The sequence below is a fragment of the Bos mutus genome, chromosome 27, assembly GCF_027580195.1.
Source record: "Bos mutus isolate GX-2022 chromosome 27, NWIPB_WYAK_1.1, whole genome shotgun sequence".
Taxonomy (NCBI): domain Eukaryota; kingdom Metazoa; phylum Chordata; class Mammalia; order Artiodactyla; family Bovidae; genus Bos; species Bos mutus.
Window position 1 is genome coordinate 14,406,402 of NC_091643.1, and position 144,179 is coordinate 14,550,580.

General features: G+C 40.9%; 1 protein-coding gene and 1 non-coding gene across 2 annotated transcripts; one reads left to right on the top strand and one right to left on the bottom strand.

The window, feature by feature from the left end:
• Positions 1 to 239: 239 nt before the first annotated feature.
• LOC138985927 (netrin receptor UNC5D-like) lies at positions 240 to 53,037 on the bottom strand. Its single transcript, XM_070364111.1, has 5 exons — positions 52,869 to 53,037; positions 52,360 to 52,578; positions 32,800 to 32,943; positions 2,023 to 2,126; positions 240 to 257 (listed from the first exon to the last, which is right to left on the bottom strand). Exons 1-5 carry the CDS (start codon positions 53,035 to 53,037, stop codon positions 240 to 242), a joined length of 654 nt encoding a protein of 217 aa, XP_070220212.1.
• A 52,487-nt stretch (positions 53,038 to 105,524) lies between these two features.
• TRNAE-UUC (transfer RNA glutamic acid (anticodon UUC)) lies at positions 105,525 to 105,597 on the top strand. Its single transcript has one exon. It is a non-coding gene; the product is annotated as a tRNA-Glu (tRNA).
• Positions 105,598 to 144,179: the final 38,582 nt, after the last annotated feature.

Here is a 144,179-nt window from a genome sequence, read left to right on the forward strand (position 1 = left end):
GGCTTGCGAGTATACATGTAGGGTAAGGAACCAACATTGTCATCAGAGTGCCTTGAACAGGCCTCACTGAGCAGGAGGTATCTGAGCAAGCCCTGAAGGAAGGGAAAAAACAATATGGAGTACTGGAGTAACTGGAGTAACTGGGGAGGAGTGTTCCAGCCCAGGAGTCAGCATGGGCAAAGGTCCTGAGGCCGGCACGTGGCTGGTGCAGCTGTTGAAGAGTGAGGAGGCTAATGTGGCTACCGCAGGGCCGGAAACTGAACAACAGATGAGGTCAGAGGTAAGAGCAGGCCTGATGATCCTGGACCACATAAAGCATGAAAGTGGACTTTTCTCTGAGTGTCTGAGGAACTTTGGGAAGACTGAACAGCGTTATGACTTAAATGGGTGTAAGACCTTTCTTTGGTGGGTCATTGATCTGAGTATCAGTTTTCTTGCCCCTAAAATGGAAAGGCCATGCCAAGTAAATATCTAAGCTCTCTTCTAGGTGTAAAAATTGATTTTTAGACATCTAGACAATGTTTGGTTCCCACAGAACAGATAATAAAACCATGACCTTCTGCCCATCTTCAGTGCTCTCTGGTGCTTCAAAGTTGACACAGTGACCCAGCCCAGGCTTGGCAGAGAGCCTGGTTATAAGAGATGGTGTGATTATAGCAAACGGCTGGTACCTGAGTGAGTCCCCCAGGAACACGTGGGATGTCCTCAATTATACCCACATTCACCCGGCCCCATTACACCCAGCCACCTGTTCCCCGCCTCAGAAATCTAGGACACTGTCTGTACAGAACAAGGCGGCGCCCAAAGGAGATCAAATATCTGTTTGCTTCACATTAAATACAAATCTAAAAATAAGCATTTTCCTTTCTCATCATTTCGCATCACGCATGGAGAGTTCACTTTAATTTTCAAGTCCGTTTACTTCATTTCAGGGAAGTTTGGGAGCTTTGAATAGAATCCACCCTGCAGGCTTCTTGTCTGGATCAGCAAGTTTGTCTGTTTTCGGTTCCCCTTGGAACATTTTACTCCTCTGTCCTTCCAAATGCAAAATCCCACAGCAATGCACAACAAAGTCTCCTGTTGTTTTAATATCTCTACTTCTTAGTGAGGAAACCACGACTCTCAGGACCTTCCCCTAGCTGCTCAGAGAAGAGTCACAGCTGGCCTCTCTACTGCTGGACTCAGACCTATGTTTGCATATGTACTGGGTTGGCTAAAACATTTGTTTAGGCTTTTCCATCAGCTTATACAGGAAAACCTGGATGAAGTTTTCGGCCAACCCCCAAACAGGACTTTATCAAGCAATCTTTGTACTTCTGAATAGACCCCACAATATTATCTTAATACCCATATTACGAGTCTGTCAGAACCTCTTTTAATAGTGACTGAAAGAACACCATCCCCACCAGCACAGTGTGTTATTAATGATAATTATAGCCTAACCATATGATAGAAGCTTCTGGAAAACCAGCAAGGAGCAAAAACTATGATGACTCTGGATTCCTACCACCTCACTGCAAACGACAGATAACTGATCAGAGATCTGTGACCTCCAACACTTTGTGTGTCCCCCACGCCAGCACAGCACCTAAAACATAACGAACACTCCAGGGTTGTCTGTTTCGTAAGCAAATGAAGGATAAGTGCAAACACCCGTGCAACTTGGCACTGGAGCCTGACCGCCTTCTTTCTACACTGTTTTCATGTGACTTTGCTGTTAGATGGATCTAGAAACCAATGTACAAAGCAGAGTGCCCAGGGTGACGGATGAGGCCACAGAGCAGGCACCGGCATCACCGAGGCCCCCAGGAGGAAGGGCACAGAACAATTTCCACCCAAACTGGCTGGCGAGAGCTTAAGAAATTAGAGAGACAATTTCCTCTTCCAGCTTATTCCCATCAGCCGCTTCACCATCTTTAGCGGTTGGGTCCAGGCAGCAAGAAGGCCTGGCCCAGGCTGGCTTACATCTCCTGTGAGCACACAGGACTCAGTCCCCAGTCTTGGGAACTGGCCTGGTCTTACCTCCGCAGCAGGAACTCCCTCGGGCGGCCGGCAGTGTAGCACAATCATGCCTTCGATGGGTACCTCCCTTCCCTGCGGGTCTTGCTCAAAGTTTTTCCGTAAATCTGCAAAGAATGGGAAAGACATAACACTTTGGGGCCAGGAAGATCCACATTTGCTCCAAAGATGATAAAACAGTGAGCTTACTGTCACAGTCTAGACACACACACACACCCTGGTTTCAGGAGTTCCAGAATCTAAGAATCCTTTTCCTGAATATTCAAACACATTTCACATAAGCCTTAACCAAACTGTCCCTAATGTTCTCTACTGATATGATGGATAGAAGATTTACTAGGAGAGCAGGAAAGAAAAACTCATTACTTCATGAGTCTTTGCTAGCATTATCTACTTAGCATCTGATAAAATACTTGGTCTAATAAATTGCCATCCACAGCTATTATGCATCTGAGGTGCTCGTGATTTTATTAACTAAAGAATGCATTATTAATCTGTAACCTCTGCATTCCCTTCGCCCTCTAGGGACCTCTAGAAGATGGTAATAGTGTGTGATTACCTATTAGTCTTTTATTTGTAACCAGGGAGAAGAGGCAACATTCAACCACAACAAAATCTATAACCTATCCCACCAAACATATAATTAAAAAATACAACGCCCTCCAGTCCAACAACAACGCTGGGCATCCATGCAGTGCCTTTCATGGAAGACTCCAGACTCTCTGCAAACAAGCTGCACCATTAACCTCTTACACATAGAAGGGTGACATTTGGAGGGGTTAATTGGCTTGCCAGTGGTCACAGAGAGTATCAACGCCAGGGATGGGGAAGAATTTACCACGTGTCCAGACATTAGTCTCTGCGTACTCACCAGCAAATCTTTTTCAGGGGAAAGGACACACACGGGGACAGTTGAGAAAGAGAGAAAGAGTATCATTTGCATGGTTTTCCACTTAAGCATATGCTTCATTAACAAGAGTGGGAGTTGGCCTCTACTTCTTTCGGAGGTGTCATAACAACACTTTGATGATTGAAACCCACAAGCTTATTTCTGCTGTCATTTGAAAGCCTGGGACAGTGGAGTGAAGACAGTTTGACAAGCCTTCCTCAAGACTTGCTCCTCCCTCCCGGACAATGTATTTTTCTTCAACTAAGGATCTCAAATTACAGGCTGTGGATTTATTGATTTAATTTTCTTTAGTGCTTACAATAACATGAAATATGTTCTCTGTAAAGAGCAGAGCTTCAGAGTCAGTTACATCTGTATAGATGGTATAAATACATTAAACTTGCTTTTAGCAAGTCAGAAACACGCCATGAATAACAAGCCCAGCAGTCCATGTATTCACTTTCTTTGGAATTTTACTCTTAATGTTTTCCTTCCCAGAGGCGACTGATGTCTTTTTTCAGCAGAGCTGTCTATTTGGAGATCATCGTGAGTGTGTGTGAAGCCAAGGATCTTACAAGGACTCACACTGTAGGCAGGTGGCAGGATCTATTTTCCCGTTTCTCTGCTATCCTCCCAAATTTTAAAGCCAAGCTTCCATCTATTAGAGATCTGTAAATTGCCACGGCAGATCTGCAAATTGCTACAGCCTTTATGATTCAGAATTTCTGATTCCAAGTTTGAAGAAGTTCACATAATTGATAACAAAACTATGAGTGATGGGGATGTGAATAAACCTCAGAATGAAAAATCTCATGTTTCCTGCACAATTGGACCACAAATTCTCCTTTGCTTAAAAATCCCCTTTCCAGGAACGTCCCTGGTGGTCCAGTGGTTTAGAATCTGTGCTGCAATGCAGAGGATGTGGGTTCACTTCCTGGTTGGGGAATTAAGATCCCACGTGCCATGGGATAACTAAGCAGGTGGGTTACACCTACTGAACCTGCAGACCAAACAAAAGACCTCACAGAATGCAAAGAAAACCCTATGTGCCACAACTCAGCCTGACGCAGCCAAACAAATCAATAAATAAATTTAAAAAAATCCTCTTTCCTTATGACTAATTTACTCATCAGGACTACAGTAAACCCCCTTATTCATGGGGTTCATTCCAAGAACCCAGTGGGTGCCTGAAACCACAGATAGTACAAATCCTATATATCTTGTTTTTTTCCTATGCATACATACCTATGATAAAGTTCAATTTATAAAGCAGGCACAGTAAGAGATCAACATACTAAGACTAAAATAGAACAATTATAACAATACTGAAATAAACGTTCCATGAATATAGTCTCTCTCAAAATATCTTACTGGACAAATTTAACGCTTTTCCATCTTAACTGAACACTTCAGTGTGGTGGCTGTAATGTTTTTAGTTTGAGGGGCAACAGTAAAACTAACAAGGGTTTCTTTTCCCTTCTTCACCATTTCATGGAGAGAAGATTCATGCTTACTATAGATCTTAAGAAGCTCAGCATAAAATTTTTCTTTCCTTGCTAAATCCTTATTAAGAACTTTCACTTTTTCACTTAAAGAAAGCACTTTTCAGCATTTCTTTGGTATACCTGAATTTCCAGCATCACTATCCTTACGCTTTGGATCCATTATTAATTAAAACAAGGGTTACTTGAACACAAGTACTGTCACACCAGGACAGTTGATCTGATAACCAAGACAGCTACTAAGATTAACGTGCAGGATACACTGGACGAAGAGATGATTCACTTCCTGTGCAGCATGCAGCTGGATGGCAGGAGATTTCATCATGCTATTCGGAAGAGCACGTGACTTAAAACTTACGAATTGTTTATTTCTGAAATTTTCCATTTAATATAAGGTTGATGTGGGTAACTGGGTAACTGAAACCACAGATAAGAGAGATGACTCTGTATTGAAAGGAGCCTGTTGCAGAGCGTGGGGGACTCTTACATGACACATTGGGTTGCTAATGGAAAGAAACGGTGGTATTTTTGTGCCTAATTCTGTTTGGCTTGTTTGCTACTTTTTCCTGTTCTTTGATTGCTTTGTTTTCGAAAAGGAAGTCTTACCCAGTGCTGCTACACAATGATTGCAGTTTTGACAACACCAAATAATCTGCATTCAACCCAATGAAGCACAGAAAACAGAGAGTGGGAATTTCTATTTTGTTTTATACTATTTCTATTTTGTCTTCTATTTCCTTTTCTTTGCTCACTAGAAATGGAAATGGTAACAAAATGCAGAGTTTTTGGGTATTTCCACACATCAGCAAATGAGAAGAAACTAGACTTTAGTCGTTTTTCCTCCACACTGCTTAAGGAACTAGCTAAGCAAATATAAAGAAAGGAAAACCCTGAGAATTTCTCTGGTGGTCCAGTGGCTAAGACTTGGTGCTCCCAAAGCTGGGGGGTCCCGGGTTCAATCCCTGGTCAGGGAACTAGATCCCATGTCCTGCAACTGAAAGATTCCACGTGCTGCAACGGAGACCTAGAGCAGCCAGTTAAATAAATCTTAAAAAAAAAAGAAAAAAGAAGGAAAATCCCGTATTGACACTGGGATATAGGAAAGGGTATTGTCTATAAGCAAGAAGTTAGGAGAAATTTCTTTTTGATCTCATACAGTCAGGATCAGATTGAAGAAAGGACCCACATGACACCCTGATCTTTCCAATTGACATTGGCAATCACTGTTGAAGTTTTGCAACAAGAAGTATATATCCACTTCTAAATGCGGAGATAGGACGATTAAAGGCAGAAGACAGAGGGTCAGGCAACAACTGTGGTGTCATAAACATGGATCCAACTCATCAAAGGCAGCCCACCACACACCAGGTGATCACATCAAGTAAGAAACCCAAGTGTTAGAGTTCTGGCTTGTGCCTAATACTGGTGGCAGGAACTCTGGTATTTTTGATACCCAAGGAGGACAAACATACCAGACAAATTCCAGAGAGCTACTAAATATACCAAAAATTATAGAAATAAATTCTTAGACATAGACGTAAATGATTTCAGCTCTATGATTCTCATCATAGGTCACTCAATCTAGTTTTGCTGTTTGTTTGTTTGCTTAGGGTTTTTGCTTGTTTGCTTTTGATTTTGTATTTTTCTTGACCCTGCCAGGCAGCTCGCAGGATCTTAGTTCCCGATCAGGGATTGAACCCAGGCTCCTGGCAGTGAAAGAAGTGAGTCCTAACCACTGGACCGCCAGGGAATTCCTGACAACTTCTGAATTGGCAAACTAGATACTTTGATCACCTAAGCTAGTTCCAAGGCTTGAAAGATTCACAGAGAAAACTGTATCAATTCTAACAGTAGGAAAAGCATCCCCAGTCTTGCAAAAAGAATCACACTACAAATGAAGGAGACAAACTGCAGACTGAAATGGTTTCCCCTAAGACTGGAAACAAGAGGCATTTTTGGAGAACTTCTAATTTAAGTTATTTAAAATCAAAAGGAAATAGTAACTGAGAATCTACAGTAGAGATTTATAAATAGGATAACATCTGAGATTAAGAAAACTGCCACTATGCATGAAAAACAAAACAAAACTGCTGAATTAGAAATATATGTCATGGAGACAGTAAACAGCATACTGAAGATTGCTGAAAATCGAACAGAAGACAGATTTGTCAGGATCCAGGCAAGAAACAGGAAGCACACAGTTGTTTTAACAGAAAATATTAATGTAAAAATTGAAGGGCTAAATAGGCAAAAGGGGAACTCCTAGGAGCTGTTCCCATCCCAGGGAGGGGGCGGTGAGGGAACCAAAGGAAGACACTGAGGTTAGAGAACTTTGAAGCTTAGAGAGGGCTCTACTCTCCAAGGAGAGGGCACAGCGTGCTGGCGCCTCAGGAACTTGCAAGAGGGAACCAGGACTTAAGACCTAGACCTCTGAAGAAGGGCTGGTGGTGCTGGCATCTCTTGGAGGAGAGGGATGGGGTGCAGCACATAAAAAAGCTGGATCTGGAATTACTTTAAAAAAGTAAGTGGGAAGCAAGAAGCTGCTGCCACTTCTATATAGAAATTCTGCTGGGATGATGTTGACAGAGACAGAAAATGAACAGAAAGAAGCAGCCTTCCCTTCCTCTTTCACTCTGTGGTCCTCTCTGGCGCCCCCTATTGGTGGAACCTTACAGGGAGCTAGGGTCTGGCAAGGGAGTCCTAGCCCTAGCTTCAGAAAATACAAACCATTCGTTTTAGAGATGGCAGTAGCTTAGTATCCAGCAGACCCTAGTTTAAAAAATGTTTTCCAGGAGAACTCTAATAATTACATATTCTATCTCTGTTTTCCTCACTTGATCATCAGTTCAATGAGTATGGGCTTTATGTCTGAGATACTCATTCTTACAGTCCCAGTGCCTTCTGATATAGGAAAGGTTCTTAGTATCAATAAACATAAGTTGAACACATGAGCTAGGAGGAAATGACGAAATGATAAATGAGTTTGCCAGAAAAAGGATAAAACAAATAACAAAAGAAAATGTTGAGTTAGAGAAATACAATTTAAATACAATAGTTCGTTTAGAAGGATACAGTAAGTGTAAAGAGAATAAATGATAATTAAATTAATAATGATAAAATGCAGTCTTCTCTGAGTTGAGAAAAAACTTGAGTTTGCAAAAGAGCTCACTGGATACAAGGCAAAATAATTTGGAAAAGAAAAACTGTTCTAGGTATATTATAGTTGAAATTTTTAACAAAATTTCTAAAACTGTAAAAAATAATTTTACAAGTATTTTACAATAAATAAACAGAAGTAACTAAAGTTTTCATACAGAATTAACACTGTTAAAACGTCTTTTATCCAAAGCCATCTTAGATTCAATGCAATGCCTATCAAAATCCCACTGTCACTTTCACGGGAAAAGAGAAGAAATTCTAAATTCAGCATGGAACCACAAGAGACACTTAAGAGCTAAAACAAACTTGAGAAAAAAGGACAAAGCTGGAGGCATGACATTTCCTGGTTTCATACTACACCACAAAGCAACAGTAATCAAAACAATATGGTATGGGTATAAAAACAGGGAAATAGATGAATGAAATAGAAGCGAGAGCTCAGAAATAAACCTTCATATATATGGCTAACTGATGTTTGAAACGAGATACAAATGTACCAAATGGGAAAAAGACAGTCTCTTCACTAGTGGTGCTGGAAAATTTGGATATATGCAAATGTAAAAGAATGAAATGTGCACGAGAACCCTTCCCTTATATCACACACACAAGTTAGCTTGAAATGGATTGAAGACTTATACATAAAAACCTGAAACTATGAAACTGCTATAGGAAAACAAAGGGGGAAAAAAAAAACTCCTTAACAACATTTTTGTATATAACAACAAAATCACAAGCAACAACAATGACTATATAAAATTAATTGACTTATGTGCAGCAAAAGAAATGATCAACATGAAAGGCAACCTGAGGAATGAGAGAAAATATTTTCAAACTATATATTTGATAGGGCATTATATCCAAAATATATAAGGAATTCATTCAACTCAACAGTAAAAACACAATGACCCAGTCCAAATAAAAAATGAGCAAAGGACCCAAACAAACATTTTTCCAAAGAAGATGTACAAATGGCCAGTGGGTACATGACAAGGTGTTCAACATCACTAACCAGAGAAATGCAAAAATCAAATCCACCTCACTTCTACCAGAATAGCCAATAACAACCCTTGTTAGGGGCTAATGCAGCTGATGACTTTCAGTTGAAGCCAGCATTTATTTACCATTCTGAAAATCCAATGGCCCTTAAGGAGGATGCTAAATTTACTCTGCCTGAGTAAATTATAACAGAACAACAAAGCTTGGATAATAACTCATCTGTCTACAACCTGATGTGCTGACTATTTTAAGCTCATTGTTGAGATTTCATTGACAATGTACCTGGTCATCCAAGAGTTCTAATGGAGAGCCACAATATTAATACTGTTTTCATGCCTTCAATAAAGCAAAGCACACTGAAATGAGGTTATGTCTGTATCTGTCTGAATTGTTAGTCTGCCACTTACAAGCACCTTGACTTGATAAGTATCTTTATTTCTCTTTGCCTCATATTCCTCATCTGGAAAACTAAAACATACTAATTTCTGTTACATATAGTTGGGTCTGAATTATATGCTAATATGTGCAAAATCCTTTTAAGTGCACTGGGTGCATGAGTTCAGTTCAGTTGCTCAGTTGTGTCCAACTCTTTGCGACCCCATGAATCCCAGCATGCCAGGCCTCCCTGTCCATCACCAATAGGACTTAATTAAGGTCACATCTATCATCATATCCTATTATAAAGCCATGACTATTAAAAGATCTTGTCATTAATCAATATACAAATTATTTATAAACTACAACACCTTTCAAAGGCACTCAAATAAAAACATAACTTAGCATATGATATATACTAAATATTATATACTTATACTGATATGAGTGAGTGAGTGAGTGAAGTCGCTTAGTCATGTCTGACTCTTTGTGACCCCATGGACTGTAGCCTAACCAGGTTCCTCCGTCCATGGGATCTTCCAGGCAAGAACACTGGAGTGGGTTGGCATTTCCTTCTCCAGGAGATCTTCCCGACCCAGGGATTGAACCCAGGTCTCCCACACTGTAGGCAGATGCTTTACCGTCTGAGCCACCAGGGAAGATCCTTATACTGATATACAATGTACAAATTAGGATGGCCGTTTGGATAAAACGATAAAGTGAGATCTATATCTTATTTCATACCAAAGTAAATCCCATCTTAATAAAAATATTATCTACAAAGCCACAGCAGTAATAAAATACTTATTGGATCTTAAGTTAGGAAAGCCTTTTCTAAACCCAAAATTGGAGGAAGAATACCTTAGGAAATGATCAGCAGATACTGTCTTGTCAAAACTGAAAACTGTTTTTACCTAAAAGACTACAAGAAAAATTTAACAGTCTTAATATATTATAAAGGGCACTTTTGGAACAAAGTGAGAAGGATAAATACCCTAAAATAAAATGTCAAAGGGGCATGAAAACATAACTTACAAAAGAAGGACACAAATGAATAATAAACGATATTTAGAAGCGCCAATGTCACTAATTGTTACTGAAATACTAATTTAAAAAGTGTCAGTATGTCTCTTTACTCTTCCAAACAGCCTCTGTTTTGTTTGTTTCTTTGTTTTAAAGGATAGTTTCCAGTTTTAGAAAGAGTATAGAGAACTGAATGAAAAGAGCCTCTTGAAAGTGAAAGAGCAAAGTGAAAAAGTTGGCTTAAAACTCAACATTCAGAAAACTAAGATCATGCTCTAGTCCCATCACTTCATGGCAAACAGATGGGGAAACAATGGAAACAGTAACAGACTTTATATTTTTGGGCTCCAAAATTACTGCAGATGGTGATTGTGGCCATGAAATTAAAAGACACTTGCTCCTTGGAAGAAAAGTTATGATCAACCTAGCAGCATATTAAATAGCAGAGACATTACTTTGCCAACAAAGGTCTGTCTAGTCAAGGCTATGGTTTTTCCAGTAGTCATATATGGATGTGAGAGTTGGACACTAAAGAAAGCTGCTGCTGCTAAGTCGCTTCAGTCGTGTCCGACTCTGTGCGATCCCACAGACAACAGCCCGCCAGGCTCCCCGGTCCCTGGGATTCTCCAGGCAAGAACACTGGAGTGGGTTGCCATTTCCTTCTCCAATGAATGAAAGTGAAAAGTGAAAGTGAAATCGCTCAGTCGTGTCGGACTCCTAGCGACCCCATGGACTGCAGCCCACCAGGCTTCTCCGTCCATGGACTTTGCCAGGCAAGAGTACTGGAATGGGTTGCCATTGCCTTCTCTGAAAAAAAGCTGAGCGCTGAAGAATTGATGCTTTTGAACTGTGGTGCTGGAGAAGACTCTTGAGAGTCCCTCAGTCTGCAAGGAGATCTAACTAGTCCATCCTAAAGGAAATCAGTCCTGAATGTTCATTGGAAGGACTGATGCTGAAGCTGAAACTCCAACACTTTGGCCACCTGATGCGAAGAACTGACTCACAGGAAAAGACCCTGATGCTGGGAAAGATGGAAGGCAGGAGGAGAAGTGGACAATAGAGGATGAGATGGTTGGATGGCATCACCGACTCGATGGACATGAGACTGAGCAAGCTCCGGGAGTTGGTGATGGACAGGGAGGCCTGGCATGCTGAAGTCCATGGGGTCACAAAGAGTTGGACACGACTGAGCTACTGAACTGACTGAGTGACTGAGAGAACTGAATAGCCTTAAACATTGCTAGGAGAAATGAAAATGGTTAAACATGAAACCTATAACACATACCAAATGTCCTTAAAAGTTAATTTAGGAGTTCATTATCTAATAAATTAATACTGGTATATTCATAAAACCAAATATTATTTGGCAATAAAAATAAACAAAGGATGGGTACATGCTACAATGTAGAGGAATCTTGAAAACACAATGCTAAATGAAAAAAATGAATTAGAAAAGGCCATATATTGTATGATTTCATTTATTAAATAAAAAAATGTCCAAAATAGGTAAAGACATATAGTGAGAAAGTTGATAAGCATTTAATTAGGGCTGCAGGTGAGGTGGGGGGGAGGGCTGGGAATGCTTCTATCTTATGACGTGATAAAAGTATTCTCAATTGGACTCTGGTAATAATTGCACAGGGCTTCCCTGGTGGCTCAGTGGTAAAGAATCTACCTGCCAATGCAGGAGATGTGGGTCCAATCCCTGGTCTAGGAAGATCCCTTGGAGATAAAAATGGCAACCCACTCCAGTGTTCTTGCCTGGAAAACCCACTGATAGAGGAGCCTGGTGGGCTATAGTCCATGGGGTGACAAAGAATTGGACACTACTTAGCAACTAAACAATGATGATGATCACACAATTCTGAGAGCAACTAAACACTATCAAATTGTACGCTTTAAATAGATGAATTAATTGCCAAGTCATACGGATTAAATCTCAGTACAGCTATTATTAAAAAGAGTTCATTTATATGATTCAGTAATTCCACTACTAAAATTTTCTAAGAAAACTATTAAAGAGCTATATAGAAAAATGTAGCATAGTGATATTCTTCAAATCATCATTTAAAATGCTGAATGACTGCTAATAATCTAAATATTTAATCATATGGGAATGGTTACTATCTTTTTGTGCATTCATATAATGTAATACTATGCCAACTAAAAAAAAAAAAGCTCAAAGGGTATTTTAAATTACAAGTAAACGTTTGAATAAATTACTAAGATAAAATGGTATTCAGTGAATGATCTCTTTTATCTATTTTTTAATATATAAGGATGGTACTCCTCCAAATGTAACAATTATCTTTTTATAGAATGCGTTCATATCCAAATGAAAGCAGGTACATTTGCTTTAGGAACTTGTCTCGGTGGGTAGCCCTTCTCTTAATTTGCCTCCAGGTTTTCCATAAATGTGTGACAGCCTCATTCAGAATTCACTCCCACTGTTGGTCATGGCCAGACACTGTGCCAGGCAGCACGGGTACATTACTGAACTTGCCGCAGACCCTTCCAGCCTTCCGACAGCATACACTCCAGCAGGGAGGATAGATACGAAACAAGCCTGATGCCTCTGTAATAAAGATTCCGCCTGCAATGCAGGAGCTGCAGGTTCGATCCCTAGATCGGGAAGATCCCCTGGAGAAGGAAATGGCAACCCAGTCCAGTATTCTTGCCTGGAGAATCCCATGGACAGAGGGGCCTGGTGAGCTACAGTCTGTAGGGTCGCAAAGAGTCAGACACGACTGAAGCAACTTAGCACGCACTCAAGAGGTACAGGGATGAGCGCTGAAATAGAGAAGTAGAAAGTTCCATAAGACTGTATTACAGTAGGGCATACCTTAAACATTAGAGGAAAGTGTTTCAAAGAAAGGTATCGGTAGGAAGAGGCAGAGCATCTTACAGGCCTCCGCCAGACACACTATACCTCATTTACTATTTCCATCAGGCTTTTACTGGCTTAAAACATTGTTTTACATATATGTGCTCTCTAGTTTCTTTCTTGCAAGTCTCTGCAAAATGCCTGCGTAGCTACTCCTCTCCCCATAAGTTAGCACATCCCATAAGGACACTCTTCATTAGACTCGGTCTTCTATCCATATATATTGAGAGGGTAGAATATAAATACATTTCCACCTTCTGGTCTCACTGATACTCACATCATCTGTGGAAAGAAAAAATAATAATTTCCCCATTATTTTGCAGAAGGGAACTGAACCAAGCTGCAGACACACACACACACATCGAGATTGAAGATTTAAAAATGTTTAAATAGCAACTGGTATGGGATTACTATATATGTTATAGGAAAAGCCCTAAAGAGAAATCACTCAGCATTTCAAAGATTTGCTACTGGATAATTATGGGAATATTCATTATATTCTTCATCTGTTTCTGCATTTTCTAAAATTTTCTGTGATGAATGTGGATTTCTTTTACAGCCAGAAAAAAGAAAAATAATGTCCCAAAAAAGCCCCTCTTTCCTACAAGTTGTCAAAAGATTCTTTAAACTAGACCAAACTGAATCAGAAGCCAGGGAAGAAGTACATTTTGTTTCATTTTATTGTACCAAGTTTCACTCCTACGGCATCTATTAAAGAAGGAAGCAAGAAGGACTATATTTTTCAGTCTTTGGTACATGCTGAGATAGTCATCCTAATGTGATTTTACTTATGGAAATCTCTGCAGATAAAAAGATCTTTCATCTGTTTGGTTCAATGCCTCCCTTCAGTACCCGGGAGGGTATACAGTGGTCACTCAATAAATATTTGCTGAATGGATAAATCGATCAGTGAGCTTCCATGTCAACTCATTTAATGATTACTATATACTAATATACCGCATACGTCTCCAATAGATAAATGTACTAAATTCTGTTAAAGCAAAGCTTGTTCATTCTCATCTTCATAGCTAGTGTGAAGGATACTAGCAAACATCAGTGCTGATCAATCTGGAGCATCACTCTGTCTGCTTCTGCTGCCTCTTCACCTTGTCCCCTGTTCAGTCCCTCAGCAGAAAGCCAACAAGGCGCACGACCACTGGAACCAGAGCAGGGAAGAGGAGGGAGAGGTAACAAAGCAGGTATTTGGCTAACCTGTAAATCATACAATCAGCCACGAGATCAACCAAGCAGCCGTACTTGCCAATAAGTGGTCCATCTGGGCCAGGCCACGGGAAGCAGCCGCCTCCCTTTCCTCACCTTCTGCCCTGTTTGGCCTTTTTCTCATTTTCCTTTCATGCTACTATGTTAGAAAAGTCACTGTAGCACGGAAAAATCAATAAAAATTCAATTCCGAATAATAGTTCTTTGCAGCTCAGAAACACCAGGGAGTTATCGGCTCATTCAATGTTCTGGCAGTTAATGCAATGAAATAAAAATAATTTACTCATTCAAACCAAATCAGCCAGTGAAAAATCATAGTCTTTTTTTTTTTTAATAGTCATAGTCATTTGTTAAGATTGCAGGAGGATGGTACAAAGTCCCATTAGTGCCCGAATACACTGGCATTCAAATCAGCGTCACATCTTTCCCACCCATATTTTACTAAAGGAACAACAAACCACATTTGTCATACATAAAAGGAATTTGTAACTTAGCCAACTACAGATCATTTGTTGTAATAAAAGGGCCGGTTCACATGCAGAACAGATGGATGCCAGCAAAAGGAAAGTCAAGGCTTGGTGCCCTCAATACTCCAGCCCCTGATGGTTAATACCTGAGAAGTCAGTTCCTAACTCCAGTTCCCAAAGGAAGCACAGAAAAGGCTTCCTGTCGGGTCAATTCTTTCTTTGGTGATAATCTCCTTGTATTTTGGTACATTTACAGATGCTTCTCTTGCCAGCCTGGCTTCAACTCTCTGGCTTACTTACATCTCTGAATTCTGCCCATCCTTGACACACTAATCCATGTTGATGCCAGGTGGCTCCTTGCTGTCATTTGATGCCCTGGCTGTGAATCGTCTGGTTCTGACGTTGTGGTCTTTCTGAAGGACAGCCAGCCCTAAAGGACAATTCCACGTGTAGATTTCTCTGTCCTAAGATTTCTGAAAAGTGTTGCCTTAACTTATTCTTTGGTCGCTAAGTCACATACAACACATTTGCAACCCATGGACTATAGCTCCTCCAGGCTCCTCTATCCATGGGATTTCCCAGGCGAGAGCACTTGAGTTGGTTGCCATTTCCTTCTCCAGGGGATCTTCCTGACTCAGGGACCGAACTTGCGTCTCCAGCATTGGCAGGCAGGGTTCTTTATGACTGAGCCACCAGGGAAGCCCACAACCTTAACTACTGCTGAGTAAATCTGGCAGCAAGAGGGAAGGAGGGACAGCTTAGATGAAAGCTGCATTGTGTGAACCTTTCCATGTTCCCTCTGATCCCACCTTGGTGCTGGGCAATGCACAGTCTCTATTTATTGGGACATCAAGGGGTTTGGATGATGCCAGGGGTCCTGTTGTGCAGAGGCTACTCAAGACTGCTTTTCTGAGCCACAGAATAACGTTGGGGCTCCATTAGCTCCCCTGTGCTCTGCAATTCCTCTGCTGTTAAATTGCCGTTGTCAATAAATCGTTTTATAACTAGCACGGTGTGTCATTATCCCTTTCAAACAAGTAGCAGAGTTTGTCAGGCAACAGTGGTGTTGGAAGGCAGCATCCTGCAGCAGGGACACATTATGGTGAGAAGAAACAGCTGCAGTTTCACAAAACGCTTTGAGTACTAATTTAACCTGCTCTCTATTGAGCCATTCCCAACTCAGCGCATTCCATTGTATTTGGCTTCTTTTGTTTACAAGGACACAAAAACATCCATTCAGATTCCATCAAAATTTTAGGATTAACTGAATATGAGGAAGACTCAGTGTTGAGTCCAAGACTCCCTGGAAACCAAGGAAGACGGCACACCAGGCTTGGAGGACAGAATACGGATCACAAAGTAAGCAGATAAACAGACTGGAATATAGCCAAGCAAGGGGGTAAAGAGAGTCAATGCAATTCTGTTAACAGGGTTATTTCATACTCCTTTTAGCACAGACGTTGTGTCCCTCCTAACCAACTGCTTTTCATTCTTTGTGTTTTTAATATTAATTTGTTTTTAGCTGCATCCAGTCTTGGTTGCATCATTCAGGTTCTGTTGCAGTGCACAGGCTCAGCACTTCTGGCATGCGGGCTTAGTTGCTCTGCAGCATATGCGATCTTAGTTCCCTGACCAGGCATTGAAGCTGAGTCCCCTGCATTGTAAGGCAGATTCTTAATCACTGGACCACCAGGGAAGTCCCTCTGTTCTATCTTAATGGCCTCTGCTTATCTGTTAATTGTATTTACTCATGTCTTGGCTTCCCTGGTGGCTCAGATGGTAAAGAATTCACTTGCAATGCAGAAGGCTTGGGTTCGATCCATGAGCCAGAAGATCCCCTGGAGAAGGGAAGGGCAACCCATTCCAGTATTCTTGCCTTTGGACAAGAACCCCATGGACAGAGGAGTCTGGCGGGCTACAGTCCATAGGGTCACAAAGAGTCAGACACTACTGAACAGTTTACAATTTCACTTCACTTTCTGGTATCTCAGGATCACTATTGCCTGCTTCTTTTAACTGTTATCTTTCCCCTTCTGGTGCCTCTATCAACTCCCAATTCTCCTTGAGGATCAAGTCAAATTCAGAAGAGCCAGAATCCACAAGTACACAATCACTTTTCCCTTCTTGAGTAAGTCTCTCATTGTGAGTCCACTCATAGCAGCTAACCGGCCCAGGTGTGCATTCCTGGTCCAGCGGACCCGACAGAGGACTTAAGTGCGACACAGCGTAGCCATCTACGCTTAAGAAGGCTCTCAGTACCACTTCTCTTAGCAGGACGATAGGTGGGGACTCCACAAGGCAACTATACCTGCGGAAAATGTCAAAGGTTTGCTTTATCTCCAGGTTCCATAAAAGGCAATTTCTGTGTATTGATTATATTGATTTGGGCTATGTCAATACACAAAGGACAGCTGAAGCAAGACCTAAATAGCACATCTGAACAAAAGTTATCAGGTGAAAACACAGGAATTCTCTGCTTCTTTGTTTTCAAGATATTAAATCAAATTAAAACAAAGTTAATACCTCACATTCTGTAGCTTTACATCACGTTCTGCTGAGAGCTATGGGAACAAAATACTGGTAAGTTCCACCTTCTTTCTGTTTGAGAATATTACTGTTCTCCTGGTGGTTTTAATGGGAAAATTAAGCTTTAGGTGAATGCAGGAATAGCCACTGAAACAAGTGCTTTTTAAAAAAGTTGAAGCATGGTTGATTTACAGTGCTATGTTAATTTCTGCTAGACAGCAAGGTGATTCAGTAATTTTTATATATATATATGTATGTATGTATGTATGTATGTATGTATGTATAGAGAAGGCAATGGCACCCCACTCCAGTACTCTTGCCTGGAAAATCCCATGGATGGAGGAGCCTGGTGGGCTGCAGTCCATGGGGTCATGAAGAGTTGGATACAACTGAACAACTTCACTTTCACTTTTCACTTTCATGCATTGGAGAAGGAAATGGCAACCCACTCCAGTGTTCTTGCCTGGAGAATCCCAGGGATGGGGGAGCATGGTGAGCTGCCATCTATGGGGTCACACCGAGTCGGACACGACTGAAGTGACTTAGCAGCATATATATATATATACACACACACACACATATATACACACACACACACTCTTAAAGAAATTCTTTTCCATTATGGTATATCAAGGATATTGAATATAGTTGCCTGTGCCAGATAGTAAGACCTTGTTGTTTATCCTATATATAATGGTTTGAATCTGCTAACCCCAATCTTCCAAACCATCTTTCCCCCACCCGCTTCCCCTTGGTAATCACAAGTCTTGAACAAAAGTGCTTTTGATAGAGAAAAAAGCAGTGCAGTCCTAGGGGCCATTGACTAGACTCGTCTGCTCAGTTCTCAAGAAGTAGATAGCAAAGTGGCTCTCCTTATCCTTCTACAGTCAGGATTCACCATCTGTAGTGCTGCCTGAACCTCTTGTCCCCTACAAGCAGCCCTAGAGCTTATCTTCAGCCCAGCATCCTGATGAGCACGTGAACACCAAACAAACTCCAAGGTCGATGGGACAGAGTCTTAAAAACAACACACGCAGAAGAAATTTTCCTGACTTTGCCAGGTGCCCTCCTAGTCCTCCCCCAGAAATGAGAGGGATATGAACTAGCAGAGTTTAAGATGACATGACTTAAAAAGAACCTAATGCTTTCAATACTCACCATCTCATTGTAATTCAGTACTAGTACTACAGAGAGATGGAGGGGCGGGGTGCAAAAAAGAAGGGAGAAAGAAAAAAAGAAAACGCCAACCTAGCAGCAAGAAGAAATACATTTTTTATCCTGCATTTTTAGTGTTTTGATTCTCCCTTTTCCCTAGTTCTCCCTGAGGCCTGGAAGGTCGATCAGGACAAGATGTGGCCATGTGTCTTAAGCCCGTAAACGCTGCAATAAGCCACTAACTAGCTAGCACTCTGTTTTCTGCTCGGCCCAAGTGAGTGGAAGAAATGAGAGTGGCATTTTGCCTGACCTTAAATAAATCTTGCCTGAACAGGAAGGATCTAAGAGATCACTCCAGCCAGAAGTTGTTCACTATGTTGGTTGCTGCTGCTGCTGCTAAGTCACTTCAGTCGTGTCTGACTCTGTGCAACCCCATAGACGGCAGCCCACCAGGCTCCACTGTCCCTGGGATTCTCCAGGCAAGAACACTGGAGTGGGTTCCCATTTCCTCCTCCAATGCATTAAAGTGAAAAGTCAAAGTGAAGTCGCTCAGTCGTGTCCGACTCTTAGCAACCCCATGGACTGCAGCCTACCAGGCTCCTCCGTCCATGGGATTTTCCAGGCAACAGTACTGGAGTGGGGTGCCATTGCCATTGCCTTGCAAGCTCTGTATTTCATATTAAGTCTTACAAAGAGACTAACAGATAATGCACATAAAACTAAAGCTCACAAGTAAGAACCAACTACTCAGAGGTCTGCAGCACTCTTGCCAGGAAAAAGGAATGACAATGGCTCTGAAGTAGTGACAACTAGGGGTACTTGAGTAATAAAAGAAGTCACCAGGGCTGACGCAGGGAAGGAGAGCATTTTGGGGCAAGGCAAGGTAAGAGCGGGCTAGCTAATCCTATGGAGCCAGTATCATGGAATCTGGAAATCCAATGGGAGAAGTTCAGCCAAGGGAAGAACATGATATGACTTGTATGTTTTGTTGTTTAAGTAATTTTTCTGGCTGCTGTGTGGAGAATGGATTTTAGTATGGCAAGAAAGTGAGCAGAGAGATTATCGCAGTAAAGAAATAACCAGATGGGGGGAAGTGGGCAAATTCAGGATGTGCTGTGGATACAGATGGGGTGGGACTTGTTGCTGGATGGGATGTGACTGAAGGAAATAGAAGAGTCAAGCATGACACCCAGGTCTTGCCATGAGCCCTGAGGCACCATTACTGAACTGGAAAATTTGGGGAGAAACACCGGTTTGCAGCAGGGCTGACAGGGTGAAAACCAAGAGTTTTCTCTGGGACATATTATGTTGAGATGCCAACTAGATATCTGAGTGAATGTATCAGGGAGGCACTGAACAAAGTCATCAGGAGATGAGGTGCAAGGTCAGGGCCGAGGAAAACCAATGTATCAACAGATACTCAACTGCGTGGTGGCTCAGCTGGTAAAGAATCTCCCTGCAATGCAGGAGATGCGGGTTTGATCCCTGAGTGGGGAAGATCTCCTGGAGAAGGAAGTGATGGCCCATTCCATTATTCTTGTCTGGGAAATCCCGTGGATAGAGGAGCCTGGTGGGCTACCATCCATGGGGTTGCATAAGAGTCAGATGCAACTAAGTGACTAAACAACAGACAGACAGACAGTACTGGTGTTAAGGAGTGAGAGATATCACCTAGGGAAAACCTGTGGGCGAAGGAGAGACTTAAGGGTATTCCCATACTTAGAAATGGGAAGAGAAGGAGGAATCTGCAAAGAAAACTTGACTTGTGGACAGTGGGAAGACAGCAAAATCACAAAAGCATTCCTGGACCCTACTCCTAGACGTTATGATTCAACAGATCTTTAACAAAGCCCAGGAACCTTAATTTTTTTTAAGAGCTCCCTGTATGCTTCTCCTTGTAGGCTGCAAGTTTTAGGAGACACTCGACTAGAGGACAAAGCTGGGTAGATGCCAAAACTCAAACCCAGCTCTTGTGACCTTTTAAAATGAGCTTGTCTAAATGTCATGCTTGTATTAGGATCCATCTATTCCTCAAATGGTTAACACCATTGCTGGTGATCTAGATTTTTCGTCTGCGGTCAAAATTTTGGACAGAGGCATCCATACCACCTCCACTTTCCCATCTTCCACTGATTCCTGGACCTATGAGCATCTCCTGTCACCCTCATTACACTGCTTTGTCCCGGGTCAATGGAAGCAAATAAACTGACCCCTCCTATGTCTTACTTTAATCTGCTGATCACACTGACACCATGAGCCATTCCTTCCTTCATCAAAATCTCCACTCTTCCTTTGATACTGAAACTCCAACTAAAATTTTTAATTTATCTACTTAAAAATAACTGTAATATATAATGGAACTATGCGCAGTTTTGTCCTGTAATTTTCCAAGTCTCCTGTAAATGTGCTATCACACTTTCATAATTAAAAAAATAAGAAAAATCTCCTCTCTTGGATTTCTCAGTGCCTTGTCATTTTTTTTTTCTTCTGTTTCCTCTATGGCTCCCCTCTGTCCACTCCTTAACCACGTACAGAATTCTACTCATGGTCTACTGTTCTTTCTCTTCCCCAGCACTTTAGGATGGGAAATGTGTAGTGTGGGAAACCATTGAGAACTAAAATATCGCCTGCCTATCAGTAAACAAAGGACGTTGCAGCCATCAAACCATCACATTACAGCTGCCTGAATGGTGAGCCCTGAGGGCATTCAGGATGGAAATGAAGTACTGCCCACTGCCAAGCCCATCTAGCAGCAACCAAGGCAGTGCACCTGAGGAATCTCTGGATGAGAAAGCAGAGGACACTGGTCCCAGAGAGCTGAGAAGCATATCAAAGGAATGGTTTCAATGACCCCAGACTCTTGTATCTTCCCATACACAGAAAGGGCTTCCCTCCTGGCTCAGATGGAAGAGAATCCGTCTGCAATGCATGAGACCTGGGTTCGATCCATGGGTCAGGAAGATCCCCTGGAGAGGGGAATGGCTACCCACTCCAGTATTCTTGTCTGGAGAATCCCATGGACAGAGGAGCCTGGTGGGCTACAGTCGTGGGGAGGCAAAGAGTTGGATGCAACTGAGAGACTAACATTTTCACTTTTCATACAGAGAAAAGCACTAAATTCCTTTAACTTGAAATACTGGGATTTCTTTTTTTTTTCATTTATTTTTAATTAGAGGATAATTACTTACAATATTGCCTTGGTTTCTGCCATATATCAACATGAGTCAGCCATAAGTACACCCCTTCCTCTAGAACCTTCCTCCTACTTCCCTCAGGTTTTCTTTTGGTTAACAATAATCCTAAGATCATGGAATATGGTCCCATCACTTCATGGCAAATAGATGGGGAAACAGTGGAAACAGTGGCTGACTTTATTTTTTGGGGCTCCAAAATCATTGCAGATGGTGATTGCAGCCATGAAACTAAAAGACGCTTACTCCTTGGAAGGAAAGTTATGACCAACCTAGATAGCGTTTTAAAAAGCAGAGACATTACTTTGTCAACAAAGGTCCGTCTAGTCAAGGCTATGGTTTTTCCAAAAGTTATGTATGGATGTGAGAGTTGGACTGTGAAGAAGGCTGAGCACCGAAGAATTGATGCTTTTGAACTGTGGTGTTGGAGAAGACTCTTGAGAGTCTCTTGGACTGCAAGGAGATCCAACCAGTCCATTCTAAAGGAGATCAGTCCTGAGTGTTCATTGGAAGGACTGATGCTGAAGCTGCAACTCCAATACTTTGGCCACCTCATGAGAAGAGTTGACTCAGTGGAAAAGACTCTGATGCTGGGAGGGATTGGGGGCAGGAGGAGAAGGGGACGGCAGAGGATGAGATGGCTGGATGGTATCCCCAACTCGATGGACATGAGTTTGAGTGAACTCCAGGAGTTGGTGATGGACAGGGAGGCCTGGCGTGCTGCAGTCCGTGGGGTTGCAAAGAGTAGGATCCGACTGAGGGACTGAACTAAACTGAATCCTTTGATATTCTGATTACCTGGTATTTTGTTGCAAAAACTTTTATCTATCCTGGCTTCTCACCTTGTCTCTTCAGAACAGTTCTCTGAGCATTATCTGCGATGCTGTGCCCTGGGCTTAAAGTCCTAAAAAGTTCCTGCCAAATAAAACATCTCTCTCAACTTTTAGGTTGTGCATCTTTCTCAGTCAACATCATTTAAGATTTTTTTTATTTTGATGTGGGCTAATTTTCAAAGTCTCTACTGAATTTGTTACAATATTGCTTCTGTTGTATGTTTTGGCTCTTTGGCTGCAAGACCCATGACATCTCAGCTCCCCGACCAGGGATCGAACCCACACCCTTTTCACTGAAAGGCAAAGTCTTTATCACTGGACCACCAGGGAAGTCCAAGTCACACCATCTTAAATATTTCAATAAAAACCTGCTCCTCCTATCTTTGTGATGGACAAGGTCATTACTACCCTGAAGACCAACTACTTGCCAAATTCTAATGTTTGATGCTGATCCCTGGGCTTCAGGCTCATAACCCCAACTGCTTGATAATGACAGTTCATTGAACATTCCATGGGTTCAGTTCCGTTCAGTCGCTCCAACTCTTTGCAACCCCACAGACTACAGCACGCCAGGCTTCCCTGTCCATCACCGCGTCCTGGAGCCTACTGAAACTCACGTCCATTGCATTGGTGATGCCATCCAACCATCTCATCCTCTGTCGTCCCCTTCTCCTCAATCTTTCTGCCTTCAATCTTTCCCAGCATCAGGGTCTTTTCACTGAGTCAGTTCTTCACATCAGGTGGCCAAAGTATTAGAGTTTCAGCTTCAGCATCAGTCCTTTCAACGAATATTCAGGACTGATTTCCTTTAGAATGGACTGGTTCATCCTATATTCCATGGGTATATTCTGTGCATAGATATTCCATGGCTAGTTCCCACATAACTTGATCAAAAACCAATCTCAGCATCTTGTTCTCCACACTAGTTTCTTCTACTCTATTCATGATCTCACTTCAGGAAATCACCATTCATTCAGTCATTTTAACCCCAAATCTAGAAAGTCCCCAACCTGGGGTTAATTCCTCAAGGTCTACTTCACTTCTCCTCACCACTGCATGCAAGCAGCCACATAGTCTTGGTCATCTCATGTTCCTGGAATCTCCAATTTTCCCCTCCCCCTTTAAACTATACCATCCAGCCAAGTTCAAGCCCCATCAGCAGTCCCATAGCTTAGCACAAGCTATGTCTTGAGCTTTGCTCCCCTTTAAATCTCTGTGGCTGAACAGCAAGGTGGGGCAGGGGTTCAAAAGTATGACCATATCACTGCCTGATTATAACACTGCAGTGGCCCCAGACCACATCATGGATGACTCTAAACTCTTAGCAGAGAATCCAAACATCTTCCACAATCCGACCGGCCTACCTCTCCTGGGAGCCCCAACTCCTTGTTTTCCCATAGTTCCATGCAGTTTGCACACTGGTCCATTTTTCTGGGCTTACAACTCAAGCTCTCTCCTTAACCTGAACGTGGGATCTTCAACTCAACCCTCCTCCTTCCTAAGGAATTAGCCCAGAAAACATATCACAGGACTTGAGGATTAGTAAATTGTCCTTTGGGTGAGCTCCAAAACACACTGTGCTTACTCTAGCCACACTCCCTTGAAAAAGACTTGTTCATAAGTCTATGCTATTCACTACGCTAGAGTATAAACTCTTTAAAGGAATGGAATTGTATTTATTGTGGTGCTATCTAGCAAAGGTGACAATTATTCATGGCTATCCAGCACTTTCCCACCTTGGTTAGCTTTTTTTGACACTCAACAAATCTCTAGAATGCACTTCTTGTCCTTACTTATCCTGGTAGAAGGATACTAAACTAATTTAACAATCATATCACGAGGCTCAAAAAGTCCTCAGAGATGGACAAAGATAAGTCATGCTTTTGTTTTGCAGGTTTTTTGGTTTTCTTTTGTTTGCTTATCATCTGTTCAGACTATCTGTCAGAAGGTTTCTTCAGTGGAGAAAATAAGAGCTGAATTGAAGCAAAATCTATATGCTCTTCCTCTTAAACCTCTATGAGAAATGGCCTTTTAGAGAAATGGCCATTTTCTAGGAATTTTAAGGTTTATTTCGCCAGAATGGCAGTCTGAATTGTGATTTCCTAAAAAAGGTGGTGGCCCTATTTCTGCAAATTCTTCTCAGTAAAATAATACTTGGCAATCAATGACATGAAGGAATGTTATTTGGTTGGGGGAATTTTTTTTTTTTATCATCCACAGTAGGAAAGATTATTAAGTCACACACTGCTATCCAGAAGTTCCCATCTTTAAGGTCGATGTACTCAGTTATGTACACATTAAGCACAGTTTACAACAATTCCGTAGAAATCACCCTACTCTACTCACACAATCACAATCTCTTACAATTCAGTGTTACTCACACTTTCTACTAAACGCCCCTACTGGCAGAGGAGAATAAAGTCACATCCCCAAGGCATTTAGGGATAGAGCCTAAAAAGAAGTGGCATGCCCAAAAGGGCTTTGATGTTTCTAGTTGCATCTCCACAATTCAAGAAATTTTTTTTCCATATTTGTGTTCATGTTTATATTTTACTGATCTGAAGGGAAATACAACTGATATTTCAGAAAGATGGACCAAGTCTATCTTGTAGTATCTTATATCCCCAGGACACCCCATCAACATTCCTACACCAGGCTAGAATTTAGAGAAATCTGTAGTTAAAAATGACCAATTATGTAAAACATTCCTCAATTTAACCTTGTCCAATGTTTCCCTAGGGTTAAATACAGATGAGCTATATATGGAAGGACTATCATTGAAGTGATGCAATCTCCTCAGTCTAACTCATCAGGAGTGATTCATGGATTTGTCCCACTGCTGGTGATATCAACTGTGACCACCTGATTAAGGTGGTGTATGGTGGGATTCCCTACTGCTAAGTTACTAACTCCCTCCTTGTAATTAGTCAGTGACTTGTGGAGAAATACTTTCATGTTCAGTTCTATAAACATTCTTTTACTCCTAAAATTTTCAGCCACTGATTTCAGCATCCATGACACTTGTCTAAATCAATTAGTGTTATGACAGGTGCTAAATGATTTTCCATTTCCATCATTCCTTCTACATTTATTCATTTATTCTATTATAAAAGAGAGTTGTCTCCTTCCATTTATTTTTATATTCTTTTAAAAATATATCAGTGTAGATTCATGGATTCTTATTTAATAAGTTATAACCTTTACTATGATCTCTTTTGAGACTCAAATTGTCCCAGATTTGACCTGTCAAAGTCCTTTCGAGGTGACTCCTATTTCTTTTTTACAAGTTCAGTTTGAGGAACACTACACAAAATGACTGACCTTTACACTTGAAAAAATTCAGTGTAATGAACAACAAAGGAAGACGATGCAATTATTTGGATTAAAGAAGGCTAAAGAGACCTTGCAACTGAATGCAAGCCATGATCTAGGACTTTTGTTATTGTTATAAAGGACTTTCCAGAACAACTGATAAAAGATGAATAAGGTCTTTAGACTGGACAATAGAACTGTATCAATGTGAATTTCTTGATAAATATACTACAGTCATGTCAGAAAATGTGTTTTACAAACATACAGTATTTAAAGCATTTAGGGAAAATGTATTTAGGGCAAAGGGGGCATCATGTTTGCAACTTAATCGTAAGTCAAAATACAAACCATCATTGTCTAATTACAAATACATCCACTGATAAACACAGAAAGACATGATGTCAAAGTCAGTACGGTCAAATGATAACATTTGAAGGTGTGAGTAAAGAGCTTAATGGGATTTTTTTGTACTACGCTGCAACTTTCTTGAAAGTCTGAATTACGTCACAATATGTTTTCTAAAAGAAACCCCTATTAGTTACCCGCTCACCCAATGCAGTAATTTCTTTTACCAGTATCACCACCGGCAGACATACAGCCCTCGCTTGCCTATGTACAGTCTGCAGGAGAATGTAGTCCAGGAAGAATGCTCCGGTATATGCACATTTCTAGTTGCTGGCTTGACCCCAAATATGTTATCTTAAAACTTAGCTCCTGTAATGTGGCCTCTGGCTTTGGAGGAAAAACAGAATAATCTTGTCTCCAGTTCCATATGGAGCCAGTTGGCATGTGTCCCTAGCCTTTAGGCCAATTAGTCCCTTTTTATAAAACCATTACACATACAAAGTGATTTCCTGAGTCATCACCGTTACTGCCATCATGGCTATCTTCATGGGTGTGGAACAGAATGGTTGATTTATTGCTCTAATACTGATGGCTTGAAACTCTTGGTTTTTGAACAAAGGGCCCACATTTTCATTTTTCACCCAGTACCACAAATTTTGCACCCAGTTCTGCTGCCACAAGCCTATGGGGACACTTTGGTGTAAATTGGACACCTACGAGAACAAAGTCTTGGCTATAAAACGGCCACAAGGAAACCCATCCCCTTCACTCATGTGGTTGCGACCACGATCTGGGATGCATTCCTGTCTGGTGGGGTGCGGGCTGCATTTCAACCTGTCTTGTGGGGTGCAGGCTGCATTTCAATGTCCATCCCCTTCCTTAGCTAGGTGCTCTAAGCACCAGATAAACATGAAGATGTTTGTTTTATACTTAAGTTTGCCATCAAGAGAGGGTTATGGACAGCTTTTAGCATGTGAAATTTTCATCAAAGCCACGAAGCCAAGATTCCTAACAGGTTTAGCTGGGTATCTCCTCTAAGTTTTGAAAAAGATGCCACCCTCTTGGACCTCCTTGGAAGTCCAGTGGTTAAGAATCTGCCTGTCAATGCAGGGAACACGGGTTTGATTCCTGGTCTGGGCAGATCCCCCATGCCATGGGGTACTAAGCCCATGTGCCACAACTACTGAGCCCGCGAACCTCAACCACTGAAGCTGGTGCACCCTTGAGACCATGCCCTGCAACAAGAGTAGCCCCTTTTTGCTGAAACTAGAGAAAGTCCATGTGCAGCAATGAAGACCCAGCACAACCAAAACTAAATATGTGAAAAAAAATATTTTTTTTTAAGAAGATAACACCCTCTCCCACCAAAGCAAATAAAAAACAATACTGTTTTTGTTACAGGGCTGTGAAATGAGGTAAGGAGTTTCATAGCTTTTAAAAGAGATTCTCTAAGTTTTTCACTCATTCTTGGCACAACTGCATAGATATTTTAGGAGGAGTGTCTCCAATAAGCTATTAAAGTTATATTCAGGATCCATATTTTATAGATTCCTCTTTTAAAAAATAATCAGCAATGGGTTCCTGCTTCAATTTATCTCAAGCTGCCAACTTGCTATGTGACTGGAACAGGCCAATGTTTCTCTCAACCCCCAATTCCCATATGGCAGAAGAAGTTCGGGGGTCAAGAAGAGTTTGCCTGACCAAAGGGTTAATGACAGGCGCCAAACATGTTGAAAGCAGATGAAGAAGAGGAAGAAAAACGGGAAGGAAGAGCAATAGCTAAGCGGCCAAATGTTCACCCATGAAAATAAACAACTGTGAATAATTGAATATTCCTCGTTTTGACAATCGTCCAGCAGCAGAAGTAACAGATGCCACCGCGGTCCGACTACCTGCAGCTCGACTGAGTCAGACAAACGAGAGGAGGCCCGTGGGAGATGCTCCCTGGAGATGGACTTCTGCCAACTTGGGGGGCAGAACATGGCTGGGCTGTATTTATTTATTTACCTTTAGAAAAACACTTTGAAATGGAGCTTCAGCTACTTCCAGCCCTAGGCAGCTGGATGGACAGCCAGCATCTCTCTGACATGGGGTGGAATGATGAAGGGAAATGTAATGGTTTAAGACAACAGGCACTTCAGCTACTAAAACAAAATCTGTACCAATCTTTTTGGCCACTAAGGAATAGCTCATGATTTTATGTAACTATATATACACACATATATAATACATTTCTATATAATAACATAAAGGATAAATATATATATTATACATATATATATTGTGTGTGTGTTAGTTGTTCAATTGTGTCTGACTCTTCGAGACCCCATGGACTGTAGCCCACCAGGGTCCTCTGTCCATGGAATTCTCTAGGCAAGAATACTGGCACGGGTTGTCATTCCCTTCGCCAGGGGATCTTCCTGACCCAGGGATCAAACCTGGGCCTCTTGCACTCTAGGCAGATTCTTTGCCATCTGAGCCACCAGGGAAGCCTACATATGGATTACATGTGTGCATATATTGTTGTTAAACCACTCAGTCATGTTGGACTCTTCATGGTCCCATGGATTGTAGGCTGTCAGGCTCCTCTGTCCACAGGATTTCCCAGGCAAAAATACTGGAGGGGGTTGCCATTTCCTTCTCCAGAGGATCTTCCTGACCTAAGGATTGAACCTGAGTCTCCTGCATTGTATGGTTTATCACTGAGACAACAGAGAAGCCCATGTGCATATATATACACATATATGTATTATATATAGGTGTGTGTATGTATGATATATGTGTGTGTATGTATATATAAAATATGACCACATGGAAGAACTCAATTTTTCAGAAACAGAAAGAAAGCAATCACTGCTTCCCTCAAGGAAACACTTACATGTACATGAACTTGTTTTTCTGTATGATGGTTCTCAAATTCCCATTTAACAGAAGAATGCAATCAACTGGGCTTAGTAGCAAGAACACTCAGAAGGATGAATGGATGGATTTAAGATCTGGTTCCATGTCTTCCATCTATTTGCTGGAAGACCTGTGGTCATGCCATCTAACCTTTTTCTGAATGTCATTTTCTCAGCTATTAAGTGCCAACTACTTCCCAAACAGTGCTTCCTAAGGTGTTCTAGGTTTTAGGGTCTTCCCACTCAAAGTAGGGTCCACAGACCAACTGGCAATATCGGCATGATCGGGGAACTCTTAGAAACGGCAGAATCTCAGACCTTGGACTGGACATACTGAATCCTCTTAACTGAATCATCTACATTTTAACAGGAAATCAGCTGATTTGCATGCATGTTTAAAGTTTGAGAAGCCCTGTTCCCGGGTACACTGTCCCAAGGTTATACAATCATAGAATCACTTGGATAACCTCATACAAACACAGCTTCCCTGGTCCTTCCTCGGGTCTGGGGTAGAAGCCAGGAATCTGCATAGTTAACTGATTCCCAGGTGGGACCATTTCAATGAAAATATAAGTGACAGGAATAAAATAATAGTGTCTGCATTTTTTCCCTTGAAAATCAGATGATCTCTAAGTGATAGCATGCCGGCAAGCTTCCTGGTGTTTTTATAGAGATAAGCTAATGTGATCATGACAAGACATCTCTCAGTTGAATGGTTCAGATGCCACGAAGGTTTTGCCCACTGCAGTTTTGAAACTGCTAAATTTTTAATGGATCATTGGTTAAATGCAGGAAGCATAAGAAGTTCTGATGTTGAACTACAATAGTTTAATGAATCATACAAAAATGATCCTAATTTTGCAAAGTCCCCTCAAGACAGTTGTCATCAGATTCATAAGCTAGATTCATATATCAAAATCTTTATTGAGCACATGAAGAGGCCTTTAGCACTTCAAAAACCAATCTTAAAAAGAAAAAATATAGTGACAATTATATCCAATTTGGCTTTTCATTTATTGGGAATAAAAACTATTCTCATGTGCAATATGTTATTTGCTGGGAAACGCTTGCAAATAGCAGGCAGAAATCCCTTATTTCAACAAAACATGAAAGTTATAAAAAAAATAAGAACTGTCTTTTTTTATTTTTTTTAACCCTTCTGCAAGTAAATCAAAAGAATTCTAAGCAAGGTCCTAAAGGCAGTTTTTTCCCTCCACTTTTGATGCCATTAAACATGGTTAAGTTTCGATTTATATTTTACTGTACACTGGTTCCCAAGTCAAATGCAATATTTAATGATAAATCATGTCTTGACTTGCATAAATAATTTTAAATAAATGAAAGAATCTGTCACTTGTTACATAGGAAGAGATTAAAAATATGTTTAAATATTAGAGATTATATTAAGCTAACTGCATAACATGGGCTTTAAAGATATTCTTTTTTACTTAAAAATCACCTTTATTATAGTCATATGTGCATATCCTGTACAAGAATGACCAAATGATTTTTTAATCCCTAAAGAGATTTGCAAGATTATTATCGCAAAAGTATCAGCTGACTCTAAAAAGTAGGCAGTGAAAAGAACAGTGTTTTCCATTTTTTAAACATTTCTTAAATTCTATCCCACTTTTGAGAACTGGATAATTTAGGGTAGCCTCAAATGAAGTTTTAGAGTCTACATAGCCATAACCCACAGAAAAATTACTAAGGCACCAGAAATGTAACTCAGTTCAATTAGTTTAAGTATTAACACACTGGCTAATGATGCTGGAGATACAGAGGATCAAATATGTCATAATAACTGATGATTGATAAGCGTTAACTCTGTGTGAGGTATGATTTTAGACACTGTAGTAATCAATACCTCTAACTCTTATAATAACTCTACCAAATCAGCACCCTTTTATCATAACATTAGATGCAAAGAGAAGAATCACTTGGCCCCCATCACAACACTAAGCGGTGGACTTACTAACTGGGAACCAACAGGACCCCAGTATCTGGGTTCTCAGCCACCAGGATACACACTCCTGAAATAGGAAACTCTCGGAGCAAAGGCACATGTCTGAGAAGTGAGGGTGATGCGCAGAAGGTCAATGTGTTTAGAAGGATGGAGTACAGTGTATACAATCAAAGGTTGTGGAAGTTAACAAAAGATGGGTTTGAGCCATTTTCTGCCAAATTTTCTAAGGATGGGGGGAACCTTTGGAGGTTTCTAGCAGCCACGTTATTGCCAGGAATGAATGAGCAACTATGGAAGTGACAGAGTTTGGAGATGGACAGATTCATGAGATGCTATATATAGAATAGCATACATGTGGGGCTCAAGAGATAGTAGTAAAAAGAAGGGGGCAAGTGATATGGAAAAGACAAAGGAAATAGAGGGAACTTGTGTTGAAACTCCCTAAACGGTTTTCCTTTTCCTCTCTTTGGGGTCTAAAGGATAATCTGCTTCACCCTGACTAGGGTCAAATACCTTGGCAAGGCTGACCAAGGCCACGCTAGGAGCACAGAGCTGGGCGTCTTAAGGAAGAATAAAATCAAACATTCCCTGTCTCAGCTGACCAGTCATAAAGTTATTTGTGGGCTAAAACAACTACAGGTACAGGGAACACGTTTCCCACGGCTCTTACATCAAAGAGCACAGCTTACAAGATGACCTCCTCCTTGGCCTCCTAGGGCCCAGTCAACATGCAGCCAAGAGCTTCCCAAAGTGTGAGGACAGTGAAAGTGATGGGCCTGTGCTGAGAGGGAGATTTCATTTCCCCAGAAACCGAAATGTCTCTTCAACACACAATTTATTCTTATTCTCAATCCCCAAACCATCCACATTTGCTACGAAGAACTCCTTGAGTCCTCAGATAAATGGCCCTTAACCTATATTCTTCACGGCACTCTCAAAAGAAGCATTCAAAAAGGTATTAATATAATAACAACAGTAACCATCTCTGGCCTCTTCTTTTGAGGGGCTGTGGGGTGGGCGGAGAAGGCAATGGCACCCCACTCTAGTACTCTTGCCTGGCAAATCCCATGGATGGAGGAGCCTGGTAGGCTGCAGTCCATGGGGTCGCTAGGAGTCAGACAGGACTGTGTGACTTCACTTTCACTTTTCACTTTCATGCATTGGAGAAGGAAATGGCAACCCACTCCAGTGTTCTTGCCTGGAGAATCCCAGGGACGGGGGAGCCTGGTGGGCTGCCATCTATGGGCTCGCACAGAGTCGGTCACGACTGAGGCAACTTAGCAGCAGCAGCAGCAGGGGTGGGCTTTTATACTCCTTGGCACAGGAGATTTCATGCAGACTCATTGGGGTGGAAGGGATGATGACATTTAAGGAAGAGAAAGGAAATTTGTGTATTTCTAAACATGTTTGAGATGATAAAAACACTGATGCTAAAACGTGATGAAGAAATGTTAGGCTCTTCTGAAAGGCAATCCTTTTTTTTTTTTTTTTTCTTCAAGAGCCTTTTTGTCAGTCCTACTTGGGTCAAACAAATGCACTTTTAAAACCCATTTCCATGTTTTAAGATTCAGAGGAAAGAGGTTTAACAGGAGGCTATAAAACTCCCTTAATCTTTAATGTCTTATTTTTGCAGATTTGCTGGCAAAGTATAGTAAACAGTCACTGCTCAACATTTCCCATCAATGCCCCCTGAACTGTGCCACTGATGATGAAGAGCAGAATCCATTTGCGTGGGTTTTTCTTTTCTTTTTTGGGGGGAAAACCATTTCTTCTGGTATTGTGGAGGCACCTGCATTTTAACAATCTAGGCAGAATCTCTGAGCCCAGCTCATTTGCTGATTGTCTACCAGAGGGAATTCTCAAACATTAAAAACACAATTTTAAAAGACAGGACTGATTAGAGGTGGAGAGAATTCTCATGGTTTCTTGCCGTCCCCTCATCTCCCCAATTAGAAGCACCTGGCCTGTCCCAAGCCCGTCTATGAAAGGCTAGTCTGTGCCGCTACAGGACAAGAGGGTACCCTGAATATACTCACAGGCGATGCGCACGGAGGCCTTTCTGCTCTTGGAGGTCCCCAGGTGGCTCCACGCCACACACTGGCACCAGTAGTCCTCGGGCCCGTGGAAGTCCTCCACCTGCTGCCTGGTGACGTTGATAAACACCTCCCGGACCTTCAAGCCTGCAGAGGAGAGAGAGCCAATCCACTGAGGCCGGTGTATTCCTCAAAGAGAAAGTTAAGGCCAGCCCAACCTCTTCCTGTTAATTAAAACCATTCTGTTTTTAATCAAGGCGAGGTTTTAATTACTTTGACAATAATATATTACTGCTAATTAAATTCCAACAGCTGAGTAGGCTGAAAAGAACAAGTGTAAAATATTAACCAATGTGGTTCCCATACAACAGAATCGTTTTCACACTCCCTTGACACCATGCTTTCTTTTTTTTCCCAGCTCTTATAAACATTCTTTTTTTTTTTTAATAGCATGTAGTTGACTTACAATGTTGTGTTTGTTCCAGGTACACAGCAAACTGAATCAGTTATACATATACATACATCCACTCTTTTTTAGATTCTATTCCCACATAGGTCATTACAGAGTACTGAACAGAGTTCCCTGTGCTATATAGTAGGTTCTGACTAGTTACCTATTTTATATACAGGAGTATGCAAATATCAATCCCAATCTCCCAAGTTCTTCTCCCCTTTCCCCTCTGTCTTTCTTGATGTAAAATCTACCATGAAGAACGTGGCCCCGAATTAATTGCTGGGATTCTAGAGACTAAAGAGGTCTCAACAAACCAATCCCAAAACAGTTCCAGGTGGTTCTAAATGCCCCTACCTCTGGGTATGGCAGGAGAGGGTCACTGTCACCATGCAGCTTAGAATAAGGAGGGGACAGAGGTTATGCATGGTGAAGAGTCCAGGAAACCAAGGAAAAGCCAAAAACTCCAGACAACACAAGGGATGCAGACAAGCTGAAATAAGTTGATCTTGAATGCTTGAGAACCAAGGAAGAAAGGTTCTTGGTGCAATGGAATGAGGAGGCAAATTAAAAGAGAAGCTTTTATAGAAAAAGAGGTGAAGACTACATTCAGGAAATGGGATAAACTAAGACCTTGACCTTGTCCTTTTTTCATTACCGTATCTTTGTATTCTCCATCTAATAGTCAAAACGTTTGCCTGGTGCAGTTTATTGGGAGTGTGAATTTCTTTCAAACCTCTATCCAAGGACTATCAGCCTTTCTTTTTTTGGGGAAGGACAGCCACCTTGCATGAAGTGCTGAGGGGAAAAGGACACCTTCTTCACTAGCATCAGGTAAACCATTACGAGCAGGAGAGCAGCCTTTAGAGTCAGCATGCTTTCTGTAGCCAGTGGCATTTGCCAAGCCTGTGCTCTGCCCTGGTACAGGCCGCATGGGAGAAAAAAGAGCTTACTGAATCCTGCCTAAGTGCCCAGCATCACTATAAGCCTTTCATCTGTTCACTCTTTATGTTTCCGCAGTGCACTGACAGAGCTGCGGCTGCTGAAGCCTCGCTTTGCAGACCAGAGAGTCATTTGTCTGCAATTACACAGTCTATAAATGGGAGATCCAGGATTTGACCCAAATGAGGACTCTGCACAGGCCCCTCATTCAAATTCAACTCAGTCCTCGTATTTCAGGTACTTACACTTAATTATGGAAGTAAGACTGATGCATGGTATATTTAAAGAAAATTTGGGTGCATAACTAGGCTTTTTCCTTATGTTCAAAAGGAATTCGGGGGACAGAACCATGGGAACAGTTAGTCTAAAGGAGCCAGGGACTCTTGGTACAGGAGGTAGAATTTGATCATACCCTGGGTGCTGGTAGGATTTAAAGAACAAGAATGAGGTGAAATACTCAGTCTGGGGAAACACTGCCTTCCGTTCAACCAATGACATGTTATTTATAGTGTGTGATGACAGCACTTTAGGGTCACATCAATCAGCATGTAAACAATTTGAGTGAGACTTTCTGAGTTTCTGGGAGGTACCACGCATAGAAAATCATCTTGAGGACAGTTGATCATTCACATCTCTGCACAGGGCACAGAAGCACACCTTTTACCTTATCAGAGATTTAAGTCCAGAAAGCCATCTCCTACATCGAACAGGAAAGATTTCAGTTCAGTTCAGTTCAGATCAGTTGCTCAATTGTGTCCGACTCTGCGACCCCATGAATCTCAGCACACCAGGCCTCCCTGTCCATCAGCAACTCCTGGAGTTCACTCAGACTCAGGTCCATGGAGTCAGTGATGCCATCCAGCCATCTCATCCTCTGTCGTCCCCTTCTCCTCTTGCCCCCAATCCCTCCCAGCATCAGTCTTTTCCAATGAGTCAATTCTTTGCATGAGGTGGCCAAAGCACTGGAGTTTCAGCTTTAGCATCATTCCTTCCAAAGACATCCCAGGGCTGATGTCCTTCAGAATGGACTGGTTGGATCTCCTTGCAGTCCAAGGGACTCTCAAGAGTCTTCTCCAACACCACAGTTCAAAAGCATCAATTCTTCAGCGCTCAGCTTTCTTCACAGTCCAACTCTCACATCCATACATGACCACTGGAAAAACCATAGCCTTGACTAGATGGACCTTTGTTGGCAAAGTAATGTCTCTGCTTTTGAATATGCTATCTAGGTTGGTCATAACTTTCCTTCCAAGGAGTAAGCGTCTTTTAATTTCATGGCTGCAGTCACCATCTGCAGTGATTTTGGAGCCCAGAAAAATAAAGTCTGACACTGTTTCCACTGTTTCCCCATCTATTTCTGATAAAGTGATGGGACCAGATGCCATGATCTTAGTTTTCTGAATGTTGAGCTTTAAGCCAACTTTTTCACTCTCCTCTTTCACTTTCATCCAGAGGCTTTTTAGTTCCTCTTCACTTTCTGCCATAAGGGTGGTGTCATCTGCATATCTGAGGTTATTGATATTTTTCCCGGCAATCTTGAGTCCAGCTTGTGCTTCTTCCAGCCCAGAGTTTCTCATGATGTACTCTGCATATAAGTTAAATAAGCAGGGTGACAATATACAGCCTTGACTTACTCCTTTCCCGATTTGAACCAGTCTGTTGTTCCATGTCCAGTTCTAACTGTTGCTTCCTGACCTGCATATAGGTTTCTCAAGAGGCAGGTCAGGTGGTCTGGTATTCCCATCTCTTTCAGAATTTTCCACAGTTTCTTGTGATCCACACAGTCAAAGGCTTTGGCATAGTCAATAAAGCAGAAATAGATGTTTTTCAGAACTCTCTTGCTTTTTCGATGATCCAGCGGATGTTGGCAATTTGATCTCTGGTTCCTCTGCCTTTTCTAAAACCAGCTTGAACATCTGGAAGTTCACGGTTCATGTATTGCTGAAGGCTGGCTTGGAGAATTTTGAGCTTTACTTTAATAGCATGTGAGATGAGTGCAATTGTGCTGTAGTTTGAGCATTCTTTGGCATTGCCTTTCTTTGGGATTGGAATCAAAGCTGAACTTTTCCAATCCTGTGGCCACTGCTGAGTTTTCCAAATTTGCTGGCATATTGACGGCAGCACTTTCACAGCATCATCTTTCAGGATTTGAAATAGCTCAACTGGAATTCCATCACCTCCATTAGGTTTGTTCGTAGTGATGGCTTTCTAAGGCCCACTTGACTTCACATTCTAGGATGTCTGGCTCCAGGTGAGTGATCACACCATCATGATTATCTTGGTTGTGAAGATCTTTTTTGTACAGGTTGCCACCTCTTCTTAATATCTTCTGCTTCTGTTAGGTCCATACCATTTCTGTCCTTTATTGAGCTCATCTTTGCATGAAATGTACCCTTGGTATCTCCAATTTTCCTGAAGAGATCTCTAGTCTTTCCCATTCTGTTGTTTTCCTCTATTTCTTTGCATTGATCACTGAGGAAGGCTTTCTTATCTCTCCTTGCTATTCTTTGGAACTCTGCATTCAGATGAGTATATCTTTCCTTTTCTCCTTTGCTTTTCACTTCTCTTCTTTTCACAGCTATTTGTAAGGCCTCCCCAGACAGCCATTTTGCTTTTTTGCATTTCTTTTCCATGGGGATGGTCTTGATCCCTGTCTCCTGTACAATGTCACAAACCTCCATCCATAGTTCATCAGGCACTCTGTGTATCAGATCTAGTGCCTTAAATCTATTTCTCACTTCCACTGTATAATCATAAGGGATTTGATTTAGGTCATACCTGAATGGTCTAGTGGTTTTCCCTACTTTCTTCAATTTAAGTCTGAATTTGGTAATAAGGAGTTCATCGTCTGAGCCACAGTCAGCTCCCAGTCTTGTTTTTGCTGACTGTATAGAGCTTCTGCATCTTTGGCTGCAAAGAATATAATCAATCTGATTTTGGTGTTGACCATCTGGTGATGTCCATGTATAGAGTCTTCACTCGTGTTGTTGGAAGAGGGTGTTTGTTATGACCAGTGTGTTCTCTTGGCAAAACTCTATTAGCCTTTGCCCTGCTTCATTACATACTCCAAGGCCAAATTTGCCTGTTACTCTAGGTGTTTCTTGACTTCCTACTTTGGCATTCCAGTCCCCTATAATGAAAAGACATCTTTTTTGGGTGTTAGTTTTAAAAGGTCTTGTAGGTCTTCATAGAACTATTCAACTGCAGCTTCTTCAGCGTTACTGGTTGGGGCATAGGCTTGGATTACTGCGATATTGAATGGTTTGCCTTGGAAACGAACAGAGATCATTCTGTTGTTAAATCAGTGCATCCAGGTATAAGGTGGGGTAATTGATATGCCTGAGTTCCCCTGTCATCGAATAAGGAGACTTAGAGACAAGACATTTGGCAATCAGCTCTCGCTGAAGAAGCATTCAGTGAGTCAAAAATCTGTTCAGGCTAAAAAGGAATATATATACCCAGGTCTTCCGCATTTTAGTTGGATTTTTTACCAGCTTAGCCACAAGGGAAGCCCAAGAATACTGGAGTGGGTAGCTTATCCCTTCTCCAGCAGATCTTTCTGACCCAGGAATCGAACTGGAGTCTTCTGCATTGCAGGTGGATTCTTTTTTTTTTAGTTAATTAATTTATTTTACAATATTGTATTGGTTTTGCCATACATTGACATGAATCCACCACGGGTGTACATGTGTTCCCCAACCTACACTCCCCTCCCACCTCCCTCCCCATCCCATCCCTCTGGGTCATCCCAGTGCACCAGCCCCGAGCATCCTGTATCATGCATCGAACCTGGACTGGCAATTCATTTCACATATGATAATTTACATGTTTCAATGCCATTCTCCCATATCATCCTGCCCTTGCCCTCTCCCACAGAGTCCAAAAGACTGTTCAATACATCTGTGTCTCTTTTGCTGTCTCACATACAGGTTTATTGTTACCTTCTTTCTAAATTCCATATATATGTGTTAGTATACTGTATTGGTGTTCTTCTTTCTGGCTTATTTCACTCTGTATAATAGGCTCCAGTCAGACACCTCATTAGAACTGATTCAAATGTATTCTTTTTAACGGCTGAGCAATATTCCATTGTGTATATGTACCATGGCTTTCTTATGCATTCGTCTGCCGATGGACATCTAGGTTGCTTCCATGTCCTGGCTATTATAAACAGTGCTGCGATGAACATTGGGGTACACGTGTCTCTTTCAATTCTGGTTTCCTTGGTGTGTATGCCCAGCAGTGGGATTGCTGGGTCGTATGGCAGTTCTATTTCCAGTTTTTTAAGCAATCTCCACACGGTTCTCCATAATGGCTGGACTAGTTTGCATCCCCACCAACAGTGTAAGAGGGTTCCCTTTTCTCCACACCCTCTCCAGCATTTATTGCTTATAGACTTCTGGATAGCAGCCATTCTGACTGGCGTGAAATGGTACCTCATTGTGGTTTTGATTTGCATTTCTCTGATAATGAGTGATGTTGAGCATCTTTTCATGTGTTTGTTAGCCATCTGTATGTCTTCTTTGGAGAAATGTCTGGATTTTTTACCAACTGTGCTACCAGGGAAGCCCTACATATATATAAGTAAAGAGAAAGAGAGAGAAATACACACACATACAAATTATATATCATCGTGTGGGTGTGCTTACTCATGTCTGACTCTTTGCAACACCACAGACTTTAGCCTGCCAGGCTTCTCTGTCCATGGGATTTCCCAGGCAAGAATACTGGAGTGAGTTACCATTCCCTTCTCCAGGGGATCTTCGCAACCCACTGATGAACCTGTGTCTCTTGTGTCTCCTGGATTGGCAGGCAGATTCTTTACCACTGTGTCACCTGAGAAGCCCAAAGTATATACACATATATATTTTTGTGTGTATATATACACACACAAATATATATTTACATATATATATATACACACATATATATATTTGCATGTGTATTACACACACACTTATTTTTACTTTCTCTTAAGAATATCTAAACCCATCAGCTTCTTCTAGGTTGCAAATGAAGATAAATAGCATCTCAAAATGGTTCAAGGTCATCGTGTTTATAAAGCAGAGAATTTCCTATCCAAACCTTAAAACATGCTTTGAGTTAACCTAGGCACTGTGGTGCTTAAAGGGTACCTGGGGCCTGTTTTAATGAGACAGAGGAAGACAGTCAGACATGGAGTAAGTTTATACTCACAGATCCCTAGAAACAGGAGGCACATCACCCAGGGCTACATGGGGAAGCACCAGGGTCTGTCAGGAGGCAGAGGGGTCAGGAGACATGGGAAAGAGACTTTATTGCAGTTTCCTTGGGAAGAACTGGAGAGGCAAGGTAAAAAGATTTAGAGTTGGTGAGTTTGCTTCATTTCAGTGGACTCTGGGAGAGAATGGCTGTTGCTACTTGTCTGGTACCTGGTCCCAGGTTAGGGCAGGAGAATAAGAGTTTAATAAAAGGAATATTGGGGTAAAGCTCTGTATCTGTTGGTTTGCTTATGAAGGACGTGCTTACAGGTGAGTCATTTGCATCTCTAGGAATGAGCTATCCCTGGGTAAGACAGTCCCTTGAAGGTCAGCGAGACCCTGAGATGTCAGAGAATCAAATACTAAACCTTGATAAACACAGTTACTACACATGGACAGCCATACATTTGCTTTGGAAAGCACAGACAGTTGGCCACAGACTCCCACAGGGAAGGTCATATTGATCTCACCCCATTCATGTCAGGAAGTCTTGCAACCTCTCATTCAGACTAACCGCAGCTGAAAGGGGAATGCTGAAGTCATGATTTCAGCATTACAGTGCCTTGGTTTCAAGTCCTTCAAAGAGGCTCCCTGTGGGTTTGGAGAAGTGGAATGAGTATCAACCAACTATTTCTAAACACAGTATGCTTTGGAAGGTAGTGTTGATGTGTCAGCCTTCTCTAAAAAGCTATAAGTAATTCTGCAATCTACACACCACCCCTCCCCAAAAAAATAGTATAGCATCTCTCTGGCTTAGGCTTTTTTTTTTTTCCTCTAACATGAGGTCTTTAGTCTTGTGAAGCCATCCCCTCTAGGAAAACTAAAAATAAAACTACCATATGAGTCAGCAATCCTACTGGCACAAGTGGGGAAATACCCTGAGGAAACTATAATTCAAAAGGACACATGTACCCCCAGTGTTCACTGAAGGACTGTTTATAACAGTTAGGACATGGGAACAATGTAAGTGTCTGATGACAGATGAATGGATAAAGAAGATGTGGTACATATATGCACAATGGAATATTACTCAGCCAGTAAAAGGGATGAAAGAGAGTTATTTGTACAGACATAGATGGACCTAGAGTCTGTCCTATAGTGTGAAGTAAGTCAGAAAGAGAAAAACAAATACTGTATATGAATCCATATATATGAAACCTAGAAAAAACGGTACAAATGAGCCCAATTCCAAAGCAGAGATATAGATAATGGACATGTGAACACAGCGGGTGAGGGGAGGGCGGTCTGAATCGAGAGCGTAGCATCTTCACATTTACACTATCACGTGTACAATAGGTAGCTAGTGGTAAGCTGCTGTATAACACTGGAAGCTCAGCTGGGTTCTCGACCAGGACCTTCGAGGGGCGGGAGGGGGCGAGTGGGAGGGAGGCCCGAGAGAGGGGATACGTGTCTACTTAGGGCTGACTCACTTATCCAGCAGAAACTAACAACATTGTAAAACAACTGTATTCAAATTAAAAAAGAAGGCCACAAGTGAATTAGCTAACCTCCCCTCTCCCACAAAGTATAGTGTGCTCTCCATACCAGGCCTTTTTCTTCTAACGTGAAGTATTTAGCCTTGTCAACCATACTCTCCAGGAAAACCCGTGGGAAATGGCAGTTTGTCTCCATTATACTTTTCTCCACCATAACAAAAAACATTTCATAAAAATAAAAACTTAAATAGTATATATACTCTCATGAAGTGAAGTGAAGTCGCTCAGTCATGTCCGACTCTTTGCAACCCCATGGATTGTAGCCTACCAGGCTCCTCTATCCATGGGATTTTCCAGGCAAGAATACTGGAATGGGTTGCCATTTCCTTCTCCAGGAGATCTTCCCAAACCAGGGACTGAGCCCGGGTCTCCTGCATTATAGGCAGACATTTTACCATCTGAGCCACCAGGGAAGAGTATATATACTCTCGTAAACCTTCACTATTGTTCTTTGAGTGATATAGTGTGTGTGTGTGTGTGTGTGTGTATATATATATGCATTAATAAAGTGCTTCCCAGGTGGTGTGGTCTTCCCTGGTGGCTCAGATGGTAAAGAATCTACCTCCAATGAGGGAGACCTGGGCTTGATCCCTGGGTTGGGAAGATCGCCTGGAGGAGACAGTGGCAACCCACTCCAGTATTCTTGCCTGGAGAATCCCCATGGACAGAGGAGCCTGGCAGCCCTCAGAGGAGCCTGACAGTCCATGGGGTTGCAGAGAGTTGGACAGGACTGAGCGACTAAGCACAGCGTACAGTTGGTGCAAAGGTAAAGAATCCATCTGCCAATGCAGGAGACCTAAGAGATGCAGGTTTGATCCCCAGGTCCAGAAGATCCCCTGGAGGAGGAAACGGCAACCCACTGCAGTATTCTTGTCTGGGAAATCCCATGGACAGAGGAGCTTAGCGGGCTACAGTCCATGGGATCACAAAGAGTCAGACACGACTGAGCACAGTGTGTACATGCATTAATAAACGTATACACATAAATGTATAAATGTGTGTATTTACATATATACATGAGAAATCACATCTGAGAAACATTCGTTGAAAGCAGCTCTATTTCGGGACACCTTTACCCACCCCCCAGCCCCCCTCAATGAATACTGTTGTAGAGATCATCATCTACTTCTCCATCTCAAGAGATGGCAGCTAACTTGTTCAGAGGAAGTGCTACAGGGGAACAAAAATCCCAGGCAAATGGAAGCTGGCATGTCATAAATAAGACGAGCCGGGTACCTGATAACTTGTGCAACTCTAATAGGCACAGAAAAGTCCAACCCTTTAAATTATTGTGCAAATTATAACCATCAGCCTTTGTTATGGAGGAGAGTCTTACAGAAGATAAAAATATGACTATGGAACTGAAATGCTAATAAGCTTTCTACACTGTGGATGGTTTAGTTGTAGAGAGACGAATGCTGGCAGCAGATGAGTAATTGCTCGGCGTGTACTAAACACAACAGAGCCGCACAGAGCTTCATCATGTGTCACCGTTATTTGTTTAAATGAGAAAAATGCTGACAGCAGTTATTGCTATAATCCCCGTATTTATCAGATAGGAAACACTAGTTACTCTTAGCAGGTCTAATCCTGTTGGGAGAATAAAAGTTAGGGAATTTTCAAACTAATTGAAGTATATGCTTCACTGTTCAGAAAAGAGAGATATAGAAGAAAGAAGAAAACAGAGAGAAAAAGGCTGAATGTTATCAGGTTGACCAAAAAGCCCATTTGAGTTTTTCCCTAAGATGATACAGAGTATTTATTTATGGTCCACTTTTAACAAAAGGGCTCTAGCTTAAGTCCTAACTTGTTCTTTAGAAAAGGGTTCTAGAGTACTACTTAACGTTCAACACCATGCCAACTGCAGCCAGTACCTAACAGCTGTCCCTCTGCTTTTCATCTTCTGATCATTATCAGACTTTTAGGAAGCCCATCAATACCATCCTGCCATGGTTTTTTTCTGCAAACCAGTTCTCAGATGTACCTGGGGATGGGTGCATGGGGAGGGTTTCACATGGTTCTCTGAGGCTAAACACGTCACCACAACTGAATGTTCAGTCTTTGGAAATTCTCTGTAGTGGGATACTCAAATAACTAAATAACCAGATTCAAGGGGAAAAAAGGAGAATCCCTCTTCCTCCTGTAATATTTTCAAACCACACAAAAGTAGTTAAGAGGCTTGCGACTAGATTGTGGTGAACTGTTTTCCAGCATGATCTCCGTGCCCATTTCCCTGGGCTGTTCTAGCCCGTGTCATGCCTAGTCCAGGCCTGGTTTGCTACACTGAGCAGTTTCATGATCGGGAATTAGCCCAGAGAATGAGTCTACTGAGTTAGCTTCCACAGATAAAGCTCCAAAGAACTATTCTAATACAACTTCACGAGTAGCATGGGATCTTGCTCAATTTAGGGCAAGAGAAAAAAAAAAATATCAAACTGCCCACAAGAAGCAACCACCTCTTATTCAAGAACCTCCTTTAACAGACCAGCATATCCTTAGATCCCTCAGTCCCTCTGATGCGTGTACTTTGCTCTGACACAGCCCCATCTCATTCCACTGTCTACTAAGAAGAGGGGAAAAAAGCCCATTCCGCTTGAAGAAGTGAATCCACCATGTATCCAAGGGGCCATTTCCCATTTGTCTCTTACTAGTCCAGGTAGTCAGAGAAGGCAATGGCAACCCACTCCAGTACTCTTGCCTGGAAAATCCCATGGATGGAGGAGCCTGGTGGGCTGCAGTCCATGGGGTCGAGAAGAATCAGACATGACTGAGTGACTTCACTTTCACTTTTCACTTTCATGCATCGGAGAAGGAAATGGCAACCCACTCCAGTGTTGTTGCCTGGAGAATCCCAGGGACGGCGAAGCCTGGTGGGCTTCCGTCTATGGGGTCGCACAGAGTTGGACACGACTGAAGCAACTTAGCAGCAGCAGCAGTCCAGGTAGTAGAGGAGAGTGAAGAAGCTGGCTTGAAACTCAGCATTAGAAAAAATAAGATTATGGAATCTAGTACCTAGTACCACCACTTCATGGCAAATAGAAGGGGAAAAAAGTGGAAGCAACAGATTTTATTTTTGGGGGCCCCAAAATGAATCCACTATGGTGGATAGTGACTGCAGCCATAAAATTAAAAGACGTTTGCTCCTTTGAAGGAAAGCTATGACAAACCTAGACAGCAAGGATCAATTAAAATTTAAAAACAGAGATGTCATTCTGCCAACAAAAGTAGCGGAAGCTATGGTTTTTCTAGTAATCATGTACAGATGTGAGAGCTGGACGATAAGGAAAGCTGAGCGCCAAAGAATGCTTTCAAATTGTGGTGCTGGAGAAGACTCTTGAGAGCCCCAAGGAGGTCAAACTAGCCAATTCTAAAGGAAATCAACCCTGAATATTCATTGGAAGGATTGATGCTGAAACTGTAATACTTTGGCCATCTGATTCGAAGAGCCAACTCTTTGGAAAACACCTTGATGTCTGGAAAGATTGAGGGCAGGAGGAGAAGGGGGCGATAGAGAAAGAGATGGTTAGATGCCATTACCAATTCAATGGACATGAATTTGAGCATGCTCCAGGAGACAGTGAAGGAGAGGGAAGAAGGGTATGCTGTAATCCATGGGGATGCACAGAATTGGACATGATTGGTGACTGAACAACAACAGGAAGCCAAGGTTTAGAGCCCAGAAAGTAGACTCAAACAGTAAGCTTCCCCAAATTTTGAAGAACATATCATTCTTGACTAATCATTATATCATTTGTATGTCCCTTTACTTCTATTAATGTCATCATATCCATCATCTTAAAACGATGGTGTTACTAGTCCTATTATTTTGCTGCAGGTCCCATATCATAAGAAACAGATCAAAGACACAGTTGACAACATACATTATTTTAAAACATTGTACTGAGGCCTCAGATGTGCTTGCTACTTTGCCAGGCGCTGAAGATACTGTGACAAAGCAAATGATGAAGATTCTCGTTCTCAAGGAGCTGTGGATAGAGCAGGAGACACTTCAACCTGCCCAAACGTTGGAGTGTGACAAATTCTACAAGAGGAGAAGCACAGGTGGCCAAAGATCACACAAGATAAGCTTTTAACCTCTCTATAGCACCACCAAAAGCTTCTAGGGTGGGCGCCATTCTACCTACAACCTGAAGGCCCAGTATTTAGCTCAGGGTCTAGGGCAAGGCTCTAGTAAAGACACATGAATCTGATCCGTATTTGAAGTTTTAAAATTTTGAGATGCAAAGAAGCCTTTAGATGGAACTGTGCTTCCATTTCTTAAGGGAGCTTACACGTCTTCAGGCCAACATGCTATACTGAAAGTAGCAAATTAAATGGAGCTAATTGAAAGGTAGATCCATATTTCATTTTACTGGCAGATGCTTAATTAGGGCTAAATGTCTTTTGCCACTTTATCCTAGCAACAAGATTAAAATGTATTTTGATAAAAAAAAAAATCCTCCTTTGAAAGTGCACTATGCCTAATGAATACTCTTTAGTTTCCCCTGGATAATAACCACTCCACGTATCCCTCAGAAGTATGGCAAGTTCAGTCTTAAGTACAGAAACTAAGAATACACCCAAGCTCTCCAGTTTCGTCCTCACCGGAGATTAGAATTAATCATCACAGAGGTGTCTGGCAGAGGAAAGTAAATTAACTCGATAGTGTGGTCTGATAACAGACAGAAGGGAAACTTAAGAGGCAGGAGTAGGGAAGGGAGAGTTATTTAGAGGACAGGACCCCTGAATGACTTACTCAGACCTCACACTCACAGCTTGTGGGTAACCCACTCATGATTTCCAACCCTGTTGCCCCAGTCAATGGCTTTTCATTCCTGCAGACACTACAACAACTTCCTGGTAGTAAATCATCCTGAGATTATCCCACCAATTCTATCTCCCTAGGTGATACCAGGGGCTCTGGGAATCACCAAGACAAAATGTATATCAACGCAGTGAATCCTAGGCAAATGAGATGTCATTCCATGAAAGACAAGTCTTTACCTATTAATAATACAGATGCTGGGAAAGATTGAGGACAAGAGAAGAGGGTGGCAGAGGATGAGATGCTTGGATGGCATCACTGACTCAACGGACATGAGTGTGAGCAAGCTCTGGGAGATGGTTAAGGACAGGGAAGCCTCAGGTGCTGCGATTCATGGGGTTGCAAAGAGTCAGACATGACTTAGTGAATGAACAACAACAACATACCAGCACTTTTTGGAACTGTAAAAGTTCATAATTTTCTATTTGTTTTTAGAAGCATAGAAACTACTACTGCGTCTATTTAAACATTGGTAATACTGTAAAACACAATGAAATGTTTTACAACTGAAAAGATAAAATAACACACAATTTTAGCAGTTTTATATTTATCATTTTGAAGGCTAACCTCGACTGGGAATTTGCTATATACCAGACCTTGAGCTAAGTATGTCACACACATTAGGTTCCACCACCCCTACTATAGTTTCCAGAGTAGATACAATTATAACTGCCATGTTGTACAAGGCAAAGCTGAAGTGAAAGGATACTAAGCAACATACCTACCTTAAGAAAGTCTGTAAATGGATAAACAGATCTCAAAAATGGTAGGTGTCATACTGCACTAATATTGACACTCTTAACCACAGGACTATCCTCAGTTTCTAAAATATCTTTATAATTCCCACTTCGCATAAAGAAACACACTTCTAAATGCTGTATGAACAGAAAAGACTATAAAAGTCCAAAGACACTGCTTAAGAATTTAGGGTTTAGAACAAATATCGGGCTGATATCGTGATTTGCCATTAAATTATATAAGATGGTTAGCTGCCTTCTGTTTCTGCTATGAATGAAATGATATTAAACAGCTTTTTTTTGGTAGGACAGATTTAAATTAGACACACAAGACAAGGTCTGCATGTTCTGTCACAAATTTTGGGAAGGAATTCATAATATTTTCCCGAACACCTTTTTAGAATAGGTGGGTCCTCTCTGAGAAACAGAGTAATGAACAGGATAAAACCTGGGTGGGGTGGAAGAATGTTTCTATAAATGTGAGTTTTAAACCAACAAACTGGTAATGGAACAGTTGAGAGATGGATTTTTCTGTGTTCTGTGGTCTCAAATATATGCTTCCCAAATGTATCCTGGTGATTTGTGAACACTGAAGGTAACTTCAAATTAATGGTTTTCTGGAAGATACTATATCCAAATCCCCATCACCGGCATAGCAAAGTTCTTAGATATAAATTTTAAAGATTTAATACATTTTTATTTCTGTTCTTCTCCCTTTTCTCAACACAATCCATTAACCTTTTCTCCCCAGAGAGTGACTCCAGTTCTTTATGAAGGAAATCTCTCAGTGAAATCCCTGAAATGATATTCTTTAAGAAGAAAAATATTAGTTTACTGGAGTTGAGACTTTTCCCATAATGCATTGAAATACACATTATTTCACTCATTAGAGTTCGATATCTCCAAGGCAGAATAAGAACCAGGGAGGCTTGTTAAGGGAACTCCGTTTTTATTGAACAATAAAGAAGTAGCTAAGCTTATTGATAACTCAAGCTTCCCACAGGCTACATTATCCTGCTTGCCAAGGATGAGTTTTCCTGGTTATTGTTCTTCTCTGTGTATGTGTGTGTGCACACACACTTGCTTATTATATTAAAACTCTTAATTTCTGGGTTATTGGAACAATCCACCCTTTTCTCAGGGGCACGATGCCTGAACTGGGACTGCCTCTCAACTCCAGATGTTAACTGAAGAAAAATAAAGGAAGAAGACTTCCCATATTTCCAAATGAAATGAGGCAGAACAAATGAGAGGGGATTGCTTGGCTTGTGCAGAGAACTACAAGTGTACATTACTAAGAGGTATAGCCATGTCTGTGCAAACACAGTAACTCATGTCAAATAAATTGTGCCTTTTGCAGGAAAGAACTCTTGCTCTGGGTTTTCCAAGCTAAATTGCATGAAAACACACAATCCTTTTTCTTCTTATTTGAACTGTTAGATGACGGGGCCAAATTACCAGAAAAGACCAAAGGCAGTTTGCAGCCTTTAACAACTGAAAGGACTTATTGCTTCCAATTTGGAAATACAAAAGATTCTGTGTGGACTCCCAATACTCCCAGGTCCTATGCATTTCCCATTAGTTCAGTGAAGAAAGAAAACCTGTAAGTAAAAAGGATATCAAAGTTCTCTGGGATTAAAAAATGGAGACCATGTTGGCCAAAGATGTTGAAGCAGATACTTTTCAACTTCTTAACAGCATGGATAATTTTCTGCTGCTGCTGCTGCGTCGCGTCAGTCTACCCCTGGTCAAATGTGGTCCCACTGTTCTTGGTCTCCTGGTGTCATTCACTCCCCCTGGACTGGCAGGAACTATTTTTCAGACCCCATCAAAAGCCATTAAGGCTGTAAGGTAGCCAACTCCTGTTCTCCAGCTCCACAGTGAAGAAACCCAAGGGAGGGGTAATGCATCTAGTTTTCAATACCTGAGGCCATTTTGTTTCCAACCTTAATTGCACTTATGCATTAGTTTGGGGTCTAATATCTCCACTCATCTTGCTCCAGTGTCCACTTTTCCACTGAATACAGAGCTTAGGAAACATAATTGCAGTGTTCGGTAGACAGCGATTTTCATTAAGCACACAGAAGAAAAAAACAGTTTTAGGGAGAGACATTTCTTTTCTATTGATTCAATCAAAATAACTTGGAAGAAAAGGTTGTGCTTATTAAATTCTTTTCAAAAGGTAGTTGTTAAAATTTAAGTTCTTTCTCAAACACTTGTTTTTTAAAATCAGTGTATAATCTCTTCAGATTTTGTCATTTATGATTTTTTTTGTTCTTCCCAGTTCCTTTGAAATTTGTGACTTTTATTGTTCTTTTTTAATTTTATTTTTTTTTTAAGGAAGCAAAGGCAGAGACTTTTACATGGAGGCAGAGAATGTAATCAACGCCGCTGTCTTCAAGACATGGAGTTGCCTAGCAATGAGAAAGGAATTAAAAGCAGGAAGCAATGACAAAACTGAATGTTGTGAAATTACAAGAGGGTAGAGTGTTAAATGGGCCTGCAATATTTATCAAGAGGTTTTTAAATGAGAATGGATATAGGATTTTCTGGCAGTAGTATAAAATAATAGCTGACCATTTTTCAATGTTCTTCCTATCTGTTATTTGCAGCAGTTTACCCAAAGGTTTTCTGCTATTTTCAGTTCATTACTGGCAAAATCTAGGACAGAAATGTCTGAGGAAAAAACACACAACCCTATGGAGCCACTAGTATCTGAGTCCCTCTCCAGTTGGACTAGCTGAGTTTAAGAGACATATACCTTTCATATTTCACATTGTTCTATAGGCTTTTGTCCTATGGGCAATGCTGTTCCCTTTGTTACTCTCTCCCCAAATATCAAGAGTTTTCTTGGAAGTCTTCATGCAAAGGTAAATGAGATTGCTGTTTGTGACTCAAACTCTCTTAACACCAGATTTATTCACCTAGGTCTCTCCATGATCCCAATCTTTGGAACACAGAAGCAAAAACTTTCCCAATACGAAGATTCAGTTTGTTCTTTTCATTGGTTTTGATTTTTGCCAAACCCTTCTTTAAAGGAGGAAACTACACCTGGAATCCTGGAAATGTCTCTATACCTTTAATTGTTACCAACTTCTATCAGTGCTGGATATACAACATAAAATAAGGGATTAGCCCTTGGAGACATGGCTGAGATGGAAAGGAACAGACAAACTCCAGTGGAATAGCGATAAGGATTATACTTGGGAAATTAAACATTAAACAGTTTGATGACAGAAAATGCTGAGACAGGTGATGAAACCCATCCTGATGTCAGTAAGGAAATTTGTCAATATTTTGATTGGGAAGGAGACCATAGGAATCTGTATGGTCCTTTATAGTATCAAGGAAACATATCCATAGTGAAGATCAGGAGATCTGGGTTCTAGCAATAGCTATGCCAAGAACTACTTGTGTTTCTTGGAACCTTTTATTTTAATAAACAAAACAGAGCTGTTACGTTGACCACTGAGATCCCTTCCCATCCTCACATTTAGAAACTGGAATTCTAAGCATGCTTTTGGTCTGAAGAATAGTATATCTAAAACAAGCACTTCTGTTTTCTTCCTCATTCTAATTCCAAAGTGCAATGATTAGGGAATTGTGATTCTCTACCTTTTGATACATTTATGCTACAAACCCAAATTAGCTCAGAACTGCATAATCGTTAGCACTGTTGATATATATGTTCAGTTCTTTGCCTCCTTCATTGTTCCTAGGCAGAGACAGAGTAATATCTGAAGATCTTTATGGAATGATTTTCACCCTCTGCTTTGGAACACAGCATACCCTGCTTACTTCCTTGTTGGGTGCGGATGTTCCTCTTCTGACTCCTCAGGAGGTGTGTCTGCGTCTCTAGGTCCATTTTCTTGTCATATTGCCCATTCTCTCTTGACAACTCCTCCATCTCCATGGGTTCACTCTTTACGATGAGGGCCTTAGTTCCAGATCTATATCTCTTCATTATCCCATAAGTATTTCAAGTATAGTTTGTTCAAACAATGATCTCAGACTTTTCTCCTTGCTAATGTGATTACTAATATTAATTGCATAACCCTTTTCCTTCTGTTAAAAGATTCATTTTTATTTCTCCATTCATTCAATCATTCAGCTATTAAGTCCGATTTGTGACACTGCTTGTCACATTAGCTATCTAGTTCTTATTTCTGTGGCCATTTCTCAAGAAGCAGACCTTACTTTCTCAGCTGAATTACTCAAGTCTCTTAACTTCTCCATTCCTGCTTCTCCTTACCATCCCAAAGGCTTGTTCCAGATTCATCTTTTGAAGTATAGTTTCAAAGCCATTGCATTCCTGTATGTCAATATAATCAATCCCTACCATTAAGAAAATATCCATAAAATTGAGTAAAGGACTTCTTGCTCTGATATTTGAGGTCTTTCATGCCACTAATTCAGCTGTTTTCCAGCTATCAACTGCTATCTCCTGTATCAATTTTATATTTCAACCAAACCAAACTAAGTAGAACACACACTCAGCTTTCTTTCATTTGCTAATATTGACCACTGAGACCCCTCTCTCTTCAATAGAGTGTAGCATCAATTATGCTTAATAGAATTACATATTCAATGCTCCTTTCAAATGCTATGCCTTCCACACCTTTCCTGAGAGTCCCAGTTAGACATGATTTTTTAAAATCCTCCCTAGCACCATCTACTTCTCTTTAGATATTTATCATAACTTCATTTGCACTTATACTGGTCATAATATATTAGTAGCTTATAATAGGTCATACCTATTAGTAGGTATGAAGGTCTACATCAGAGTTTGCCTCCTCCCCTTCCTGGAATACTCTGAAAGACTTAGCTTAGTGTACTAATCAGGACTGGTATATAGTTAATAAATTAAGCTGATACAACTTCCTAATTATTCATGACTTTATTTATTCCAAATCTGACATCTAGTAAGTTTAGAACTAATAAAAATCAATAACATAGAGTAACATCAAATTGGATTTAGGATGAGGCTAAATTTTCTGTTAGTCTGAGAAGCCAAAGTTCAAAAGCATATACTATTTTTATTATATGCTAAAATATAAAAGTAATACATTTTGAAAGTTTTGAGTCAAATGATCTTATTTAGATATCCAGCACAAGCCCACAGTTCACTTAATCTCTTTGAGCCTCCGTTCCCTTATTTATAAGAAGGCAATAACAGCATTATTTATCCCAGAGGGCTGTTGAGAAGACAGTAGGATAATGTGTATCAGAAGCTTAGATAAGGTCTGGTTAAATAGTAAGTGCTCAATAAATATTAGCTAATATGATCACTATTCTCATCATCACTCCTCACCAGACAAATCAGCCAGCTAATAAAGATGGTCCTGAAATTCTTTTATACAGGAGATCCTATTCAAATCTGGTCTTCTAATGTGAACTTCTTTATCATTACACAGTAATCAAAAGAACTCAGACGACTCAGAAACCATCAGCTGTAAAGAATGAAGCATACAAGAATAATAGCCAGGAAGAAAGATTAGAGAAACTGAATTTAGGCTGCTTAAAAGGGTGCTTCTTGAAAGATTTATGTCATGAAAAAAATATTCAGAATTCAGAAAATGAAAACAGTGACTGCCTGATTTTATTTCCAGGGAGAATATTAACTTTTATACAAAATTAGGTCTTAATGTGATATAGAGCAGGAAAATAAAAAATGCTCGTCTACCATATTGGAGTAGACCAGCAGGAGTGTTGTGGGGTCATTTCAAGACACGACTTCCTCTTATATTCCTCGGATACTGTTAACATGACTTCACTCAAATAAGGCGTCTGACTTAACACAGGTTTCCCCAGTCATATTGACAGAAAAATCTGAGAAGCCACCACAGATTCTTCCGTTGCTTCCCATTCTTACCTGAACTCTCATCCAGACTCTCCTCAGAGACATGCTCATTCTGATGGACCCACTCGCCGTTGCATTTGAAGAATATCTGCATGGCTGGCCTTGCTTTGCACCTCAGTGCAATGGGGTTGCTCTTGATGATATAAGCATCGTCTGGCTCCTCTATGAAATGAGGCAGAGTTCCAGGAGCCGATGGGATGGAGTCAGGGAGGACTTCACCACTGTCAGTTCCTGTGAAATGGAAGGAGGTGTCAGAACAGTCTACATTGGCAGCACCTGCATCCGGGTGAGAAACACAACCGGCTCTAAGAATCTGTACTGGAAAACTCTGCATCCTAATCAGCACGCCCGCAAGGCCTATGCAGAGGAATTAGTGTCTAGAGATTGAATTCGCGTGATAGGGTACCTTTAGCCTAACACACATCCAGGGTTATTGGACAACTGAAGATAATGAATAGGAGCCCTCCTCTAACTACAGCTTTAAATCTTTATATTTTTGTTGACAGAACTGAGAGAGATACCTGTGGCTGAATCTTGAGATTCAGCCTGGTGAGTGGTTACCTCGAAGTATTCAATGAGGGCCCCCAGCTGCCTCAAAATGCTGAAATAATGGAGAGAATAGATCTGGTCTTCCCATACATGAGTATGAATAATGGTGATGTTGGTGGAGAATGGTCGGTCATAAGACATGTCCAAAGGATTGGCAACTGTCCACTTTCTTTACCTATGAACCTTGGAGACTGGTGTTCAACCTTGGATATAGTTTCATTTCCAAACTTACCAAACCTTCTAAAGGGAATGTGTATTTCTTCTGCTTGTCTTAGACCATCATTCCCTGCCCCAACATTTCTACCCATGGATGACTTCATTTTGAAGGCTAGGAACCAAAACAAATCACTAACAAGCTATAGTTTAAGACCTATAGTTACATTTGCTCAAAGTGAAATAAATATGTCTCCCCAAGTATAGGAAAGTGATGAGTGGAGAGAAATAATACGAAAAGGAAAAAGCAGGAGCCAAGACCTTGCTCCACTGCCGCTTTACTCTATTTAGCAAGGACTTGAGCCCCAGGAAACTAGCACACGGCCAAGGGAAGAAAGACATAACTACTGAGCAATGTGGAGCATAACCAAGAAGAACCCTATTTTATGCCTTCCCATGGCATTCCGGAGAAAGAACAAGCAAATACCAAGTATTGGTATTGATCTTCAATACCAAGATCAACTCTGCCCAAGAGAGGGTTTCTCTCATTCAAAGCAAACCAGTCTTTATGACAAGCTTGAGAAAAGGGACCTAATGAAACCAGCAGAACAAAATCCAGGTTATTAGGAGAGAGTCTGGAGGCCAGGAGGTGTCTGTGTCCTAACCTGGCTTCTTGGGTGCCATCATTGTAATTCTGAACAAACACAGACATTTCTATACACTGGAGTCAAGAAGCTAAATGACTAAGCACTCTCAAGGGTAAACAAAACTCACAACATTAGGTGGAATGTCCTTTTTAAGAGCCTGTAGTGGGTATCATCAAAGACAAAAGCACATAGGAGGAATGAATGCCTGTAATTTTGTGTTTGTGTAAAGAAAAAAGAAATAAAAGGCACTGAGTTATGGGAAAGACTGTTCACCAACAGGAATACATAAGTACTACACCACTGAAATAAATTAAACACAAGAGCTTGATTCTCCAAACTATTTTTTCATTAAATATATCAAATCAAGGTGTGGGGGGGGTTCACATATTAAAGAGCTTGAGATTTATAAGTTTTCAAATACATTTGTAACAGAAAAGTTAACTCATGTTAATAGAAAAGTTAACTCACAAGATGAAAAAACCATCATTAAAGCCAATATTCCAAATAATGAGAGAGCAAACAGTTTAAGCCATAAAAGTTTGATAAACTCCTTCAAAAAATAAAATATGTATCTATCACATGGAAAAAGAAGGGTTTCAGGAGAGAATCTGAGAAGTGTTTTTTTTTTAATGTTTTAAATTATATTTACAATGGGCTTCACAAAATATGTCACATATTAATTCATTTTGTTAATGACTGCTCAAACAATTTCCATCTTCAATAAATACCAAGTCTCCTCAGGCTTCTGTAAATCCATGCACTAGAGGAAATGGCAGAGGTAATAAAAGACTTTATATGGGCATCAAATAGCTCACACTCCCATCAGGGGTTTGAGTTTTGTCCAAAGTAATTCACTGATACAGAAAAGGGTCACCCGACGAACAAATACAAAGCCCCAAAGTGGTAGCCCAAGTGAACACAGGTGTGCATTACCCGCTGCTGTTCAGTTAGTATCAATAACAATGCATAAATGTGAGAAGAGACTACTGAAATGGGGTGTGGGCGCAGAAAACACTTTCTAAGTAAACAGACAATATTAAACCAGCCTAAGTAAAATGACTGGAATATAAGATAAATCGCGCTTTAACCATCTGAGCCCCAAAACACACAGAGATCTGAAAGCAGTTAGGATAGCTTCCTGCTACTTTAATAAAGTGCCTTTTGATAAAATAGTTCAGCCTTCAGAGAGTAGAAGAGTGGAACGGGAAAGGCTGCTTGAAGTGTCCTGGCTGTTCCGAGGACGTCCATTAAGAATCAATCAACCTTAATTATAAAATAGAAACGGACTCATAGACAGAGGTAACAAAGTTACGGTTACCACAGGGGATATGGCAGGGTATAAACTAGGAGTTCAGGATTAATGGATATACACGACTGTATAAAAAATAGATAAACAGTAAGGACCTACAGAACAGCACAGGGAACTATGTTCAATACCTTTTAACAGCCAACCTATAATGGCAAAGAATCGTGGTACAGGGCAGTAATATGTATGTGTACACGCACACACACACACACACAACTGAATCACCCTGCTGTACACTTGAAACTAACACAACACTAACTAAACTTCAATTTTTAAAAAAAGGAAAAGAAATTAAAAGAATCAATCAATCTCAACGTTCAGAGGAGGAAAAAAAAAGGCTGAATGTAGCATTCTATCTTAACTATTATTGAAGCCACATAAATATCATGTATATTTACGGAAAAGGCCAGGTTTCAGGAAAACAAAAAGCAACAACAACGAAAGTCAATTTGTGCTGGTAAGAGTGGAGAGGTGAGAGATTGTAGGCATACATTTGTACACATATTACCATTTCTTTGCATCCTTCTGACAAAAAATGAAGTGAAAACAGAAGAGCGCTAGTGGTTAAAAAAAAAATCTGCCTGTGAATGCAGGACACTTAAGAGACTACAGGTTCAATTCCTGGGTCGGGAAGATGCCCTGAAGAAGGGCACGGCAACCCACTCCAGTATTCTTGCCTGGATAATAGTCACAAAGTGGCCAACAGACTGAAGCTACTTACCAGGCACACGGAAGAGTTACCTATTTTCCTTTTTCTCCCCTGGTTTGCTTTGTGTGCATCCTGAAGTGTTGGGGGTGGTGTTTCTCTCACACTGATTATCTCCGGCTTCCCCTCATGAGGACCCTCCCTAGGGTCAGGCTTGAATTCCTGGTGAAGCAGTGCCCTGCCCTTCAGATGCTCCCCTCATAAAGTGAAGGCTGCTCCCCTGCAGACACCCCCTTCTTAACCCACTGGACTAGGAAGTTGCCAACAGAAGTTCCAAGCTGGGACCTAGAAGTTGCTAACAACCAGAATAGAAAAGAAGATGAAATAATTGAAAAGAATATGAAAAAGAATGTGTGTGTGTATATATATGTTAAACTGAAACACTTTGCTATACAACAGAAATGAACAGCACAAATCAAATACACTTAAATAACATTAAACAAAAGTTACTGACAAATCTGAAGAATTGATGCTTTTGAACTGTGGTGTTGGAGAAGACTCTTGAGAGTCCCCTGGACTACAAGGAGATCCAACCAGTCAATCCTAAAGGAAATCAGTCCTGAATATTCATTTGAAGGACTGATGCTGAAGCTGAAACTCCAATACTTCGGCCACCTGATGCAAAGAGCTGACTCATTGGAAAAGACCCTGATGTTGGGAAAGATTGAAGGCAGGAGGAGAAGGGGACAACAGAGGATGAGATGGTTGGATGGCATCACTGACTCAATGGGCATGAGCTTGAGTAAACTCCGGGAGTTGGTGATGGACAGGGAGGCCTGGCCTGCTGCGGTCCATGGGGTTGCAAAGAGTCAGACACGACTGAGCGACTGAACTGAACTGAACTGACAAATCCTAGGCCTGGAGGCGAGTGGCGGGGGATGGCTTACTTTAATAAATGATCATATGGAAGACTGCATGGGTATTTTAGACTTCAAGGTAAACTTACTTGGAATCTCAGTACACTGACCACTGCTTTATAACTCAGATTGTACTTTTAAACTCAGTGTGACAAATGCTGATGACAACTGCCTTCTCCTACTTGGTAGAGGAATGAAAAGTCACAGACTGAGTTTACTTCTTCCCAGGTGGCAGGGCCACGTGACACCCATCGATGGCCAGTGAGTCATAAACAGACGTTTCTGAGAAAGCTTTTACTTTCCTGATAGAAGGAATACATGTGGTGGGCATCAACCTATCTTTTGTTCCTGCTGTAAGTGAGGAAGAGCACCGGGAAAAGCTGCAGAAGGCACAGACAACCAGCTCTGACAACACAGAGGCTGAACACACATCAGGAGGCATTCACCTCCAAAGAATCTGTCAGCTTTCCCCCGTTGTTTCTGCAGGAAACACTCACTGATACTCAAGATCTTCTGTTTGAAAGCCAGAGTGTGAAGCTTCACTCTATCAAATCCCAATGCTCACAGCGTTAAGTATTCGGGGAAGCTAAAAACAAAACACGGAAAGCAGGTTTTGTTGTTGTTGTTAGTTGCTCAGTTGTGTCCAGCTCTTTGTGATCCCACGAACTGTAGCCTGCCAGGGTACTCTGTCTATGGTATGCTTCAGGCGAGAATACTGGAGTGGGGAGCCATTCCCAAGTGGTCAGGATCTTACCAACCCAGGGACCGAACCTGAGTATCTTACATTGCAGGAAGATTCTCTACCATCTGAGCCAGCAGGGAACTACGTTAGCAGAGAGTAAAAATAAGAGCTGCCATGTATTGAATGGTTATAGGGTTATGGTGATAAGCCTTCTACATGGATTAAGTCATTTAAACTTTATAACATCTAAGTGGCGGGTTGTTGAGTACCACTTTCTGCGTTTGAGAAAATGCTTCAAATATATGTCTTATCTAAAGTTATGTTGCTAGTAAGTGGGGACTGAATTTGAATGCAAATCTGACTCAAACACCTCACAATTCCATTTCAGTTCAAGTGAATGGGCCCTTAGAAGTCTGATAGTGTCATTGAGTGAGTGCCTACATTATGGCAACGATGAAGTGAAAGCGAACTCCCTCAGTCGTGTCTGACTCTTTGCGACCCCATGGACAGCCTAACAGACCGTCTGAGCCACCGGGGCACTCAGTGTTACACAGCTCAAAAAACCAAAATATGAGAAGCTAAAGGATCTGTGTGGCTCCTCACCTGCTTACATTACATGTAACATTCATCTTCAGGGTCACTCAGTGATCCCTTTGGCTGGACTGTGATTCCAGGTCTGTATGAGTGTGTTATGGACACACCCAGAAAAGGTCTCCAGAAAACACTTGAGAGAACAGCACAGCAAGGACTCGACTGATTAGAGTCGACTGACCAGGCATCCTCACTAAAGTCAGGAACAGACAAAGCAGTCAGAGAACGAGCATGGCTGAGAATAAAATGAGAAGGGTTTTGCAATGTTTCCTTTAGCAATAGCTTCCCCTCTCTTAAGCAGGAACAGTTAACGACTAAAACTCCAATTAAAATACAAGGAGTATACCACGATGCAGTGAACGTCAGTAAAAATAAAGGGACTGGAACCGGGGCTTTTGTCATTTTATATTTAACCAGGTTGAACTGCCAATGTTGGATGGTTTGAAATGTGAAGTCTGTAACAGGACTGGGCACGGCAGAGGAACAGTCATTCCAAACTGGGACTCATAAAACCCTGGAACATCAGGGCACTGGCATTTCATGGGTTAGAGTATGAACGAAGTTGAGCTTTAACATATTCTGAGAAATTCTAAATTATTTTCATACCTTTTCCCCAAGAGTATTTTGAAATACATTTCATTTTTTTCTCTTCTGTCTCCAAAGAGCACTTCTCGCTGCAACAAAACATGCATTTGTGTTTGCAAGTTCCACCAATAACTCTGCCATAAAGCAAAGAGTAAGTCCGGTAAAACAAAAGATCTTTCAGAATCAAATAACCTGATTTAAAGTCTGGTTTAACTTTGTGGCCTTGGGTGAAGAACTTAATTCTGAAGTTCCATTTTTCTCATTCATAAAATGGGTACCCTGTGATGGTAAAGTGAGATAATATAGGTGATAAAATACAGTAAGTAATAAAATGTTATATACATTTAATTTGCCACCACTGACTGCCATCAGTATCATTGCCTGGATAAAGACCGTCAAACAAAAGAGAAAGAATTATAACTATGATTTAGATTTCCACTCCAAACTTATTACCCCAATATTCATATTTCGGTTTTGTGATGGTTATTATTTTCATCCCAGTGCTCGTCATGATACAAACTGTTGTTTATACCATTTCTGTTTGCTACCCATATGTATGCTAGAGCAATTGTGTTAGGTCACCAACTCTGAAAACACACTGAGGCATTTATTTATTCAACAAACATATAGTAAACTGTTAAACCATACGCCAGGCACATGGTTATCCTGCAAAACTATGTAATAATATACAATGGATTTCCTGTTGGCCAGATTCCAAAACTACCGGCTTTAACAGGCAAGCAGTTATTAAACGTAGGAAACTGCGTAGTATTCCAGGGTCCCTTTCACTGCAATATTTAAATGAAGTCAAGGCACCTTACAAATAGCTAAATTTCATTCAATGTCTGGAAACTATTCGGTCCATGGCAATATTTAAGTCAGAGAACAAATCCACACCTTGGAAACCAAGTTACATAATCAGAGACAACACAATAGAGCTGGCTTCTCTGCTTTTGTTTATGTAAATGTGTCTTGACTCCATATGGTTTCTTAATTAGGTAAGGGGTGCATTGTATCCATTTAATGCAGAACAACAGCCGGAATTTTACATACCAAATATTTAATGCAATTTATGAAACAGACTCTTTCTCTAGGCTCCAATAAAAGTTTTTTTTTTTAAACTCAGAAATGATCTGCCTTCTTCCCAACCTCTAATAAAAATGGAAATGTTTTATATCATCTCATTTGCATAGTTCACCTCACTTGTATCATTCTTATACATGGTCTAGGATATTATTCCATTGAGCAGATTTTAAATTCTGCAGAGTAGATGGTAAACAACACTGACAATGTATTCAAAGAAATCTGAAAAGTCCTTCTCAGTTCCTCACACAAGAAACTTCAGATTTCAGTAGAGGTTGTGAAAGCATCATTTCCCAGGCTACCACAATTTGCCTTAACATAGTCAGTCTTTTTGTTAAACTGACATACGGGTACATCCTTACTCAGGTTAGGCAGTGTTCTAGGTACTGGACATTGAGTCCCAAGATAACTAAGACAGTCAATTTCCCCAAGGAGCTCCCTGATTGAATTTGTTGTTCAGTCGCTCAGTCATGTCTGACTCTTTGCGACCCCAGGGACTGCAGTGCAACAGCCTTCCCTGCCCTTCTCTAGCTCCCGGAGTTTGCTCAAACTCAAGTCTGCTGAGTCAATGATGCCATCCAACCATCTCATCCTCTGTTGTCCCCTTATCCTCTTGCCCTCAATCTTTCCCAGCATCAAAGTCTTCTTCACTGAGTCGGCTCTTTGCATCAGGTGGCCAAAGTATTACCTGTCTCTGATGAATGAGAGACAAATAATTACTGAACAATGACAAGCATGCCAAGAGTAGATGGGAAGTATATACAAAATATCACAAGGCACAGAGGAGAGAAAGCCCAGCTTTGCTTAGGAAGGTCTGTGGCAGCCATTGTGGGGAAGATTACATTTCAGCATAGTTTGATGTAGGAGTTGAAATGGGCAACATATGGGGAAGGTGTTCCAACTGAGGGCATGGTGAGTGCATATGTGTGCCATGAGTGCACAGAATGGGCACTGAAGAGTTAGGTAGAACAAAATATCACGTTCCTTCCAATTCACAGTTTATAGAGTTGACTTTGACATTGGTACTAAACTATTGGACCAACTTGGCTCCAACATCTCTTATTTCTACGTGCCTTTCATTACGTTTTCTGAGATGCAGACACAGAGTAATCACCATATCAAAGAAAGACAGCTGTCTCAGTTTATTGCATGAGCCCTAAGGCCACTTTAAAGTCACTCCCTGTGTATGCTGAGGAGGAAACCATGCTTGTTCCAGTACTGAGGAAGGAGTTGTTTTTTTATCCAGCCACACCTACACAAGTGACATTTCTCCCAAGGCCACAGGGGAAGCTTTTTGTTGTTGTTGTTTTGGTTTGGTTTTTAAATCATCCACTATTTTAAGCTCTTGCTTGAGTCATCTGCACAACTGACTTCTGAAATTGGGATGAAGCCAGAGATTTTACACGAGTTCTGATGGCGCCTTGTCCCTTAACGGAAACCAGAAATGTGCAATCAGATTTAGCATGAGACACCTGTTCCCATAATAACAGTCTGTCCAAAGAGACTCTAAAATGAGGCCAAATTTAGCCCAGTGGTTTTCAATGTGCGATGGGATTACTGATGATTTAAATTTTAAGTGTTTTGCTTTTTTATTATTTTTAAATGCATTCTTAAATAAACACTTAGAATCAGAAAACACACGTACACACTATTCTAGTGCAAGACTATGGAAGTCTCAGTAAACTATACTATGGCAACTTCTAGATTTTACTTCATGCTGTCCAACTCCTAGTATGTTGAAATTCATGAATCACGGCAGAAATAAATGGTAAATATGTCCCTGGGGGGAAAAATGGAAAGAATTTGATTGACAGGTTGATAAAAATTCATTTTAAAATGTAAACATAAAAGGGTAATATTTTGTTGAAAACCAGGTTTGAGATAAAGCTTAAAGATCATTTCTTAATTTTTCACCCCACAATAGATACATTTATGTATGAATGTGGGCCACTGATTAGACTTCAAATTCATGTGAAAAACTAGTGCGATTTGGGAATGGTTTTGCTTTCAGAGTGCTATCACTTTTCATCTGTAACTGACAGTTTTCAAGAGTGAAGCCATTCATAGCTATGGAAAAATGGTTGTTTTAATACAACATTGAATGATAGAAAAGCAAACAATCCAACAGCATTCTCATATTTTTCATTCTTGGAAAATTACCTCTCAGGAAGTGGTTGGTGTTTTATGTTCTGCACATTAATATGGCAGGGACTTTCAATCTTTGTAGGACAAAAAGAAACAAAAACATAAGGAACAGACACTAAACTCCCTTTGAAATAAATACACTTCCATTAGATGTCAGGTCACATTAAAAAAAAAAGCAACTTAGACTGTGATCATTTAGTCACATATCTGAATAAATAAGGGGTGATTTGATTGGAACACAGTTTGATATAATTTTTTTCCTATGTGACCTGGACTCGGGCAAAATAGAGTGGGAGTTCACCTTAGATAAAATCTGGGCCAACTCTCTTATCCTACAAATAATCGAGGCCCTCAGAGGTTAAACAACTTGCTAAAGAATTCCAAGGAGCAGATTTGGTGGAAATCTCTCTATTGACTTCTAAAAGAGTATTTTCCCCATTATACTATGCTGCTTTTGTTTGGGTGGGCCACAAAAGATTAAATTTATAACTACATTCTGTATTGCTGTCTACTGAGAAACTCTACCGAGGAAACAATCTTGTAAAATCTTTTATGAGGACATTGTAACTGGCAAATATTTTAGCAAAGTCAAATACAATGCAAAAACATCTTTAACATTTGATGATGTATTTTGTATTGAAAATCATGGCTTATTATGTTGATAAAAATTATAGAAAAGTACAAATAATATGTGTATTTTAAGAAGACATCATCATCCATTGTTATCAAGTTCCCCAAAACTAATACTATTAATAATTTGGTATATTTCATTTTCAGATCTTTTTCAAATATATATTTAATATTTTGACTTTCTTTGAATAGGGTGTGTGTATGTGTGTATATACATATACACACCCATATATATTTCACATATATTTCAAGATGTTATCTCGTTTTGTCATAGTATTATTAATTTTTCATTAGGCCAATTCTCAATGATTAAGAGTAGATATATCAGTTTTGTTTTTGCTAATTTCTTCACTATTTAACATTTCATTATTGCTTTCTAAATAATACAATTGAATTTTCTTCTATATTTTATTATTTTTGGCCATAGCACGTGGCATGTGGGATCTTAGTTCCCTGGCCAAGGATGGAACCCACATTACTGACACTGCAAAGCTAAATCGCAACCACTGGACTGCTGGGAAGTCCCCATTTAGTTATTTCTAAATGTTAGATTTATAGCACTGATATTTCATCTATACCATCTATATCCTGATTACACATGAATTTACATTGCTAGCAGAGTTCTCTCTCTGCAGCTTCACACTTGTACAGTAACTTGCCTCTTGCTGTATTCACCTCAATTTTCCATAGATCCCACTGACTCCTTATGCCTAAAACAGAACGTATGGCTTAGCCCCTCACATCCTCTATTTGGCTCAGTTGCCCTAAAAAAACAAAAAAGACCCTAACATTCACTGAGTTCCCTAAGCTGGAACCCGGACATGACCTACTTTTCCTTTGCTTGCCAAACACCCAATTCATCACAAGGTCCTACTGGTTCTGTCTCCTAAATTCACTACTAGCCCTGTATCTCTATTCCTACTAAACTAGTCAGCACCATCACTCCCCTCAATCATGACAGTTGGTCCTGTCTTCATCATCATTCTTATTTGCCCTCCTTACATCCATTCTATAAGCAGAATGAACTCTGTCAAATGCAAATTCAAACATGGCATTCTGTCTTAAAAGCCGTCAATCCTTTGGCTAAGATTCCTATTTTCTGACATGGCTTTTGAGCAAGACTTTTCATGATCTGGTCCACACTTAACATCTCTAGCTTTGTGACCAATCACTTCACCTCCAGGAGGCTAGAGGGAATCTCCCTCAGTTCTTTCAAGGGTCAAATGATCTTCACCTGGAAACACACCCATGTTTTCCTTCTGCCCTCAGTACCATCCCCCCACTTTGCTTATAGCCTATTCTTGTCCTTCAGGTTTAACTTAGTTGATACTGATCATATAAGACCTTCTGGAACCACAAAAATTCTGACTCTGGGTCACCTATTTCCTTGTCTTTACATAATGATCTGTACTAATATGCAGTTATTCATATATATCATTGCACCTTCCTCTAGACTTGAAGTTCTATGAAGGAAAAGGGTAAATAATATATAGACAAATGAAAATGTGATAAAATTTTATGACCATGATCTTTGCAATAAAAATGTACTAAGTGCCTATCGTGTGTGACTAAATTGACATAACCACCAGCATTAGAGGAGTTTATCAATTTTCTTTATCCTCATCACCATAACATATTTGGGGGATATTTGTTAATAGATGCATAAAATATTGTTTAAAACATGCTTTCTGATCGCTAGTCAAGGTAAATATTAAAGAATATCCAACTATTTTCATTTACTTTTTATGAACTGTATATTCATTTATTTTTTACCATTTTTATTTTGTTTTAGATTTTTAAGAGTATAGCTGTATAATCTCTAAAACAACTCGATTCTAAACAATTTATAGATTCTATTGTTTTAAGTCCTTAATAATACTAACAACACCTGACTTTTTCTGTTATTTCCTCCAATGCATTAATTTCTTCATTCATCTCCAATTTGGAATAACAGCAGTCAAGAGAACAGCAGTCAAGAGATCAGTTTCACTATTACAAAAGACAACAACATTTTGATAAGAATGGCTAGCTCTACACACACAAAAAAGGTCTTACTAAGGAAAACACTGACATCTTTTCTAAAAAATCAGTATTTTATGCAGAAGATTCATAAAGAAAAGCAAAAGCAACAGGATTTGTCTTTCACTGCTTAATGAGATGACCTTCTTTGCACAACAAAGTCCTTCTGAAAAACACCTAAGACACTGACAGGAGGATGAAATTTTGATGCTCATGTAAAAGCCTTTAATTCCTTTGTTATTTTACCTAATACGCAGATTTAGTTGAGCCTGCTGGGATCTGGGATTCAGCAAAGACTGACAATACACCAATGGCCGTAGTGACCAACAACAGAAGCTGTGTCCTGATCTGATGTGACAGCTATCTGATTGGGAGGTGGAACGTGTACAATAGAAGAGGCTTACTTTTTTTCGTCCTCCTTAGACAAGCTGCTCAACACGGTCAGAAACAGATTTCTACCAAGCTGGATTGGAAGCACAATATACTGTTCCTTCTGATATCTCTTATCGAGGGGCAGCTTGATGCAAGGAAAGTGATGTGGACTTTGGAGTTAGAGCTAGACTCAAATTCAGGTTTTCTTAATAATGAATTATATGATCTTAAGCTAGATATCTAATCTACTTTATCCTCCATATCATTTCTTATAGAAAGTGAATAATATAGTATTACAAGCCTATTGTGTACATTCAAGTAGAGAAATGTGAGTTGCTTACAGTATTATAAGGCATATATTAGGCAATCAATATACAATATAAATTATTAGCATATTAGTATAATTATTAGATACAAACTGAGGGATGGATGGATGGCAAGTAGATGAAGAAGTAGATTTTCATCCTGTAGATTATTTTCCTTGTGAGGAAGAAACTGTCAGAGCAAGAGCCCAATCTACTCAACAACATTTCAAGAAATGCCTGAAAAATTTACATGTGTTTGCTTTACAAAGGAATATCTAAGATCGAAAGCCAGTGAGCAGTTCTGGGAGCCTGGGCACTCTTAGAGGATTAAGGTCACTTGTGTCTGCTGGAATGTGTTCAAACAAAACCTTTATGGACATCATTTAAAGACCTGAAGTTATACCTTGAGAATCTGGTGTTTGATATAAAGAATTTCATGCAAAAAAAAAAAAAAAAAAAACAACAAAAAAAAGCCTACTACATACTTGAGCAGCTTAGTATTACCTAATCAGCTTAACTGCACTGGGATGAAGCCTAGTATGCATACTGTCAGCAAGAAGAATGGGAGAAAAAGAGCACTCGAATAGAGCAAGTTTAATTGCATTATGTGATTTAATTATTTAGCTGTCTCAGCATCCTCCTCCATGTATAAATGAATATGAATCAATCATGTGAATATCATTAGGCTATCCCTGTTTGCTATTTGTCATCAACAGATGGATAGCTTGCAAGCACCTATAGCTTATAGCAAGCACTTAATTTTGTTGGTACCCAGGGTCTGGGTGAGGAGAGCAGTAATGACCCCCGCTACTATGAAAAAGATTTTGAAACTACAAGCAACAAGCAACCCTAGAGTTGGTACTCTGGGGGCAGATGTTACACCATCAGTTAAATGGGTCCACATGCTCTAGAAGGAATGGGACCTTCCCCAGCATTTAGAGGTGACTTTCACAGGGCAAAGATGTGGGCAGTCCAGAGATCAACACCATGTCCTTGTTAGGGAGGTTAGGAAGGAAGAGGCTGTTGATAGAATAGATGTTGATATAATCGAGACAGGCTGGGACCTCGACTCTTTGCAATGCTTGCACCTGGGCAAGTACCTCCTCTAGCAACAAAATGCAAAGAAATCACATGGGATTAAAGATAACTATGCATGTAGAGCTGGGGCAAACTAGAGACAGGCATGCTGCTGTGCATGCTGTAGCCGTGTCGGACTCTGAGACTCTCTGAACTGTAGCCCTCCAGGCTCCTCTGTCTGTGGGATTCTCTAGGCTGGTATGCTGCAGTGGGTTGCCATGCCCTCTTCCAAGGGATCTTCCTGACCCAGGGATTGAAACTGTGTCATTTACATTTCCTTCATTGGCAGGTGGGTTCTTTACTACAGAAGACACAGAAAGACCAAAAACCCAACTACCACTTCTGAAGATCTAGGAGCAAAAACAGGGTGTTGGGAGCAAAAGCAGGGTACTATGCACGCCCCCTGCTATCCACACCACCGAGGGGATGGGCAGACTACCTAAGCCACTCCTCCAGCCTGATCCCTGGACGCACCCTCACCCTCACCCTGTACAAGGAACCAGCAACGAGGGAACCTGGCATTTGTCTTCACTCCCCTCTGCTGCAAATAAAGCCATGCCTAAATTTTTTTGTCTGGCCTCTTAACAGTTTGTATTTAAGGAATGCCAAGAACCCTGGTCAATAACAGTACACTCTCTCAATCTTTTCTGTAGTCTTAATACGTTAAAACAAGCTTATCAACAGTTTTCTTCTAGTCACATACAGTTTCTGTGACCATTTCAAATTCTAAATTAGAGAAACAATAGCACTATAATACCATAGGAAAGATTTTTTTGATATTTTCAATGAAAAATGGGACGATATAATTTTCAGATATAGTATCAGGTATACCTAAGTCATCAGATGTACCTAAATGAGGTGACTCACACTTATTTAGAATGAATTTTTAGGCAAATCGAGAACCATCAAACATATTTACAAGGAATACTTCAGTTCAGTCGCTCAGCCATGTCCAACTCTTTGCGACCCCGTGAACCGCAGCACGCCAGGCCTCCCTGTCCATCACCAACCCCTGGAGTTTACCCAAACTCATGTCCATTGAGTCAGTGATGCCATCCAACCATCTCATCCTCTGTCGTCCCCTTCTCCTCCTGCCCTCAATCTTTCCCAGCATCAGGGTCTTTTCCAATGAGTCAGCTCTTCGCATCAGGTGGCCAAAGTACTGGAGTTTCAGCTTCAACATCAGTCCTTCCAAGGAATACTATTTAGCCATAAAAAAGAATAAAGTAGTGCCATTCGCAGCCACATGGATGGAACTAGACATTGTCATACAAAGTAAAGTATGTCAGAGAAGACGACAAATACCATATAGTATCATTTACACGTGGAATCTAAAATATGACACAGATGAACTTGTCCACAAAACAGAAACAGACTTGCAGAGGGAGAACAGACTTCGGCTGCCAAGAGGGAGAAGAGATGGAGGAGGGATAGAGTGAGTGTCTGGGATTAGCAGATTCAGACTAGTATATAGAGAGCGGACAAACAAGAACTACTGTGGCTCACAGGGAACTATATTAAGTACTTTGTGACAAACCATAATGCAAAAGAAAATGAAAAAGCGTGTATGCATGTCTGTAACAGAATCGCTTTGCTAAACAGCAGAAATTAACAAGACATTGTAAATCAACTATACTCCAATTAAATTCTAGAATCATCTAGAACTGCCAGCACAAACGCTATCAATCAGAAGGCCAAAAGTGTTTAGAGTCGATTAGAATTAGGATTTAATGTAACTGCAAAACAGAAAGCAAACTTAGAACCTACATCTGAAAACAACAATGTCAAGACATTAAAGTTCAGAGTTAAGACAGTGCTTCAAGTTGACAGCATGATGCACACAGAGCACAGCAATGCCGGAGGAAGCTGACAAGGACGGTACTACAATTGGAAAAAATTGGACGATACGTCATTGGGGGGAAAAAAAAAGCCTAGGTAAGTGCTACCTTACCATTTCATCACTAACACATAATGCCTAGGATACAAAATGAAACAAGTAAATCTGACTGTGAGTCTCAGGGTAAAATAAACACTTTTAAATGTTAATTTTTAGAATTAGCAGTACAGAAGGTTACTTAGATTTGTAGGGTTATATAGGATGTTTAAGGGGGTGGGGAACATGGCCTCATGAAACCTACGTGGAAATGATTCTTTCAACCAAATGGATGATAAAATCAACTCTAAAAGTGACTCCTTGATTCCAGAGGTCCAGGAAACCTGACTGGATGTTGTCCATCTTTTGGGTAGGAGGCCCTGAAGTACAGTGACTATCACCATATAGGAGGGGTTCAAATCAAAACATCACCACCAGGGTCATCTGCTCCATACAGCACCACTAGCAAGACAACCTCCAGAGTAACTCTGGAGGTCCTTACAATAAAGGCAAAGGAGAAGCCCTCAAAGTTTCTGTTTGTAACAAAGAGAAAAAAAAGTAACCAAGGAGCCTACAACTGTTTACTACCCCAATCTCTCAGAGTGCAGATTACAAGGTGTTTCTTTCATTTTTTTTCCAAGTGACTTTCCATTACAAGAGAGAAACCCCACAATAAACTGTGCTGCTGCTGCTGCTGCTAAGTTGCTTCAGTCGTGTCCAACTCTGTGTGACCCCATAGACGGCAGCCCACCAGGCTCCCCTGTCCCTGGGATTCTCCAGGCAAGAACACTGGAGTGGGTTGCCATTTCCTTCTCCAATGCATGAAAGTAAAAAGTGAAAGTGAAGTCGCTCAGTCGTGCCTGACTCAGCAACCCCATGGACTGCAGCCTACCAGGCTCCTCCATCCATGGGATTTTCCAGGCAAGAGTACTGGAGTGGAGTGCCATTGCCTTCTTCATAATAAACTGTGATTAACACAGAAATGAAGGCACACAAACTTCTGACCGATAATGAATAAAAGTAATCATTCAGAATGGGACCGAGACAGGAAGAAAGCTAGTGTGACTTGCCACGTGGCTCCAACTGAGGCAATCGTGGTGGGTGTTGAAAGGTGAGTTATATTGATAAGCAAACACTTATTGGAGTAACCTGGGCGTTCACAGGTCATTAAAAAAAAATTGGGGAAGGGACAACTGAGTATTCCAAAAAATATCAACATATTTAAGATAAGCATTTCTCTCTGCTGGTTAATTTCCATTTCTTGCATGGTAGAAAGTATAGAAACACTTTCTATATATGAAAAAACAAAATAAATTCTTCATCTCTCAACATTTAAAATTCCTGGAGATAATCCTTCAGAGATTATGAAATTAATGTTCCAAAAGAACCAAAATAACTCACTCATCTTCTACTTCACCCTGTCTCTCGTCCCTAACCTACCCTACACAAATCCCAAATTAAACAGCTATGACAACCTCAACAGCTCTGGTGGAATATTCCTCTAGCGAGACACCTACTTGGCTTTCAAAGTACTAAATGCTCCTGAGGCCATGTGTGCGTTTCACAGAACCAGGCAAGATTGATGAGGCAAGTTCCCACGCTTATTATAACTCCAGTGTCCAAGGTCTCAAGGAGCCACTTTCTGAAGAATGTACTCCTTTCCCTATGACTGCAGGCAACAATGCAAACCCTCAAGATAAATGTGGACCCTGGGTCTGGATGAAGGTCTGGGCTTGCCATAAATGCAGATGATGGGTTTTCTATTAATAAGTGGAAAACACTAGACTTCGGTGAGATTAATTACACCTCAAAGCAACGTTCTCAATTGCCAACAACACACTTAAAGGTAAAACCACTAGAATGAAATTGTGTTTTCTCCCCTTTGTTTCACAGGCCACTGTTTCATGGCTGGGGCACCGTCAGGCAGTGACTCACAGGAGAATGTAATGTTTAATGAGCCAAACAGGGACATAATTATGCCAGTGATATTTGAGACACACACAAAGACCATATTTGTAGACTCTTTACTACCATTCTAGGGTAGGGAGAGAAAAGAAGATTTTCTTTTTTAATAGCTGAACTGGATTTTACTATGACTAAATACTTCGGAAGTAACACATTGCCTTTCTGCCCAATTAAAACAAGTTAAAGAGTTTCAAAAGGGATTTTAAGTGGCTCTGATACTCCAACTTCATCTTATCCATGGGATCCTTCAAATAAATAAGCATTTCTGTCATTTCTTGCAAATTATCTATTGATACATAATTACCTACTGATACAGATATACCTCTTACTACTTGCTTTGTTGATTGTGAATTAATGTTCTAAAATTAGCCAAAACAATGATGCCATTGTAATAAGTAAAAGTAGGCCTTGAATCACAAAAGTAGATGAAGACGGCACTCTTTCTAGACATGTTTGATATACTTTACTATTAAGCTGCTGCTGCTGCTGTCACTTCAGTCGTGTCCGACTCTGTGTGACCCCATAGACGGCAGCCCACCAGGCTCCCCCGTACCTGGGATTCTCCAGGCAAGAACACTGGAGTGGGTTGCCATTTCCTCCTCCAATGCATGAAAGTGAAAAGTCAAAATGAAGTTGCCCAGTCATGTCCGACTCCTAGCAACCCCATGGACTGCAGCCCACCAAGCTCTTCCGTCCATGGGATTTTCCAGGCAAGAGTACTGGAGTGGGGTGCCATTGCCTTCTCCAGATGTTAAGTTGGTAGATGTCAAATAATCATTACTTGGTAAATGCACTCAACCAAGTTTCTATAAGCAAGGATTTAAAGCAAAGGTAAAAGTCATCACACTGTGTTTTGAAAAAAGGCCCTTAAGAAAAAGAATGAATACATGTGTATCTATGGCTGATACACATATATGATACACATATATCTATCCCTCCGCTGTTCATCTAAAACTAACCTTGTTAATCGGCTATGCTCCAATACAAACTAAAGTTTTTAAAAAAATAAAAAAAGGACTTTAGATGAACATGCTCATTCACTCGGTCATGTTCAACTCGTGCAGTCCCATGGACTATAGCCTTCCAGGCTCCTCTGTCCGGATTTTCCAGACAAGAATGCGAGAGTGGGTTGCTATGCCCTCCTCCAGGGGATCTTCCCAACCCAGGGATGGAACCCGTGTCTCTTGTGTCTCCTGCATTGGGAGGCAGGTTCCTTACCACTAGTGCCCCCTGGGAAGCCCCTTAGATGAATAGTTGGGGTGTCTATCATAGAAAAAAAGGAGAAAGGGGCAGAGTGTCCTAAACCTTTCTTTGGAAACATTGTATGTTAATGCTAGAAGACATTCTAGAAATCATCCATTTTAACTTATATTTTAGAGACAAAGTGCCAGTCATAGAATCTATGTAATTTGTCCAAGTTCACTAACCTAGATAAAGGTAGAGTCAAGATTAGGGAACTGGAAACATCTGTCTTAATAAACAGAGTTCTTTCTACCACAGAATATGGAGATTCACATGAAAAAAAAAATTGACATTTAAGCCCAAAGTTGCCTTGAACTATTTCATTCCTTTGAGATGAAACTTCCTCTCTGCATGAACAGCATGTAGGGTAAAAATATCCCAAGGGATTTCAGGAACTGGTTGCAATCACAGCACTCATTGTAATCATCTTAGAAAGCTCTTGGAGGTCGGTGAGGGCTCCACTGATCAGAGAGGGCAAGCGAGACATCCCTCTTTGAAGGAATTTAGATTTGGCTCCACATGAGAGCTCATCAAAGACTACTAGAATTGAGTTTGGATCAGATTACTGCCAAGTGGGTGCAAAACTGATGAGAAAAGTTATTCTTTGAATCTGATTTTAGGCATCCAAGTACCGTGCCAGTTAGCTAAAGCATTGTCACAGAATTTATTCTAAAAATAGACTCAGTGAAATAAACATTATTAAATGATAATTATTAGAATCAGCAGATACTAAATGAGGATACTAGGATTAGCGGGGGGTGTTGTCTACAGTGTTTCAGGGGATGGGGAACATGGGACATTCATTTAAGACTTGGGGTACTCCAACAGTCATGTGAATTGTTCCTCGGGGATCTGAAATTTAATATCTGAGCAAAGCACATGGAGCCTGATAGCTGATCATTGCTCTAATTCTTAAAAACATTTTGATTAAGGCCGGGTTATAAGGAGTTTGTTCATTAAGGTGCTGATGAGACCCAATTTAGATTCATGTGTAATAACTTTAAAGCAGCGACTAAAAATGCCACTTAACTTTTATAATTCTGAAAAGTGAGCATATAAAAACAGAGAGACGTATATAAGAAGTCAAAAGGGAAGCTTCAGATGGAAGAATAATCTTGTACCCCAGAGATATACTATTTTTTTAAGATACAGAAAGGATTTCAAATGAAATTCTCACCAACCAAATTGAGTGCATTTATGGGGTTGCAAACCATAACATCAGGATAAACTGTTCCCATTCTCTATATAGAACCTACCCAAGAAGTTGGAAGACTGAGCATTTTCTTAGCTTTTGTCTTCCTCCCTAAATTAGTTTATCAGTATCTCTTTAAATCAGTGATGCCATTCCTCTTGTGACACAATCACTAGTCCTAAAACATGGCTTTTTCCAATGATTTCTTAAAAAAAAAAAAATCTGCATAGCAAAGGAAACCATCCACAAGATGAAAATAGAACCTATCAAATGGGAGAAAATACTTACAAAACACATATCTGATAAGGGGCTAATATTCAGTATGTACAAAGAACTCATACAACTCAATACCAAAAAATAAATCCTATTTAAGAATGGACAGAGGACTTGAATAGACGTTTTTCCAAAGGCACAGATGGCCAACAGGAACATGACAAGGTGTTCAGCATCACTAATCATCAGGTAAATGCAAATCCACACTCCAATAAGCCATCGCCTCACACCTGTTAGAATGGCTATTACCATAAAGACAAGAAATACAAAGTGTTGTTGAGGAGGCAAAGAAAAGGAAAACTTCGTGCACTGTTGGTGGGAATATAAATCGGTGCAACCACTGTGGAAAACAGTATGGAGATTCCTCAAAAATTTAAAATAGATCCAGCAATATTTGCCTATTTACCTGAAGAGAAAAAAAAAAAACTAACTCAAAAAGATATGCTTTTCATTGACGTACTGCTTTAAAATAGCCAATATATGGAAACAGGCTAACTGGCTAATGATAGACAGATGGATAAAGAAAACATGATGCGTATGTAACATGTATATACAGAATATTACTCAGCCAACACAAAGAAGGGCATCTTGCTATTTATGACAACATGGCTGAAACTTAAGGGTATTATGGTAAGTAGAAAAAAGAAAGTCAGAGACATAGAAATACTCTAGGATCTCCCTTGTATGTTGAAACTAAAAAGTCAAAGCAGACGAACATAAAAATGAGCTCATCAATATAGAGAATACACTGGAGTTTGCCAGAGCCAGGAGGTAAAAGATAGGTGAAATGGAAGAAGGGATCCAAAGGTACAGTTACAAAATAAACACTGGGGAAGTAACGTATACCACACGGTGACTTAGTTAGCGACATTTACGGCATTCTTGCAAGTTGCTAAGAGAGGAAATCTGAAAAATCCTCATCACAAGAAAAAATATCTATGATGGTGATAGGTGTTAATTAGACTTATGGTCATTTTATGCATACAAATATTGTTAGGTTGTACAACTGACATTAACGTATGTGATATGTAAAGTATATTTCAATGAAAAAACAACCAAAACATTAAGTGCTCAATGAAGTTTGCTTATACAAAGTCTTTGTTAGACAACAGGATTATATTGATGTCCCTGGAGCTGGATGGCATTTAAATGTCAATTTCAGGAAAACATAAGAACTGAGTATCAGATCATCATTTTCATAAAAATAAATTCTCTACTCCTCCACATACTTTTTTTTTTTTCCTCTCACTTCTCACCCTTACCTATTCCTCCTCTGCCCAGTCCTTCTTAAAAAATGAAATAACAGAACTGACTTTTAGGGGAAAAAAAACCTTGCACCTCCATTTTATAACACAAAACAACTCAGATTTCTATAACCCAAAAGCTCATAAATGTGCTGGCTAAGCAATGGGCCACCTTTGGGTGGGGGTGATGGAATGGTCACCCTCAGCCCCACCCTATTAGTCTTAGGGTACAGGAATAGTATAAACGTGGGTCACTTTACATTAGTGGAATACTTAGCTCCTTTTAAGGCAGAAAAGGATGCCCTCAGAATTTTACTATAAAGTATTCGGTGCATATAAAGTTTTCAATAATAGGCACTGACTGAAAACAATATATGGAAACATCAGAAAGGAAGATGATAGTAAAAGGAACATGCTATTCAACCTAAGAAAACAGAATACTCCCAACACCCTGTGTCTATGATTCTTGATATGATTCTTTGTCTGAAACCCAGGGGCTGACGACCACCACTCCACACTGTTGTTTTTTGGCGATTCTCCCAAAATTCTCCAGGCAAGAATACTGGAGTGGGGATTCTCCAGGCAAGATTATTGGAGTGGGTTTCCATGCTCACCTCCAGAGGATCTTCCCAACCCAGGGATCAAACTCAGGTCTCTCACATTTGTGGGCAAATTCTTAACCATCTGAGCCACAGGGAAGACCAAGAATATTGGACTGGGTAGCCTATCCCTTCTCCATGGGATCTTCCCAACCCAGAAACCGAACTGAGTTCTCCTGCATTGCAGGTGAATTCTTTATCAGCTGAGCTACCAGGGAAGCCAATGTGCCTTAGTAAATTCACAGATTTGTGTAACTATCACTACAAACTAAGTTCAGTGTATTTATATCACCCCTCCAAAGACCTCTTGTACCCATGAACAGTTACTCCTCTTCTGTCCACCCTAGCCCCCGACAATCATTAATCTGTCTCTGTGAATTTGCCCATTCTGGACATTTTATAGAAATTGAACCACAACATGCCATCATTTGTATTATTCTGAAAGTGCATCCATGCAGCATATTTCTAGGGATCCTTTTTATTAAGGAATATTCCATTGTATGGATAAACAGTAGTTTATTCAGCAGTTGATGGATATCTGGGACCTATTCACTACTATAAGTAATGTTGCTATGGACGTTTATAAACAAGATTTTGCACAGACATGTGTTTTCGTTTCTTTCTGGTATATCTATGAGTCAAACTGGTGGGTTGTATGATTACCCTACACTTAACTCTTAACAACTCTTTTCTACACTGGCTGTAGATTTCTGCCAATAATGTATAGAGATGAAAATTTTTCCATATCATCTTAATATCTTTGTTATTTTTTTAGATTACTTTCAGAGATTATTTCATGGGGACTATTTTTAAAGTTTTTATTGAATGTTACAATATTGCATATTCTTGCCTGGAGAATCCCATGGACAGAGGAGCCTGGCGGGCCATGGTCCATAGAGTCGCCGAGAGTCGGACATGACTGAAGTGACTGAGCACATTATGCTTTTGTTTTTTGGCCATGAGGCATGTGGGATCTTAACTCCCTGGCCATGGATCAACTCAAACCCTGAGCACTGTAAGGCTAAGTCTTAACCACTGGACCAGCAGGGAAGTCCACTTATCTTTGTTATTGAATACAGCTTTGTTATTATCCTTTTTTGAATACAGCCATCCTAGTGCCAACAAAGGTCCATCTAGTCAAGGCTATGGTTGCTCCAGTAGTCATGTATGATGTGAGAGTTGGACCATAAAGAAAGCTGAGCGCCAAAGAATTGATGCTTTTGAACTGTGGTGCTGGAGAAGACTCTTGAGAGTCCCTTGGACTGCAAGGAGATCCAACCAGTCCATCCTAAGGGAAATCAGTCTTGAATGTTCATTGGAAGGACTGATGCTGAAGCTGAAACTCCAATACTTGGGCCACTTGATGCAAAGAACTGACTCATTTGGAAAGACCCCAATGCTGGAGAAGATTGAAGGCGGGAGGAGAAGGGGATGACAGAAGATGAGATGGTTGGATGGCATCATCAACTCAATGGACATGAGCTTGAGTAAACTCCAGGAGTTGATGATGGACAGGGAGGCCTGGCATGCTGCAGTCCATGGGGTCGCAAAGAGTCAGACATGACTGAACTGAACTGATCCTAGTTTTATTATGTAGTAGTTATCTCATGAGTGTGATTTGTATTTGCATAATGGCTCATGCTTTGGGCCTCTTTTCATGTATTTATTGGCCATTCTTACTCGTCTTATTGCTTTTTCCCCTCAACACTGTTTGTTTGTTTTTAATGTGTCTTAGGCTGCACCGGGTCTTTGTTCCTGTGCCTGGGCTTTCTCTAGTTGCAGTGAGCAGGGGACACTCTTCCTCACAGTGCCAGAGCGTCTCACTGTGCTGACTTTTCTCATGGTGGAGCACAGGCTCTTGGTGCCTAGGCTTCAGCCGCTGCAGCACACCGGCTTCAGCACTTGTGGCTCACAGGCTTAGTTGCTCTGAGCCATATGGAATCTTCCCAGACCAGGGATCGAACCTGTGTCCCCTGCATTGGCAGGTCGATTCCAATCCAATGTACTACCAGAGAAGTGCCTCAACACTGTTTTTAAAATTCATCATTGCCAATATATGTGGTTGCAGTTCCCACATTTCTCTGACTATTCCATGGTGTGAATGTATCATGATTTACTTATCCATTCTGTTAATGGCCATTATTTTATTTTGTTTTTCTTTACTATTGAAAACAATCCTGCTATGAACTTTCTTTACACATCTTGTGGCATGCTCTAGTCACTCTCTTGTTTTTTTTTTAATCAACTAAACAAATGCCTACATAGTAAAATATTTGGCTTTGTGCAACATATCAAAAGGCATAGTTGGTCAACCTAAAAGACCACATGCTAAATATAATCTAGCCATGAAGTACTATCATTGTATATGAATGTGTATACATGTGTATTGTAAACATGTAAGTCTTGCTAAGCAGAGGAACACAGTAGATCATCTCCCAAATAAGAGAGAACACATATGTATGTATAGTATACATAAGTATAAACACAGAGAGTCACATATTAAAAGTTACGAGATGATTCTGTCAGTCTTTCTCAAGAGCATCGTAAGATTTTTCTTTTTAGCTTTGAGCACTATAAGACTAAGGGCTTCCCCAGTGGCTCAGTGGTAAGGACTCTACCTGCGATTCAGGAGCCATGAGTTCAGCAGTAAGGACTCTACCTGCGATTCAGGAGCCATGAGTTTGATCTCTGGGTTGGGAAGATCCCCTGAAGATGGGCCTGGCAACCCACTCTAGTATTCTTGCCTAGGGAATCTCATGGACAGAGGAGCCTGGCAGGCTACAGTCCATGGGGTCGCAAAGAAGAGGACACGGCTGAGCAACTCAGCACACACACACACACACACACACACACACACACACACACACAGCACTCTGGGCTAAAGGAAAAAAAGAACTTCAAATAGCCTATCAGCAAAGAAAGGGCTATTGTAAGAGTGGAGGTAAGTCCCTGGGCTTCAGTACTTCTGGAGAAAGCAAGAGGCAATGGAGGCTCAATGATAGAAGTAGGAATTTAGGTCAAATGCTGTGAAAAATTTCTGAACCTTAGTGCTCTGAGAAACTAAAATATGAAACCACCAAAGGGATCCGTGGGCTCCTACTCTGGTATTTTTTCAAAAGGTATAGAGAAAATTTCTAAGCTGATTTAAATTCAGCCCTGTTCATGGGCAGAGAGGTGCATTACATCAATGGCATCCAATTCCTTTGACTAGTTCTTCCTTTGGAGTTCACGGTTAAAAGGATTCTGCCTAGCAAATGACATTTGTGAAATAATTTCTCCCACTGCTTTTTAGTAATTAAAGACGTAGTGACTTCCCTGGTGGGCCAGTGGTTAAGAATCTGCCTCACACTGCAGGGGCGTGGGTTTAATTACTGTTCAGGAAACTAAGACCCCACATGCTGTGGGCCAACTAAGCCCATGTGCCCCAGCTAGAGTGTATGGCTGACGAAAACGAATAGCCTTCATGCTGCAATTAGGACCCAATGCAGTCAAATAAATATAAAAAAAAAAAAAGACATACAGAAATTTCTATCAGGACATGAGCCCAAATAAGCACACATAAGTATGTTCTAGATGCTTCCTAGAGAAAAAATAAAATCAATATATGTAATAAGAGTAGAACTAATCATATAAGGCGTGTTCAAGGAATAGACTACTATCTTGTAAGAAATGACCATGAATATCTACCAACAGGTAAGTCTCAATTTATGTTACATGAGAAGGAAAAAGAAATATGTTACAGAAGGATAAATTCTGTAGGATTTCATTTTGTAAACTTTTGTAAACTACCGTCATGAAGCAATGCAGTGAAAATTATGTACTCACAAGTATATAAATGTATGCTAAAATACGAAAATAAAATAGAAAGCTATTAACTTACAGACAGAAGCTGCTCTTTGGGAAGATGGTGAAGGGAAAGAAGATGGAAAGGGGTTTGGAAGAAGAAGCTTTAATTTTATCTGTACTACTTATTTCTCTAGTTAAAAATCTATCAGGCCGATTGGAAAATAATACCCTTATGATTAGTAATAAATAATAATTAAGAGACAGCTGGGTGAAAGATGGGTATACAAGTGTTCATTTTTTCAGTATTTTTAAAAAATTCTCAGGGACAACAATTGTCAGAATTTTTGATTCATCCATGATTACCAATATAATTCTACTGGATTTCAAAAGCTACAGCCTGAATCAGAAAAACAGATTGGGAGTAAATGTACACTTCTCATTATGCTGTGTGAACTGTTGAGAATAGTGCAGGTCCCCAATCGCTCTAGAAGTCCGCAGTGTCCTAGGACCCGAGGTTAAAGTCCAGGCAACCCTTCTCTTCAGTCTCAGCCCTAGAGAAGCACAAGACTACACACAAGCAAGCCTCACCTTCCCCAACCTCACTTTCCTCTCTTTAAAAAAGACTGGAAACAGAAAGACGGCCTGTATTTAATTGTCCCTCATGTTTAAGATCTGCCCTGACACCAGCAAGAACCAGGTCCTGCCCTTTCCACTCTCTCTCACCCATACATCTGGATCCCCAGTTCTCTTGACCACATGACAGTCTAGACGCAGAGTAAGCCTTCTAGCTGCCTCAACCAGAGATGATAAAGGCAGGCACGTTTCTGAAGTTGGGGCAGAAATGGTTTGGGAAGAAGAAAAGTAAAGGGGAAATTTTAGAAAACGAGGCAAAGAGAAGGGAACAAAATCCTATCAACTACAAAAAGGCCCCTGATGCTGGGAAAGGTAGAGGGGAAGAGGAGAAGGGGGCAACAGAGAATGAGATGGTTGGATGGCATCATCAACTCAATGGACATGAGTCTGAGCAAACTCCGGGAGATAGCAGAGGACAACGAAGCCTGGCGTGCTGCAGTCCATGGGGTCACAAAGAGTCAGACACAACTGAGTGACTGAACAACAAAAAGGCTAGATGAGATCAAAGATTTAAATTATTATACTGAAATCATCCTGCTGGCAGAGGAGAATGAATTACATTTCTTAGAGAAGTGTTGGTGAAAAAGAACAGCATGACCACAAACAAGACATCTCTCTGGTACCTGCTGCCTCTTAAAATTCAGCCAAATTTTGAATTTCACTTTATAATTAAGCAAAGCAAAAAATGATGACTTCATATTTTTAAGTAAGTGAAAAAGTCATTCAGTCATGTCTGACTCTTTGTGACTCCATGGAACATACAGTCCATGGAATTCTCTAGGCCAGAATACTGGAGTGGGTAGCTTTTCCCATCTCCAGGGGATCTTCCCAACTCAGGGATCGAACCCAGGTCTCCCTCATTGCAGGCAGATTCTTCACCGCTGAGCCAATATGTTTAAGTAAAATTAACACTAAAAGATGCAGCATGTCCTACCTGGGATCTCTGATATACTTGCACAGGACCACTGGCCCAGGATGGCACAGCGCTTCCTGGGATGCACAAAACAAAGGTTTCTTGTGACTTGTGCCCACAGAGAGGGCACAGCAGCAGCTCAGGGGCTGAGTCAGAGGGGGAAGGTCTGGGCAGGTACCTTTGGGAGGGGAGTAGAGAGGGAGTGAGGCAGAGAGCTGATCAGCTTTTCAGTTCTGTCTTGGGTGCTCCCGGTGTGAATGTTGCTGTTCCCATCAGTTGAAAACATCTTATGGGAAAGATTATGATCAACACAGTGGCTTTTTGCAGATTGCTGAAGCTCTATTAGTGGTGGCCTGACGCCAAATGACCAATGAGCGAGCTGACACTAATGAGCTGTGGGGGGTATGGTTGAACCCTGAACAGCATGGGGACTACCGGCACCCACGCTCTGTGAAAGCAAAAACCCATGGAGAAGTATCACTACCTCCACAGAAATATCTGTTCCACGTCTGCATTTCTGCAGCTGCCAATTCAGACACTGCAGTATTTAATATCAAAAAAATCTGGGTAAGTGGAACACACACAGCTCGAAGCTTTGTTTGTTCAAGTGTCAACTGTACCAACATCTAGTACAAACTGGAGCAGATTTTCAGAAGAGAAATACACAATTCCATTTGGAGCAAGGCTATTATATTCACATTAATGACAACAAAACAAAATGCTGTTAATGATAAAATCTTATTCAAGATTTGTATGTGACTGATGGAAATAAACAGAAAGACTTCATAAACAACATCTATGAAGAAGAGGTCTGAGTTCAGAAGGTAATATTTCCAGCTGCATGTTTCATGGAAGGCTTTTGGAGGAGAGAAGAATTTGAGTGAGGTCATGATGGGAGGGTAACACTTGAGTTTGATAAATAAGAAAGATGAGAAAACAGCACAAACAAAAGTATTGGGATTAAGAAATCTACAAAGAATGCACAAGGAAGAATAGTCCACTCTCACTGGCTTGGAAAGTACATGGGGAAGTGGAAAATAAGCTAAAATAGCTAAGTCAGAATCTCATTATCCAGGCACAGGAATGCCAGCCCAAGAATTCTAGCCTTTCCTCTGAGGCAACTGAGGAGTCCTGATATGGCACAATAAAATCTATGCTCCAGAAAAATTCGCCTGACAGCAGCAATATTATTATTACTTATGAAGTCCATAAAGCGTTTGAAGAAACAAGGGAAAAACAGTTTTATATTTATTCTGACAGTTTAAAAGGTTGCTGCCATTATGCATGGAATGTTGAAATCTGTTTTTGTTGACTGTACTATGCTGAGTATACTTCACCAGGAACAGAGGAATGTAAAACTCATTGGAGACAATAAATTACTCGAACCTGAAATCAAATGACAATTTCATGTATACCCATGGACTGGTGCTTCTTTTTGGTTCCATTTAACAGGAAGATGAACAACAATAATATCAGGCAATTAATTCAGATCTCTGGCAAGGCCACATAAGAGTTTTGCTGAATACAAGAATACTGTTACAGAGAAAAAGATGAAAAACCTCATTTGTGGCAAGTTGAGAACTCTGTGTTGTATATGTGTGAGGCATATGTATCATTGAAGCTAGTCTTTCAGAAATTGCCCTAGCCATCAGAAATCCATCCACAGCTTCATGGACACTTCAGCAAGCTAGACCTGATATCAGGGCAGTGGTTTCATTAGACCCTCTCACTTCCGAAGGATCCACAGTATAAACTTCTGAGCCGGCAACATAATCCTTCTCATCAAATATTTGGGCGACAGGTGGAAAATTGTTCTGCCAGCTGAAGAAGACAAAATCCATTCCTTTTGGCAATTTTCTGCAATGAAAACTTCAGGAATGAATGTGCAATAACTTGTGGAAATAAATTTCCAATATTATCGCACAAAAGCAGTGCACTCCCAATCTCGAACTGTAAACGAACTCTGGCTCATCTGAATGTTAAAATGTTGATTCTGCTTTGTGTTTGAATGGCCACTATGGAAGGAGAAAATATTTTCAGACTTTTAAAGCCCAAGAAATGCAACGTTCACACAAAATAAAGGCAAGTTGAAAGCTGTATTTGGTTAGTAGCCATCTCCCAGGTCAGGATGCAAGGACCCAGTGATCATTTTCTACCATGACCTGGTTCCTGAAGACAGGCGCTTATCTGCTCAGATTAGGATGCTGTACACAAGCCAGCCTGGAGTGGATGTCGGGCTTGACTCTTCTTGCTTCACTGAAACGACTTCCATCTGCTCTGTGATACAGAGATGGATCACTCTGGCATTCTGATAATGTTTGTTCTCAAAGCTTCTCTTGAAAGCTCTATTTGCTCACTTCCTAACTGTGTAAGAGCTTGGTGGATGGGTATGTGACGACAAGGGGAAAAGCTAAAAGCATTTGCAGTACACTGTGATGGAGAGAGGATTGCATACTAGCACTCTGGGTCTTCAACTCTGCACATGTCCAGCCATTCTTTCCTATGTGGGGCTTACACTTCTTAGGTCACCTGGCTGCTAAGACGCATAATGGAACCAGTTTTAGGATAGGTGGAGAATGAAGGTTCCACTGAAACACCATACTGAACAAACATCAAACAAATTAATTCAGAATACTGTGTTTAATTTGGAGGCTCTTCCTGCCCCCACACCCTTTTCACCAATAGCTTTCTTAAGTGGCCTTTGTTTATAATGATAACCAATGGATTCCAATTCACTGAATTGGAATGTTACACAATCCATCAATGCAGTGTATTTCTGCAATGCTTAAAAATGTTAAACAAATGAGGTAAACAAAAATGACCAGTTGCATGCATTATTTAGTTTTAAATAGCAAACTCTTTTCAGAGGTATTAAAAAAAAAAAAAACTATTTAACAGGCAAGCAACCATTATAGACACACCAATCAGTCAGTCCAGGACCACTTATTCAATGCCTTCTCTGTGCCAGACACCATGCTGGGAGTGAAATATTCACTTATCATCAGGAGATAAAATCCCTCCCCTTCAAGTAACTGATATTTTTGAGGCCGGGGAGAGACAGACAATATACACATTTTAAGTAATTTTTGATGTGGACCATTTTTAGGTTTCTCATTGAATTTGTTACAACATTGCTTCTGATTTATGTTTGTGTTTTTTGGTCACGAGACATGTGACCAAAATGGGATCTTAACTACCCAACCGGGAATCGAACCCACGTTCCCTGCACTAGAAGGCGAAGTCTTAGCCACTGAACCACCAGAGAAGTCCCCACATGTATGACATATTTAAAAATACACAGCATGTTGCTGCTGCTGCTGCTAAGTCGCTTCAGTCGTGTCCGACTTTGTGCAACCCCATAGACGGCAGCCCACCAGGCTCCCCTGTCCCTGGGATTCTCCAGGCAAGAACACTGGAGTGGGTTGCTATTTCCTTCTCCAGTGCATGAAAGTGAAAAGTGAAAGTGAAGTCGCTCAGTCGTGTCCAACTCTTAGCGACCCCATAGACGGCAGCCCACTAGGCTCCCCCATCCCTGGGATTCTCCAGGCAAGAATACTGGAGTGGGTTGCCATTTCCTTCTCCAACATAGTGTGTTAGATGGTGATAAAATTCCATAGGAAAAAATAAAGCAGGAAATAAGTTGTTGGGTAAGGGGGAATTACAACTGATGGTAGTGTGGCAGCTAAAAGGGCTTAGGAAGGGAAAGGGCAAAAGAGGTAGGGAAGCACTGCATATGCATATTTAGGAAAGAACATTTCTAGCACAGGGAATCATTTCAGTTCAGTCTCTCAGTCACGACCAACTTTTTACGACCCCATGGACTGCAGCACGCCAGGCCTCCCTGTGCATCACTAACTCCTGGAGTTTACCCAAACTCATGTCGGTTGAGTCGGTGATGCCACCCAACCATATCATCTTCTGTTGTCCCCTTCTCCTCCAGCCTTCAATCTTTCCCAGCATCAGGGTCTTTTCCAATGAGGCAGTTCTTCATATCAGACGGCCAAAGTATTGGAGTTTCAGCTTCAACATCAATCCTTCCAATGAATATTCAGGACTGATTTCCTTTAGGATGGACTGGTTGGATCTCCTTGCAGTCCAAGGGACTCTCAAGAGTCTTCTCCAACACCACAGTTCAAAAGCACAGGGAATAGCAAGTATAAAGGTCCTGAGGTGGGAACATGACTTTAATACTAGAGGAACCAGAGGAAGCAGATGTGGAGAGAGGTGTGCATGGCAGGGAAGGCAGAAAGCAAAGGGCAGTGAGGAGCAGATGGGAGATGAGAATGAGGAAGAGCAGAGATAGCACACACGGAGGTTCTTGTAGGCCCCTGGACTTTGAGTCTGAATCTAAGGGCGATGACAAACCTTTGGAGTCATGGTATCCCTTTTCTTCAAAAAAAAAAAAAAAAAAAAAAGACTATTGTGTTTTAAGTTCTTATTTTTAATATTTACTTATTTGGCTCCATCACTGTGGCACACGGGGTCGCACATGGGCTCTCTCGTTGTGCAAATGGGCTCAGTGGTTGCAGGGTGCCCCACGGCATGTGAGGTCTTAGTTCCCAGACCAGGGATCAAACTTGCATCCTCTGCATTGGAAGGCGAAGTCTTAACCACTGGACCACCAGGGACGTCCCCTCACTTTATTATCAGCTCAGATGTCACCTTTTCTCTGAGGCCAACCCAGAGAGCTCTGTTCTAGACGACAACCTGTGTCCTTCACTCTCAATTTTCCATGCCCCAACCTGCTTCTTCTTTTTCCATAGTACTTTCACCTTTTAAGTTTATAGATCTTTTTTCTTATTTATAAAGCATACTGTCTATTTCCTATTTCTCTACTAGAATGTCAGGTACACAAGGATCTATTTCCAGGTCATTGGCAAATCTCAAACACCAGACGAGACCCTGGCTCAGTGAGGCTGTGAACCTTACACGTTGTTTTTTTTCTTAAGGCATGAAAACAGATCTTAAAGATGCTAAGGATGATTTCCAAACTGCTCCAGAAAGCTGTTCTATTTTGTTTCTAAGATTTTTTAAATTTATTTTTAATTGAAGGAAAATTGTTTTATAATGTTGTGATGTTTTCTGCCATACAACAACACAAATCAGCCATAATTATACATGTATCATCTCCCTCTTGAGCCTCTCTCCCCTTCCCCCATCCCAACCCTCTAGATCATAGAGTGCCTGGCTAGGCTCCCTGTGTTATATAGCAACTTCTCACCAGTTATCTGTTCGACACGTGATAGTTTATATAGGTTGATGCTACTTTCTCCAATAATCCCACTCTCCACTTCCCCCAGTGTGTGCACAAGTCTGTTCCCTATATCTGCCTCTCCTTTCCTTCCCTGCAAACAGATTCATCAATACCAGTTTTTCTAGATTCCATATATATGTGTTAACATATGCTATTTGTTTTTCTCTTTCTGATTTACTTCACTCTATTATAACAGGCTCTAGGTTCATCCACCTCAGTAGAACTGGCTCAAATTTGTCCTTTTTTTTATCGTCAAGTGATATTCCATTGTATATACGTGCCACCTCTTTATCCATTCATCTGTCAATGGATATCTAGGTTGCTTCCATGCTCAACCATGTAAACAGTGCTGCTATGAATACTGGGCTACATGTGTCTTTCTCAGTTATGGTATAAGATTTTTTGATGTGGACCATTTTTTTAAAGTCTTTATTGAATTTGTTACAACATTGCTTCTGTTTTATCTTGGTTTTTTGACCCTGAGACATGTAAGATTGTGGCTCAATCCCAACCAGGGATCAAAGCCACACCACTTACAAGGCAATGTCTTCACCACCGAACCACCAGGCAAGTCCCAAGCTGTTCTACTTTTAATGATAAAAGGCAATTTGGGGGGAAATAGGTACTAAGAAACAAGAGTAGTTCTTAATCATCCAGGCTTGTGAGAGAGAAGAGAAAAGGTAAATGAAGTTGAGAGTTCTCAGCTTAAATGAGTCACGGTAAGAACGAAACTACAATGATTTCCTCGCCAGTGTTTTTCCTCAAGATTGCAATATCCTCCAAAGTTCAAGACATTGCTCTTGGTCAGACTATAAGAATCCTACCTCATACATTGCAAGGGAAGAAATGTAATTTAAATTCTTCTTAGTAAATTCAATTAGTTTTTAAAATAGATAATGGCAAAACTTTTGGAGAACTAAGGAGAATCCAGCCAGGTAACTAATGAAGTGACTGTGGGCCTGATGACTCTTACAGTATTCTTGTGAGTGGAGAGACAGATTTCCTGGCCTTATCCGTATTTCCTCTGTGAGTGCATGTGTTTGAGTAATGAGTCCTCAGAATGCATGGTGAACTGGGGTACAGTACAAACACACCCACAATCACTCTCACAGTCAGCAATTTAACAGACACACACATTGTATAGTGGTGCGTTCTTAATACACGCCCTAGTTAGAAGCTGAAGGCAGGAGAAGGGGCTGACAGAGGATGAGATGGTTGGATGGCATCATTGACTCGAGGGACATGAGTTTGAGTAGGCTCAGGGAGTTGTTGATGGACAGGGAGGCCTGGCATGCTGCAGTCTCTGGGGAAGCAAAGAGTAGGACATGAGCAACTGAACTGAACGAGTTAGAAATGATACTAGTCAGAAACACCTCTAAAAGGAGGGTTTCCCAAGTAAAATTTTTAAATGTAAATAATATGGGGGGAAGAAACTGTTGAAACTAGTTTAAAAATCCTATTTTTCAAGGACTTCTTCAGAAGTCTCCCTTCTACATGAGGGCCAAGTAAGTCCACTTGTAATCTATCCAGATAATTCAATGTTATTTGCTTGACTGTAGGGCTTCCCTGGTGGCTCAGTGGCTCCTGTCGATGCAGGAGATGCAGGAGACTTGCGGGTCCAATCTCTGGGTTGGGAAGATCCCCTGGAGGAGGACATGGCTACCCACTCCAGTATTCTTGCCTGGAAAATCCCATGGACAGAGGACCCTGGTGGGTTGCAAAGATTCAGACATGACTGAGCACGCACACATGCACATATGAAATGAGAAAGCTATCAAATGTCTTCCTTTTTAATTCATAATTTATGTTTGTAACTTGTCTTACCCTAGTGCATCTATTAGCTGAGACTGTAAGAGGGTGACACGTTTTAGTCAGGTTTGTTTTCTGCTTAGAATGATGGCATCTCTGAGCTGGAATAAACTTTAAATATAAAATTTAAATATAATTACCTCAACATCCTTTACATGTTGAACTCTCAAATCAACACACTGAACTCCCAAATCAACATCCCAATCAACACATTGTCCATCTTCTGCCAATGCACACCTGATAAGGAGGCAATCTTAGCCTCTCAAGCTAATCTCCTTCTCTAAGGGTCAGGGGCCCAGAAGATTCCGGAAGCGGTTAAGTGAATAAGCTTTGCCAATCAGAGAGCCTGGATTCAGATACCCCGTATCACTTACTCCTATGAGACCTTCAGTAATTTATTTAACCCCTAAACCTTCATTTTCTTGTATATAAAATAAGGATAAACTTAGAACTTTCTTCCTAGAATGGATGTCAAAATTAAAATTTAAGCCATATAAAAGGCTTATCATTGTGTTCAGGATATTGGAATCAGGGTCGTTTTTGCTATTGTTATGAACATCATTCTGTACACTGGTCCTGGGCTCCTGAGAATTAGTCAGAAGTCGTGACAGTTAGTGGAGAAGGCAATGTCAACCCACTCCAGTACTCTTGCCTGGAGAATCCCATGGACGGAGGAGCCTGGTAGGCTGCAGTCCATGGGGTCGCTGAGTCAGACACGACTGAGCGACTTCACTTTCACCTTTCACTTTTATGCATTGGAGAAGGAAATGGCAACCCACTGCAGTGTTCTTGGGACGGGGGAGCCTGGTGCGCTGCCATCTATGGGGTTGCGCAGAGTTGGACATGACTGAAGTGACGCAGCAGCAGCATGACAGTTAGAATTATACAACTCGTCTCTATTTTCTTGGCATCTCAGGAAGCCTGGCTACCAAGAAAGGTCAGCGTTCAGTCAAAGTAGTGCTACTTGTATACTGACCCTAAGGAATAATCTAGCAATCACTTTGGAGAGGAAATGTCCCTGAAAGCTTGATTTCCTTAAGAGTTGCGAATTCTCCTAGACATGAAAACCCAACAACTGATGAATTGGGGTCTTGCTAGCTGGATTCCAGCGAATGGAGACTTTGCTGTATAATTGGCCTTTCTATCAATTAGTCCCAATTAGTAAATTTCACTGCACATTTGTCCCTGTCAAGAGTGAGTGAATAATTTAAGTGTGACATTATAGAAATACCAGACATTGCTGCATGTGCGTCATCCATGGTATACATCAATTTTCCTGGTAAGTCCTTGATGTGGTAAGAGCAAAGAGCAGGTATGATCATTAGGAGGAATTCTGGAAGGAACCGTGTGAACCACACAGACCCAGAAAATGTGCAAAAATTACTTCCTGAAAAAAAGAAAGGAGCCAGATTCCAATTTATAGACTGTAAACCTGATGTATCTTGGCAAGCCGAGATACTGGGCAAGCTGTCTGCATTTGAGTTCACTCGTGAGGCTATGGTGGTGCTGAATAATCTCTTTCTTGGGTCCCGGGCAATCTCATAGTGCAGAGGTTTTAAGAGGCTGTTTGTCACAAGCTCAACATTGAAGCTTTATTTTCCATAAACAAGTCAGAGCCAGGAGGGGCCTGCTGGGCACAGGTGTGCACACAAGCAAGTGTGCACACAACCAATGACCCCTATTTTATCTTAGGAGCTGATGAGAAAGGGGAAGGGGAAGAATACAAGAGAAGAAATCCAGCATGTGCTATGCCCTACTGTCTCCAAGAACCACATTTGCCTCAATTACATACAACGGAATACTACTCAGCTGTAAAAAAGAATGAAGTAACGCCATGTGCAGCAACATGGATGGGCCTGGAGATTCCATCCATTCATACTAAGTGAAGTAAGCAAAAGAGAAAGACAAGTATCATGATATCATTTATACATGGGACCTAATCGTTTTTTAAAAGATGACACATATGTATTCATAAAATAGACCTATAAATACTGAAAGCAAACTTATGGTTACCACAGGGGAAACGTGGGGCAGGGGATAAATCAGGGGCTTGCAGTTCACTTAGGAAAACACTCCTCTTAATATATATATATAACAGAGAGCCAACAAGGGTCTATCATAGATGAATGTGTCTGTGATAACTTATATGAGAAAAGAATCTGAAAAAGAATGAACACATGGATATGTATAGCTGAATCGCTGTACTGTGTAACTAAAACTAACACCACGCTGTACATCAAGTGTGTGTGTGTGTGTTCTCAGTTGTATCCCAACTCTTTGTGACCCCATGGACTGTAGCCCACCAGGTTCAACTGTCTATGGGATTCTCCAGGCAAGAATATTGGAGTGGGTTGCAATTCCCTTCTCCAGGGGAATCTTCCTGACCCAGGAATTGAACCCACGTCTCCTGCCTTGGCATGTGGATTCTTTATCACTGCACAACTTGGAAGCAAATCAGCTATACACCAATACAATTTTTTTTTTAATAAAATAAAGAATCCTTAATGCCCCTAACAAGCTCAACAAGCTCAAGATCTTTACATGGGGTCCATGTTAGGCTCTGTGTTCCCTCTCTAGCATCAGGGCCCAACTCATCTGGAGCCTTTCCTGGGCCTCTTTTTTCACTTCCTGGCCCTGGTGCATCACCCTGTTTCCCACGAAGGGCTGCAGCCAGGCCATTTGCTCTTATTCCTGCTGCTGCTGCTGCTACTGCCGCTAAGTCACTTCAGTCGTGTCCGACTCTGTGCAACCCCATAGACGGCAGCCCACCAGGCTCCCCCGTCCCTGGGATTCTCCAGGCAAGAACACTGGAGTGGGTTGCCATTTCTTTCTCCAATACATGAAAGTGAAAAGTGAAAGTGAAGTCACTCAGTCGTGTCTGACTCTGAGCGACCCCATGGACTGCAACCCACCAGGCTCCACCATCCATGGGATTTTCCAGGCAAGAGTACTGGAGTGGGGTGCCATTGCCTTCTTCTTGCTGCTCTGACACAATACGAAGTCTTTTTTCCCTTGATCAACCCTCAAGAAATGAAGCTGTGTCCCCCCGACCCCCGGGATATAGATTACTCCCTCATGCCCCACATTCCGTCCTATACAGCTTCCTTGTGTCTACATAATTTCTGTGTATAGGGTTTTATCCAGTGACACAGTATTAACTGGCAGGAAAGAACGTGTCATCAGACACTCCTGAACTTGCATGATTTTAGTCCCTTAGCCATCCTGAGCCGTCACAGCCTCCTAACGTATTAAAATAAGAGTTTAGGGAACTTCTCTGGTGATCCAGTGGTTAAGACTTTGTTTTCTAATGCAGGTGGCTGCGGATTTGATCCCTGGTTGGGGAGCTAGAATCCTGCATGCCTCGAGGTCACAAAGCCAAAACATAAAGCAGAAGTCATGTAGTAACAAATTCTATAAACTCGTTAAAAATAGTCCACGTCAAAAAAAAATCTTTTAGAAAAATGGAGTTGATAATATCTACCTTAAGGAGTAGTAGAGAGAATCAGAAAAGAAGTAATCCTGTATTCATCAGACGTTAGCTGTGATTAATTCAGGCTATGTTTATGTGTTAAAAATATACTTACAGAATCAAATCTGAAGCATGCACATTGCTGAATTTTATTTTCCGAAGGTGACAGAATTCCGCCAGCTACCTCCAGTTCACTGCAGGACTGAAGACGAAGTCCTACATCTTTATTCTCCAACTTTCTCCCTCTCAGTTCTGCCTAAGCTTATCACCAGTGTGTGTAATTAAGGGGCTCAGTGCTTCCCTGCCATTCTGAGAGGCAAAGCCCCTGCCCTGGGGCCACCTGGCCATCTATCAGAATTTGTTTTCCGCTCTGAAATCCTCTTTTTTGAGAGGATGTTGGAAGAGACACGGAGCCAGTTTCTCCTTCCCAGAGAGACTTCAAAAAATGTGCCGTTTGTCTTTTTGGAGGGCTCCCTCTTGACTTGCCCGTTTAGTAATTACGGGAGAACACTCAGAGGCAGTGGCTTGGTATAAACTCGCCCTGTCTTTGTCACTCACTGACTGGTCTCTGAAAAGAAATATACTTTTTTTTATTAGTAAACTCCTGGTGCTCTCTCATCAAGTCAGGATGTCAGGCCCTACGCAGATGAGGATAATTAACAAAATAGAAATGATCTAGACCTAGGTCAGAGTTTCAACTTTTCTCCCCAGCTGCATCTGAAAATAAGTGTTAACTTTAAGTGGAACAAAAGACCCTCCCAAGTCACTGTATTATGAATACACTGGAGTCCACATGGTGAGGAAAGAGCATCAGAGTTTCAAGAAGTTACCAGATGGAAGTTTTGAGTTCTCAAAGCATTCCCACGTGTTAACCCATCGGTCCCTGTAACAGCCATATGTGTGGGCATGCTCAGTCATGCCCAACTCTTGGCGACCCCGTGGACTGTAGCCCACCAGGCTCCTCTGTCCATGAGATTCTTCAAACAAGAATACTGGAGCGGGTTCCCATTTCCTTCTCCAATAACAGTCCTGGGAGACGTCATTCTCAAGTTCGTTTTACTAAGAGAATCTAAGTGCCCCATTTGCCATCTCAGAACCAGTGAGCAACAGAACAAGGGCTTCTGACTTCAGCTCCTACATCAAAGTCCTTGTGACCTACTCAGTTCCAAAAGCAAGGTTTCTATGTTTTTTCCTTCTTGATTTGTCTTTTATCAATCACGGAGACCCATGGCAATTTCTCCATCTGCTAGACTGTACTGTCACTGCCCTCTGGCACCTTGTCCACAAAGCCATTCTTAATTACACAGTCCCGGACAGACTGCCGCTAAGGGCACCAGTAACGGCACCACTCATTTACTCCTGGAGGTTGGGAGCCCTCTTCCAACAGCGCTGACTCCCAAAGGCATACCTGTCTCACTCAGGACCCACAGGTCTCTTCCACCTCAGACCTTGGATAAGCACAGTCATTAGTCTGTGCTGGACCAGAGCTGCCCTGTTCTGAACTCCCCCGTCATCATACCCCTGCAATGACTTCATTGGCACTCCCAGACTCCTCAACAGATGGGTGCCAGACCCAAAGCAAACAGATCTCGAATTGTAAGTTACAATCTTTACTTTGTGAGCTTTTGACTCAAAACCTGGCCTGTTACTTTCTGTGTGGCACTAGACAAGCTTTTTTGGGGGCTTGGGGGGATACCACTGCTTAGGAGCTGCTGCTTCTTTTTGAAGAGGAACCCCATCTAGTAATCTCCTTTGCAAGATTCTGCAACTTCTTATGCCAATCAAGATACTTCCAATTGTAGTGGCCTTACCAGTAATCAGACTGAAAACAATTCTGACCATTAAGACATGAATGACAATACACTAGGGAGCTTAGAAAGATACACTCAGGAAGAAAGGATCTTTTTTCTACTACATGATGTGTCTGGATGTGATGGCTGGAACACCTTTAGCTATTACCAGGAGTGCAGCCAGCCTGGGTACACAGGCAAATCACTGAGGATTAATGGAGTATAACGTTTCAAAGTATCTGGTTTTCTGACATCCTCACTGCATATCTGAATTAATCATTCAAGTTGCATCTAATAAATATTCTTATAGTTTAGATCATCCAAGTTAGGACTTTTTCCTACCACTTGAAGATGGCAGAATGCATATTAAATGAAAGTTAGGATAACAGCGAACATCAAGAAATGTCTCAAAGTCAAGTATTATTTCAAACACGTCAGCATACAAGCTTACTTGACTATCACAGCAGTTCTTGCAGGTTGTTAGGTGTTATAACACAGAGAGGTGTTATAACCTGCTCAATTCACCCAGTCGGAAGTAGAAAAGGGGGCATTTGAGCATAGGGAATCTGGATCAGAGCCAAGCACTGTGCAAAAATCTTTCCTTACTTACATACACTATCTCATATGGGGATAATATGCTTAGCTTTAAAAATAAAGTCATCTAGATGGTCTCTAATGCACAGTTGGAGGAACTTAAATATGCTGGCAATTTTGCAATGATGATGATGTATTCCATATGCTTCTGACAGTATCTGGAATCTCTATTGTAGTTGCTTCATCTCATGCCCTCGTAGCTCTATCTCTGTCGATTTTTCACACTGACCCTCACCACAGTCCTCCCAATGGTTTCTTGATGGTCTACACTGCTATCACCAACCTGTCCCTAAGGAGCCCTGACCTACCCTGACTCTCAAAGCTGGTTTTCCTCTGTCTAGAACTTCCAATGCTGCATGCGACTCAGACTCTCAACTCTCAACTTTTAAATTGATTTGAAATTATTTTTTGAACACTTGATTTCGTTTCTTTAATCCAGAGTAGCAGAACAGCTTCTGGCCATTCAATTGTACTAGTTTTTTTTTTTTTTTAATTTTTTTGGCTTCTAAATTTTCCTCTAATTTTCTGACATCCTTATCCATCATTCCCAAGTAAATGGATCCTGAATAAGTTCATATAATCCCATCCTTATGCAGTCTAGAACAATGGCTCTTCTCTCTCAGCGCCTATGCAAGTATGGCTCAGGTGTTCCTCTATCTGCAGAGGGCACTTGATGGTGGAAACAGGTTGCTGAATGGGGAGGCAGAAGTTTTCTGTGAGGGAGGAAAAGCCATCACAGAACCACCATGACCGCAAGAGGGAGTAATAGAATTTACATGTCTGACTCCCACAGCAGACTTAACACATCGTCATATGAGAGGCGGAGTTCATCGGGACACATCTTAAACCATTCCCCAGGTGATTCTGATCCACACTAAAATCAGAGACTCTTTCAGAATGACGCAATCAAAGGAGCCAGCAGAGCAGAGGGTCTGAATGGCATCTAAGACTTTCATACGATACTTAAGCCTGAGACAAACTGTCTTGCCTTTTCTTCCTTTGTTCTTTTTCACTCAACTCATTCCACTTCGGGATTTCTTCATTCATTCATAAGTCCTCAGCTCTACAGTTTTATACCAACTCTTATCTAATACTTCTTGGTATCCCCAAAGTGACTTGGAAACTAAGAGCTAGCTAGCATTGCTAGACCCCCTGTGATGGCAACGCCCAACCAAGGATATATATCAGCTCTTTTAACCACCCTTATAATGCTACCTTGGGCTTCCCTGGTGGCTCAGTGGTAAAGAATCTGCCTGCCAAAGCAGGAGATAGGTTTGATCTCTGAGTTGGGAAGATCCCCTGGAGAAAGAAATGGCAACCCACTCCAGTACTCTTGCCTGGAAATCCTGCAGATAGAGGAGCCTGGTGGGCAACAGCCCATGGGGTCACAAAAAGTCAGACATGACTTAGTGACTAAATAAGAATAACTTACTGCTAGTTTGCCATATAACAAAAGTACAAACAGAAAGATTATGTGTTGCCCAAGGTCCCATAGCTGATTATGGCTAACCCAGGATTTAACCTAGGTATCTGGGTCCAGAGTCAATGCCCTTTAACCAACAGTTAACGCCAGAAGTTAAACAGCTGTAACCCCAGAAGAAAGTGAGAATTTATCAATAATCATTGCTTCCTTCCATCCAGAAAGTCCTGTGAACATGTGACACAAGCTCCTTCTGAACTTTACCTTATACCTCCCCCGATCTGGGAGACCCTCAGATCTTTGTTCTCTATCTGTGTCTCATTCATCCTTCAAGAATTAAAGCTAATTAAGATCAGCCGAACATGGCAAACGTTTCATGTGTCAAAAATCACAGGAGATAATATATTTCCTACTTTATGGTTTTGCTTCTTGAATTTAAATTATAAATGTTCCATGCTGATGAACACTCTGCCGGGCACACAGCTCGCATGCATGACAGGTAGCTATATTTAATGTTCTTTTCACTGTCCTTTTTCCTTAGATCTCAAGATAGCATTAGACAAGAAAGCATTTTTAATATACACTCTTCTGCAATGATGATTCAGAGGGAGGCACACCACGGGTGGGCGTGGGAATTAACATTCCAACTCCCTGCCTATTAAGAAAACTTCCAGCACAGCCTTTAAGCATTCTAATTAACAAAAACTTACGCTGCTCATTACTCTTAATTTCTCCATCAGAGAATGCAGCTCTAACAGAGAGTGAAATACACCAATTCTTGAGCAGAGATCAAATTCTACCTCTGATATCTGCCGGCTCTGATCTTGGGCAGGTCACTTCACCAAAGGGCAGATTCTGAGGCCAGTTCTAGCTCTGTTTGAGTCCTGGCTTTGCCATGTCATTCATCTGTGTGAATTTGGGCACTGCTGCAGATCACCTGAGTACTACAAGCTAGGTCACTTCAGTTGTGTGACTCTTGGTGACCCTATTCACTGCAGCTCACCAGGCTCTTCTGTGATGGGATTCTCCAGGCAAGAATACTAGAGTGGGTTGCCATGCCCTCCTCCAGGGGATCTTCCCCACCCAGGGATGGCACCTGGGTCTTCTGATTCTCCTGCATTGCAGGCAGGTTCTTTACCACTAGTACCATCTGGGAGGATGTACTGAAAATGCAGGTTCTGTTGAAGTCCTTCTGGGGAAAATCATGGCATTTTCTCTACCTACGAATTCCAAAGTAATACTGATGCTCATGGCCTACAGATCCACTTTGAGAAAGAGGTTAAGCAGTTTCCTAATCTGTTAAAAAAAAAAAAAAAAAAAAAACATGAAGGGAGGAGAGTTTGGGAGAGAATGGCTATGTGTATATGTATGGCTGAATCCCTTCACTGTTCACCTGAAACTATCACAAAAATGTTTGTTAATCGGCTATAATCCAATACAAAATTAAAAGTTTAATTAAAAAAAAAAGAAAATATAGGTATCTACATTATAGAGTGCAGGAGACCCAGGTTCAATCCTTGGGGTTGGGAAAATCCCCTAGAGAAGACAATAGCAGCCCACTACAGTATTCTTGTCTGGTGAATTCCATAGACAGTGAAGTCTGATGGGCTACAGTCCAAAGCGTTGCAAAGAGTTGGACATGACTGAGTGACTAACACTCACTTTTTTCAAAGCCGACCCTTGAACAGTAGGGGTTTAAACTGCGAGGGTCCACTTACATGCAGATATTTTTCAATGGTAGATAACACTACCAATCTACGGTCATTTGAATCTGTGGATGCCAATGGCCTACCGTGTTATATGCAGATTTTTGACTATGCGCTGAGTGGACTCCCCTACCCCTCACATTGTGTGAAGGTTAACCATATATGTATAAGAAGACTAGTTATTACGTATGAGGAGCACTGAAGCTCAGGGGATTTTCCCTTTCATCCAGCCCTGAAAAGTGTTCCTGCTCACATGCACATGTAACAATTCTGCTTAGACCTGAACAGGACAAGGTCTCTGTACTTCAACAAAGAACTGTGGCGACTTCCCTGGTGGTCCAGAGGGCCTCCCAAGTGGCTCAGTGGTAAAGAATCTACCTGTCAATGGAGGAGTCAATCCCTGGGTCTGCAAGATCCCCTGGAGAAGGAAATGGCAACCCACTCCAGTATTCTTGCCTGGGAAATCCCATGGACAGAGGAGCCTGGTGGGGTACAGTCCATGGGGTCGAAAGAGAGTTACACATGACTTAGCGACCGAGCATGCACACTGGCTGTCCAGGGATGAGGACTCCATGCTCCCACTTCAGGGGCACGGGTTCAATCCCTGGATAGCGAACTAAGATCCCACATGCAGTGCAGTGAGGCTAAAAAATAAAAAGAATAAAAATGACTTTGGCTTGTAGGAATGGTAAGTTTACGGGCCGTCCTTATCTCCAAGTTCAACCCCACTCTGGGACTCTCTCTATTTAAGTAGTTCTTTATGTGCCTCAGGTAAGCTAGGCCATGATATCTTTACCTCTGTGTGGCTCTGGAGAAATTGAGAAAGGGAACTTCCCATAAAACATTTATAATTGGCTATGGGAGACCAATGCATTTATATCTACCAATGAGGATTAATATACTCATAAAACACCAGTAGTAGCTGTCTCTCACCAGCTGAGAAGAAAGCATTATTCCACTGCAGTTTCTTTTGTATTTAAACCCATATTTTATCTATGTATACATTTACGAAACAGTCAGACTTAGAATATGAGTTATCACAGATCATCATGTCTCCCATACTTATTTAATGCTGACGTTAAGAAAGGAAATAACATTCAATAAGCATGAATCAGTCCCTCAAACACAAGGTTTTTCTTTGTTAAGACATCAAATAAAGCACAAGATACTATTTGCTCATAGGTAAAATACCAGGAAGTCTATAAAGCTCAGGAGAATAGTCTATGTTCATGAAATACACTCTACTGATGGGAAGAATGGGGGTAATTTAACCCAAATGATTTAACTCTGAATTAGGAGAGAGGTGACTTTAAACGTTTCTTTTCACCTTCTTTTTTGTCTTCCATCTGCCCTTGCACAGAAACTTCAAAAATCAAGACAGATGCTGTGAAGCTTTGGTTCTGGATAACTTGAGAGGTTCCCTCCTAAAATGAGTTCGTTTTTCTCTCCCACACCACACTCGGCTGCCTCTACCTGGGGTTCAGCCCATTGTGATCTGCCTTTGAGAGCTCTCCTCTTCTTAAGATCCCTTGCACAGACACTTAACAAAAGCAGCCATCAGCACAAAAGCAACATCTCGGGGCCAAGCAGGCTGCAGGCTAGCCAGGGAGGGCACTTTTGCTTTTAGTCTACATCAGACAGCGCCCAGAAGCGATGAAGTCCTTAGCATTTATTCTTGACAGTAAGCCCCTCTACATAGATGGACTTATTTTGACTGCCTTGGGCAATCACATTTTGTGATCCCTGTAAACTTTTCCATAGAGCACTTACTTTCATGTCAGACTGCCTGGCTGCTTCCAGCCATCAGACATCACTTTTATTGAGCATCTACCATACAGCAGTGATCTTAGACCCTAAGAAGAGGAAATCTGTCATTGCTTCTACCTTTTTACCTTCTATTTGCCATGAAGTGATGGAACTGAATACCATGATCTTAGGTTTGTTTTTTTAGTATTGAGTTTTAAGCCAGCTTTTTCACTCTCTGTGGACAGTGACTGCAGCCATGAAATTAGCAGACGATTGCTTCTTGGAAGAAAAGCTATGACAAACCTAGACAGCGTATTAAAAAGCAAAGACATCACTTTGCTGACCAAGGTCCATATAGTAAAGGCTATGGTCTTTTCCAGTAGTCATGTACGGGTGTGTGAGTTGGACCGTAAAGAAGGCAGAGCACCAAAGAATTGATGCTTTCAAACTGTGGTGCTGGAGAAGACTCTTGAGAGCCCCTTGGACTGCAAGGTGATCAAACCAGTCAATCCGAAAGGAAATCAACCCTGAATACTCTTTGGAAGGACTGATGCTGAAACTCCAATACTTTGTCCACCTGATGTGAACAGCTAACTCATTGGAAAAGACCCTGATGTTGGGAAAGATTGAAAGCAGAAGAAGAGGGTGACAGAGGATGAGATGGTTGGATGGCACCACCGAGTCAATGGACATAACTTGGGCAAACTCCAGGAGATTGTGAGGGACAGGGAGGCCTGGTGTGCTGCAGTCTATGGTGTGGCAAAGAATCGGACACAACTCAGCGACTGATCAGTAACCACCAAGTAGCAGGTAATGTGCTAAGCACCAGTGCACAAATGAGACACGCCCCTGATATCAAGCTCATGGTAAAGCACCCAGAGCAGCCTAGAACGCCTAGAGAAATCTTTCTCTCTACTGCTCTGGTCCTACCACCTACTTTATAACAGTTGTATGAGCCCCTATTACAGAGTTCCTGGTTCTATTTTTATCTATTTTTAAAAGGTCACATTTACCCATCTTCACTCCCCAACAGACATATCTGGTCAATTTCAAAATGATTTGGTCCAATCGTTTAATTTTCACATGCATGCATTCAATCAATTACCCATCCTTTATTGAGCAGCCATGGTATATGCATATGGGTTGTTTTATTTTGTTTTGTTTTTTTGCTAAGCATGAGGATACCACAAGACCTCAAGATGCTCTTAGCCTAGTAGGCAAGTTGGAAACATTCAGTGAGTATGATTTGATGAGTATAGTGATGGGAAGTTCAGGAAAGAGATATCACACATGGCTTCACAGAAGAGGAAACAGTTAAGTTCATGTATACATAACTGGACTAGAAATATAAGGGGCTTAATAAGAGCATCTCACAAATTACAAGCCTAACATAAGTCAACGAGAGATAAAAACAAGTATCTCTGAAAACTAATATTAGAATACATAGCTTAATGCCATCAAAACATGCAATCAATTAGAGTCATTCCTTGGGATCTGCAGGCATCCTAGGTGGTGCCAGTAGTAAAGAACCTGTCTGCCAATGCAGGAGATGTAAGAGAAATGGATTTGATCCATGGGTCGAGAAGATCCCCTGGAGGAGGGCATGCCAACCCATTCTAGTATTCTTGCCTGGAGAATCCCATAAACAGAGGAGCCTGGCAGACTATGATCCATCGGGTCACAAAGAGTTGGACATGACTGAAGAAACTCAGCACGCATGCATTCTTGCAATCTATGGGGCACAGATTCCTGGACCCACTATGAACACCAAAATTTGGAGATGCTCAAGTGCCAGAGTCATCCCTCTGTATTTGCAGGATCCATACCCATGGATTCAACCAACCGGATTTATAATGAAAAGGGAAGTACTAACTTGTGTCTCTTGTTTAATGTCATCTTGGGTTTGAGTGGGGCAAGACAGTATTTACACACCTTCCCAATTTTATATTTTCACTTGCACACATATTCAGTTAGAATATCAGATGTTCTGGATTTCCAGCATGGACATTTATGAAACATGGGGTTGGGGCAGGAGGATGAGAAAATGAGATGTTTGTGTTGCCATGATTTGCATTTTTTTTTTCAAAATCCTGCAATATTTCCACTAATGAGTCATAGCTGAGAAGCAATATAGGGTATTAACTGTTACATATTAATAATGCCCTGCTGCTTGGGAATGAGAGCAGGCCTTCGAACATGCTGTTTATAAACGGCTCCTTCGCTCCTGTAGCTTCTGCTTGCTCCCATTTCTCCCTCCAAGCTACTCATCTCAAAAGCTTTTCAATGTGAAGACCAAAAATTTCAAGGGAGATGAAATGGGCTTCTGAAAAATTGCTTTCTCTGGCTAAATGACGCCAGAACAGATACAATTAAAATATATTTACAACAATGGTTTAAAAGTCTTCACCGCAGAGAACAGAAAAGTTTTCCCAACCACTAAGCTCACTGAGGTCACTGAATCACGTGTGGTTTGTTTAGTGGGGGGATTTGTCATTTTGGTCAGTTAAGTTATGATAAATCAGAGAGACAAGCTTCCATGAGGGTGAATTAAGGGAGACCAAGGCTAATACCCAGTTTTAACAAAGGATAATAAAAACCAAGATTCCTTCCCAGTCCAATGATAGACGTAAGGCAGGTGCTTATCAGGCCTCTGGTCTGAACTCTATGCTAATATGCGGACTTGCAAGTGGCGGGAAGACAGTATTGAAGGAAACGGAATCCTGCCTTCCTCATAATTGGACCTGCGGTGTGTGGGTTGGAGAAACATTTCATTTACCGAAGCTATCGGTCTGAACCAATCCCCAAGCTCTTCCTTCAACTTGATTTGTAGATCAATTGTCATGATTAAAGTAAAGGGATTTGAAGGAACCAAACGCTGATTCAAACAACTGAGGTGCTTACGGCAGTGTTATTCACATCCTGCTTTAGACTAAGCTGGTTGAGTTCCTATTTCCCAGCAAGAAGTCTCAAAAAATTGATGAATGCTTGGAAGCTAGTGTGTGCGGAGGTGGGGGCAGTGGGGAGCAGAATTTATCCAGGGGAAGAGAACAGGGATGAAAGCAAAGAGAATACATAGGGAAAGTTCATAAAAGCTGAAATTTTGCCAACTAAATTACAAAAACAAAGAAACAGCTACAACAAAAGGAAACCTATTCCCACATCCACCTCTCTGATGATTTGGGTTAACACCCCATACCCCCTTTCCCACCCATGGAATTTGCATGAGAGGAGGGTTGATGTATATTTTGCTCCTTGTGGTCACCACTGTATCTTGAGCACCCAGACTGGTACCTGAATGTAAATAATTGGTCAAAGAGTAGATTCTCTGAAGAGTAATAGTCAAATCAACAACTTTTGGTTGTTGTCATGTGTGGTTCACACACTTTCTAAAATGACTGTGGGTTTCAAGCTAATAAAGCTAGGTTTGTGGATCCTCTGTATACACTCAACCATGGCTTTAGGTCACAAATAATGACTAAATCCAGCCAATCACCTTAAAGTAAACAGTTCAGCTGCAGTAACACAGATGTGCCAAAAGAGCTGAAACACGAGTCCTAAAGTCAAACATCAATCTGCCCCCATCTCTCTCCATCTTCTTCCTGCAAGGGTGCGTCTGATCAAATTCCTCCTGCTTTTCCAGGATGCTCACCTATCATGTTTCCTTTTCTTTTCTATAACATATAGCTTTTCAGTTTTCCTGTACTGATGCTTCTGGTCAATATTTAGCTGTGATTAAATCTCTATCATGTTAGTCGAAACAGTATACAGATCTACAGTCCACTACATTTCTCCTCCTTCACAAAAGAGTGACCTGCATTCATTATTCCTCGCAACTCAGTCTTCAACCTACATAATCTACATTCAACCAACACAGATCCCACCAACATCACCAATGGTTTTCACAATGATAGCGCCAAGGAACATTTTCAATCTCTGCTTAATTGACAAATTTATATCATTTGACACATTTAACAACTCCCTTCTCCTTGAAATGTTATTTTGTTTTTGTCTGTCCTTAATTTCAAGGGATATTTCTTCTTGCTGCTACTGTTGCTAAGTCGCTTCAGTCGTGTCCAACTCTGTGCGACCCCATAGACGGCAGCCCACCAGACTGCGGTCCCTGGGATTCTCCAGGCAAGAACACTGGAGTGGGTTGCCATTTCCTTCTCCAATGCGTTAAAGTGAAAAGTGAAAGTGACGTTGCTCAGTCGTGTCCGACTCCTAGAGACCCCATGGACTGCAGCCCACCAGGCTCCTCCGTCCATGGGATTTTCCAGGCAAGAGTACTGGAGTGGGGTGCCATTGCCTTCTCCAAATTCGTCCTTGGATTGATTATGAAAAGGTTGGAATACCTCGAGGTCCTGTCCAAGTCATATTTTTCCTTGTGTGTTTTTTATCCATGCTCAGAGCTTTAATTATAAAAAAGGCACCTGACACTTGACATGTCCAAAACCTAACTTATCCTCTCTTCCTCCCCACTGCCAACCCCGCCTCTTCTCTGGTGCTGCCCTAAGAGAAAGGTCCGACCAGGTTTCTAATTGCATAGGTAAGCTACAAGCTGGATGCACCTCAAACAGTTTGGTGAGTGACAGAAGCCAGACAAAAAGAACACAGATTGTATGATTCCATTTTTACAAAATGCCCACAAAAGGCAAATCTATACAGATAAGCTGTTGCCTAGGGACAGAGATAGGGATGACGAGTGACTATAAATGGGCAAGAAGTTTCTTTTTACGGTGATGGAAGTATTTTAGAATCAGGCTGTGACGTTGGCAGTCCAACTCTAAAAACAGACTAAACTTTGAGTTGTACGCTTAAAAATGGATCAATTTTCTGACATGTAATTTGTATCTCCATAAAACAGTTTTTTAAACTTATATAGGTAGGAATTATGTTTGACTTCCCTTCCTTTTCTCTCTCACCTCCATTTTCAACCTATTCCACCCGTCAGACTACTAAAATATCTCTCAATACATTCATGTCTGACTATAGTGCTCTAATCTAAATAAGCATCGTCTTTCCCCCGACTACTGCAACAGACTTTTCCACCAGTGTCTCCCTTTAGTTCTGACACCCACATCAAACTGTTCTTCACACTTTGGCAAGAAAGATCTTTTCTGTTTAGAAATCCCTTATGGACTTCCAAAGTCCTTAGACAAAGATCATGTGCCTTGAATGATCTGAAAGACCCAGTGAGACTGGCCCTCTGAACCCTCTCCAGCCTTTCACGCCAGTCTTTCCCTCCCTCCATCCTCCTGGGTCAGCTACATGCTTCTATCTGCTATGGTCTTCCACCCCTCCTTCATCTGCTCCATTCTAACTCCGCCTCTGGGTAGCAATCGAAGAATCAGCTTGAGGGGAATTAACCATTGGCTACTGGAAAATCCCATGGATGGAGGAGCCTGGCAGGCTACAATCCATGGGGTCACAAAGAGTCAGACACGACTGAGCAACTTCACTCACTGCCCTTATAGAACTATACTTCCTGCCTTCGGAAAACTAATTCCACATTACTCAGCCATAAAAAAGAATGAAATAATGCCATCTGCAGCAACCTGGATAAGCCTAGAGACTACGATACTAAGTAAGTCAGAAAGAAAAAGACAAATAAATGGTATCACTTATATGTGCAATTTAAAAAATGATACAAATAAACTTACTTACAAAACAGAAATAGACTCACAGACATAGAAAAGAAACTTATGGTTACCAAAGGGATAGGAAGGGATAAACTAGGAGTCTGAGATTAGCATATACACACTACTTTATATAAAATAAATAAGAACCTGCTGTATAGCACAGGGAACTCAGTACTCTATAAGGATCTATATGGGAAAAGAATCTGAAAACAACATGTATGTATGTATGTATAACTGAATCACTTTGCAATATACCTGAAACTAATACTAAACTTGAAATCAACTATATTTCAATATAAAATACTTTAGAAATTATAAAACAAAAAGAAAACCAATTCCATTTTGTAATTAAACATCCACAGTTGTGATGATTTGGGTTAATATCTGCCCTGTTTTCTACTTGTGGAATTTGCTTGAGAGCAGGGATTACACGTTTTTGCCCATGCGGTCATCACCGTAACTTTAGCACCTAGACTGGTACCCGAATGTAAATAATTGGTCAAAGAATAGCTTCTGATAGTAATAGCTAATATCAACTTTATTAATAAGAAATCCCTTTCTTGATGAGACAAAGAGAAGATGGCCACCATTACTTTTGGCATTTCAATTAACATGTTCATACACACACCATCCTTAACACACCTGTGAAATAATCTAGTTTCCTGATCTCCACTGAACCCAGGTAAACTGAGGACTGAAATGAACAAGCTAGGTCCCAAAGGCCTAGAGAGGAACAGCCAGATGGAGATATGGCCAAGTGCCATCTCCCTAAATATCAGGCAGAAATTACTTTCAAGCTTGTCTCTAAATCAAGACTTTTCTCCTACTTAATAGAATGAGCCTCCACCAGCCAAATAGAAATGTTCACACTCCTCCAAATTCTGCGAGGAAAAAAATGTTTTGACATCCTTTCCTTATCTCTACATACACTGACTTCTCCAGGAGCTTCTGTCTGACAGCACCTGCCGCATGGCCCGAGTCCTCAGCCAGTCTCTTTCCTGTGATTAAAAATGAGCTCCCAACCATCACTTGGCAATAAGGTGAGCTGTCAGGCATCTAGTCCCAATTCAGTCCCTCTTTTTATGCCCTGGTCACAACTCTGAGCCTCACTGGGCCCATTCCTTGAATACCACTCCCTAATACAAAACCAAGAGACCAGACAGAGAAACATATGAAATGCTCTTTCCAAGAGAGAGGAAAAGCACCAAAACTATGTTCTAAGATTCTTCTGTCCGAAACTTTAAGAAGAAAATTGCTGAAAACTATAATGAAAGCAGGACAATGGCAAGTCCCTTTATTAAAAAATATATGTCAAAGATGCAGAACCAAGATCACAAAAATTTAACCAACAATTTGGATGCTGGAGATGGGGACAAAATTCTGATCTGTCAGAATTATCCTGGACAAGTACATCTGAATAAAATATTCCAGACCCTTGACACAACTTACATGAGGCTCACACTTTAAAAATTAGAATTCTTCCAGTGTGTACCAATGGTTGGAATAGGAAATAGTGAATGGAGAATATCTTTTTTTTTTTTTTATCATGGTCACTATCTGTAATTCTTAGCAAATCAATTCTTTCCAGAGATGACAGATTTTCTCGCTGAAAAATAAACATAATAATACTTGGCTCTCTCATAGGATTTTCTGAAGAGTAACCAACATATTATAGTATAAGTAAATCTTCTAGGAGTTTAGGAAAAATATCATACTTAGACATTAGGTAAACACATCTAGCATGTCAAAAAATTATAATGCAAAGTGTTGTTGGAGTATAACAGCATGTTTAATACATCATATCATTTTCTTTAGAAACATACTGAACTCAAGTCTTCAGAGTTGTTCTGAAGAGATGCTTTATCATTAGAAACTGCATAATTTTAGATGTAACTTTATAATACTAAATACAAATATCATAGAGAATGTAGTTTGTATATTTCTTTAGAGTTCAGGGGCACTAAAGGGGTCCTTCAACTAAGGGGGCACTTCACATTTAGAACAGACAGACAAGGAAAGTGAGAAGGTAATTTTGAGAACTAGACTCTTGGCATCCATTTTATGAAAGGGATCCATCTATAAGTAATAAATTACTTAAATCATCTTTCAATGTATTCAAATGTTAGTATTAAAAAACAAAATAACTAAAATCAAGCTAATTTCTCAATATTTTCATGGATGTTCCTTTTGCTTAAGAAAAAATTCACTATCAATTTCAGTAACTTTTTTCTTGGTATAGTCTAGAAAACCCAGAAAGGCAAGTCTCTTATTCATAGAAATATTGTAGAAAGCTTATTAATTAAAGAAAGAAAATGCAGGGAATTCCCTGGCAGTCCAGTGGTTAAGACTCTACACTTTCACTGTCGAGGGCCCAGGTTCAATCCATGGTCAGGGAATTAAGATCCCACAAACCACACAGTGTGGCCAAAAAGAAATACCTTAAATTAAAAAAAAAAAGTCTGCTTCAAACCACCCTTCTAAAGAATACTACAAACAAAACTTAATGTAACTGAACATTCTCTTTAGTGCTGTTTAGTCGCTCAGTCACGTCCAACTCTTTGTGACCCCATGGACTGTAGCCTGCTGGGCTCCTCTGTCCATGGGATTTCCCAGGCAAGAGTACTGGAGTGGGTTACCATTGCTTTTTCTGAAAAAATATCTAAATCTCAGTATTAATTTCTTTCCTATTAATAACACCAAAAACTCTTTTTGTTTTAATGCCATTTATGGGATTGGAATTTTGTTGGCTTGTCTTCTTGTGTTTTTTGATTCAAACAACCTACAGATACCGTGAAATTATTTGTCAGCTGGGAACATAAGGAAATTCTAGTGAGTTTTAAAGCATTTGGCTTCTAGAGCCACTGTGACACAACATTTCATAATACACACAACCCAACATTACATAACATACACAACCTAGACACTTCCCTTCAGTGAAATGGATGACATAACAGGATTCCTGTTTTCAAGACTCGGAACATGTGCTTAACCACCAAGTAAACCGTTATTTTGTGTGTGTGTGTATGTGCGTGTTTTGGTTTTTGGTCACAGGCTTTGTTGAAGCAAAACTTAATTATTAGTGAAATTAAAGTGGAGATCAGAGGAAATTTTCAGTGTCGTCATGGACATGACAGCGTCTGCAACCCTAAGTTCTTAACCACTGACATGAGTTTTCTCTTGATTAAGGATGAAAATGATAGTAGTCCCTTTATCACCCTCCTTCTGGACCCCAATAAAGTTATTTCTTCTAATTTACATCTTCTCATAGTTAAGAGATGAGCATTAAGAAGCTCTGAAGCAGAAGAGTAGCATAACAATGTTTCATTTGACCTAAACTTGAAGCTCATTCTTTAACAAAGGCAAGAAAGTTTACTTATATTTAGACTCTAGAAAGAAGGCAAAAAAGAAGAATGCAGCATTCAGGAAATACGGAAAATAAAGAAAATTACCTAACAAAATATTTGTGATTATCTAATTATTGTTTACCAAATACTTGCTTCATGCAATGCCATCCACCACAAGGAAGTCGTAGGCATCCTGTCCCTTACATGGTTACAAGAGTGATAAGGGAAAAGAGGAAGGGAAGGAACAAAAGATCTGATTAATAAGCATTCCCACAAAAGCTAGTGATAGTTATATACTTATATACAGTTAGTGTCTGCAAATAAAGGAGAGTAGAATAAATAAGAAAAAGAAATTTAAATACTAGAAACATATGCTAGGCTGAGGGGAGGGAAGAAATCAAGCCAAAGGATACATATGTCACAAAGTAACTTTATGTAAGTTGCTCCCCTTAAGTCTTGATCACAGCAATAAGAGCACTGCTGCTGCTAAGTCGCTTCAGTCGTGTCCGACTCTGTGCGACCCCAGAGACAGCAGCCCACCAGGCTCCCCTGTCCCTGGGATTCTCCAGGCAAGAACACTGGAGTGGGTTGCCATTTCCCACTAGGCCTCATTTAACCTCCTTATTTTTTTTGCTTTATGGGATATACACAATGCCTTGCCTAATCTGTTGATCCTTTCCTGTATTAGGAGGAGTAAAAATGAAGAATTAAGTAGTTAAAGAATGACTGCCTCTTTACCCTCAGTTTCCCCCTAGTTAATTTATCCAGGCAAGACAGCGTCCAAAGAAAGATGAGAAGCCGGCAGTCTGCACACAGTGGGAAAATAACAAAGAAACTGACCTCCTACCTTAATCATCAACTGAGCTCATTTTCCCTTTAAAAATTATCATGGCTGAGCAGAATTTTCAGAGTTGGTCTCTGGACAAGGGTCCACCTTCTCCCCAGGTTGCTGGCTTTTCTGAATAAAGCATCTTTCCTTACTACCAACATTTGCCTCTCAATTACTGGCTTTTGACCCTGAGTTCTGTAACAATTTTATTAAGCCCCAAATACCACAGCGTGAGGGTGGAAAACAGGAATAACTGAGTTGTGGAACTCCTCTTCTAGGAAAATAGTTCCTTAAGTGCTGTCTTTTTCTAGGAGTACATTTGGGTATGTTGTGTTACTAGCGACCAAAGATGATAATGTTGGAGTTCCTTATTTTATAGAAATAAACATATAAAACATCTAGTTTTTAAAAATTAAAATGGAAGAACATGGTGATGGAATGATCTAGAGTTGAGGTATCTTTAAATAATGAATCTCTTGTTTACGGCAAGTAAAACAATTTATCAACCATGAGCCCATTGTTTAAAGTCAAGTCTGTCATATTAATGTTCTTAATAGTATCTCCCTAATTCAGTTCATGTTTATTTTGAAAAATTACACATGTTAAATAAATGATCATACCTTCTCAAAACAGAGCATCTATATTTCACTTCCACAAAGGCTTCAAACATCATAAAGAGACACTTTTTGGAAAGATGTCCTTGTTTGATGATACTTACTATAAAAATACTTTACCTAAAGTTCACTCAGCAGCCTCATCTGAATGAAACAAGCAAATGGAAAGCACGGATAACCTTATAACTAATATTAATGCTATAAAATTTATGCACTAAAAATTTATCATCTTAGCCTACATGTGCTTACTTTACAAACTGTAGTCAATTATTTAAGCAGTGATTTAAAAAAAGAATCAAGTAAGGAATGGCGGAAAGGAATGCTATAGGTAATTGAATGGAAAGGAAAAGAAACAGCTGAAAATAGTTTAAAATTTTTGTTTAAAAAAATGTGATAAAATTATTCCTAAGAACTCAGGGTATAGAGAGCCACATGAAGCCATTTAATGAAATGACAAGCAGTGCCAAACCTTTTAATATCTTCTGAACATCCGCTTCACTTCCAGAGACCAGTAGAATATTGTTCATAATGAAACCCCAAATCACCCACGACATCTAAGGCAGGGCGACTCTCTAACACACCAAGCTAAGGATTCATATAATGTGCTTTAAAGATATTTCTATCCAAGATCACCCCGTGTTTCAGTTTTGGTACAAAGAAAGCTTTGGTTATCTACATATTTCTCTTCCATAAGCCTCTAAAACTCTTAATAAGGCAAACACATACCAACCACATTTATATACTCCTGTTTCTGATGGCCACCCAAAGAAAGAAAATAAAATTGCTAAATAAAACAAAAATCTCTGATTATAGTAATAACCAACTCACAATTTTAAGAAAACATATTATAATATGCTATAATATCCTTATAATGGATCCTTTCCCCTAGGGTTATATTTAAGTGAAGTCAACGTATGTGTGAATAGTGATCTCTCTCTTTTAAATGGGCAGTATTTACTATTGTAAAAATGCAAAGATGATCTTCAACAACGACAAACATACAAATAAAATCAAAGCTGGATGTAAGTTTGTTCAGAATCAGTAAGTCTTACACAACTCTGTGACCCCATAAACTGTGGCCTGCCAGGCTCCTCTGTCCATGGGATTTCCCAGGCAAGAACACTGGGAATGCGTTGCCATTTCCTTCTCCAGGGGATCTTGTCAATTCAGGGATCGAAGCCAGGTCTCCCACGTTGCAGGCAGATTGCTTTACCAGTGATCCACCTGGGAAGCCCCGGATGTGATTTCAAGTAAGCATAAATCTTTCATGCACACACCTCAGATGATACCTCATGATTCCAGAGTAGATGGAATACCCTGGATCACAACGTTCAACTTTTGCAGTAACTCAAAGCATCATGTTTGTCGAAGCAGATGACAGATACAACTGAGTCTAGTAAGTGAACAGTCCAGAAAATTAGAACTGGAAAGTTTCTAATGAGTTTCCCAGGGCTGCCATAACAAAATACCAGACTCATAACAAGGTATCAACAGGTGTGCTTTCTCCTGAGACCTCGCTCCTTGGCTTGTACATGGCCACCTTCTCAGTATTTCATTCCATGGTCTTTTCTCTGTGCTGCTCATCCCTCGTGTCTGTTGTCCATCAAACTTCCTGTTCTTATTAGGTCATCATTCATATAGGATCTGGGCCTATTCTAACGGCCTTATTTTAACTTAACCTTCTGGCTCAGGCAGTAAATAATCTGCCTGAAATGTGGGAGACCTGGGTTGGATCCCTGGGTCAGTCACATCCCCTGGAGGAGGAAATGGCAACCCACTCCAGTGTTCTTGCCTGGAGAATCCCATGGACAGAGGAGCCTGGTGGCCACACTCCATGGGGTTGCCAAGAGTTGGACATTATTGAGCAACTAACACTTTCTAAAGGTCCTGTCTCCAATTATAGTTACATTCTGAGGTACTGAGAACAGAACACTCTGCCCTCCAAACTTCATGTTTTCATGTGTAAAATAAATTCATGCCTGTCCTAACAGCTCCCCAAGTTTTAAACCATATCAGCATCATTTTTAAGTGTCTAATCTCATCTAAGGGCTTCCCTGATAGTTTTTCAGTTGGTAAAGAATCCACCAGCAGTGCAGGAGACCCCGGTTTAATTCCCGAGTCAGGAAGATGTGCTGAAGAAGGGAGAGGCTACCCACACCACTCCAGTATTCTTGGGCTTCTGTTGTGGCTCAGCTGGTAAAGAATCCGCCTGCAACGCGGGAGACCTGGGTTCGATCCCTGGGTTGGGAAGATCCCCTGGAGAAGGGAAAGGCTACCCACTCCAGTATTCTGCTCTGGAGAATTCCATGGACTGTATAGAATTCCATGGACTGTATGCAAAGAGTCAGACACAACTGAATGACTTTCACTTTCACTTTCTCATCTAAATCAAATGCGGGAACAACTCAACAATCTCATAATTCATCATGAGATAAAATTCCTTACAGATATGAACCTTTGAAACCAGACACATTATCTCTAGGGTAAGGGAGTTAGAGAAGGTGAGGTTTGGAAAAAGGAGACCAGCAATTTACAGGAACAGATCACCTTTAATGAGGCCAGGAGGGGCAGCAGTCAGATTCGTGAGTTGCTGCACTAACCCAAGGAAAGAGTAAGTATATATAGGCATATATGTGGAAATCTACTGTCTTAAGGGGGCCTGTTCTTCTCCAAGGTTGTTCAGAGTAGTGATTTCTTAAACGGCTGGGATAAGGAATTCTGGAGATGAGCCAGAGGCCGGACCAGCTGGGAGCTGGGCATAATCAACCTTAATGTCCTTTTTTTTTCCTTCTTCCGGTAAGAGAGTTCTTTGTTTTGCATAGAATGGTGGGGAGGACCTGGAGGGGAGTTTTAACTCCAGGCTATTTTGAGCCATGAAACTTTCCTACATCATCTATTTTTAGAATACAATGGTGAGATGGCAGAAGACAGACATTTCCTTTTCAAAATGGAGAATCAGAAAAAGAGGGAAAACCAACCAACCAACCAACCCAGGGTCACCGGCAAGTCTGAAAGCCTACCAGGGCAAACTCCATTTGATTTTTAAGGCTTGAGACTAATTCTCTCTGGTTTGATGCTTTTAGGCCTAGGTCCACCAGCATGGTGGTCCCACCTTCCAGGTGCACTGGGTTGGCAGTGTTGATCTCCGGAAACATAGGAGGTAGCCCTGCCTTCTGAAATCAAGGAGGAAACAGCCTGACTCCTTGGGCCTGTGCTCACAGTGGCAGAAGCACCTCTGCCAATCTCTGAATCACCTCTGGGGTCATCTATCTTTCCCATTTCTTGAAGGACAAGACATGGCCACAGCTAGACACCTGTATTGTTCTCTCTCTAAAGGCTCAGAAATCTGTCTTCCTTTATTCTATCCCAGATCTGTCCCCCCAGTTGCCCAAGCTGGGTGTATTTCTGCTGGTGCAACCCCATTTCTATTTCTGTCTTCTGCCAACATGTTAACAGGATCCATGAGTCACACTGTAATCTCTTTATCAAATGACTACTCAGCCACCCCCTTGCTGTTATCTCCAGAAAATGTGTTCTCATTTTTTTTTTTCCAACATGGATACACTGACAGTTTTACAAGTATCCAAGTCCTGGTTTCTTTTTGCTCACCAATCCTTTACTTTCTCTACGGCATTTTATCCTAAATCGGGGAGAAACCAAGTCATGCCTTCAATGCTGTGATTAGAAATGTCCTCAAGTAATTTCCAACATCACTTACAAATTCTACCTTCCACAAAATGCCGGGACACCACTCAAGCGAAGTTCTTTGCATTTTTATAACCAGGACTGCCTTTCCTCCCATAGCATGCACCTCATTTCTGAGTCCTGACTCATGAAAGTGACGAATCACTTGAGTCATCCTTTTCTCTGATGTTCTTATTTCTACCAACAGTCTCTCCAAAGCAGTCTAGGCTTCTTCTATGTTAATATGTACTTCAAAAGCTCTTCCAGCCTCAACCGATCACCCAGTTCCAAAGACACTTCCACATCCCTAGGCACTTAGTATAGAATAACCCTACTCCCCAGGATCAAAATCTATATCAATCAGGGTTCAGGAGAGAAACAGAATCAACAGGATATACATCTGTTCTCTGGTTGTTTTCCCAGATCTGCAAGGATGAACAGCGAACTGAAAACCCAGGGACAGACTGCAATTGGGGTTCAAAAGCAGTTTGCTGGCAGAAATCATTCTTGCTCAGAGGAGGTTAGTGGGTTTTTTTTTTTTCTATGAAGACCTTCAACTTATTGAATGAGGTCCACCTACTTTATGGAGGATAATCTTCTTTACTAAAAGTTATTAATTTAAATGTTAATCTCATTAAACAAACAAAAACAACTTCACAGAAACACTCGGAATTACGTTCAATTAAACATCTGGGCACCATGGTCTAAGTCATGTTACCACAAAATCATCCATGACACCAAGCATCATTTCAATTTTGTAAGGCATATGTGTCAGGTAGAGTGTTGTGATCCATAATGAAATGAGCAGTAACGAAAAGGTTCCAAAGACTGATATCCTCTACCTTCAAAGAGTAACTGGACTAAAATTTCTCAGGAACTGAGCCTAATAAAACCACCCACTGAATCCTAGAGTTAAGATAATATGGCCTGGGTATCTATCATTATTTTCTGCAAGCATCTTGGCTGGCATTAAGACTCATAAAGACTAACATTAAGATTCAGTTCTACGACTCAGAGAAGTTCCCTTCACTTCGTTCAGCCTGCATTTCCTTAACTGTTCAAACGGTGCACGGAAAGGTAAGACTTCTTCTATCACTACAATGCTAACACTCAGAGTGGTGGTGGTTTAGTCGCTAAGTCGTGTCCGACTCTTGGGACCCCATGGACTGTAGCCTGCCAGGTTTCTCTGTCCATAGGATTCTGCAGGCAAGAATAGTGAAGTAGATTACCATTTCCTTCTCCAAGGGTATAACCAACTCAGGAATCAAACCCTGGTCTCCTGCATTGTAGGCAGAATTTTTTTTTTTTTTTTTAACCAACTGAGCTACGAGGGAAGCCTAACACTCAGGGTAGCCTCTTCAAATATCTCGGGGAACTTTCCTGAGCTACATATTGGAATGGCACAATACTTTCATACAGATGATAATGATACTAAATTCACTGAAGTAGGTACTCATTTCACCTTTTTTTTTTTTTTTAAACAGACATTATTCAATTACATATCTTTTCCTGATCTCTTGGTGACAAAACACAGGTATTCTGACTTACCACTGGTTTTGATTTCATGGAACAAACCAGTCAATGATGATGATTAGAACAAAACCAAGTGAATAATCATTTGTTGGACCTCAACTTGGGTTCTTTTTGGATTCTAACCCTTGTAAGTTTCCCTTGGAGTAGCAAAGGTCAAAGATCATTCTCACATTTACCAAAAGGAGAAGCTCAGAGTGAGGTTTCTGATGTCTCCCCAGGTCTCATTCTGACTCAGCATCAGCACCAGGATGGAGCTGCTTCTGGGTCCCTGTCCCCACTCGGCACACTTGGGTGCATGTTTGGGGGATGAATCCCATGAGACAGCATGCACTGAATGAATCACTACAGGAGACGGAATTCAGTCTTACATATGCATAACAGGAATTAGAACGTGCCCCCTCATAGAGCTCAGCAAATGCCTTTTCTCTCTGTTCATGCTAATTAGGAAATTACTGAAAATATTTCCCATATTTAAAACAGCACCTCTCCTCATTGATATGCTACTCTCTCCTTATATGGCAACACAGCTATGAATCAAAGATGAATAATAATCCATCACTGTCAAAGGTAAATTACTGCCTAGAAAAAAAAAAAAAGCAACACGACATTTAAAGCATTAAGAAAGAGTCAGCTAGCCCCCTGAGCCATCTCCAAGCTGCACGAAGTCTTGGATGAAATCAGCACCAGGGTGACGCCAGAGCTGGGGACCGGTCATGTGCAGCTTATACCTAAGACATCGGTGCCAACAATGGGGACCATGGTGAACAACCATCATTTGAGCATCTCCCCTGTGTCTACCATGGTTTGACATATAATATTTCATCTGACTCTTGGAACAACTCTTAAATTCTGATTATCACCACTTTATAGATGAGAAAACCAAACTATAGCAAAATCAAGACTGTACTCAGGTACTCCTTGCTAGGAAAAGGGGGAACCAAGATTGAAAAGCATAGTTTGAATTCAAAGCCTTTCTTTTCAATGCATGTACTGTGCATGTTACTTAGGAGATTAGAGCTATTTGGGTGGGTGGTACCACAAAAACCAGAAGGGTGAGTGGGTCGACATACTGGCCATTAATACAGGATCTAAAATATAACATTACTTAAAGCTTTCTATGCATCAGGTTATACCACCACATAATGGTGGTATAATGCTTGGCTTATAATGGTAATAATTGCTTGGCTTACATTACAGAAATTAAGTGAGATACTTTTCACATCAAGTTAGTGTGTAATCCACAGTAAGAATATGAGAAACCAGATGGTTTCTCAACTCTCTAAATTTTGAAAATATTAATATATTTAAGAGGAATACATTCTAGTCAATCTGTCATTTCTCAAAAGGCTACCCTGAAGGTATTCTAGAAACAGATATTGCCTCAGTCCTAGGGATACAGGGGAACTATTATTGGTTATGATCATTAGTACCAGAATGAACTTTAAGGCAAAAGACAGAGTATCAGTCTTTATTATGTCACTGCCCTCCCACCTACTGTTTTATGTGCATTTAGCTTTTCAGGGTTTGTCTGATGAATCCATGGATTTTTCCTGCTGTATCAAAGAGCGATCAAGAGTGATCCAATGAAATTATATGAAGTATTATGTGGGTGACTTAAGAGTACTGAGATCATACCATCTTTGCTTCAGTAAAAACAAAACAATTTAAGAGAGGAGGCTCTTTAAGGCAAATATATTTATGAGTGTTGTTAAAATATTGAGAATTAGAGTCTGACTACCTAGTTTATAACTCAGTTTTGCTAGCTATATCAACACTGACTGAATTGTCAACAGCACTCAAAAGGTTGTTTTAAGTATTAAGCAAGGGATGCAAAGTGCTTAGCATCCTGGTAGGCACATAATATATACCTGATACATTTTAGCTCTTCTTCCTGTAACGCTAAAGTGTTAGTTGCTCAGTCTTTTCTGACTCTTTGTGACCCCCTGGTCTGTAGCCCAACAGACTCCTCTGTGCAATTTTCCAGGCCAAGAATACTGGAGTGGGTTGCCATTTCCTTCTCCAGGGGCTCTTCCTGACCCAGGGATCAAATCCAGGTCTCCTAGCACTGCAGGCAGAGTCTTTACCATCTGAGCCACGAGTGACACCTGTGATACTAGACTCCATGTCAGTTAAGTCAAGGAGAACCTTTAAGATCTCTAGAATGATACTAGCCCAATTCATACCTTTACCAGCACCATACATCATGAAACAGACTATGGTCCCAAATGGGGCATATGCATCCAGATAAGAAACTGTACTAGGATTCTGCTATAGAGTCACTGGCAGAGAACAGAACTGCCCTGCCTTCTCATGGGAGGTACTGTTAAATTCATTCTTCTCTCTGGCTCCACCTGCAGACAAGAGCACTGAAAAGTATTAATAAGCATTTATTTTATTGGGAAAGCAATAATTGAAACTGACTTGGTCCTGGATTTCATGAATTATACACACACACCCACACACTGTATTTTGTGACAAAGACCAAAAGTGCATAAAGCACAAATAATTAGTTTGTGATGAACAGTGTGAAGAAAACTAGACAGAGAGATGCAAAGCCTGTAAAGACTGCTGGGAGGACCTATTTTGAATAGGATGGTCAAGACTGCCTCTCTGAATAGATGATCTTTCAACTGAGATCTGAAAGAGAAGGAGACTGTTATACCCAGTGGAGGGAAGAAAATTTGAAGCAGAGGAAATGGCACTGGTCCTAAGACTGGATAGAGAGAGAGGTAAAGCGTTTTCAAAGCAACAAAAAACTAGAATGCTACATACAGAAGAAGAGTGACTCAAGAAGAGGCCGTATTAGTACCTTAAAGTCCCTTGGACTGCACCATCCAACCAGTCCATCCTAAAGGAAATCAGTCCTGAATATTCATTGGAAGGACTGATGAAGCTGAAGCTCCAATACTTTGGCCACCTGATGTGAAGAGCTGACTCATTGGAAAAGACCCTGATGCTGAGAAAGACTGAGGGCAGGAGAAGGGGATGACAGAGGATGAGATGATTGGATGGCATCACTGATTCAACGGACATGAGTTTGAGCAAACTCTTGGAGATGCTGAAGGACATGGAAGCCTGGCATGCTGCAGTCTGTGGGGTCACAAAGACTCAGATACAACTTAGCAACTGAAAAACAACAAGGAGCTAAATCATGCAGGCAGTTGAGAGGCAGGGTATTCCTTTCACTGTAAAGTCAAGAGAAGTCATCACAGAAGAATGACCCAACCCCACTGGTCTTTTAAGCACACCACTTTTCTATTGGGTGACGAATGACCATCAGTGGTGTGCAGGTGAGAAGAGCAAACCAGGAGGCTGCTTCAATGACGGGAAGGAATAGATGGCGCCCAGCCTAGGAAATCAGTGACAAGGATGAAAAAGGCAACAGAAACATATTTTAGTGCATAAGTGATAAAGCTTACTGATAGACTGGGGTAGAGTGAAGAAGAGAGAAAATGTGGGTAACTGGAGATTCTGGCTTTAAGAGCTGGTCAGGCTGCCCCAGTGGAAGCCCAGGCAGTGAGTTGTAGCAGCATCAAGTTTTAGCTCAATGGGAAGGTTTGACAAGAGCTGAGCAGTTCCATGGGGTTGCAGGGTTTTTCCTTTATTTTTTTTCCCCTTCCTTTCCTCTTAACAGGCTTTTGACAAGGAGCTTGACACTGATGTCTTGGTGATTGAATATAAATATGCTTAATTCATTACAGGCAGAGATAAAGGAACCCAGCTTCCCCTTAAGGGTCATTATCTAGATAAGATTATATTGTAAATTGAAGCCAGGTCTCTGGAGGCAGCGATCGATTGGCTGGTTCACAAGCCCCTCCCCGCCTCCCAGCATTAGGATGCAGCACAAGTTCCCTGCCTAGAATCCAACTCCAGCTGCCCTGTGTTAACCAGACTCTGAGCCTCTGGTGTCAGAAAACCAGAGTAAGTGACTGCCTAAAGACAAAATTAATTACAATGTTTTTATCTGTTCCTGAGACTCATCCTAGGCTAATGTATTGATTTAACCACCGCTCCTCTGAATGGTGCTTATGAATCAATATCTCCTAGGATCCATGGAGGTTGAAAGTAGGCTAAAAAATAAAATAAAATAGAGCAAAAAAAAAAAACCTCTATTTTTCTTTGTGCCAATTTACTCATTACAATTAACAGAGGGATAAACATTCTTGGGTCACGATGTTAGTAGGGAGTTCAACACTGAAGAAGAACCATATTGCTGTTAAGAGATAGAAGTAAACCAATTAACACGCTCTAGTTCTTGGATCAGTTTCCACCTTTCAAGCCAAAGTTTGTCAACAAATCCCCCCTCTGGAGTGACCCAATCCGATCTGTGCTTCAGGAAAACTAGCCTGCTAGTGACCTCTGAGACAGGCAGACAGACAGACACACACACACATCTCCTGCTGATGACTGGGGATGTATAAAGACTGAATATCTTGATCTGTTTATGGCAGGTAAACTTAGCAGGTAAAGAAATGCTCCTAATTTGGCAACCTTCAGAGCATTAGTGGTTTGGAGGTGAGATGTCTTTCTGAACTTAGGATAGGTCTTTTGGAACCTAATTATTTCACAGTGCTAAGAGGAGATCTGTAGCGTCCTGTGCTGTCAAATCACAAATCAGATTTTAAGGCCTGTCCACCAAGATCGAAGACTCCAGATGAGCAGCCTCTCTTTCTTAATTCTTGTAGGATTGGTGGCAGCCTTAAAAAAACTGGATCTCTTGGTCACTTTCTAAATCATTCATTTTTAAATGAAAATTTTATCTGTGGTCTCTAAGGCATTGGCAACCCACTCCAGTACTCTTGCCTGGGAAATCCCATGGGCGGAGGAGCCTGGTAGGCTGCAGTCCATGGGGTCGCTGAGGGTCGGACACGACTGAGCGACTTCACTTTCACTTTTCACTTTCATGCATTGGAGAAGGAAATGGTCACCCACTCCAGTGTTCTTGCCTGGAGAATCCCAGGGACGGGGGAGCCTGGTGGGCTGCCGTCTATGGGGTCACACAGAATTGGACACGACTGAAGCGACTTAGCAGCAGCAGCAGCAGCAACTTTCCTAAGGTTAATTTCTCTTTCATTAACCAACACATAGCACTGAATTTGCACAAAGTAGATAAAAAAAAAAAAATCCTGGTGAATTAATAGATTCTTCCTCAGGCCTCATTTAGACAACTATTTTCAAGTCTAAGGTACATACTTTAAGATAATTTTAAGCATGCCCAGAACTCGTAAACTAGAAAGATTGTTATACTAGCAGCATACAAGTCAGCAGTTTCATCTAGGAATGAGATGGCAATGTGGCAGTGTTCTTTATGGAGTTGAAAGTTACATTTTAGAGAAATTAGATTTATTCTGGAACTTCAAAAGGCAAACTTCCAGGGAAAATAAGTGTGGAAAGCAATGAAAGGCATTATTAATTCAAGTTGAGGAAGAATATGCTCATAATCTGAATTATCTAAAAAGTCATCATCTCCCTTGGGAAGAAGTACAGATTCCTTTCGGAGGTGTATTATTCAAACTGTAGCTCAAAGATCCTTGCCACCTGAGATGCTAGAGAGAAGATGCCTTGAACTAATGCTGCTTCCTCCTAAAATGCCAGGACTCAGTTATCTTTTAGTCTGTAGTTAAAAGATGCATTTTGGATTATTTTAGACACAGTGACATATATAAAGCATACTCTAACCATTTAATTTGGCATATGGACAGGATATATTTGACGGGATGAAGACAAAAAGCATGGAATTAAGTTTGAAATCATACATGTTTTAACTAGGATGCTAAAAGCGAGGAATTGCTATTGCTAAGTCACTTCAGTCGTGTCCAACTCTGTGTGACCCCATAGACGGCAGCCCACCAGGCTTCCCTGTCCCTGAGATTCTCCAGGCAAGAACACTGGAGTGGGTTGCCATTTCCTTCTCCAATGCATGAAAGTGAAAAGTGAAAGTGACGTCGCTCAGTCGTGTCCGACCCTCAGCGACCCCATGAACTGCAGCCTTCCAGGCTCCTCCTTCCGTGGGATTTTCCAGGCAAGAGTACTGGAGTGGGGTGCCATTGCCTTCTCCTAGGGGGAAATAAAAGATTTGAGGACAGGGAAGGAATCTAATCCACCTATTCCTGTGATAAACTGGATGTGAAGGTAAAGAGGTCAAAAGGTGCAGGAGAATGAGCAAGCTCTAGGCACAAATGAGTAGATGTATATTGGAAATAGCAATCGAATCTTTTAAAATGTGGTGGAGAACTAGCTTTGGAGGAAAAGCTCAAGTCTGGTCTTGAAATCACAGATGTACTGAGAATACTGTGGAATATCCACCATACGGTTGCTGCAGGAAGGAGAGTGGGGCATGAGAGGACAATCACGTCCCAGCTCACGTCTGAGTCCCTGGGATAGCTGCCAAGCGAGGGTTCTTGGGTTCCCGCAGGAAAGGATTCAAGAGCGAGTCACAGTGAAGTTAAAGAAGGGTTATCAGGGAGGAAACACACGCCACAGACAGAGGGTGGGCCATCTCGGGAGGCAAGAGGGGCCCCAGGGTTTGGGACTGTCAGTGTCTATAGGGGTGGGTAACTTCACAGGTAATGAGTGGGAGGAGTATTCCAGTTATTCTAGGGAAGGGGTGGGGATTTCCAGGAATTAGGTCACAACCCACTTTTGACCTTTATGGCCAGCCCCGGAACTGTCTTGGCAGCCATCTTGGACCTATTTGGTTCTAATCAGTTTATGGCAGGTCCTCAGGCTGTTTCATTTTAAAGGTTGTACCGGACTTCCTGGTGGCTCAGACAGTAAAGCGTCTGTCTACAATGGGGGAGACCCGGGTTCGAGCCCTGGGTTGGGAAGATCCCCTGGAGAAGGAAAAGGCAATCCACTCCAGTACTATTGCCTGGAAAACCCCATGGACAGAGGAGCCTGGTAGTCTACAGTCTATGGGGTCGCAAAGAGTAGGACACGACTGAGCAAATTCACTTCACTTCACTTCACCCTACACCCTTCCCTGTCTCAGGGTGAGTCACTGGTCTTCAACTTACGGGTGAGCTTAGAACTTAGTAGCTGTTACAGCTGTTACAAAGAAGGAAAGAGAAGGAGCAGGAGGGGAGGTATAGTGACGGTGTTACAACACAGTCTTCATAAATGGTAATCTGTTCAAACTGCAGCAGCTCCACCACTTACTATGGCAAATCGGTCAATAAAAACAGCTAACATTTTTAGTGTGCTGACTTTGTGCCAGATAAGGCATAAAGTGCTTTATAAACACTACAGTCAGTACCAAGAGAGAGAAAAAAAAAAAAATCTTGACTGTCCATCCATAGAGGAACAATTAAAATAATGAATAATATGGAACACTAGGTATTAAAAACAATGATTACATCTTTATCTCTGGCATAGAGAGAAATTCACTATTCAGTCGAGCTAGAGAAATTTAGATAGCATGATCTTAAAAGGACCACAAATTATATAAATACTCTACCTACTTTCACATTTGTCCTGCACCTCAAATCCAAATTTTCAGGAAATTCTTTTGACCTACTTTTCTTACATATACCCAACACCATACATACATGTGTGATGGGCTAAACAGCCAGTGTTAACAATCTGGTTGGTATCTTGGAAACTGGAGGGTGTTGGAATGGGATATTTAAAACCAAACCAAAACCCAACCAAACAGAAAGACTAGCATACTCTAAATTTTAAAAACCCACAAACAAAATTCTATCTGTATCAGTGTAAAGCCCGATTATTACATATATATGGAGGATAATTAGAAAGCAGCATTTTTTAAATGAAATCATTGTTGTTGTTCTTGAGGAGGTGGTGAAAATCCATTGTTTTAACTCTTTTTCAATATTACACTTTTCAAAAAGCTATTCCGTACTTATACTTGAATTCAGAGATAGACAAGAATACACAGGCACGGAAGAGTATTTATTCTAGAATCTAATATCATATTATGCAGAAAAGTGTTAAGAGTGTGGATGTTGAAGGGCTAGTACAAATCTACTGTGTAAGATGGGGATTTTACTATTTGTTTTCATGGTTGTTTTTCATTACACAAATTGTGGTGCTAACAGCATGAAGGCATGATGTGCACGCACACACGCACACAGTGTCTCAGCTCTAAAAGCCGGAATGACATTACTCCCTCCTCCTGCTCCCTAATCCTCTGCCAGTCAAATGGGCTGTGAGCACTTTATTCAGCATTAAAGGTCAATTCCCTTTTCTGGTACGATATGTTTGCCTGATAAAATATGCACACAGCTTTACATGCTAAAAAGCAAATAAAGTCAGTTGGCTTCAACAAAGATGATTTCATCCACAGAATCCGCGAAGAAACTTTGTCACAGCTCTTATTAACTTGTCGTGCTCTCTGTTCACCAAAACTACAGGCATTTTGACATAACTCCGCTTCCCTACATGGCATTTCTCCATCTGGGAGTCTAGCTGTCACCTTATAAACATCCGCAACTGAACCCCCTGCCCGCTGAAGCCAACATGATGCAACACGATTCTCCATCCAACCTGATGCAAATGAACTTATCTACAAAGCAGAAACAGACTCACAAGCTTCAAAATCAAACTTGTATCAAATATATGGTTACCAAAGGGGAAAATGGTGGCAGGGGGGATATAAATCAGGAATTCGGTTTTAACAATATACACACAGATAAATAGATAATCAACAAGGACCTACTGTATAGCACAGAAAACTCTATTCAACATTTTGTAATGACCAATATGAGAAAAGAATCTGAAAAAGAATGGATGTGTGTGTGTGTGTGTGTGTGTGTGTATAAAACGGAATCACTTTGCTGTGCACCTGAAACACGAGACTGTTAATCAGTTATATTCCAATATAAAATAAAAATGAAATTTAAAAAAGCTGCCTTGAGTCACTGTTGGTAGACTGCTTTCTCACATCTCAAATCCAATTATCAGGAAATCCTGTGGGCTCTCCCTTCAAGGTATACCCAAATTGGACCTGTTTCTTAGCATATCCACTGTTCCCACCCTGATCAAAGCAATCATAATTTCTTGATGGAACAAATCATTGTAATGGCCTCATAACTAATCCCACTGCTTTCTCCTTTGGGCACCAACAGTCTTGATGGAAGCCAGAGCAATGGTTTGAAAAGGTAAGTTGCATTATTTCATACTTTGTTCAAAACCTTCAAACAAGCTCCTCTTTCCCATTTATTCCCCCTACTTGAACTCTCCTTTAACCCCACCTGCTTCTCCCACTATAGAGGTTCTACTTGGGCTTTTCCTTTTTCCTGAAGTCTCCTCATTTAATATCCACCTTGCTGACTTTCCCTTTTAGGTTCAAACATTATCTTCTCAATAAGGACCACCCTACCTACTCAAAGCAAATAGCAGCCTCTTCTCATCTCCTTTATCTTGCCCCCTGTACTTTTTTTAAATAGCACTTATCACCTCTGTCCTCTGTAATTCACTTAGTTATGAGGTTTATTATACATTTTCTGCTTTGTCGCTGCTAGAATGTAAGCCCTTTAGGATCAGAGATCTGTATTTATCTAATCACCAATGTATCCCAGCATTCTAGAACAGGTCCCCGAACATAAGAGGCTGCCAATAAATTTTTTTTAATGATGATCTCTTTTACCACGCCAATCTGAATTGAAAGATCTGAACGATGAAAAGATCTTTGTCTTTCTCTCTCTTTACCAAGAAACCTCCTGACGTTTCCTAGGGAACACCCAAGAACAAGGATCAGATCCCTGTAATGCCTAAATAATTTTCAAAATCTAGTTTCCGTTCTTAATCTCATTGAAAACTTGAACAAAAATCCTTTCTTCTTCCATGTATTCCAAAATGCCACAGGGTTGCTTTGTTTAGTTTCAATTTTCTTCCTTAACGTAGTAGAATTTATTTGTTAAGTGACAAAATGTGCATTGGTGTAATGTTAGTTTCCCTATTTTTCAGAAAAACATTGTTTTGGTAGTGCAATCACATACCTTTAAGAGCAAAAAGAAAGAAATCCTCTGTCTATAAAGATCATGTGTTCAACACTCTACATTTAAATCACTAATTCATTATAGAAATGAAATACAGTATTGGAAATTGAAATGATCTTTAATACACTTAGCATGTAATTGATAACTTGGGGCTTCCCAAGTAAAGAATTGCCTGCCAAGCAAGAGACCCAGGATAGATCCCTGGGTCGGGAAGATTCCCCTGGAGAAGGACATGGCAACCCACTCCAGTATTCTTGCCTGGGAAATCCCATGGACAAAGGAGCCTGGCGGGCTACAGTCTGTGGGGCTGCAAAAGACTCAGGCTCAGCTGAGTCAGTGAGCAGCACGGAAGACAGTAACAGGTTGGTCAGGGATCACTCTTAGAAAACAGCATAGCACAGGCGAGTCAACAGCTAGTGTCTCCCAGAGGAAAGAGGGATGGATTCCCCACAAAGTTAACGCACACACGGGTAATGGAAAGCTGCACAGTCATAACACTGACACTTTGGCTCCAGCCATCAGCTGATTTCAACGCCTTTGTGTTCCTTCTCTAACAAAAGAGAATACCCTCATCAAAAATCAAAGCCTCTCAAAGACTAACAAATCATTTATTAGAAATGCCAGGTCACTTTCTGCCCTGTTTTGAGCAAAGCAGGCTTACCTGGTTTGTGTGTTTGTATCCTCAAAATCAGAAGGTACAAAGCTTTTCAAAGCCTCTAAGAGCAAAGTCTGGATTTGAAGGAAAATGCGGCAGTCCAGTACTGAAGATATTTCTATCAACAACATTCCTCTTTCTGAGGTCCAGAGACAAACACCATTTCTCTAAACCTCCCAATCTAATCAGATATCATACTCTTGAAAGACTTGCCCTTTATTTCACTCATTTTCCAAAACGCTCTTCTACAATGACTAGTTTGAAATGTAATTTAAATAAATTCAGTAGCTAAGAGGGACAACTGCAGTGCAACTCAACCAACAGAGCCTTAACTCCCTAATGATCTCATTAAAAGCAGGTTACAAAACTGTTGTACTTGACTTTTTGCTTCCTTGGATACATCATTCACACTTGATCAAAATGCATAGAATGTTTAACGTTATCACATCACGTATCATCAGCTTCAGCAAAAACATTGAAAATAAAACCCTAACCAAATATGAGAACTCAATGTTGGCTTCTCCTTTCACAGACACATGCCTATAAGTCGAGCACGGGTGTCTGCTTGAAATGTGGTTCCTTTATGGACAAATAACAGCAGCAAGTAGTGAGGGTTAAGAAATACAGGCCTTTGAAACAAGAATCTAGTGAGAACAGATGTTGAAGGCGAAGTGTGCTTTTGTATTTGTATCAGAATATTGAAGTACAAGGTTGCAACAATTTTATGCCAACAAGTCACTTTCTGTAGAAGCTGTTGAAGGAAAGGGGGCTTTCCTGTGTGTGCCTCTAACATATGGACTGTTAATCTGGTTACAGATTGTTCTAGGTTGACAACTAAACCAAGTCTGTATATCAACATTTAAACTAAGGCCCCTGTGTTGGCTTCCTCATGGCAGCCCACTTTGTTTCTGTCACACTGTGAAAAACAGCTCCATAAAAATTCAAAAACTTTTGAAGTGGTGAACCCATCCGTGTTGATTATTATAAAATAAGGCAAAAAATAAAAAAAATAAAAAAAAGCCAAAAATCCAAACTTGAGATTCTGACTATTGCCCTAAGATATGTCACTATCTAACGGCCATGGCAAGGAAGAACATTGGTAAGTGCATGAATTATGAGATTTGCATCCAGGGCCTTCTTAAAATGAAATTATCCATTGATTTAATAAAGCCTTTTACCCATCTTCATTAGTGATGTCAGCTCTCTGGCATGAAATTCAAAATTCCGTATGAATATTTACTTTCATTTATCAATGATCATGTTCAAAGATTATCTTCCTACTTAAACTGCTGGTTTTGAGAACAAAAATAAACAGAAACTCAATAAAAATGGTTAACTACTTCCATCTGTGTGATCAGTCAAGACATAGTAATATGATTTTTATCAGTTGCACTGTGTATCCAGATGTTACCACTGAGTGTTCATTAATGGATTCTTGGTAAAAAGTATTGAAGAATAACATGATGTTAAGTTGCTGGTCCATAAGACTCTGAATAAATCTAGTTTTTCATTTTTATTATTATTTTTTCTCCCCTGTTGCTTAATAGCCACCCATGATTATCTTTGATTGGATGTCAGAAATGCTCCATTCAAATTTTCTTCATACGCAAATTCAAGAATAATTCTTTCTGAGTAGAAAGCATTATCATTAGCAGTAGCATCTTTAAACAATGGGTATCATAAAATCATCTTGTGAAGAAAGAGAAAAGAAGCTGATTTTCAATGATGTGACACAGACTTTGAAATTATCCAGGTAAATACCCAAATGCTATGTAATGGATGAGAAAGAGGGAAAAGGACAAAAGAGAAGATAAAATAACAATGAATGTCAGCTTACAGAAGCAATATATACACTAAAAATAATTACCATGCAAAGTGAGACGGAAACTCAAAACTAATCAAAGAGAAAGAGAAAAGAGCTACATCCTAAGATTTCAACACATTACAATTAGGCCCTCAGAGAAGTTCAAAATTAAGTGAAATGAATCAAAAGCAGACAAATATCTTTTAAAGTTCAAAGAAAATTATCGTAAAAGATTAGGAGTGTCTTGCAGCACTTTAGGTAAACTAGAAGGACCCACAAGGGGGCTGTGTCTGGTCAGTGCAGTAAATGTGGATAAACATTTAAATGAATGCCCTGCTACAAAGATCACAGAAGGAATTTAATGCAGACAGTGGAAAGACAGGCTGAATTCTAGCAGTAAGGGATGAAAAATAATAACAAAAAAGAGCAGAATGGAAATCAATATTAATGCCAGAATAGCTGATCAAAGCATCCAGACCCTGGGCTATGAAGCCTGAAAGAAATGAAAAGATACATATGTATAATCCTTCATTTATTTTTCCAGCTGGAGTTTCGTGGAGAAAAATAAACAAGAAAGAACTTCTATGGCTGGGAGCTGTCTTAACTTTCAGGAAAAGGTGCGAATTTCACTTGAGGCTCACCTACAAGAGGTCTTGCAGAACTCAGGTCAGGAGAAAACAGAAAGGAAATCTAACCTGGAGAAAAAACTAAGGGAAGACAGACATTTATCAGCGGTGATGCTGAGGACAGACACTGCTCTGAGCCCTTGTGACGAGGTTCCCAGTTAAGGCCAGAGAGTGTCCAAGTTTTCAGTCACAGGAGATACCTTTTCTCCCATCTGACTTCACACATTCAAGTTACAGTTCTGAGAGAATACTGATATGAATGAAAGATCAGATAGTCATACAATTTTAGGGTGGAAGAAAATTCTGCAAGTGTTTAGCAGGACACCTTTATGGCTGCTGCTGCTGCTGCTAAGGTGCTTCAGTCATGGCCCACTCTGTGTGACCCCATAGACGGCAGCCCACCAGGCTCCCCCATCCCTGGGATTCTCCAGGCAAGAACACTGGAGTGGGTTTCCATTTCCTTCTCCAACGCATGAAAGTGAAAAGTGAAAGTGAAGTCGCTCAGTCATGTCAGACTCTCAGCAACCCCATGGACTGTAGCCTACCAGGCTCCTTCGTCCATAGATGAATAAATTAATACCAAGAGAGGTAAGGTGTCTAGATGATGTCACAGTGGACCCAGGACTACAGATCAGGAATTGCTTCCTGGAGGTGGGGATTCTGTGACTCTAGTATATCTGCCAAAGGCCATGGCCCAACTCACTGGTTTTCAAAACTTGCATCTGCAGCAGAGTCATTCAGAGGCTTTCAAATTGCAGTGCTGGAGAAGACTCTTGAGAGGCCCTTGGACAGAAAGGAGATCAAACCAGTCAATCCTAAAGGAAATCAACCCTGAATATTCATTGGAAGGACTGAAGCTGAAGTGTCAATACTGTGGCCAACTGAGGGGAAGAGCCGACTCCCTGGAAAAGATCCTGATGCTGAGAAAGATTGAGGGCAGGAGGAGAAGGGGGCAACATTAGATGAGATGTTTGGATGGCATCACCGACTCATTGGACCTGAGTTTGAGCAAACTCTAGGAGACAATGAAGGACAGGGAAGCCTGGGTGCTGTAGTCCATGGGGTTGCACGGAGTCAGACACGACTTAGCTACTGAACAGCTATATTCAGAGGCTAGTTAAAAGGTGATCCCACTAGCACCAGTCCTAATTTAACAGCAAGGATCAGCCTGAAGGTCTGATGACTGCAGGTCTCACAGCATTACCACCTTACAGCAAATACAAGAGACAGTTGAGGTTTCTGTGTATAAGATATTGTCCAATGATAGAGTCACTGATGAAAAAGCACTTCACTCTAACACTTTTCACTCCAGCAACCACATTTATTTCAGACCAAGCATTCAATGAGTACTCTACAAACAGAGGTCGAAAAAGATGGTGCTAGACCCTGCCAACTGGGGCTCAACACATGCTCCACAGTTGAAAGACAGGATCCCTCTCCAAGCATAACATGGGTGCAAACCCCCTACCTATACTCAGAATAGAAGTGAGGATGGGTCTGCTCATAAGCAGAGTGTCAACAGCATGTATCTATGTCACAATTTGTAAAAACTTGAACAAGAAATCAGGACCAAGATCAATTTGTCCCAACCTCCTTGTCAAAACAAAATGCAGAACAGTCAGAAGGTTCTTAAGCAATTCTGGAAGAGGGCTTCCCAGGTAGCTCAGTGGTAAGGAATCCACCTGCCAATGCAGGAGATGTGGGTTCAATCCCAGAGTCAGGGAAGATCCCCTCAAGGAGGAAATGGCAACCCACTCCAGTATTCTTGCATGGAAAGTTCCACGGACAGGAGCCTGGCAGGCTACAGTCCATGGAGCTGCAAAGAGTCTGGCATGACTTAGTGACTAGATAATAAACAAAATCCCAGAACAAGGTGACAAATGGGCCCCTCCCCCACATCTTCCACCCACCTGTTCGGATGGGCCAGGACCAGGCTATGGCTGGGTCCTTTGGGAGTCACTGTTCAAAGCTAGGAGTCTCAAGATAAGCCTGCAGCTCTCTAGAAGGCTGAAAGTCCTACACTCACAGTACAGATGCACAGGCAAGCAGGGAGTTCAATTCCTGGTACAGAGTCAGCACAGGGAAGGAGGCGGCCAGGCTCGGTGACTGTAGTAACTGCTTCTCTGTCACCTTTTGGGCCTGCGTGTGACTGCTGTGTGCACCTACCTAGCAAAAAGGGACAGGCCTTGGAGAAAAATTACACTTGCAACCCAGCCATCCCAGAATCACGCTCTTGTGTTTCAGTGTGAAAGTGAAAATGTTAAGTCACTCAGTCGTGTCTGACTCTGTCCGACCCCATGGACTGTAGCCCGCCAGACTCCTCTGTCCACGGGACTCTCCGGGCAAGAATACTGGAGTGGGTAGCCTTTCCCTTCTCCAGGGGATCTTCCCAACCTAGAGACTGAGCTTGAGTCTCCCACACTGTGGGCAGATTCTTTACCCCCTGAGCCAGCAGGGAAGCCAGTGTCTCATTGGGGTGCTTTATTTGCTGGTCACTGTCCACGTCAAAGTCAGACGGAGTTAAACTCCTATGTGAAACATTTTTGTCAATGCTCGGGATAAATGAAACAAAAACAAACAAAGCCACACACACTCTACTCCTTTCCCCTGGATATTCTTTTATCCCTTCAAATGTTCAAAGTCCAGATTCAGCCTCCTAAACTCCAGTGGGAGGTGGTGACAGCGGAGGACAGACCTCAGTCTCTTTCTTCTCTACAATTTAATCCCCCAGGATTTAACTCATTACTGACTGTGGGATTTTTGCAGAAACTAACGACTACAGGAGCCATTTTTATTTTGGCCAACCAAAAATTGTTATTTCACGAACACGTGGCGGGTTATTACATTCAATAGCTATACCTGGCACACCCATACGGTCTTCTCCAGCACCAATTCATTTCCACTTTCTGTATCAGAATCAATCACTAAGGCTTTTTTGCCTTTTTGTTGGTCTAGTATTCACATCATCTAAATCAGAACTATATTCTGAAGAACAATCATTTTCTGAGACCCCAGTAAATACGCTGCTTGGACTACAGAAAGCAGCTGCATTAAATTCACTGAAGAATTCTTCGCCCCAAAATTTTGCAATGCATCATTTTGGAAAATTTTACGGTAATAAACTTGTGTTTATAATATGCACAAGGTTGAAACAAAAACCCTACTGGAGCGAAAGTGAATGATAACGACACTCATAAGTCTTATAATGACCCCCTTGATGAATTTTAAGCTCTTACAACTTCACATGGTGATGTTAATTCTATCAGTCTCTAAAAATGTGTTGATACATCTCAGGTCAAGCACGTGTTAAGTAATTTACAGAATGAATGACCTCACCTACTGAGGCTCAGATTATCAAGTCCACCCACCTATGGGGATTTTTATGATTCACTCCTCTAGTGGGCCGCCTCTCCAGCACCATAAAGCAGTTTAGTTCACTGAAGCCTTATACAAAACTTTATGAGTCAGGATAGTATGTCTTAGCCATTGCAACGAGCCATGAAATCTCAGAGGCCTCCTACAATGAAGGGCTTTTCCTTGCTTCCATAAAATCCAAAGCAGGTCAATGGGGGTGATGCTCCATCCAGGACTCAGGGACCCAAGAAACTGCCATCTTGTGAGGCCACCATCTCAACATGTGGCCTTCAAGGCTGCTGAGGCAGAGAGAGGGAGCAGGCACTGCACTGGCTTTTAACTACCTTCACGTGGAAGTAAGCCATCACATTCCTGTTAGGGACCAGAACTATTCCTATGGCTTTGCCCTAACTGTAAGAGACAGCAGTGAAAGCGAGGAAGCATGTGGAACAGTCAATGTGTACAGACTCTATAAGACAGCAGAAATTATCTGTATGTAAAGGTAGCATACACATCACATCTGAGAAGGTCTTTTCCTCATATTCCCATAACCCACATCTCAAAAGTTATCATCTGTTTTGGGAGCTAGACAACACTCTCCTCTGGCGTTCTGATGATGGGTGGGTACGTTGAATATCATTAAAAAAAATTTAAATCAAACTAATGTCAAATCAAAAATTCTTGTTTATGCATCTAACTGAGGATAAGAATGCAGGCAAGTTTAAAATGAACTGTGGTAGTATAAACTCAGACTTAGAGAATGAACTTAAGGTTGCCGGGGGCAAGCAGAGGGGGAAGGGATAGTTGGGGTCAGTTATGTACACACTGCTGTATTTAAGACAGACAACCACAAGGACCTACTGTATAGCACAGGAAACTCTGCTCAATGTTACGCGGCAGCCTGGATGGGAGGGGAGTTTGGGGGAGAACGGATATGTGTATGCGTATGGATGACTCCCTTCACTGTCCACCTGAAACTATCACAACATTGTTAAATAACTATAGTCCCATATAAAATAGAGAGTTAAAAAATTGAAAAAAAGTAAAGGGAACGGTGGTAAATCCGAAAAGGGATGAGAAGAACATAAAGGGGAAACGTCCAGGTGGAAGTCTCTGATGAACAGATGACACAAATCTGTATCTGAATGTATATCTCCTCAGGTTTAAATATGTGTAGGCACACACACACACCCTCAGTAGCCAAGACACCACTTTTATACTGTCAGTAATTTCCAGCAGCCTACCAGGCTCCTCCATCCATGGGATTTTCCAGGCAAGAGTACTGGAGTGGGTTGCCATTGCCTTCTCCGAGGTTCTTAATACTCTAAAGCAAATGGAATCTAATCATTATCTTGGTGGTTTCTACTCTCCACCATTCAGGGTCTTTAGTGGAAAATGCTGACTTTAAAAGCTTAGATGTCCTTCATGCCATTCTTAGAGCTGCATGGGGCTCCTGAGCTTGTGAACGGAACTCGTTCAACTTCTGGATGAGTGCCTGTTACTGTCAATGCTTGGGGAAAAAAAGAAAAGAATCTGAATATGCTCCCATCCATCTTCTAATCATCCATCCATCCATCTAATTATTCAACAAATATTGAATGCTTGCCATATACCAAGGTACTGTTGTAAAGTTTGCAGATACAGCATTGCCTAAAGCTTACAAAAGTCCCTGTCTTCATGGGATGTACCTTTTAAAATCAATCTGGATTCCACTGTTTATAAGGAAATGCCACTGGTTGGGCATTTCCTTTCATCTCCCTTTTCTTAACGAACCCCATAGGTCCATTTCCAGGTTCTTCACCCTCTTATTCCTCCCAGGTTGTCAGTTGAGGGTGACACTTTCCCTGTCACTTGGGTCATCAGTGCACTTGTTTCTTGGGGGCCCTGTCACCAACTGTCAGGCTGATCACATTGAACAAAACACCACATTCTACATGGACAACTTGAATATTATTTTCACATCTTGCTGTGTTGGTTCATCGCTCTGCCAGCCTGACAGGATGAGAACTCAGGTTTACCTCTGATTTGTGCTTGCTACTCACACACCCATACCACTGAACCCACGTGGACAAGTCAGCCTCCAACACGTTACCTTCACGCAATACCTTCCATGCTGCTGTCATGGAAGGATCCAGGGGGAGAGGAAACTTGGTTTATATTCATCTTGGCAACTAAATACCTCTGTTACTTTAAGCAAGGCACTTTTTCTATTTTTTGCTTCATGAGGCTCAGTTTCTGAGCCAAGAACATTTTCTCCCTCAACTATTTACCAAGGGGCTTTATGGTGATGGAGACCACACGCTCTATTTTTATTTTCCCAGAAGGATCTCTTTCCTACATCCCTTTCCATAAGTATCCTATCACTCTTGTCTGTGTCTTTGTTCCCATTAAAAACGCAAGTTATAGTTCATAAGGTGCTTACCAGGGCGTTCTGTATTCAGATCAAAAGCTTCACACTTTTCTCAAAGTTTTTTTTTTCTTTTTAATAGTTATTTTTTTAGCTTCCTCCCACTCCATCTCAGCTTAAGACCACATATCAATTTACTGCCAATCCCACCATTCTACTCATCTCCAGGAATGACATTGATTCCCTCACTTGTGGACTGTTTTCCTGGTCTGCTGCTAAGTCGATTCAGTCGTGTCCGACTCTGTGCGACCCCATAGAAGGCAGCCCACCAGGCTCCTCTGTCTCTGGGATTCTCCAGGCAAGAACACTGGAGCAGGTTGCCATTTCCTTCTCCGATGCATGAAAGTGAAAGTGAAGTTGCTCAGTCGTGCCCGACTCTTAGCGACCCCATGGACTGCAGCCTACCAGGCTCCTCCATCCATGGGATTCTCCAGCCAAGAGTACTGGAGTGGGGTGCCATTGCCTTCTCCATTCCCTGGTCTAATGCTCACCAAACCCCTCCCTCTCTTGTTAGTGCAGGTTCTGAACTACTGCTGCTCGACTGTCGCATATATAATGGATAAACAACAAGATCCTACCATATAGAGCAGGGAACTATGTTCAATATCCTGTGATAAACCGTAATGGGAAGAATATGAAAAATATATTGACGTTATAATTGAATCACTTTGCTGTATATGAAAAATTAATACAACACTATAGGTCAACTATACTTCAATAAATTAAGCAATAAACTACTGTTGTACAACCATTGTATATAGAATGAATAAACAACAAGGTCTTGTTGTATAGCACAACAAATTGTATTCAATATCCTGTGAGAAACCATAATGGGTAAGAAAACAAAAAAGAGTGTGTGTGTGTGTGTGTGTGTGTGTGTGTGTGTGTGTATAAATGAATCACATTGCTAAACACCAGAAAATAATACAACATTATAAATCAACTATACTCCAATAAGGAGAAGGCAATGGCACCCCACTCCAGTACTCTTGCCTGGAAAATCCCATGGATGGAGGAGTCTGGTAGGCTGCAAGTCCATGGGGTTGCTAAGAGTCGGACACGACTGAGCGACTTCACTTTTACTTTTTACTTTCCTGCATTGGAGAAGGAAATGGCAACCCACTCCAGTGTTCTTGCCTGAAGAATCCCAGGGACGGGGGAGCCTGGTGGGCTGCCATCTATAGGGTCACACAGAGTCAGACACGACTGAAGTGACTTAGCAGCAGCAGCATACTCCAATAAAATAAAATTTAAGAAATAAGCTACTACTGCTCATTCTTGCACTGGCATCCTCTCTCTGACTACGTCCCCAAGCCCTTCTCACCCACTCTGCTTCCCCATAAAGTTTCTCCCGACCTGTGGGAATGGTGAAGCATTCCTTGAGGTGATCTTTTTGTCCAACTACGTAAATCTCAAGACCCTTTGGCTTCTTTATAGTAGACTCATCCCTAGTTTCTGCTTAAGTGGAAAACTTCATTAAACACTACATACTTGAGGTCTGTCTAACGGTCTCTTTACACTTTGCTCTTGTTGTCTTAACTCCCTAAAGACAGAGACTATGAAAATAACAGCTTTCCTGGTCCATCCTGCACTGAATCACAAAGCAAACACTTGAGTGTTTGCCTGTTTTGTTTTAATTTATATAGCCATTAAATTGTTGGCAGTGATCTACAATAAAGCATAAATATATCTTACTGGAATGGCAGCTTCTTCTTTTAATAACTCCATGGATCTTTAAATAATCACCAAACCACACTGTAACAAAGCCAACAGGCAAAAATGTGTCCACCATTATACATTTAATTTATTAAGTAAAACATTAAAAAGTGGTTGTCTACTGCATCTCAGATAACATCCCTAGATCCCAAAATATTAATTCTTAATTACAGTGGAGGAAACCAGGATATATACCAGGAATATGTAATATGACACCATATGATAAAGCATCAGTTGGGTGTTTTTACTATGCTTCTTTTGGTATGACTTGCTTTAAGGTCCACTAGGGAATTTAAAAGGGGCTTCCCTTGCAGCTCAGTTGGTGTAGAATCTGCCTGCAATGCAGGAGACCTGGGTTTGATTCCTGGATCAGGAAGATCCCCTGGAAAAGGAAATGGCAACTCACTCTAGTATTCTTGCCTGAAGAATCCCATGGACTTTTTACTGCCAGAGGAGCCTGGCAGGCTACAGTCCATGGGGTTGCAAGAGTTGGACACAACTTAGTGACTAGAGAGAGAGAGGGGGAACTTAAATACAGTTTAAAAAAAAAACAAAACCTAGTGTTCTCCCCAATGTTTTTCATGCTAGGTTGCAAGGGGTTACAATCCATTTTAATTATAACAGTCTTCCTTGAATGCTTAAATAAAAAAATGGATTTTATGCAACCCTTTCCATTTGCAGGGATGGGGATAGCAGGGAGATGCTTTGTCTAATTACAGAATTCTCTATTTCTGGTGAAACACGTTAATCAAATCATCTACAGCATAAAACAAGTCAAGAAAGATTTGCTAACTGAAGGAATCTCTTGGAATGGCCATTCCCGGGATATTGAAGGTTTGAAATAAATGCGAGATGATAAGGGTATTAGCTGCTAAACGTTATCAGTTCTAGACGCAGAGAAAGACCACCAAATAGTCCTTTTCAAGCAAGAGCTCTGAAGGAAGTGTGGGGGTTGAGCTGACAGCTGTGATCAAGGGCTGGGCTCCATGCTCCTAGAAGAGGGAAATTCAGGTTCAAGTGCTGGGACCTCTGTTAGCTTGCAGTGTGAACTGAACCATCTTATAACTACAAAAACTAACTCAGAAAAGTTTTAAAACGAGAACTCAAAACAGTGGCTGCAAACTTAAGTGTGGTCATCTCTATAAAGACACGTTTTAATGACACACAGAAGACAAAAGGCCCTGAGGGATGGGGTGGAGAAATGGGTCTCAAAGTTGCCAAGTTCTGCTTCACCAGTCAATGCCCTACCAACCGCATGCTAATTCTTTACACAAACTATATGTCTTCCTTACCCAGCCAAACCATTACCTCCTTAATGAGAATCCACAATCGATTTTCCTCAGGCCAACAGAGTGCCATAAGTAGAAGAAAGGATGCTTAATAAATGCCTGCTGTATTATGAAAAGAATTGCACAGACACATTATGTGTCAGCATAAAGGCATGTTTAAAGAGGAGGAGTCTTTGCCAGGATCCTGCACACCTGTGGTATTTCCACATTATTTTAAGCAGGCCTGCATTAATATATGTCTCAGTTAATTGCAACTATTAGAATAGATGTTTGCTTCTTGATTACTAGTAATATATATTTACTCTTTTGTCCTTAGCTCCTGGCTGACTATTTGTTCATGATTTTACTTAATATTCTGCTGGGAAGTCAGTTTAAAATCAAATCTAAAATGTATTCACCAGGACCAGTGATCTTCATAACAGCCTCCTTCATGAATGGTACCCAGAAGACAAGGAAGAAATGGGTGAGCAGTTAGGCAGTCATCATGCATTTGAGAAGTTTCAGCATTCTTTCCTTCATTTCCACACCCCCAGAAAATGCCTCTGCCATATTCCTAAATCTCTCCCATCGTATTTTGAGACTTCTTCTTAAGGTGCAAAAACTGATGTATGCAGGGCATAAATGCAATAATGGGTTGGGAGATCCAATTTTGAGCTGAGAACCTGATACAGAGCATTCAGGTCTTCCTGGGAAAATGCATTATAGCTTCCTTCAAAGGCCCTGTTTTGGTTGAATGGAAATATTAGGCAGATTCATGCCATCTAACCTTTCTGGCTTCTCTGCCAGATGAGGGAGTAGTGAATGCTATCAAGATCCTGGAATGGTAGGGAAATTAAGGCATAGAAATATCAAGTAGGTAATCTGAGGTTGAGTTATTCTGAGTTATTAAATCAAGCCTGCATAGTTCCCTCCTCCTCACTCAAAAAAATACTCATGCAGTCAATGTTGGCTGTTGCAGTAAAAGATGACAGTATTTTTGGTAACTTATAGGTTCCTCAGCCTGGGTCCTGAAAATACTATTTAATAATATCCATTGAATATGACCTATAAAGGGATACTAGCTCAAGTGTTTTCTATGCATTATTTCACATATTCTAACTTGCTAGATAATATACTTAGGCAAGTATTATTCCCTCTTTAAAGATAAAGAAAATGAGCCTCATGGAGCCTAAATGAATTCCTGTTTTCAGTCAAATCCAGTTGGCTCCAAACTTTAACCTATATGTCATCCTGATAATTAGAAGATTTTTTTACCAGTCTGAAAATGAATGTTGTTCATAAAACTTGCTTTCTTTTTGATCATAATAAGCTAATAGCTCCTGTCACATCACTGGAGCATTTTTAACTTGCTGAGAAAGGTGCAATAATAGATTATTTCATATTATCAGCTACCACCCTCTGCACCTCCCACCTTGCACATGACACGCGTATTTTCTCTCTCTGCAGAGGCTTCTTTGGCCACTTTTTTCCCCATTTCTAACTCCAGTTAACAAGGGCTCTCCTGTCTCCCAAGCACTCCTACACCCTCACTCTTCTTCTAGCCCACCTGTGAACGCAGCATGCTGAAGGGAAGAATCCTAATTAAAAAGTCTTCAGCACCGTCTCCTGGAAATTATACCTACTTTGCCAGGAGGTGTTCAGAGTCGCTCTGTATTGCTCTTTGGGAATGATGGCAAAATGGGACTCTCATCACTTTGCAAGATTAAAAAGCCCAGAGCGATTGGCTGTCACTGGCCAGGTGAGAAGGCAGTGAGTGCTGGCAACCGTTCTGGATGGTGACGTTAACTTGAAAGACTGGAGAATCTCCACCTCCATCAATACAGTCTGTCTAGGAAACAGAGGCCAAAGACAGTAACAGAATTTCCAACATGGGGATCAAAGCTGTGCAAGAGAACTCAGCATTTAATATCCAAGTTTTTGGATATTATTATATTGGATATTTATTATTTTATTTGGACATTTGGATTATATCCAAAATCATTTTTTCAAGAAAGAAAGCACTGAAACACAACATTTACCACACTGGGTCATTTTATCCATTTTTGAAGGTTGAGTTTGGCTTCCCAAAGAGCACAGGCAAAATAAAGAGAAGAACTGACCGGTAGCGAGAGCTGGTGATGATGGTCAGAAGTACCTGCCTATTTCCATTCACCAGAGGCTTCATTTTCGCACGTTCTCAGTGATTATTCATCACTCTAGGAGTGGCAGATCCTGAGCCTCCAGGTAAACTTCGTTTCATCATCTGTTGAGTTGGAGGTGCCATCTTGATTTTGCAACAGAGGATTAAAATCAACAGCAGGTAAGATCTGCTCTAATACGACTTCAATTTAGCATTATTATCTTTAAGGAATAAGTTGGCACATTTCTGGATTTCTTGTAAAGAAGCACACAAATTCATCCAGTGTGTGAATCCTTTTGATTACATCACAGAATTTCAGATTTGGTAGGAAAAAAAGAGAAATAAATGTCCCCAAATACCACTTGACACCCAACATTTTGCTAAAAATGAATCATTCCACTTTGAGGGGAAAGACTTTGGTTATCAGCAGCTTACTCTGTGATTACACAGCTCTTGTTGGAAGACAATGCTTTGTGATAGTGAGTGAACTCTACCTCCTAACAACGACTGCCCATAAGTTTTAGCTTTGCCCCAAAATGCCACACTCAAGGGCATGTATATTCTCCCTTATCTCAAGGTCTTTAACTATCTGGATGGTTACTGAAAGGTTACTGTAACAAATATTTTATCTGGTGTGAGGGCTGTCATAGTGTCATTAAGGCTGGGATGCTTTCAGATAAGATAATGGCTCTAAATGACTGTGAACATTAATACTGCTCACCTAAGGGGATGAATCCAGCAAGCTCGTGTGTTTCAGCTGATGTAAGTTACCGTCTACCTTGCCTTCATAGCTTCACCTGTGCTTTCAAACGGTCAATCCACCCTCTTTGAAAACAACTAACTCCATGTGTCCATCCGCCTCCCTGACCTGTTCTTCTCTTCTTTCCAGAACACAGTTCCATGAACAAGTGAGTACTGCAAAGAAGAGAACAGGTAGCTTCACTTGGGTTCTCGGGGATTAGAAACCAGACATCCATTACTTAATGGAAAGACAACTGGCACTTGAGTTAGGAGCAATTTTTAAGGAAAGCATCTGAAGGAAGAACTGATGAGAGGATATGAATTTCTGAACTCATGAATTCAAAAGTTGCTTGTCAGAAGCAGCTTTGGAAGACACCCTCAGTGGCTTCACATGCTAATTTTATTACAGCCCTACATGTTCACACAACCTGGAATTTCACTCCTTGTCAAAGAGTCTCTAGGAGAGAGCATCCTTGACTGTAATTTGTATTCCAATTGAAAAAGTGAAATTAGATGGCAGCAAGGAAGAAATTTCCACAATTTCTCATGACCTCTCACTACAGGAAACATAGAAAACTAGTACATAATACAACTATGCTCAGTAGGACACAGAACCTGTAAACGTGATTATGCTGTTTACGGAAGTTCTGTTAGGAAAAGATTTTTTCTTAATATATGTGCATATATTTGTATTTTTAAATGGTCAATGACATTCTCATTACATAAACTTCTTTAAAAAACCCATATTATGACTGTCAATACAGGACTGAAATTCTGACTTTCACTTTCAACTAAAAAGGATTGAAATTCTGGTTTTGAAAGGGGTCAAAGAGAAATAATCTCATGGGATAATGAAGATTATTTCTATTAAGAGTATCTCTATTTTGTGGGCATTTAGGACTCATACTTAGCATCATTTCCAATTTGTTGCATTTTTACAATTTGATTCAAAAACCACTGGCTTGAATGTACAGCTTTTACGGGAGGGATTCAAAGATAAATAATATATGGGTCTTATTTTCTGGATATCCACAGTCCATGTTGAATGAGGGAGACATACATATCTAATAAAAGAGAGAAAGTGCTGATACAGGACATAAAGTTTTAAATAAGCAGGGTTAGAAAGCTGAATTTTGACTGTAGGAACCTGGAAAGTTTTAGAGCAGGAGAGATTTATACTAGGCCTTGAAGTGTTTATTAGACTTCAGTAAGTCCATGTGAAGTAGCAGCCTATTCCCAACATTATGACCAACTTGAGTTAAAGCATGAAGATGGGTGTGTTAGTTTCCTGATGTTTCTGTAATCAATTACTTACTACAAACTCAGTGGCTCAAAACTCACGCTTATTATCTTACAAGTCTCTAGCTAAGAAGTCTGATATGGGTCTCACTAGACGAAAGCAAAGGGCTGGCAAGGCAGCTTGACTTCCCAGTGGCTATAGCACAGAGTCTGTTTCTTGGCCATTTCCAGATTTAAAAAGCTACTCACAAGTCTTGGCTCAGGGTCCCTTCCTCTATCTTCAAAAGCAGCAATGCAGGTCGGAACTCATCTCACATCCATTCGCCTGGATCTCCTCCTACAGCCACACTCCGGAGCTCCCTCTTCCACCTCCCTCTTCTACTTGTAAAGACGCTTGTGATTGGGCACACCTGAGCCAGCCCGGAACCTCACCCTAATTTAAGGTCAGCTGATCAGCATCTTCAATTGTACTCGCAACCTTAATTCCCCCTTTTCACATACCCTAACAGATTCATAGGTTCCAGAGGTTAGGAACTGGGGAAAGGAAAAGTAATATTCTACCTAATCACAGTGCGAGAAGACCATAATAAGAAGGAGGTACCTATCAGCTAGGGGAGGCCAGAAACATGGGGATCAAAGAGCCTGCATGGTTACTGATATGGGTCTCAACACTGATGGGGTGAAGGAAGACCAGACAAGGTTTTGAATGTACTCTGAGTTCTGGAGGGGAGAATGAAAGAGCCCCACATCATTCAAATTTCGAATGTAATAAAAATATTATTCTCTTGTCAGAGTTGGAGAATATAGTAGATGTTTCTTAGGTGGAGCATCTCTGACTTAGGAGATGGTCAGAGATAGAAATAAAGGGAGGTTTACTTAAAGCTACAGACATCGAGGAGATCAGCTAGTAATGTAGATGAATTACGGACATAAACAGTCAAAAACGGACCTTCAAAGACTGCCTCCACTTAAAGGGTGTACACTCAGGAAACAACAACAGCAACAATAAAAACAGAACAAACACACAAAAAACCCACAGGGAAGAGGCTGAGAGTCAAGGAGGACGTAAAGACAAGCTCACTTAAGGAAAAAAAATTGGGCAAAATAAAAGGTGCACATCTGCTAAGGAAGATAAGAAAGAAGACCTTCAAACCCAGAAAATTACAAATAAGCTGGGCACCCAAATGCTGGAGTCATTCAGCTTTCCCAACGCTTTTCTCTTGGTTAGAGTAATATCAGAAGTAAATACCAGTACAAAACTACCATCATGGGAAACATTAATCAACAATTTCTGAATAAATCAGTACAAAATTAAAATTCTGCAAGTGACTGTGAGCAAGTTGTCATCAAAGGCAAGAGTCAACATGTATTGAACATTTGCTACATTCGAGTCTCTGTCTGAAGCACTTTATGTTTAGTGAAACAATTTTTTAAGCATATGTAATTTCCAGGTGCTGAGAATAAATCAATAACCAGACAAAATGGCTGACTTTGTAATGCCTCCATTCTAGCGCATTTAACCCACCCAGCAGTCCTCTAAGGTCGGTCTTGTTACTGTTTTCTGGATGAGTTACTGGAAGCAGGTATCACTGATGCAGTCATGAGAGGCAGAGAGGGAGGCAAAGCCAGGTGGTCTGGCTTCAGGGTAAACACGGCAGGTATTGCCTTGTTATATAATCAGTTGCTGTTGTTAAGTTCCTAAGTCTTGTCCAACTCTTTGTGACTGCATGGACTGGAGCCCGCCAGGCTCCTCCATGCATGGGATTCTCCAAACAAGAATACTGGAATAGAAAGCCATTTCCTTCTTCAGAGGATCTTCCCGAGTCAGAGACTGATTTCGTGTCTCCTACACTGATCGGGCAGATTCTTTACCACTGAACCACCAGGGAAGCACCATATGATCAGTATCCAGCATGAAAAAGAGTGGTACCTAACAAATTTTTTGTAGTAGTTGTATTTCCATAATGGCCTTGGCACCTTCCAGATTTGCATATCGTATTTCCCTTTGTGCTGTGTGCTCAGATGCTCAGCCAAGTCTGACTCTTTGCAACCCCATTGACTGTAGCCTGCCTGGATCCTCTTTCCATAGGATTCTCCTAGCAAGATTACTGGAGTGGGTTGCCATTTTCTCCTCCAAGGATCTGCCTTTGTACTTCCTTGTAACTAATTTTTCTTTTCAAGGCTGATAGACACACAAATGAAGAAAAATTTCCAGGACTCCTCAATCAAAAGCACAGAGGACCCAGTAGGCTTTGTGGTAGAAATGGGACTTCATTTCAGTTTGTGGAAACACATTCAGGCAATGCCACAACAGATGTAAATCTAGCTGGAAATACTTTTACTCTCTACCTATATAAGCTGTAGTTCTGCCAAGAAGGAAACATTTGTCAAGAATCCAGATCCAGCATCTATTTAGTCCAAAGTATTACATAAGGGTGTGGTACTTCAGAGGGGAAAGACATTCCATGTCTTAAGTACCAATAATGAAAAAGCCACCAGTGTTAGCTAAACAGGTTGAGAAAAGAGACCATAAAATTATCTGAGATCAAATTTTTTAAAAGTTACCTGAGATTTGAGCTGTGAGATCGAATCTCTTTCATTTTCTGGAATCACTACTTTATTGCACCCATCATTAGAGCAATGTCTCTGGCAAGAATCAAGTTGCTTCTCCCATCTTATTCTTTTCAGTCCATACATCACCTATGCTAAGATAGGGACCTAGCTGACCTTGGTATGATACGTTCTTTCTCTTATTAATTGAAAGAATCATTTACTCCTAGGGAAATATAGAATAAAGTACAAAAATAACAAAGTATATAATTTTCAGCCCATTATTTTTTTGTTAAATTTAAGATTATTATGGGCATATTTGTATTTTAAATACACCACTTGTATTGCTCGAGAATTCAACATTGTAGAATATACGAGAGATCATCTTTATGATCTTTAAGCTTTAAGTACCTAACTGAATCACTTTTAAAATTGTAAATTTAAGTTGGTAACTCTTAAGAAAATTTTTCTAAAGTTACAAGTAATATTTTAACACACAAAAGAATTAAGATCTACCATATTTAAAGCTTTATGAGATTGCCAAGTGTTATTTAAGCACGTGGGAAAGTTTGTTAGACAATTTAAGTACTTAAAAAGAAAATCAAATATATTAAATTTATAAGTGCAGTTTAAAATATTTAAGTGATTTCATTAACTAGGCTGTAAAAAAAAGAAACCCTTTCAAAGCAATTACTAAAGTTGCTGAATTTAGTAAAAGAATAATGAGATTTGTAAATTGAATTTAAAGGCTTAAGAAAGAACTCTGTTTTTGAATTGGTAATTTTAATAAATTGAATATTACTATTCAAAATGAAAATAGCCCTTAAGTAATCTTTCTAAGCATTAAAGCCATGTTTAAGAACACCAAAACGTTCAGACATCATGAACTACCAGGAAGTCTGTTTCCTCATCCACTATGAAAGGTCTGGATTAAAGCACCTCTAAAATCCCTTCCAAGCATCTGAAGGTTTGTGTCTAGCTTGCTGGAAAGTTTGTTAGTTTGTTCAGTTGGTCATATTGGTTCAGAGTTGGTCATGGCTTCTACAAACGGCAACAAGGACTCATTTCAATTCTTATCACAGAACCATGACTAAGGAAGCTGTTGCACACTTGCCAGCACCTGCTCCCTGGGACTGCCTTGAGGATCAATGAAACTGGATTTGTTCATTCATTGTAGTGACTGGACTGTATCTCTCCAAGGTTTGCTCATAACTTTGTTCTCTTGTTTGTTCCTAAAATGCTAAACGATATGTGTGAACACTGTCCAAAGGGCACATCTTCTCCCGCAGGAATGGAATTTCTGTTTCTATGTGTTAGGATCCATTCCTGGTCCTGTATATTAGAGTTCTGCCACCTCCTCCAAGGGATGGGCAGGCTTGTCAATCACCTCACTCAGCTCTGCTTTGCTTCTGCTCATGGAACCCTTCCAGATGAAACCCTGAGCAGTCATCCCTCTTTATTAGGACACAGCACAGAAGCAGGAGATTCAGAAGGGAAGGCAATGTGGAAGCATGAAATATAAACCCAGAGATCAGGAGTTCTGCAACTAAAAGTCTCCAGCTCATTTACAAAAACAATGGTTTATGGAATTTGCCAACAAGTCTCCATTCAAAGTCCATGCTCTACCCAACTCACCCACCATTGCTCCTGCCAAAGAGTATAGTGCATTTTGTTGTTGTTCAGTAGCCAACTTGTATCCAACTCTTTGCGACCCCATGGACTGCAGCACACCAGGCCTCCCTGCACTTGGACTTTGTGCTAACTACCCAGGTAGCGAACTCCACATCAACCACGTCAGCCTTTCAATAGCCTCTGCTACTGGGTGGTCTTGTTCTTAGAACCACATCTCACACTCAAAACACAGTGTCACATCCAGCAACGCCATGCACAGAAATCCAATCTGCTTGTTTTACTGGCACCTAAGTGCAAATGTGAAATAATAGTAGTAAGGCAAAGATCTGCCCAGGAACCAATAGTGAAATTCATCCTGACCACCTTCCCTGTTTCACTTTCTAATTACATAGAGCACCAGATGGTCAAAGTCTGGAAAAATCACCATGGCTGCTGGCGGGTGAGGACAAATGAGCCTTCTAAATGTGAAGAAGAGAGAAGGGTGATCCAAGCCAGCCTGAAGGGCATAAGCACAGAGCAGAGCAAGAAAGAAAAGAAAAACAGCCAGTTAAGAGACTGATAAGAAAAAAAAAAAAAAAAAAACATTGTGTCCAATATGGGAGCAAAGGTTGCAAGAAGCTTGCAGACCTTTTAAAGGGTTCTGCATTACACGCCAAAGAGGAGGAAAAATGCAGGATTGATAAATAAAACATACCCTCAAAGATCAATGAATAAAAATTAATTGGCATTGTGGTGTAGCACTGTAGCCAGTGCATTTCCTTGGTTTAAACTTTATCTACCCCAGGGGATTTGGAGTAATTTGATGAAGCCATGTGTATTTCAGAGGTTTTGTGGTCCTGGTGTGATTTCAAGTTAACAAGTCCAGGCTTTGCATTGCATGCAG

Excerpts from the sequence above, each read along its gene's own strand:
- LOC138985927 (XM_070364111.1), bottom strand. The coding sequence starts at position 53,037 with ATGTCTTATGACCGACCATTCTCCACCAACATCACCATTATTCATACT. Across the intron at positions 52,579-52,868 it reads ATCTCAAGATTCAGCCACAG|GAACTGACAGTGGTGAAGTC; the intron begins GTATCTCTCTCA and ends TCCATTTCACAG. Across the intron at positions 2,127-32,799 it reads GGCCTCCGTGCGCATCGCCT|ATTTACGGAAAAACTTTGAG; the intron begins GTGAGTATATTC and ends CATTCTTTGCAG.